Below are 144179 nucleotides of genomic sequence, written 5' to 3'. Positions count from 1 at the left end.
TTGGATTTGTGGCCTGTGAGTGACGGTGATGTTGATTTGAATGTGTCCGTGGAAGGTCTGTATGCCAATTGGAGTTTATGGCAAAAGCAGGGCAGACAAAAAGTGCCATTAGGTTTTTGGACCAAAAAATTGCCAGAGGCTGGTGAGCGTTACTCACCTTTTGAAAAACAGTTGCTTGCTTGTTACTGGGCTCTGGTGGATACCGAGCAATTGACTTTAGGCCATGCTGTGATTTTGAGGCCTGAAATTCCCATCATGCAATGGGTTTTGAGTTCACCGAAGTCCCATCGAATTGGACATGCTCAGGAGGCTAGTGTGATTAAATGGAAATGGTACATTCAGGACAGGGCACGTGTGGGTCCGAAAGGTGTGGCGGTTTTACATGAGCGAGTGGCGCAGGCGCCCTCCAATGAGGCTGAAAGTGAGTGTTCGGTTCCCGTAGTGCAGGAGTCTCCCGTGAAGTGGGGTAAATCATTTGATGATCTGTCCGTGGAGGATAGAAAACATGTGTGGTTTACGGATGGTTCTGCGAAATTCATTGGTGACAAGAGACATTGGAAAGCAGTGTCCTACAATCCGATTACACAGAAATTATTGAGCACAACTGGAGACGGTAAGAGTAGTCAATATGCTGAACTCTATGCGGTTTACCAAGTTTTGAAACAGGAGTTACCAGGTACATGTCATATTTTCACTGATTCTTGGTCCACTGCAAATGGACTAGCGGTGTGGTTGCCTACATGGCACTCGCACAATTGGGAATTGCACTCCAAGGAATTATGGGGTAAAGAATTGTGGCAAGAAATTTGGGAACTGCTTCCGCACAGTACTGTAACAATCTTTCACGTGGATGCTCATACTCCAATCGATTCCCTTGACAAATTTTTCCATAACATTGCAGATGGACAGTCTAAAATTTCTGAGGCAGTGGTTGACATGCAAGATTCTGATTTGGCGGGATTGGCGAAATGGGCCCATCAGAAGGCAGGACATTTTGGAGAGAAAGCCACTAACAGGTGGGCTGTTGATAGAGGAATTCATATTCCCTTTTCTTTAATTAAAGATGCCATTCTACATTGTCCCATTTGCCAACACTCTAGAAAGAAGGAGGTGCCTCAAATTGTTCGAGGTCACTTATATCGAGGTAAATTGCCCGCCCAAATTTGGCAGATTGATTATATTGGTCCGCTCCCCATGAGCAGAAATTGTCAATACATTTGTACAGTAGTTGATACTTATAGTGGCCTTTTGGTCGCTTTTCCTTGCAAGAATGCTACCCAAGTGAATACGATTAAAACCCTGGAGCTGATTATTCTATATTATGGTGTCCCATTCCAAATTCAATCAGACAATGCATCCCACTTTCGTGGAAGATTGGTGCAGGAATTCTGTATGGAAAACAATATCGACTGGGTATTTCACATTCCATACTATCCACAAGCTTCAGGACTGATTGAGAGAATGAATGGCTTGTTGAAAGAACAGTTGCGCAAGTTGACTGATGACCGTTACAGCCAGTGGAGAGATGTCCTACTTCAAGCTTTATTAATTCTGAATAACCGTCCTTTGTTGCATGCTGAATCTCCTTTGATGCGTTTGTTTCCTCCACATGTTGATGCGAAACCTAATTCTGTTGCTACCACTGTCACATATTGGGAAATTACCCCCGGTGCTTTGGCTCCATGTAGAGCAACCTCAGGTTCCGCAGGCCTCGACCTGCATGCTTTAAATGATGTACACTTCCCAGGAAAAGATCGAATAATTGTTGAAACTGGCATAGGTGTCTCTATACCTGCCGGTAGTTTTGGATTAATTGCCCCTAGATCTGGCCTGGCCCTGAAAGGTGTTCAAGTCCTTGGTGGTGTGATCGACAGTGATTATCAGGGAGAGATTAAGGTTCTCTTGCTTAATAGCAGTGAGATGGATTTGTTTATCAAAAAGTCTGACCGTGTTGCTCAACTATTGATTATGCCTGTCTTCAGTGGTGAGATCAAAAAAGGCTCTGCCCCAACGTTGCTAACTGTGCGTGGACAAAAAGGCTTCGGATCGTCTGATCTTCCTGGAGCTAAAATATGGGTGCAATCGCCTAAAAATCCTCCTGAACAGGCTGATATTATTGCGACCGGTCATGACAACACCGTTCTGGTGATGAAGCCAGGGAAAGATGGCTGGGAAGCTGTCCCAGCTGACAAATGTTATTTACGAGAATGATTAAGGCCTGTGTTTGTATTCTTTTAGATCATTCTTTGGACTGCTGCTGCAGGATGTGTCGTCGTTGGACTCCTTTTGGCTTGCTACGCCGGGAGAGGAGAGCATCTACCGACGCCGAGTGATGGGATAACAAGAGCCACGCGATCCGCGTGGCAGAAGTCCTCCAATTTTTGGATCACACTCGCGAAGCGAGTGACGAACTCTCCGCATTTTTGCCTTACCCCCATGAAATCGGTTACTGACATCTTATCGACCTGTTTGGTTGCTGTCCCTGCATCTACTGAAACCCTTCATCATGTATTTAATGTGTCCTATGCCCGACCTAATGTCATTTTGGGCGACTTCTTGGCCCATGAATTTTGTCCCTCATGTACTCTTCTTCCAGACCAGGATGTCCTTATTAATTCCAGAATTACTACTTTTAATATTACCCCTGGTGACCTTTGCTTTATGATGACCTGCAATCCTAAGGCCATCTCTGAATGTCTGCGGTTGAAACTCCAAGCCGCTACTACTTTTTCATTTCATCAACGTTTGCTTTGTACGAAAAGACTTCCTAATTCATGTTTTTCAGTGAAGAACAATATGACTTGCAACAGTTTAGTTGTAGCCACTAGCCATTATCGTTCAATGTTGTTACCAGCTGGATGGCTCTTTTCATGCGGGAATTCATCTTGGCCCTATATTCCTGCGAATATTTCTGGTGGCCCGTGTGCCATCACTAGATTAAGTTTGCTAATGTTTTCTTCACATCCTCCTTCACATTCCCGTATTGTTCGTGACTCAATGTCCTTACATGACGACTGTGATTCCTCTGTTCATCTTTTTTCCAGATCAGAATATCTTGGTTTGTCTTTTTCTATTATTGGTGTTCCTGCATTAGCCGTTTATAATGCTAAAACAATAGGCAAGATGGCCTGCTGGATGGTCAAGTCGATCAACCAAACTTCTACTGTTTTGTCAGATTTATTGTTAGATTCCCAAGGTGAACGTAGAGCTATTTTGCAAAATCGTGCGGCCATCGATTATTTGCTGTTAAAATACGGGCATGAATGCTCTGAATTTGAAGGTCTATGCTGTTTTAATTTGTCTGACCATTCTAAAGATATCCAGTCCCATATTAATAAACTCCACGACTTGACTGCAGAAATTAGAGAACACATAGATCAGGGTTTCTTTGACTGGCTTTTTAACTGGCTCCCTGACATGCATTTTTTACGACAAATTTTGGGAGGGGTTATTATTATTGTCTGCATCCTTATAGCGATTTGCTGCTTTATTCAGTGTGTCCCTTCCCTGCTACAATTTTTTAAACTTACGAAGAGTCGTAGATCAGTTAGTTTTGTTTCATATTATTCATCTACTGACGTTAGCTCCATTTAGTTATTGGTTAATAGACTGGAGTCAAGGGGTGTAATGTTATGGCTGTCTTTTTGCCAGCTCTCTGGAGAAGGAGAATGATGGAGAGTGACTCCAGCCTATCACCCCCATAGCATAGGGATTAGGCCGATAAACAGGGACCTTGTCTTACAGATATAAGGGCATTTTCGTGCCATTTCTCTTAGAGTAAGGCTTATGAATTTAAGTGAGGGGTTAGATATATAAGTATTAGTCATGATTTACTCATTTGCTAACATGCCGATCTGTTTCTCATGGAGCTATGCATATTATGGGCTCCGTAGGCCTTAAGCGAGACAGACTCCATTTTGCTTTCTGCCTGGTAGCTCGAGAAGGCTTTCTAGGTTAAAAGTGATGTTTTAGTTTTAAGCTGTTGTTCGCTTGGAGAGAACCGGTTCAGGCTGACCCTTATCGAAGGAATGTATTTTTCTCCACTCCGAAGACACAACTTCAGGCTGGCCAGCTGGGAAAGTGTCCTTGGTACGGGGAGGTACAAGAATTTGGTGGGCGGCAGGTTACTGGCCGTGAATTTCCATGAAGGAACGGGCTTTTGATATTAGCAAAGGTGTTAGTCTTTCAGTCAGTCAGTCCGTAGGCGGCATCTAGCCGTTAGCATCTCTGCCATTATTCATTTTCATGGTGGACAAGTCGCCATCTTTGAAGTCGGAGAAAGATTTAAGACCGAAACTCTCTGAAGATAGACTGAACGAGAAGTGGCGCGGAGCGCACTAACCCAGAGAGAGAGAGAGACGGTAGCTAATTAACAGCAAGGTTCCGAGGTCCTGAGGGAGAGCAGACGAGTTTGAGCCTATCAGTGCAGACGTGTACTTGTGACGGCTGAGGGTGACTGCAAGGCGAGCCAGGACCCAGAGACGAGACAGGAGCCTAGATGACTGCCGAGTCCCGATTTCCCATTAACCAGGTGAAGTCCGACCGATTCTTATAGTGCGTGCACCCTAATCTTTCTCTTTTATTTCTTGTGCAAATGTAATGCTGCATAGTAATGTGATTTATGTTTATGGTTAATAAATGCCCTAATTCATATAGAATTATCGTGTACCTGGTTCTTGTGTCCAATCTTGGTAAATGATGCTCCTAGTTGAGCACTGTTTAGACGAACGGATGAGAAATCCCGATCAGACGAATAGTTATCAAATAAAGAGGGAGTGAGTGGACCTTTGATGTCGTAAGCACGGAGTACACTATATAATCTGAATCCATATCCAAAGTTATTATTTTAGTTTTATCCTAAGTAGATTGCTAAGATATCATCCTAATAATGTTTCATAGGAATGTGGTCGTCGTTGATATGCGGCGTTAATGAGAGTGCTGGGGAGGATTACCAGCGTGTAGGGCTGCCGGATTGCAGCCCGTGTGTAAATGAGAGCGGCGGGAGGGATACCGCCGTGTAAGTTTCGCAGGATCGCGAACGATTTGGAAAAGGGGGCATTGGGTTCTGCAGGCCCGTGTGTAGACACGCCGGATTGCGTGTCAGATCTGCCCTAGGGTAGAACGGTCTGGGTCAGGGCGACCGCGAGGCCAACTGATGTGAATAAGATATTGTAGAAAATCCATATATGTATATTGTCATTCCCCATTCTTAGGTGCGACCTGTATATTCATCTTTATATCTACCCATTGTAAATACGATCTAAGAAGGGAAGGTGAGTACGTTTTGGCTGGGTCACAGGGGCCCCTGGGGGCTGATCCCATCTAAACAGAAAATCCAGCCATTACACCTCCTTATAACAGTAAAAGGTATATTCTGGACATCTGATGTAATTCTCAGGATGATAGTATTGTGAGAGGCATTCCAGTTATAAAGTCAGTCACTTCAGGTAATGTGTCTTTGTTGAGGCTGAATCAATAGGAGCAGGCAGTCATTATTTCAGGCGCTTCATGTAATTTACCTTTATAGAACATCATGAACTGGATGCTGAATCACAGGCGGCCGGCATTAGTCCTGGCTCGTCTGCGTCAACACTATCCCCTGGACTAGTAACCAGAGCCTGCGAAAAGACAAATTTACTCAGATCGCAGATCTACTAAAAATACTTGTTTTCTGGCCATCAGAATTCTTTCAACTTTTTAAAGCACTTTGTGCATATCACGCACTTTATCACTGAGCACCACTTGTCACCTTGTCATGAATTGTTATCACTTTGTACCTTGACGGCCTTTCAAAATGTTCTTGAGTATGTATATGAATGACGCAATTTATATATAAAAATATCAGAATACCTTAAAGTTTGTTTTGTGTGTTGCCTATGACAAATTGCAAATCTTGAATAACGCATGACTTATGCTATCTTTGTAAAGAGGCCTTTTTCACCCTACGGAACCACTGTTTCTTTGATATAACACTACTCAGGTTCTGAGGGATATTGGGTTACCCTATTGTTCGACTAAGCTGAGAAATGTTTAGAGGCAGACCATTGAAATGCACAGGTGCCCTACTTTAATGTCACTGTTTCCAAGCTAACAACAGGTGGTATGCAGCCCTTTGTGTGGAGGCAGGACACAGCCTATTCAAATGTAAGGGAAGCTGGGGCCAGCTCTTCCCTCCCATCCTGCCAGTGATGACCCATCCAGTCACATCTGAGCACCCTTATTGTGTGTAGCTGTCCAGGAGGAATACACAAAGCCCAACTTTCAGTTACACCCAGTCATGTGACCCAGAGACAGGCAAGTCAAGTCAAGTCAAAAGAGCTTTATTTTGCCACATTTCTGTGATATAAAAGCACAGCAAGTTAAAAATACAACACATTAAAAGAATCATATGTGCATGGATAAAACATAAAACATATAATATTACATCTTGTGAAGTTATTAATCTAGAAATATACGCCATAAAACCATAACACAATGCTAAAGGGCTAGCAGCAAAGAATATGAGGTGCATGAAAAAGCAATATATCAGAGAATTGCACATCCCCCAAAAAACTATATAAAAACATTTCATATTGCATCCAGGATGAGCAGGTGTTAAAAGACGGCCATAAGAACATAAACACAATACTCTAAACGTCTAGCCGCAATGGATTATAAGATCAGTAAAATCAGTATTTCAAGGATTCGCACATTTCCGGAGTTTAACTGCCTGCCAGATAAATGAGGCCACTGCTTAACAAACCCAGGGGGTAAAGAGGTTTTGTAAGAACAACAGGCTTGCCTGCACTGTCCAAATTTGTACTTCCTAAGAATGGGGATTAGAAATAGTTTTCTAGGGGAATCATAGAATGTACAAAAGAACATAATATGCAAAGTGGATAGTATAGAAACTCCATCTCAAGGGCACAAATTCACATCAGCGAAAGAAAAACAATAAACAGGATAACCAATCATGAAAGGTAAAAAGTTAAAACAGAATCTTGTTAGCACATAACGATGTTGAGTATTCTGTGTGTAAAATAGGTATGACGGAAGACCCTCTTGAGGATGTAAAAGATTATAAGCAACTACTGAGGATTTCACTTTATCCCCCTCAACCCTTTTTGACGGGTGGCTTATTCAGAAACGTATGCTTCAGAGATTACTTGGTGACTTTTGAACATGAATCCAGGTCACTTTACCAATTGACACATCCAAGTTCCGCACATACCGATTGTACATAGGAGAGCAATGGAATCTCCTGGGCCGCATGCACTTGGAGACAATCTTCAAAAACAAATTAGTTAAGGCTGTTTCCTTGCTTCTCCATATGGAATGCCAGAGTATCAAGGGTGCCATATTAAACTAATCCATTATGTAAGGGGCCCAAAGTTCATCAAGAATTACATGTGTTTGAACAACTTAGTGGAACATCCAAGAGATTTTTTTTAAACTCATTTTCTACTGACTGAATGCTTTGTACTTTCTGGATGCCCCATATCCCAGCCCCATATGTGGCAATTGTCACACATTTACATTGTTAGAAATGGGGTCTCTAGTTGGCAATGTTTTTCACCTTTGTCCAAGTAAGGACCCTTCTTCCTAGTCAGGGTAAGGGGGATACACTTCTAAAATAACCCTTGCTCACCCCCTTGGTGGCTTGGTACCAGCAGACAGGCTTATCACAGAGGCAGTGTGTAAAGCATTTGTAAACACATACAGTAACAGAGTGAAAACACTACAAATGGATACCACACCAGTTTAGAAAAATAGGAATTCTTTATCTAAACCCAACAAGACTAAAACAACAAAAATTCACAATCTTATATTTAGATCCCACCAATAGTAGGTTATTCACAAAAATAAAGGTTGTAGCAACAAATAACTCCACCTGGAGCTACTACGACGTCGTGACAGATGAAAATCCCAAAGTAGGGTGCCAACCGTGAAGTGCGCGGCATCGGGCCCAGAGTCCCACGGACCCCAAAGAACAGTTCCTTGGCAAACAATGAAAACAAAGACGGTGCACGCATTGGTGAGGTGATGCTTCGTTGGCACCTGGCGGCGTCAGTTCCTTACGAACACAGGGGAGGGGAGGTGATGGTTCCTTAATGTTGCCGGGAAGGTGGCGCCAAGATATTGGCTCCTTAAGGCAGTGTGGGGTCGATGAATTTGGTAAATCACCCACGTCAGGTATCAGCTCTGCAAGGATGAAGCACGGGCATTGGTGAAGTCGGGGCTGCGCTGCGAGTCGGGGTGGTGCATCGTGAGTGTAATGAACTGTGCCCTCGACTCCGGTGCAGGCAGTGGCCTTGGTGACGGCTTCAGAGTCTATACGGTGTGGCGTCGACAGGCATTAGGGATGCAGTGCAAGTTGGGGCAGTGCGGCGTGCACTTCACGAGCAGTGCCCATGGCTTCGGTGCAGGTTGCGGGATCGCTCGCCTGCATCTGTGTTGCTTTTTCCCTCTGTGGCAGCTGAAACAGCAGTTCAAGGTGCAGGAAGACAGAGTAGGAAAATTCTTTGTGTCCTTGAGACTTCAGAACAGGAGGCAAGCTCTACACCAATCCCATGGAGATCTTCTCCAAGCAGGACACACACACAGTTCCTCTCTTTGGCAGAAACAGCCACTGCAGGTCAACCCCAGACAGCACACATCAAAGGGCATTACTTCTCTTCTAGCTTTCCCAGCTTTTCTCCTTGGCAGAGATTCCTCTTGATTCCAGAAGTAATTTCAAGTTCTGGGGTCTGGGCGCCAATATTTATCTCACATTTTCCTTTGTTCTCTTGTGGCAGAGAGTTTCTTAGCTCAGTCCAAACCAGTTCGGTCATCTCTGGTCCAGCTTCCTGGCAGGAGGTGGAGACAGCATTGTGTAAGGCAGACAGGGCCTATTCAGGTGCAAGGAAATCTCCTCCCACTACTCTAAATGCAGCCCAAGTCTATTCCACTCAGCTCTGATTCATCCAGGGAACGCAGGAAACACCTCAACCCCACCTTAGTGGCTGTCAGAAGATAATGCACATCCCCAGCCCCTGTCACTCCAAAATCAGACGGTCAATCCACAAACCAGCAGAGGCATACATGATGGCTAAGCAAGAAAATAGCTACTTTGTAAAAGTGGTATTTTCAAACACACAATATAAAAATCACCTTTACTAAAAGATGCATTTTTATATTCTGAGTTGAAGCATACTAAATCCATATTTCTATCTTGTCCCTCTGGGAAGTTATACTTGTAAGAAGTTACAAAGTATTCTCAATCTATCCTATAGGACAGATAGCCTCTAAATAGTGACAAACGAAATACACTGTATTATACTACCAGTACATGTCACACACACCAGTACATGTCCTATCTTTCACATACACTGCACTCTGCCCATGGGGGTACCTTGGGCTTACCTTAGGGGTGACTCACATGTAAGGAAAGGGAAGGTTAGGGCCTGGCAAGTGGTTGCACTTGCCAGGTCGACATGGCAGTAAAAACTGAGTATAGACACTGCAGTGGCAGGTCTGAGAACCCTTTGAAAGGCTGCTTGTGTGGGTTGACTAATCTGTGCTGCAGGCCCACTAGCAGCATTTGATTTACAGACCCTGGGCACACACATTTTATTGTACTAGGGACATAGTCGTAAATGAAATAAGCCAATCATGGAAACACCAATCCATAGCCACAATTTACAGGGAAAGCATATGCATTTTAGCACTGATCCACACTGGTAAAGTGCCCAGAGTCATAAATCAACAAAAACAGGTCAGAAACAGGAGGCCCAAAAGAAAAAAGTCTGGGGATAAACCTACTGAAAAAATCAGGTCTAACACAACCTCCTTCCAGCCTAAAGCCAGGGTAGACTAATCAATCCCTTGATGGACTTCCCTGCTTGGGGTGATAGAACCTAGACCTGTCCCACAACAGCAGGGGCAAGTTCTGGTTCTACGCCTTGCTGAACCCAGTTGGATCCCTCTGTCCATACTCTCAGGGCCCACTAAGCTAACCCAGAGGGAACCCTTCTTCTCACCTAGGGACCCTATCTGTGCAGCACCTAACCATAGCTTGCTCACAGTAGTGTGTCCAAGCAGGCAGATAGTAGCCACATGGCCAACACAGTGGTGTGGCCCAGTCCTTCCCCGGGGTGTGACTCCCCCTTCCAAGGGGCAACTTGGTCCACCAGGACAGGAAGCCACAGTGGCCACTGACAGTGATGAGACCCAGGCCTTATGCCACTCAGGGCTCTCCCGACTCTGTGGAGTCAGAGAGTGGGGGGCGGTAGCCCCTGGTACCGGGCGCCCATTGTCCACTCTCCATCCTGCAATGTCAGGTATGGTATCCTGACACTGGCCCACCAGCCCAGGGTCTGTACCCGGTGGCTGGACAGGAGACTGGGGTGGGTTCTCCCACACCCGGTTCTCCTCCCTGGGGTTCTGCACCCTTCCACCTAGTGTGGTACCCCCAGGGTCCAGAATTCACTGGGTACCTGTGGCAGGTGTCCTGCACAATCCGCCCACCAGTTCAGGGATTCTATCCTGCCACTGGGATCCTGGCCTAGGGTCTGTACCCTTAGGCTGGGCAGGAGTCAGGGGTGAGGATGCCCTCTTCCTGCCCCCACTACTGGGGCCCTGCACCCGCCCACCAGGAGCAGTGCCCCCAGAAGAGAAACCGGTAGGGGCACTGTTAGCAGTTTCCCCCTCTTCTGGGTCAGGGGCGACACCCTGAACCTGGCCTTACAACCCAGGGTCTCCACCCTTAGGCTGGACCTATGCTTGGCAACACAGGACTTCCGGGGGAGTACAACAACCTTGCCTAAGGGAAACACACTCCTCAGGAGTTGTGGAAGCGTCTGCCTGGCACAGGTCTCCAGTTTCCTGTCCACCTGACAGAGCACAAAGACCCCCCAGCCCAAAAGTGTCCTTGCCAGGGTCAGTCCTGGGGTGATCTGACCTCAGAGCTGGCAACACTTGACCCACTGGTCCTTCCACTGGGGTCTGCCTCCCCCCTCACCCCTCTCTCTGGACTCATGCACCATCCCATCTGGAGAGGTGCTGCCAGACACCAGAACAGGTGAGACACTTAGCACCCCCCAGCTCACCTGACACCTTAGGATCCCCCTCAGGGGATGGTCTCCTGTTACAGACAAGGCTCCCATCCTGGTGTTCCCTCATGGAACCAACCAGGCCTTGAGACTGGGTTTCGGGCACCTCGGGACATAGACCACCCCCACTCCTTCTCCTCTTGGACAGGACATGGGACCCTACACCCCTCGCGCTACTCTGGGACCTATCTGGGCTACCACAACCCTCCCCTTCCTCACTTGGTTGGAGAAGACTTGAGCCACCTCCTTCAGGATCACACATAGATGCTTCTTCAGATCCTCTGGAATCCACCAAAAGGTCTGCCTCCGGTGAGAGCTCCCTGGGGTCTGAAACTCATACTCCACCAGGTGCTGGCATAGCTCTTGGAGACAGGGACTTAAAATATGCTCTCCAACAACTGAATCACACAGCCCCATACAGGTGTAAACCAAGCTACTCTTTGCCTCACCATCCAGTGCCTCGCACAAATACCCCATCACTCTCCTGAGACTGACAAGACAGTGTATTTCTGTCTCTTCCACTCAACCCACACTCTTCTGGGCAGTCTCCACACTCACATACCTGGACTTCTACCATGAGGGAACCCCTCTCCCTGTACCTCTCATCTAGAGTCAGTAAAGTGTCCCTCCTACAACTAAGAATATTATCCCCTGTGCGAGTTTCCCAATCCACCGCAGGGACCCTGCGCACCACTGGAGCCACCTCATAAACCTGAACCACCTGGTGTATGTTAACACCCTCCTTCAAGTCAGGCGCCACATGTCTGGGTGTGTGTACTTCTCCATCAGCACTAGATTACACCTTTTTGCTGCCACCATCTGAGCTGGACTCCACCTCCAGCCCAGCCATGCTCACTTCCTGAGCTACACACACTTCCTTTTCTTGGGCTAAGGCCCTCTTGGTCTCCGCCCTCTTGAGTTCCCAGTTAAACTCTCTCAGCCTCCACTCAACAGCTAGAAGCCACTCATTTTTCCCTGTTTCTCCCTCACTATCAGAGAAGTCCTCCTCTTCAGAATCATCTGGTAGAGTTGCTTCCCAAAGTGTGATCTCATAAAAATACAGGCGTGCCTAAAGATCCCTCCTTGTGGATCCTCTCTCCACAGGTTGTCCCCCCTCCTTGCAAAAGGCTTTTATCTCCTTCATCGTGTAGATGTATAGGTGACAAAAGTTGATTTCCATTTTGTCAAGACTTCGCAGGTGCAACAGCTAATCAGAGTCTCTGTATCACAAATACAAGGAGGACACCAGAAAACAGAAAAAAACAGTATGTGGTTGCGTAATGGTCTGCCCTCTACTAGTAGTGTATACCAATCACTGCATTTTAAGGCATAAATGCAAGACCTAATCCTCACTGCTGACCACCAGTGTTATAAATGTGGGTCTCTAGTTGGCAATGGTTTACACCTTTGTCCAAGTAGGGACCCTACTTCCTAATCAGGGTAAGGGAGATACACTTCTAAAATAACCCCTGCTCAACCCCTTGGTAGCTTGGCATGAGCAGACAGGCTTATCTCAGAGTCAGTGTGTAAAGCATTTGTGTACACCTACAGGAACACAGTGAAAATACCACAAATGGACACCACACCAGTTCAGAAAAATATCAATTCTTTATCTAAAACCAACGAGACCAAAACGACAAAAATTCAAAATCCATATATTCTGATCTCACCAAAGGTAGGTTATTCACACAAATAAAGGTTGTAGCAACAAATAACTCCACCTGGAGCTACTACGACGTCATGACAGATGAAATCCCCAAAGTATAGCGCCGACTGCAAGGTGCGCAGCGTTGGGCCAAGAGTCACACAGACCCCAAAGAACAATACCTTGGCAGACGATGAAAGCAAAGACAGTGCACGGCATTGGGGAGATGATGCTTCGTTGACGCCGGGGGCGTTGGTTCTTCACGACCACAAAGGAGGTGAGGCGTTGGTTACTTACTGCGATGCAGGGGAGGTGAGGCGCCGTTAACCTTACTGTTGCCAGGGAGGTGGCACCAAGGGGTCGGTTCCTCAAAAAGTGCGGGGTCAATAAATTCGGAAAGTCACCCACATCAGTTATCAGCTTAGAGAGACTGACGCAAAGGCATTGGTGAAGTTGGGCTGCGCTGCGGGTTGGGGCGGTGTGTTATGAGCGTCACAAGTGGTGCCCTCTGCTCCGGAGCAGGCAGTGCCCTTGGTGACAGCTACAGAGTTGATACGCTGCTGTGTCGACAGGCGTCGGGGCTGCAGTGCAAGTCAGGGAGGTGCGTTGTGCACTTCACGAGCGGTGTCCACGGCTTTGGTGCAGGTTGCGGCATTGCTCCACCCGCATCGATGTTGATCATTGGCAGCTGAAAGAGCGGTTCCAGGTGCAGGAAGATTGAGGGGTTGACATCTTTGTGTACCTGAGACTTCAGGACTAGAGGCAAGCTCTACACCAAGCCCTTGAAGATCTTTCTCAACGAGGATACACACACAGGGGCATATTTACAAGGAAAGTGGTGAAGCGTGTCATTAAGCTTTGAAGGCTAACGACATGCTCCGTCACCTTAGAAACACTGGGCTGCACCAAATTTACAAGAATATGGTGCAGCCCTATGTTTTACCTGCGCTGGCGCTAAATTTAGCTGCCTACCGCCAACCCCCATTGTAGGCACCCTTGCACCATAGTGCAAGCGTGCCTGCATTGAGGGGAGTGATTTTTTATGGGCCCTTCCTGCACATAAACAATCTTTAAATTGAATTTTGTAACTTATATGTGTGCTGCATAATGCAGTACACAGAATTTGAAAAACATCCTTTTTTTAAATGATTGTTTATGTGGAGGAAGGGACACATTCCTGCATATAAACAATCATTGGCGTTTTGCTGTTTCCATGTGTGCTGCACAACGCAGCACACATGGAAACAGCTAAAAAGACGAGACATTAATCATTTCTCCTTGTTGCGCCAGGGTAAGACCAAGTTTTCCCTGGTCTTAATTTTGGTGCTGCCCCATATTTACGCCATCCTTGTAAATATGGGGCAGCATCAAAATCAATGGGTGTTGCGGGGAAACCCCCACCGCAACAAATGTATGACGTTACAATGCATACATTTAACACACATGCCTTTATAAAGCAGTTTTTACATTGCAACATCCTTTACAATGCATACATTTACATTGCATGCCACTACAACAAATTTTTTAAAACTACATTTACAACGCATTCCATTACATCGCATCATACCTTTACAACGCATACCATTACAACGCATACCATTACATTGCATTTGAGGTAAGTGTTGGATAGTGTAGGGGTAAAAATTACTATTCTAACTCCAGGGGGTACAACAGTAGGGTAAGTGTTGGATAGTGTAGGGGTAAAAATTACTATTCCAACTCCAGGAGGTGCAACAGTAGGGTAAGTTTGGATAGTGTAGGGGTAAAAATTACTACTCTAACTCCAGGGGGTGCAACAGTAGGGTAAGTGTTGGATAGTGTAGGGGTACTACGAGTTGTAATGGTATGCGTTGTAATGATATGCAATGTAATGCCTGCATTGTAGTGACATGCGTTGTAGTGTCATGCGTTGTAGTGACATGCAATGTAATGGCTGCTTTGTATTGACATGCGTTGTAAAGGATGTTGCGATGTAATGACTGTGTTGTAAATGTAGTGTGATGTAATGACTGCGTTGTAAAGGTTGTTTCCCCACCGTAACACCCGTTGCCCTCCCCTTTCACGCTAAGTATAGCGTGAAAGGGTGCCTTATTTACAACACAGCGTTAAGCCAAGTTAAGTGGCTTAACGCTGCCTTGTATAATAAGGTGAAGCCCCTTTCCTCACCACAATGTCCTGAAAAGTGATGCTGTGGTGGCGATAGGGGCTTGTAAATATGCCCCACAGTTACTCTATTTAGCAGAAACAGCCACTGTAGGGTAACCCCAGACAGCCCACAGCCAAGGGACAGTACTTCTCTTCCAGCTTTCTTAGCTTTTCTCCTTGGCAGAGGTCTTGAGTCCAAAAGTAATCTAAAGTTCTGGGGTTTGGGCCCCAATATTTTTGCCACATTTTCCTTTGTTCTCTTGTGGCATAGAGTTTCTTAGCTCAGTCCAAACCAGTTCTGTCCTCTCTGGTCCAGCATCCTGGTAGGAGGGGGAGACAGCGTTGTGTAAGGCAGACAGGACCTATTCAGGTTCAAGGAAATTTCCTCCCACTACTCTAAATGAGGCACAGGTCTATTCAACTCAGCTCTGAGTCATCCAGGGAAGGCAGGACACACCTCAACAGCCCCTCCCCCAAGTGGCTGTCTGAAGATAATGCACATCCCCAGCCCCTGTCACTCCAAAACCAAACAGTCAATCCACAAATCAGCAGAGACACATAGGATAGCTAAGCAAGAAAACAGCCACTTTCTAAAAGTGGTGTTTTCAAACACACAATATAAAAAATTCAACTTTACTAAAAAAATGCATTATATATTTTTTTCTATCTTATCCCCATGGGAAGTTACCATTGAAAACAAGAGCTCAGAGGGAAAAGACGCAGGTTGCCCTCCACTCACAATTATTCATCACAAAAAACCTGCTCTATTTCTAATAGATAGAGTGTCCTGAACATCACCTGCCTCCCTTCCTGGTCAGGATACTTATAGTACACGCAATACTTCTGCTGTACTTACAGGGTGTTCCTATCTCATTCCTAAAAAACACAATCCTGCCTGTGTCTGTGACTCCACCACCAGTTCCTAACACCCTTTCATCATGAAAAGTGTGTAAAAAAGTGTGTGAAAAGTGGGAAGGTACCGCACGGAAACAACCGCCAGGGAACTACTGTACTCATCAGTGTGTTCCACTTATCATCATCGGTACCTTTCCACTGAAAAATAAATGTGCAGATAATGTTTCCAACTCAATTAGTGAAACAATCACAAAAAACCTGAACCCTGAGTTAGAGCTCCCTACATGAATTGTATGGTTCTAACTAGGGGTGGGCGGAATTTGCGTAAATGCGTTACGCAAATCTCCGCGAATTGGTAAAAAATCTCCGCGAGCACGCGGAAATTCCGCGATCACGCGGAATTGCTTGTTCGCGATGCTTTTTTCCTGTTCACAATTGCTGTTTGCGTGCTCGGGGAGAAATATCTCGCGAACACGCATTTTGAGAACGCGAACAAGCAATAATTTCGCGAAATCGCGGAAAGCAGACTTTTGAGCATTTTCGCGTTCTCCGCGGAGCGCGAAATTACGCAAATTACGCAAATTCCGCGAGCGGAACGGAGTTTACCGCCCAGGCCTAGTTCTAACCCGCTAAAAACGAGCTAGACACCCCCTCGCACTACGATCAATTTTATTCACTGCTCGGTGTCTGCTCACATTAAAAAGAAAGAGCTACTGTCGTACTTCGTTTCAACTTATATGAAGCCAAATATAAGTTAGGCTTCATATAAGTTGAAATGAAGTGCAACAGTAGTTTTTTTGTGATGAACCCATGGGAAGTTATACTTGTGAGATGTTACAAAGTATCCTATGGGACAGATAGCCTTTCAATAATGAAAAATGACATACACTGAATTTGACTATCAGGACATGTCACACACACCAGTACATGTCCTACCTTTCACATACACTGCACTCTGCCCATGGGGGTACCTTTGTCGTACCATAGGGGTGACTCACATGTAAGAAAAGGGAAGGTAAGGGCCTGGCAAGTGGGTGCAGTTGCCAGATGGACATGGCAGTAGAAACTGCACGCACTCACTGCAGTGGCAGGTCTGAGAACCCTTTGAAAGGCTGCATGTGTAGATGGCACAATCAGTGCTGCAGGCCCACTAGCAGCATTTGATTTACAGGCCCTGGGCACACACAGTGCACTGTACTAGGGACTTATTGGAAAATCAAATAAGCCAATCATGGAAACGCCAATCTATAAACTCAATTTACAGGGAGAGCATATGCACTTCAGCACTAATTCACGGTGGCAGAGTCCTAAAACCAACAAAAACAGGTGACAAAGAGGAGGCCCAAAAGCAAAAGGTCTAGGGATAATCCCGCTGGAAAAAACAGGTCTAACATGCATGCATAGATTTTTAGGATTTCCCTAACTAGTCTGGCACCCAACTTTCTCCCAAATCTGTAACCACCATGCAGGGTCCCCCTTTTGCAATCATGGGTTTTCAGACATATTTGCCATCAAATAGTATTCCAAGATACGAGAATGTTGCTGTCTCTATCACTTTTTAATAATATGCACAGGTCTTCTCCTAGGCCTTGCTCCACATATTGTTGTAAACGTTTCAGAAATGTTAACTTGTAGATCAAGGATCATGCATAAAGATGATATAGTCATCTATCAGCCCTTTGGAGCCCTTGGAGCCCTCTGCCTGTTTGTGCAATCAATACTGCGTCATCCTCATAAGAAAGAACAGATAGTGGGTGGGAGACAACGTAAGGTGTGTTCCGCAATCTTGAACTCAGTACTTCTTCAACCCTGTTTGTGTACAGAGTGAAGAGAAAAGGGGCATGTAGTTGCCCTTGTCTTACTTCTCTCAAAATCTTAAAGTGTCCGGTGCATTAACTATTTCACCAGTAGTGAACACCTGCATTTGCATCGCTATATATTAGTCTTATGATGATAATGATTGTCTCCTCTATTCCTAGTTCTGCCATGATGAACCAGAGTTTAGAATGTGATACACAGTCAAAAGCTGCAGACAGGTCCATAAAGGAAAGATAAATTATGCCCTTTTTGCAACAGTGTATTTCCCTTTAAGCAAGGATAAATTCAAGCCTTCGTCCACCACTGTGTATCTGTTAAAATGTTATTTCCCATCGCTCAGTCCTCCAAACTATGCAATAAGACATGCCCCATCCACTTCATTGTTGAATCCAGGTGGGATATGGACCTATATTTTTTTGGGAGGGATTTATCCCCTTTTTTAAAAATAGGGATTATAATCAAAGTGCTCCATGTAGATGGTGTTCTGGAAAAAGGGTATACCCAAAATCACTGGGACCTGGGTGCAAGACAATATGTAAAAGGGTGATCCCAGTACAAATATATCAATCAAAGGCAATGTAAATAAACAATAACAAATAAATCGAAAAATTAGAAAGCTGTTCAAGTGTTATTTAATCACACTGCACAACCATTGCAGTTTATAGAGATATAACGAGGGGCCGGGGCGCAACCTCCAAGCACGTTCGCTTCCAACAGGAGAGCCATGGGAAAATATCAACACGACGCAAGGTATACAGATGGTAGAAGGTAACAATAACCCAGTGGCGAATATCTCTTCCTATACCTTGAAGGATGATGAGCAAAGAATACTCTACAAAGGTTTGTCTTTTGTACCGACGGCCTACCCGAATACTTTTGACACAAAGATAGAACTACACAGTTTCTTCCGAAAGATCCATCTCAGATATTTTTTCAAGAACTCTACAACGGCCCCATCTTACTCAGTGACAGGACTAAGGGTCCCATCCACCTTTGTTCCCCCTACCAACACTATGAGCAACAGGATTCTGGCATATCAGAGTATGGTACTGATGGATGTGATGAAACTACTTTCCACATACAAACATACTATTCCGAATACCAGTAAGTTGGAGAAAGCCGCCCTTATGAACCTTAAGAACAACAAGGACATAATTATAAAAGCTGCAGACAAGGCCGGAGCAATCGTGATACAGGATACAACAACCTACAAAACGGAGATTATGAGACAGCTCCAAGATGGTGTCAGCTACTCCCAACTGAGATCGGACCCCACAAACGAACTGGCTGAAGAAATCTTGAGGGCTACGTCTGAAGCCAGGGAAAAAGGGTTTCTAAGTAAACTCGAGTTCGAGTACATTAATCAGAAACATCCGTGGCTCCCAACCATATACACTTTGCCCAAAATCCACAAGGATATGCGGAACCCACCTGGACACCCAATTGTATCTGGATGTGGATCATTACTTGAACCCCTATGTAAATACATTGACTACTTTCTAAAACCACTGGCTAAGAATACCGAAGTATACTTAAGAGACACTATGCAAACTATCACTTTGATCGACCAACAACCCTTCAATCCGAGTGCTCAATTACTTGTAACATGTGACATTGTATCTCTATATACAAGCATCCCGCAAGAACCGGCTCTAGAAGTAATGAGAGATGCCCTGAACACACGGCCTGCACCGATGACAGTACCCACGGAATTTATCATTACCTGATTGAAGATAGCAATGAAGAAAAATTTCTTCTTTTTTCAAGGACAGTACTATTTACAGACAAAGGGCGTTGCCATGGGAGCAGCCTTCGCCCCAGATTTAGCAATCATCTATATGGACCACTTTGAGAGATCATTTGTATTCAACAACAACCCTTTTTACCACCCGGTGAACCTGTGGAAACGGTATATTGATGATATACTGATTATTTGGAATGGAAACTCTACCGACTAGGACACCTTCCATGATTGGCTCAACCACTGCGATCAGAACATCAAATTCACTATACAATCGGATAACAAAGAAATAGCCTTCCTGGATATCAAAATCTGCTGCAAGGATAATCAATTGTACACTACATTGTATTGTAAACCGGCTGAACGGAATTCCCTCCTCAGATATAACAGCCACCACCCACGTGGGCTGAGAGACAACCTACCGGTTGGTCAGTTCCTGAGCATTCGCAGGAACTGCACAAAGAGGGCGGACTACATGGCTGAGTCTGAGAATCTCAGCACTCGTCTGATGACGAGGGGCTATCCGAGAAGATTGGTAAAGAGGGCACAGAAAAGGGCCTGGTTCAATCCTCGGGAAACTTTGTTGACACCCAGAGAAAAGAATGACACTTTGTCTCAGAGAATAATCTGCGTCACTACTTTCTCTATGAGAAGCAACGCAATAAAAAAAGTCATCAACAAACATTGGAGCCTAGTGGCAGATGACATTGACCAACCTGACCCACCATTGCACTCTTTCAAATAAGCTAAAAGTGTCAAGGATCATGTGGTCCATTCCTTTTTGGAAAGCGCCATGGAACCAACAATTCAATCACTTTGGAACCTACAACCGGTCAAAGGACATTACAAATGTGGACACTGCAAGGCGTGTAAGACTACTATTCCTACCAAGACCTTTGTCTACAGGGAACACACGATTGCTCTGAATTCCTTCACAAACTGTAATTCCGTGAATGTCATCTAAGGCATAATCGGCCCATGCGGGTTACTCTATGTAGGGCAGACACAACAGAAGATTAAATCAAGGATACTGCAGCATCACAGTAGGATTCGGTGCACCATGGCAGGGGCACCGTTGGTGGAACATTGTGGGTTGATGAAACATAATCCTGATGATTTACAATGGCTGGTACTGGAAAAAGCGAATTTGGGACCTAGAGGCGGAAATCTTTCCGCTATCTTGAATTTGAGGGAATCTAAATGGATGTTACGCTTGGACACAATAGCCAACGGGTTGAATTAACTCGATAATAATAATGCGCGATTAGCATGCTTATACACCTAACGTTGTCTCCTAACTACCTGTATGCACATGCGTTAACATTGTGATTTATGCTTCAGATTTTCTTAAGGTGCTCTCTTGATATGAACAAAGTTTTTCTCCCCCTCTCCCTTTTTACAAATTTGACTGTGTTTAATGAGGTTTTTTATTTCTAATTTCACTTTTGTGACAACAATGTTTAATAATGTCAATGTCTCTAACACGTCGATAATCAGTGATAAGCATGTGGTTAATTTGATATACAATGTGCATTAATGTACAACAGAGCTGATGCATCAAGAACCTAGCTCATAATTAAGACTCTATGTACATATCTTGAGAAACACAATCTAAGTCACTATATGAACTTTTACCACAACAAGCGGGATATTTCAAGTCTGTTTTCCCTTCCGATTAACTACGTAAAGACCGGCACTCAGCGGCGGCTCCATACCGGCAACTACGTCATTGCACGTCTCTCCCCTGTAAATATATTTGACAGCGCCATTCGCACGTTCTGTTCCATCATTGACAGGAGGCTACACTAAGAGGGTGAGTGCGTTATATCCGTCTCCCGGGAGACATGTTTTTCCCCCCAATTATTTAATACACTTGAGCGCTGCAGCGCCTCAACCGAATCGTGACGGCCTCCTTCCCTCACGTTATTAACTTGACTAACGAGGCACCTTAGTTTTGTTTCTTACGGCGCTTCGCCATAGTCATTCAAACGAAGAAAAGCTATCACTAAATACTGGGATGTACTTCTCCGACGTTATCACCACGTTTGGCTAGCCGTCACCCCCACTCAGATTGCATGACCGCTTGGCCAACGAACTAACAACTTGGGTTTTTTGGCCCGTTTTCATCCACACCCGCATATGTGTATAAGATTGATGAGACCGAGGGCACATCCGGTTTTAATTATCTTATTTGCATGTACTACTGACTATGACCATGCTACCCCATTGTCTTAAACAGCCTTACTAAATGCACGGCGACCGCTGCTTTCGTTCACGGCCTAGCAGGTCAATTCCTACCTTTTTCCCGACTAGAATTAACTACACGGCATACACATACGGGCTGCGTTAAATTTGAGGTGCATGGCGTGTATGTTCAGACTATGGAATCTGGAACGGTGAATCTCATCCAATTCTCCTTTTTAATGCCAACAGAACTTCTCCACTAATTTCTTTTTAATAAAACCTTATCTATCCACCACAGACTTAACCTAAGAACGGCTGCACGGTCCCTAGCGCTGATTGTATTCTCTCTCCTTCCATTTTAGATTCATTCCTCCAGCAGAAATAATTTTGTTTAAGCCATCGTGCTTCAAACGTTGGTCATTTGACCACGGCTGCTTTCCCAGCAGGACTTGGACTGCATCGATTTGTTTAAGGGATTTCTTCACATTGGCTGAGTAAGTTGGCTCTAATATTTTTCAAGGTTTTTTTTAGGACCTCACATTTTGCAGAGGCCTCACTGACAGACACTAGGGGGCATATGCATCAACATTAGCATTTGCGATTCCTTATTAGCGAAAAATAAGGAATCGCTAATAAGGAATAGCAAAAGGCTATGCATGTAGGAATCGCTATTCAAATAGCGATTCCTTAACATTCCTTATTACCGAATCGGTAATACCGAATCGGTAATAAGGACTACCTACCCATTCATTCCTATGGGCTTGGAGGCCCATAGGAATGAATGTAAAGCCATTCTGTATTAGCGATTCGGTATTACCGAATCGCTAATAGCTGGAGCACTTTCAAGGGTGCCAGGGTGTCAAAAGGACACCCTGTTGCACCCCTGAAAATGATATGTGCACATATGTTGCACACACACATGCTCTAAGGGCATGTGTGTGCGCAACATGAAACTTTGAAAAATGCACAAAAGTGCATTTTTCATAGTTTTTGCAAATTACCATGCAGTTCATCTTCATGGTAATTTGCTCCCCTTATTAGCGAAATCGCTAATTTTTTAACTTTGATGCATTGCATTTAAGGAATCTCACTTTGGGATTCCTTAAATGCAATCGCTATTTAAGGAATCGGTATTTAAGGAATCCCTATTTAAAGAATCGCTATTTAAGGATTCCTTAAATACCGATTTCTGCTTTTGGGTTGATGCATTGGGATTGGGTATTTTTTACTTAATACCGGGAGCTAATAAGGAATCGGTATTTTACCGACTGGATTTTGGCTTGATGCATAAGGGTGCTTATCGTTACAGGTGTTTACCACTCTCTCCATTGTACTCCTCGGAAGTAATGTACCCCGCCTTCTTAGACGACTCCATGCGCCTTTGAATACTGCCAACTCCGTCAGATACGGTAATTTTAAGTCAACACTCCTTTTCAACCTGTCCTGATCTTAATCTACTCATAGATCTGACCTACAAACCCCTTTTTATTGTTCTTTAGGTGCCCTTGCCCTCCCACTTGCACTTTCGTCCTGAGGAAGACCCCGCTAGTAAGGTTCTGATATATACCTACATGAATCCAGGGGTCGAAACGTCGACATACAACCGATGCCAGTAACGCCAACAGCGCATGTCGCACTGTGACTTTCGTCTTACATGGCTGTACATAATTCATTGTAGTTTATTGTGACATGAACCATGTGTGTAATGTGTGGCATTGAATAAGCATGCCCAACAATTTGATTGTATACAATTGTTAGTAGTATCTCTCACTTACCCCACAACCTCACACAAGTCACTGCCCCTTCCCCTCTCCACCCCCCTTGGGCACATCTATGATGATTTTTAAATGATTTTTGAATATTGTGTTCTCTATAAACTGCAATGGTTGTTCAGTGTGATTAAATAACACTTGAACAGCTTTCTCATTTTTTGATTTATTTGTTATTGTTTATTTACATCGCCTTTGATTGATATATTTGTACTGGGACCACCCTTTTACATATTGCCATGTAGATGGTGGGCCTACTTTTGCAATGGCATTAAAAACATTCATATTCAGCAGTGCCCACTGGTCTAGGGATTCACAAAATACATCGAGTGGGACCCCAGGGGGGCACAAAGATTTAACCCTCCTACTTTTCTTCAGGGCCCTCTGTACTTCCTCTAATTGGAATGTCAAATAAATAAAATTACCCCTATGAGCACCCTGGGTGTCATCAGGTGGGACCTGATCCTTATTCTCGACATTATATACACTACAGAAATAATCCATCCACTTCTCTTCTTGTATGTGGACTTCCATATTCTGATCAGAGGATTCCTTAAAGTAAGGAGCGTTGATTACTTTCCAAAAGGTTACACAGTCTTTTAATTTGCTCACCTTTTGTAGAACTTCCCAGGCTTCTTACTTTATCTGGTACTTCTTGGTCTCCAGAACCTCTTTATAGAGCACATTTGCTGACCTAATATATTCCATTATTCTAGGCTTGGGACGCAGAGCCTTCTGGAGCTCCCACCATGCTCTGGCACAGTTTGCATCGAACCAGTCCCTGGTGTCAGACTCAATGGGATGGCTGGCCCACCTCAATGAATAGTTTATATTGGCTGAAATACCCAGAAAAGCACTTTTAATTGCGACTGGGTCAGCCTGCGGATCCAGGCAGATGGCCACCTCACCCCTAGTGTGTGTCACTATAGTGGCAAGGAAACTATTGTGATCAGCCTTCCCCCATTTAATAATATATCCATTCTTGTTTGCCAGATGTGGCAAAAATCCAAGAGATAAGGGGACCTTAATAAAACCTCTTAACCTCACACTACATGTCAGAGCCACATGGTCGCTATACACAGTGAATTAACAATCAAATTCCATCACCCGACTAGTTAGGTCATTAGTAATAAAAACATAATCAATAGTGGAGGAACCTACATTCCTTAGAAATGACTTCATTAACCATCCTGAGATCCAACTTAATGAACAGGTTGTTTAGAGCATCAAGGGTTCATTCTGGGAATCTCATATCCCACATACTACTTTTTCAGAAATGGGCAATAATGGGCCTTAAAATCAACTTCCCATAAAAGGAGTTTCAGATGGGGATGATCCCTAAACATTAAATGGCAGGCCATGTCTAGATCGGCAACAACCTGTAAACGCATCCCATCAAAGCAGTTATTATAGAAATTTACAATGAAAAAATCCAAATCTTCATGGATAGCTCATAAGAGTAGTTGGAAGAACAAGGTATTGTTGATATACTTGACCACCTTCCCCTGAAAGGCATTGACAATATAGATGGCCAAACCTTCCTGTGCTCGCCCCTCAGGCAAGGGGATGGCATGTTTATGATACAGATAAAACCCCTCAATAAAACGTTCAAGCGCTATCCATGTTTCCTGAAAACAGATGATGTCATAAACAGCTGCATATCCCGTCAATGAGATATTACCAATTTTTTCTGTAATCTTGCAATGTTCCATGAGATAATCTTTAACGCTTCAATAGCTAAGGGTTTTCCTTTCAAGGTCTGATGTGAAGGAGCTATCAATGCCTCACTAATTGAGTTACCACCCTTCATTTGTGGAGTGTTATTGCTAATGATGAGGGGGGGCGACTGGCTTGGATTGTCTTTGCACGTATTTCCACAATGTGCCAGTCAATCCAGTGCATTGAGGTCACTAAGGTAACCAAACCGATTCCCCTTTTTCCAATCATACTTAATAATTGTCTGTTGGACTTCGGTTCTCCTAGTACCACCCATTGGGTCCAGACTATGACTTCCCATCCTAAAACAGGTGGGCCTATTATTCAATGAAAGACTATCATGTGTAGGCCTATAAAATAAAACAAAGAGGTAAGACATTGATGCCATTATGTAAGAGTTCCTTGCTCCCGCATGCATGAATTATCTTCCTGTGAGAGTAGGATCCCGAAAATTCATAACCAGACAACCCCCTTCTATAGTCTTAATGGATTTCCCCACTCATCCTACATACCTTATAATAGCATTCTGGTACAAGGTATTGATCAGTTAGACATATCCTGGTACCTAGCCACTGGAAGCATTTATTTTTAAGTTCTCACCATGGCTCGCTTTTATTAGCCGCAAGGGAGGGAGCTCCTGCCAGGACTACCACGTAGCAAGCAGACTCTGAAGGAAGATTCAGGGCAGGCCCAAAGGGGGCCCTTGGCGCTTCTGACATACGGAACTGCCTGCTCAATATTACAAGTGCATCACTCGAACAATCATTCTTTCCTTGCCCTCGTGATTGACCCAATTATTTTTGGCCAACAGAGGCGGATGACAAAGGTTCCAGTCCTGGGAGTTCTCCCCTCACAGGGACAGATGCCCATGTATTACCAGTCGGGCAACAAACAGAGGCAGTTCCAGTCGAGACAGTCACGGTATTAAGCATGTAGACCAAGCATCCAGCACAGGATTTTATCAGAGTTTCAACAACAGAAAGTCTGTTAATAATTAAAGTTAGGGTGGACACCAAACGCTGATCCATGGCATCAAGTAGGTCTTTGCAGTAATGAAAACCCCTATCTTCAATTCCTAGTTGAAGCCCCTCTAATTTGGAACTTGGACCACAGAGCTTATCAGGAACCTTACATAGAGGAGCATCTTTGGCTGCAATCACCTGCGGCCCCTTTCACTTTGTTTTGGACTTCTTTTTAGTAGGGAAAGACATAACTTGGGTGGAGTGGAATGAAACAGCTGACTCCTGAGCACCATCTGGGGGCAAATGGGGGGGAAACTGGCATTACACAGTGACCCATGCTTAAAGTGCTACTTAGGTGGGTAGCACAATCAGTGCTGCAGGCCTACTAGTGGCATTTAATTTACTGGCCCTGGTCACAGGTAACACCACCTTACTAGAGACCTACAAGTAAATTAAATATGCCACTTGGGTATATGTCAATCTTTCCATGTTTTAGGGAGAGAGGACAAGCACTTTAGCACTGTTAGAATTGGTAAAGTACACAGAGTTCTAAGTCCAATAAAAATGAAGTCTGCTAAACAGGAGGTCTAAAGGCGAAAGCTTATGAGAAAAACTACATCAAGGAGAAGTTAGGTTGAAGTCACAAAAAGATTCCATCTGCTTGAGTGTAGCCCTTTCTGATTCACAAATAATCCACCACCTTTGATGTGGACTTTGAGATATGACTACCCTGGAATCACAGGCCTCTCTCTGTCAGGGAAAGCCACGCTAATGTACTGGTTCTTAATATACCCCTGTGTTGAACGTGGCCAATTTCATTGCTTGACGTTCTTAGGACTGTATCAGTTGGATAAACAATTTTGCATATTAGCAGGGCTAATAGAAGAGTACTTGCCTTATAAAATGCATCACATAATCTACAAGCACTGCCCCCAATTTGGTACCAGATATTCTGGCCCAACCGCACCCATTGAGGACTGTTACTAAGATTGTTTTGCTGAACCTTCAGCACCCCGTGACCCCCCCATAATCCGCATATGGGTGGAGCCAGATATTCCACCCACCCCTGGTGTGCGAACCTTACACAGTGCGGCATCATGCAGCCTTAAAACAGATATGTTTGAGGTTTTACAAATTCCCGTAATGCTTACCCACTCAATGGTTGCAGTTCATATTTGCCAAACCTTTCTACATGTGGGTTTTCTTGATAAATCCTGGCTCTTGTATTATGTTGAAGTTGTTATGTGAAAACAAAAAGGTTGCCAACATCCATCCAGTATCAAAGATATGAGGACGATAAATGGTTCATCCATATTCAGCAACAACTTGCAATTTTGAAGACGTTTTACCAAGTTACATGGAAAAAATCCCTAAGGGCTTGCGAAGTTAAGTGGAAACTATGTTGACTTTGTGTAGACCAATAATTGGGATCAAGGCTAGACTTTTCTCGCATAATAAAAGCTTTGTACATCCATTGCTAAGAAGCAAATCCAGAGAACATTTATAAAAGGGACAGGATATGCTACTAAGGCTTTGCACCAGAAACCTGTGCTTGATAAATTCCTAAAAGGAGCCATTTCATAATAAGATTAAATAAATTAGATATACCACTATATGTAGTAATTAACTTTATGCCATGTATATCCTCTTTTCACTTAAACTAAGAAAAAACCTCTAAACTGACCCACTTTGTTTTACTGATGGCTAAACGCTCATCTTGTAGACATATCCCCAAATTAACTTCCTACAGCAGGATTAGTTCATAAAAATGTATTTTATTATTTATATAAATATTTTTTCATTTTTTAATCCTTTTTCACATATGTATCTACTTTATCATTATAAATAAACATTCATGTATTTACAATTTAGTATAAAACTTGTCATGATACAAGCTTGAAACACAATTTACAAAAGAACTCGTGGGAAATCGCTGACGGAAATAGGTCGCGGTCAGAGAGGACAGCACAATTCCAGCCACACGGATAACAAGTTGGAACATAAGCTAAGATGGTTTCCCTTTACAATGGCTAGACCATGATGAGAAATAAGCTACAAACGACCAGCTAATTTGGGAAGAATTAGTTTGTACCAATCCTTTTCTAAAAAAAAGAACCAATCTTTTTGCTAACCTACAGACGTAGTACAGAAACGTCCTATCAAGAAATTTGGATAACCAGTCTACGTTCCAAAGAAGATATAAAGATAGAGCCCAATATGGTCTGTGAGCTACATGCTCTGTAGTTGTATCTACCTGATGAGAGCCATACAGAATCGCTCAGATAACCCCCGTCCACGTGTTTGTTGACATTTATTTAGTATATTTTTGGTCCTGATGAAGGTGGTTTGATGTAATATCCACCGAAACATGCGTAGACCATTTCTAGACACAGGGGAATCCTACCAGAGGCATATACAGGAGAAGAATTTGATGGGACGCAACTGTACAAGGAATTCAATTGTCTCTGCAAGAATTAAATAGGATCCCACACATATTTTTTAATCCTTTCATAACCTTTGTGTTGTATGAATGTTAGTGTGATTGTAGAGGGTTGAGAGGTGAGAATGCATGTTTGATGGGTGTTTCTGTGGGGTTACAGATATTTTGTAAATTGTGTTTCAAGCTTGTATCATGGCAAGTTTTATACTGAATGGTAAATACACGAATGTTTAATTATAATGATAAAGTAGATACATATGTGAAAAAAGATTAAAAAATGAAAAAATATTTTTATAAATAATAAAATACAGTTTTATGAAATAATCATGTTGTAGGAAGATAATTTGGGGATATGTCTACAAGATGAGCTTTTAGCCATCAGTAAAACAAAGTGGGTCAGATTAGAGGTTTTTTCTTAGTTGTTGTTTGTTTCCACCTCCTCTGTGACCCAAATATATGTAGGGGATACCTTCTCATTTAAAGATTGTCCTCTTTCCACTTTCCACAGCTGTGTCCCCAGACCTTCCAGTCTCCTAGATTTTAAAATCAGAAAGTAGGACTAGTTTATCAGACAAAGCAATCTTTTTCGGGTGCTTCTGCAAGGGGCTTGGCTTGATTTATTTGAGTGGGTACATATTAACACTTTGAAACATCTTAAATGACTGATTTTGCACTGACGAGAATAGATTAAACAGATTCCCCCAATGAGGTGTTATTTTCAGCTAATTATTTCCTTTATCCTTCCTATCAATTTTTTCCTGTTTTGGTTCATTCCATTGTTGTCCTTGGGAATGAAAGTAATATGGCTAAACATATTTTACGTAAATAATAATGATGAATAATAAATAAGGAGACAGGCGGTGTTTGGAGGAAAGAGGCAACATGTGTCAAAGCAATGACACTTACTCATGCAGAGTGTGAGCAGACATAGTCACATTACTATTGTGTCAGCAATGTCACACTACTGTGCTGAGTACATGAAGTATGTAGTATTCTTTGGCAAAGACATTTCGCACTGGGACTCCAGCTGGTGGCCTGCCGAACTCGGACCTACACCTCTCTTGGCAACACACACAAAGAACCTCAGAATAGTAATCAGCAACCAATTTACTGTGTCTGGCCAAATAAACACAGTCTCTGCTTCCTGCTTCTACACATTCAATGTGCTCAAGAAGATCTTCAAATGGCACCCCACCAACACACAAAGAACTGTCACCCAAGCTCTCTTTCACTAGTAACCTGGACTACGGCAATGCACTCTCTGCTGGAATCAATGCTCAACTGACCAGACCATACACAACTCAGCAGCCAGGCTAATTCTCAACCTCCCATCCCACACTCACATCACCCGTCACCTCAAGTAGCTCCACTGGCTCCTAATCCACAAACGAGCACTCTTCAAACTCCTCACACACACATTAGACAACATTGGTTTCACATACATTTCCACAAATCTACTAGATAGCTCCAATTAGCTGGACTTCTACTGACACCTGCATCCCCGACCCCCCCCCCTCCCCACATATGCAGAACCAGATCTGGAAGTCATGACTTCTCTTACCTCCCTCCTAAGCACAGAATGACCTTCTCTTGCTCATTAGTGCCTCCCCCTCAGTTCTTGAATTCTACAATAAACTGAAGACCTGACTCTTTGGTCCTGGCTCGGCCCATCCAGCTCCTGCTTCTGTGCTAGGATACATTCCGGGGTGAGTTATGCACTATACAAATAAACATAACATAACATGACATGTGCAGATGTACACCTACAGGCAATTAACCACCTGCAATATGCTTCCTTGGGACATTACATACAAAGGGCACTTTAGGTTTGATAATATTGCTGGTCCTCCTGCTACATTGTACAGTAACTTTCAGTGCACTTGGTATCACTTTCCTGATGTGTAAATCATTTCAGCTTGTAAAGTGAGCACTGCTCAATTAAACAGACAGTGAATAATGAGTTTCTTAAACTCACTGCCTTTTCCTAATGTGTTAAAACTACACCCTCCTCCTTTATGTGTTTGTGGTAATAGAATAACACCAGTGAAAATCCGAAAATGTGCCAGTTAATTTAAACAATAATAAACAAGCTGAACAGTTTATAAAAGAACGAAGTGATGTCTTTTATTTAGAGTAGCTGAATTCTGGAAAATAGTCAGAAAAACAACTTAACTTAAAAGCTGTGTGATTCCATCAAATTGAATGTTTTATTATGAAAAGAAGGACTTCACCATGTACTGACAAGCATTCCACACTTATTCAGGAGATGAGCTTTGCTGCTTGTAATGTGGTCCAGGCTGTGTGAACCTGTTCAATGTGTCCTTGAGTGCCTAGGTGTCTGGACATGCCCGCACAGACGAACCCCTACACTCACTTAGACCAGGATTGGTTTGTCTACCAATGGCTTTCGTCCTTCATCCAGAAGACCCAAGGTTTGTCACTAAGGCTATTCCTTTTTTTGTCTTTCTCAGAAACTGGTCAGGTCAAGGGGCTGTCAAGGAACCACCTTGAGACTCATTCTTGACCATCACCAGGGCTCAATGGCAGCAGGACCGAGACACCCTAGACTTCTAGCTTGTTCCCCATCAGAAGGGCAGGTCCCTTCGTCAATGCCAAGCCATGTGGCCAAAACCACACACCCTGGCTATGTATGAGTAAAATGCATTCCATTACTTTACAGAGGGTAATGGGACCCCCATAAGAGATGCTTCCAGTGATGAACTGAATGCCCACTCCTAGGACTCACACTTACTCTCTCCTCATAGACTATGGGGACCCTAAACACCGCAAGTGAGAAATGGATGATACAATAACTCTGTCGCAGAACTGTTACCTTTAAAAAGTGTTCACCTATACCGATTTCTGGGACACTATATACATAATGTTACACAAGGTTAGCTCACAACATGATACAGGGCTTTAAGTGGGCCAGGTCCGCCCGAATCTCAAACCGGGTAGTAATTAAAAATAGACATTGGAAGGGTTTCCTATCAGATCCTATATCATTATCCTTAACCTTACTGAAACAATGAATGTAAAGAAGCGTTTAGGTGATCCATGTCAATGATTTAGTTCCTGTTTATGTTTCAAATGTTTTACTTAACCTTGCATTCCCTAAGAGTAATAGCTATTGCTAAAATGTTTTTGGGTTTTTTTTTTTCCATGTAAAAATTACTCTTGTATATCGCTTTATTTTAAACAGCCAACAATCTTTGACAAAGCCAATAGCCCTAGTTGGTTTTAGGTGTATATTAGTTGTGTTATATAGCTTTATGCAATACAGAAAGCTTATAGAGACACCAACATATCAGTTGGGTGGAACACTATCGGAATTACAGCTATTTAGTTTATGTGTTTAAGCCACGCCCTTAATTACATAGTCCACACTGCCCCAGTTTCTTCATCCTACTTAAAGCCCTGAGAGGATATGATGTTGTTCTTCACTTCCTCCTGTCCTGTGTTGATGATTGGCAATCACGCCTTCATTACGGGTCATTCCCAGACCTTTTACACTCACTCCTCTTATTTTTCTGAATTCGCTTTTGTTGACTTTAGGACTCTGTGCACTTTACTACTGCTAACAAGTGCTAAAGTGCGTGTACTCTCTCCAGTAAACATGATAAAATTGGCTTGTATCAAATGCCACATCTGGACGAAGCAGTACTGAACTACTCCAATTGGTTGGAAGGGGTGTGTAAAGAATTGGCTCCTAAAATAAGTCGTCGCAATTTCAGAGTCCGACCATCCTCTCCATGGTACTCGCAAGAACTTAGAGATAAAAAACTTCCTTGTAAACACCTGGAAAGATCTTGGCGAAGGAAGTATGATTTACAGGATAAAAAACTTTACAAAGACTCTCTGAACCAATATAAACAAATGCTTTATAAAACTAAACAAGACTTCTTTACCACTAAAATTAATAAGGCAAAAAACTCTATTAAAGAATTATTTAAGACAGTCACAGTCTTGGCTCTTCCGGCCCCGCCTCCCATAGAAACTAGTCAAGGACTCTGTGATAAAATAGCCAATTCCTTCTTTGATAAGGTTGAAGCCATTTTTTCTACATTTGCACTTCCCACAAATGCGACATCTGTTTCGGGGTTGGTAGTTACAAATGGTCTAAGTGACCATAACACTCAGCTCCACACTTTTAACTCTGTCTCAGTCACTGAGGTGCTAAAATTATTGGAGGAAACCAAATCAGGTTCTCCTAATGACCCTTGTCCTCTTCCAGTATTAAAATTAGCCCCGGAACGAGTGTCAGCTATTTTAACTACTATTTTTAACACAATGTTCGCTCAAGGCTACTTCCCTAAAACATGGAAACTGGCGTCTATCCTCCCGCTCCTGAAAAAATCACATCTGGATCCCAACGAACCAAACAATTTCAGACCTATATCTAGGCTCCCTTTGCCTGCAAAAATTGTGGAGAAAATAATGAACTTACAACTCAGCAAATTTTTGGAAGAAGGCCAGGTGCTAGATCCCACCCAATATGGTTTTCGAGGGGGACATAGCACTGAATCAGCGCTTCTTAAGTCAACTGAGGAGATTAGAGCCATTTTGGATCAAGGAGGAAAGGCAGCAATGATAATGCTTGATTTATCCGCTACCTTCGATACAGTCCATCATGGTCTTTTGATGGACCGGCTCAACGACATTGGAGTCAAAGGAAAAGCCTGGAAACTTATCAAGTCATTTTTAGCAGACAGAGTACAAACGGTGACCCTTGGAGACTTTACTGCTAAACCTTTCTCCCTTCCATGTGGTGTTCCGCAGGGATCATCTATTAGTCCGACACTCTTTAATACATATGTAAAAAACTTGGCCTCCCTGGTAGAATCCTTTGGGTTCAACCTTACCTCCTATGCGGATGATACACAGATTGTGGTCTCTCTACTTCCGGGAGGACCATCAAATACAGCATCCGCATTTAACCCCTTCCATGCGGGGCGGATTCCCCTGCTGTGCTGAGCGCTGCTTGCGCGGGCGTGGTCATGACGGAACGGTTCCGTCATGAGCACAGCTCAACCGACGCTCATGACGGAACCGTTCCGTCATGAGCGTCGAAGGGGTTAAGGAGTGTATGACGTCAGTAGGCAGCTGGATGGCCCAGAACTGCCTCAAGTTGAACACCTCCAAAACAGAGGTGGTGATTTTTGTAAACGACCCAAACTTCTGGACACCGGCCTGGTGGCCAGATACTATGGGACCGTTACCTCTTCCTAGAAAAAAAGTAAAAATTTGGGAATCATTATTGATAATAAAATCTCCCTCAAAGATCAAGTCAATGTAGTAGTTTCTGCTCCTTCGCATACTTTGCGGTCCTGTAAAAAGATCTTGCCCCTCTTGCCTAAAGAATCCCAAAGGATAATTATATCAGTTCTGGCACTCTCAAGATTAGATTACTGTAACAGCCTCTACCTTAATATTCAGGAGGGACTACTGAAAAGACTGCAATTATTGCAAACTGTGGCAGCTAGACTGATCTCTTATATTCCCAAATATGCTTCTGTTTCGGCGGAGATCAAAAGGTTACACTGGCTGCCTGTAAATAAACGAGTCTTGTTCAAAGCTATGTGTATCATACATAGAGCCCTACACAGTATTGGTCCTTCCTATCTGATAAACCATATTCAATGGTATTCACCCGGCAGAAGCCTGCGATCTTCAGGGGCAAAACTAGCTTCCATCCCAAGGGCAAACAAAGCGAATTGGGGTGGGCGAAGCTTCTTAGTGAGAGCAACCAAAGCGTGGAACACTCTCCCATTCCATCTCAGAAACACCACAAACCATCTAGATTTTAGGAAGGCCCTTAAAACATGGCTATTCACACGTTAACACCCTCATACCTGGCCTCGACTTAAGGATGGACCTCTCTTCTATAGCGCCAGGACACCTTCGGGTATTAGACGCGCTTTATAAATGTTAATAACATAACATAATATTTAATTGACTTGTAAGCCCCTAGTAAAGTGGTACTGTATGTACCCTGGGCCTGTAAATTGTATGCTACTATTAGGCCTGCAGCCCTGATTTGCCACCCACTGAAGTAGCCCTTTCAAACATGTCTCAGGCCTGCCAGGGCAGCCTGTGTGTGCAGTTTTAAAATGCCATTTCGACCTGGAAAATAAACCTTTTGCAAGGACCAAACCTTCCTCTTTAATACATATAAATCACCTCTCGGGTAGTCTCTGGGCAGCCCAGAGGGCAGGGTGTGGTGTATTAAAAAAGTTGGATATGTACTTTTACATTTTACCTGTCCTGGTAGTGAAGAACTCTTGCTTTGTTTTTCCATATTGCAAGGCCTACCTCAGCCACAGGATGACTTTGGAGTTACCTTATTACATTTAATACGCTGCAACTTCTAGGTGGGACCAATTTTTTTTATTTTTTTTTATTTTACAGAGTTTTATATAGCGCGAACTTGACCTGGAATCGGATATCAGATCGCTTTACATAGCACCAGTTGCATTACATGAGGACACATTCACTTTTTGTTAGGCACGGGGAGATTAAGTGATTTGCCCAGAATCACAGGATGTTCAGCGTCGTTGACGGGACTCGAACCCAGTCCCCCAGATTCCAGGATGACCGCCCTCACCGTTAGGCCTATAGCCTGCCTTTGGGTAACATGACTAGGTGTAGCTGACTGTTGGGCTTTGTGTATTCCTCCTAGCCAGCCACATACATTAGGGAGTTTGAGTGAGCCAGGATGGGACATCAGTGGCAGAATGAGAGGGCAGAGATAGGCACAGCCCTACTTACACTTGAAAAGTCAGTGTACTGCCTCCACACAAAGGGCTGTATCCCCCCTACAGTTAGTCTGGAGCCAGAACATGGAAGGCAGGTAGCATGTGGACCTCACAGGGGAACTCAAGAAGCTCCTCCCACATAAAGGATACACCAGGTATAAATATTGGCCCGCAACCCCAACTACTCAGTGCACTTTTTGACCTGTGCAGACTCTGCCAGGAAGAAGCACTGCTGTATTGCTCAAAGGACTACCACTCTGCTGGACTGATGGACTGATGCTCTTCTGGACTAGTGCCTTGCTGGATTGTTGCCCTGCTGCCCTTCTGTCTGAGATAGAGGGATTGGACTTGTACCTTGTTAGAAATGGGGTCTCTAGTTGGCAGAGGTAGGTACCTCTGTCCAAATAGGGACCCTCCCTTCTAGTCAGGGTAAGAGGGATACACACTTTAGATAACCCCTGCTCATCCCCTGGGTAGCTTGGCATGCGCAGACAGACTTATCCGAAAGGCAATGTGTAAAGTATGTGTTCTTAAAACACACAGTAATACAGTGTTACCACCACAAATGGACATCACACCAGTTTAGAAAAATAAAGTATCCTTTTCTAAGCTCAACAAGACCAACATGACAAAAATCCAACAAGCATGTAATAAGACTATGACTTATAACAGGTTTCAAGCAACTGGGTCCATAGAAAACTATGGATGCGTGATTCTCCACAAAGCACCTGTAGATGCGTCAAAATTCACAAGGTCAAACAGCCGCAGAGAAGGGAAGCATCGGGAAAAAAAGAGATGTGTCAGTTCCTGAGTCGTTGGAGAGGCGATGCGAAAGTTCTGCTGCACGCAGGAGAAGTGATGCGTCGAATATGGACTGTAGGGGAAGTGATGTGTTGACTCCAAGACAGTTCCAATCCGCTGGTGAGGTGCCGGTAAAACCTGCCACACAGGTGCGATGCGTGGAAATCTGGGATGCGTTGGCAATCGATGCGGTGGTGACAAGCGGTGCTGCAGCGGTTTCTTCAACCGCGATCCCATGATGCGTTGGTTCTTGCAGCTTCGACAGGCGCTGTGTTGTCTCAGCAGTGGTGCAGCGATGCTTGGAGATTCTTCTCTTAAGGTGGTGCTGCATCGGGAAAAACAGGCGCAAGATGAGCGATGCGTTAATTTCTTCAGGTTACTTCCAGCTCCCAACAGCAGGCAAAACCTCCGGAGGCCCACAACTGGAATAGGCACCTCCTGGCAGGTCAGAATTCTCAGCAGCAGAGCTCAGGGGAGCTGGGGGTGAAGTCTCTTGTCCCTGAGACTTCAGAACAGGAGGCCAGCACACACAGGCCCTTGGAGATCTTTTTCAAGCAGGTTCACACCAAAGATCCAATCTTTGTCCTTTCCTTGGCAGACACAGCAACTGCTGGCCAACCCCACACAGCACACAGCAAAGGGGCAGTACTCTTCCTCACAGCTCTTCAGCTCTTCTCCTTGGCAAAGTCCAGAAGTGATGTAAAGTGTTGGGGTTTAAGGTCTACTACTTATACCCCATTTTGTCTTTGTTCTCTTTATGCAAGGGTCTCTGAGCCCAGTCCAAACCAGTACTGTCCTCACTGGTGCAGTATGACCACAAGAGGTGGAAACAGCATTGTGCAAGGGAGAGAGGCGCTATCCAGGTGCAAGGAAATCTCCTTCCACTACTCAAAATGAAGCCAAGCCCCACTCAGCTCTGGCCTGAGTCATCCAGGAAGGGCCAGGCAATCCTCAACCCCCCACCCTCCCCCAGTGGCTGTCAACAGGGAATGCACATCCCCAGCCCCTGTCACTCCAAAACCAGACAGTCAATACATAACTAGGCAGAGGCACCCAGAATGGTTAAACAAGAAAATGCCTAACTTCTAAAAGTGACATTTTCAAACACTCAATTTAAAAACCACATTTACTAAAAGTTGCGTTATTATATTCTGAGTTCAGAGAGCCTAAACTTTATTTCTCCATCTTGTCCCAATGTGAAGTTATACTTGTAAGCTGTTACAAAGTATCTCTCATTCTATCCTATGGGAAGATAACCTTTCAATTGTGAAAAACAAAATTGGCAGTATTTCACTATCAGGACATGTCACACACACCAGTGCATGTCCTACCTTTTACATACATTGCACCCTGCCCATGGGGGTACCTTGAGCCTACCGGAGGGGTGCCTTACATGTAAGAAAAGGGAAGGTTAGGGCCTGGCAACTGGGTGCACTTGCCAGGTCGCCATGGCAGTTTAAAACTGCGCGCAGACATTTCAGTGGCAGGTCTCAGATACCTTTTCAGGGCTACTCATGTGGGTCACACAATCAGTGCTGCAGACCCCCATTTGATTTACAGCCCTGTCACTCTCAGTGCACTTTACTAGGGGCTTACCAGTAAATCAAAAATGCCAAGCATGGATTAGCAATCATGATTACAATTTACACAGAGAGCATATGCACTTTTGCACTGATCAACAGTGGTAAAGTGCCCAGAGTCCTATAGCCAACAAACACAGGTCAGGGAAAAATAGGAGGAAGAAGCAAAGTGTTTGGGGATAACCCTGCAAAAAGGGCTAAGTCCAACACACCTGAACCCAGAACTACTTCATTTTTAGGGCTCGCGCCTGCATTGCAGTGCATAGCACTGCTTGCGCAGCGCGAGCCCTCTTGTAAGGGGGTTCTGAAAGCTGCTCACATGCTCGTGCGTGTGATCAGGCTTTCGATGCCCGCCATTGGCTTTAGCGTGTTTTATTTTATTTAAAAAGGCATGCGATTGGGCAAAGGCGGGCGCATGTCCTGCCTTTGCAACGCCCATTTCCAACGGTGGCCAGCACACGCAGCAGCGCTCGTTCGCCTCGCTGCCGCGCTCCCTCCCCTGCTCCTCTGTAGTGCGCGCGCACCACTACTTTCGAATCCCGGCCCTGCTCCTCTGTGGTGCCCGCACACCACTGTTTTCATTGATATTACTTTTTCATGAGCAAATCTAGGATATCAGCTAAAAAGTAAAGAAACCTATTTACACACACATCCGCTTAGGCAAACATTTTAGTGACCCCCCCTTCTTGCTTATTAATCTGGCCCACGCCGTCGCCCACTTCAAGCCTCAACTGTCCCCGTCCCAACCTAACCAACTATCTAAGAACCAGTCCAGGCCACCGGCAGCTCCTCCACGTCCCTCCGGCTCCTTTCACCTGCTGAGGGCGTTTATTCAATCTCTGCAGCTCGCAGCCGCCTGCCTGCAGCTTGCGATAATTTAATTAAGGGGAAAAATAAAACACACGCTGACGGGACTAATAATAACAAAATACCCAGCACGCTGTTTCCTTTATCCGTGGCCTTGACACAGCGCCCGCCAGTACACAGTCGGCGCATTGATAAGGTGTGGTAATCTCTGCTTAAACACACAAAATTAAACTCCCCAGTAAAATATATGCATCTGTTCACAGCGGCTCGATTCCCAATTCCTGCCGGTTTCTCTCTTTTCTCCCCTTCTATGCTGCTCGTCTGATATGTATCTCCCCGGCACAAACATCAGCAAATATGTTTTTTTCTGTGGAGTGGCCCTTTTAAAGCAGCTCTGGATGGCGATACTCTGTAATGGCGGAGATAAGGCCGGCGCAGCACGCCTGCCGTGCCCGGTCCCTCAATTAGGGCGTTGTTTTGTGGTCGTGTTGTTAGCCCGGCGGCAGTCAAGCTTTGGCGGCCACACAGCATGGCTGGCAGGGATCAGGGGGCAAGAACATGTCTGAATGTTGCCCCTTCATACATGGAAGGCAGACAGAGATGGGAGTGTTTCAGGTAATTACAAAGCAAGGGACAATTACTGCATCACTGTGACACAGCATCAGTACTGTGACACACTTTGGGGACATGAGACAAACCGATGTCATTCAATCTGACAGCGGAATTTCATACTGGGACAAATAACAAAGATGACCCAAAAAACTGCAATGCCTAAATACACTGTATGTTGTTGGTCTCTTTGTTTCCATGGTTCTTGACATTTACCCTGAACACTCACCACACTCTTATTTTTCTCTTTATTTTGTGCTCTGCTCCATGTTCTGACTCTATCCTCTCCACACCTATCACTGTTTTCTCTCCCTTCATGCATGCTTGGTCCAATATTAAGTCTAATTGTCTCTCTGTGCATCTGCTTGCATTCTCTGCCTCTTGGGTGACCTCCGGGCATGGAGGCGAATTCTGGGCAAACAGCATAAAAATCCTGGGCAACGGGTCAAAATTCAGGACAACAATTCAGGACAAAAGGTCAATTTTCAGGCCCATCTGAGTAAGACACGTAATATTTAATAAGTAAGTAAATAAATGCCCTGTCACTCATTTGTCTGCTTCTTATTTGTGTCCAAGCTTGTCAATCTTATTTATGTTTGTCCCTCCTATGGAGCATAGCCTCTCTACCATCTCCTTTGATCGGCTGGATTGCCAAAAGAACAACCATTTGCAATGCAATAGGTCTCGCATTTACTAGAGTTTGAGCTATTGGCATTTTAAAAAATACAATGCCTTTTTATAATGTGTTTTGAAAACCTCACACTTTGTACTTCTGGTCATTGCTTATGAGAAGCAAGGCTGGCAGCAACTGCGGCTATTTTACTGCCAGCCTTGCTTCTCGTAAGCAAGGACTATAAGCCCAAAGTGTGCGTTTATGCACCACTTGCAGCTTTTCAAAACATAAATAAAAGGCAGTGTCATTTACAATGCTAATAGCTCAAACTCTTGTAAATGCGAGACCTATTGCATTGCAAATGCTTGTTCTAACTTGGTGTAAGATCCTTTTTGTGTAGTGTTTCCATTCTGTTACTGTTTGAAGTGTTGCACAAATACTTTACACACTGCTTCTAAATTAAGTCTGACTGCCCTGTGCCATGCTACCAGAGAGATGAGCACAGGATAATTTGGGGTTTGCTTGTGACTTCTCCCTGACAAGAGTAGTGGCTGCTTCTTGAGTAGGGTTCACCCACCTCAACCTGTAACCCAATTTCTTCCAGAAAGCATTTGCTGCATCCCATTGCCATAGACAGCATGGGGAGGTCATGTTAAATAATGTATTGTCTAGGTTGTATTTACAGACCCTCTGAGTTTGAAAGACTCTCCAAGACATTCACTGAGTAGAAAACATAAAAATTCAGCAGTACTCTGGAAAACAAAAAATATATAAAATAAGAGTAACCGTACAGCTGACACGGTAGGCAGGTCTGCAGGAAAATAACCTATTACCACAAAAGAATGAAAGGTCCTTGATACACTCATAGCACTCTATAAAATGTCGTACGTTTTTTCATTCATTATAACCTTATTAGACCCTTGCTTTTGTTTCATGGCTCCTCTTGATGGAGGTTAGCTCACTCCCTTCCTACTTTGGCATCGTGATCCTTTTATGCATTTATTGGCGCTTCTTCATAGAGTTTATTTTCTCCTCTAATGGATGACTCTTTCTTGTCTCCTTTTGAAACAGTTTAGCTCCTCTTCATACTAATGTATTATCTTCCTAGTTTATGTTTCTTGATGCTTCTCGATAGGGGTAATCTACTCCTATTCTTGGTGCATTATGGCTAGAGGTGCACATAATTTGTGTAATTTGCTTTCATACAATTACACAAAAATGTAGGAAAATTATGCAAAAACCATGCGTAACTAATAAAAATACAAATCCATCATTTAGCTCTATATTTTAGCACAATATGCGTCCTTGTGTTAATTTTAGACATGAGGATGCATTTTGCTGGAGACATAGCATAAAAAAACGACTAATGGTAGGAACAGCCACTTGGGTTTTGGCTGTTTGTGTTGCTCCCGGGTATTCACTGTAAAATTTTATCCCGAATGGCGGAAAAATTTCCAGAATTTCATGTAACAAGCTGTGTGAATTTGAGTTGCTGGTTGAGTGGGATTATTAACCATGCTCAAGAAACAACCACCAAACTTGTAAGGGTGAACCACAAAAGTCATTAAATTAACTTGTGCTTAACCATCTTACTTGGCATAAAGAAGTCAGGCTTAACTTAAAGGCAATGTATAAATTATTTTTGCAGCTCACAAACAGTAATAAAGTGAAAATGCCACACAAGAAAACTCCCACACCAAATTAGAAAAATAGAGTAACTTTTTATAAATTATTTAGCTCCAAAAAGACAAAAATTCAGTCAGTAGAACCGAATGTATGAGTTTTTAAAGTATAAGGTAAAAGCTAGCATCTAAAATATCAAAACACAGGCTGCGGAAATCTAGTCGTGTGAGACCGGGGCAAAGTCAAAAAATGTGTCCAACTGTAATGGAGCGCAAGTCAGATTTATGAAGTGGATTGGACGCAGCCGGTGCTTACCTTCAAACTTGAAAGAAATCTCAACAAAAATGTTGTGAGATGGTAGAAGTTCAGTGGAACAAGGCTACAGGAGCTGTTCGAGGAAGTAGTGTCATTGTCGCGGAGCCACTGGATGAAGTTGTAGTGAAGATTCTGCTGTTTGGACTAAGTCTCTTTTCTGTAAGTTAAAAATCTCCAGCGGGATGAGGCTGGAGATTGTAGCCAACAAGGACTGCATGAGGCCGGATACCCCTTCTGCAAAGCACTGCTGAACAGGATTTGGTGCTGAAGAGAAGAACGTAACAGATGCTGCAGTGAAGTCAGGCTTACTGGTGATGCATCTTGTGCAGATAGACAAGCAAACTGGTTTCTCGGTTCTCAGTGCAGTTTTTAGCCCAAAAAAATCGAATTCCCAAGTTTTTGATTTTGTCCATCTGGGCACCTTTAGTACCACTTCCAAGGATCCAGGACTAGAGAGGCACCACTTGGAAGGTTAGAACTCAGGCTGGGTCCAGGTGTGGGCTCAAGATGGTTGGAGAATTTTCAATCTCTGGGTTCTCTGATCAGGAGGCCAGCCAATCAGCCCTTGGAGTCACTCTGGCAGTCCTTGGTTAAGAGGTGGAACAGGGCTCAAGCAGCTGGGCAGGACTCTGAGGGTTCAAGGCAGGCTCAGGCGGTAGGACAATACTTCCAAATGCAGCAACACAGTATTCTGAAGTACACAGCATGCCACAGCAGCAGGCAGTCCTCTGAGAGTCCTTCTGCAGGTCCAGAAAGTGAACTGAAGAGTGGGTCTGGTGGTCCTATTTCTATACCTGGTGCCTTCATTGAAGTAAGAGAAGTGTTTAGAGAATTCCCTTTAAAAGTCCTTGGAGTTTCTCGCCTCCCCTGTCCTGGCTCCAACCTGGCTGCCTGAACTTTTAAGTGGTATGAAGTCCTTAATGTGAAGGCAGGACACAACCTTATTGATTTTCAAGTGGGCATGTGCCCAACTCCGCTGCCCCCATCCTGCCAGTGACCGCCATCCAGGCACACCTAATCCCTCTATTGTGTGGCTGTCTGGGAGGAATAAGTAAAGTCCAACTGCCAACTACACTCAGGCATGTGACCAAGGAACAGGCTTTAGGCACAAAATAGCTAAGGCAGGAAAATGACAACTTTCCAAAAGGAGCATTTTCAAAATTGTAAATTAAAATCTGACTTTACCATTAAATAGGATTTAAAATTACAATTTCTTAGACACCAAACATTAAATCTCTACCTTTTCGGAATCAAGGTTAGCATGTATTAAACATAATAAGGCAACTCAATTTTCTCCTATGGCAGATGTAGGCCTCACAGTAGTGAAAAACACATTTGTGAGTTTTTCACTACTAGGACATGTGAATATTTAAATTACGTGTCTAACCTTTCAGTTAGAATGCTCTCTGCCCTATTGGCTACCCAGATTCTAACAAAAGGGTGACATATGCAATAAAAGGGGAGATAAAGGATTGTCAACTGCTTTATTTTACAAAGTGGAATTGGCTCTTTAAAACTCCATTCAGGCTGCAATGGCAGACCTGGGACCTGTTTTGAAGTGCTAATAAAGTCGGTGGTACAATAACTGCTGCAGGCCCACTAGTAGCATTTAATTTACAAGCTCTGGTATATGATTTACCAGGGACTTATAAATACGCCAATTGGAGGGAGAGAGCACAAGCACTTAAGCTATGGTAAGCAGTGGCAAAGTGTACAGAGCCCGAAGGTCAGCAAGAAAAAATTCAGAAAAATAGGAGGGTAAAGGCAAACAGTTTGGGTGAAGACCGCCCCAAGGCTGACAGTTCTAGCTCAAACACAATGCAAAATTACCTAAATCATGCAAATTACACTGGTGTAACTTAGATTTAGCTTGAGCCAATTTATGGCCAGTGGTATGATGAAACTTGAGGGGGCGCTCAGCAAAGTACTTGGAGGAGGCCTCCATCCATGGCCCGCCACCTAGCACTTTTGCTGAGGGGGCCCACTGGAGCATGGGGGCTCGCACATCTGAGGCTGCAGGGGATTATGTTACGCCACTGTTTATGGCCCTTTTTGCCTTTCTAGATCTTATTTTGCTCCACCTACTTTGCACATTATAAACAGTTTTTGAATTTATACACTTTCCTTGATAGATGCTATCCCATATCATTACATTAAACATTTTGACAATTTCCTTTCGTTTAAAAAAAATTCATATAGTACCTTTAGCTCCTGCTTTTATTTATGCATTATGAACATGTCTTGTGTTTATTGGCTTCTCTATTGATGCATTATGGCCCTTTCTTGGGTTTCTTGGCCATTGCTGTTTCATGCAGTAGTATAGCAGGTGTGCTATGGACCCTGGAACAAGCAAGGAAAAGGGGGCTTCCACAAATAATTGGGTTGTAAAATATAGCTATAATTGGTGTGCAGTGGGCCCCTGACACCCATGGGTCCGCAGTCACTCTACCCGTTGCACAGTTGACAGCTACCCTGCTTCTTTCATATGGTTTTTGGTTCTCTTCTCCTGTTTATGCATTAATACTCTTCACAGTATTTCTTGCCTCTCCAATTGATGTATTACATCCCTATGGGGCAGATTTACTAATATTTCTCGCAAAGCAGAGCAGCAAGGCAACTTGGTGTGCTGAGTTTTATGAAAGGGAGACATCAGAAATGGGCATATTTACAATGAGACTGGGTGCTGCCGAGCACCAGCGCAGTACCCTTGCACCACGGGCGTCTATGTTACGAGCAAGATTGTTTTTGTACAGGAAGGGAAATCTTCCAGCACAAAAACAATCAATAAATGGTGTTTTCCTTTTTAGGTCGAGCGTAAGCGCTGTCTTCTAGACCCGGAGTACTTGAAAAATGACTAGGCAACCGCCTGCTGGTTTCCGATTGGTACACTGCAGTGTTACTCTTTTATTCTGCCATGCTTAATATCACAGATGACATACATAGATCCTTAGACGATGGTGATGCATGCATACTTATCCTTCTTGACTTATCAGCGGCCTTTGACACTGTGATCCACGCAGCCTTACTGGAATCCTTGAGGATCTGTGCCGGTGTAAATGGCATTATCTTAAAATGGTTCACTTCTTCACTCCAACACCGATCACAACAAATCAAAATCAAGTCTTGCCTCTCAATACCCGCACTGGTCTCTCTTGGAGTCCCCCAGGGTTCAATCCTCTCCCCGTTACTGGTTAATCTCTTCATAGAGCCCCTTTCTATCACCCTGAAGCAAGCTGTAATCAAATTTCACCTCTATACAGATGACACACAACTATACTACAAAATTAAATCCCCAGTGACATCCGTCATCTCAATGTCACACTGTGTAATATCTAATGGTGGTTTAACACTAACCATCTCAAATTAAATCCCACCAAAACATAAATTATCCTGTTCTCCCCCAAAATTAAACACCTTCCTATCAAAGACTGGATCAACGACCTGACGGTTCTAAACTGTACTCTCACTCTTTCCAATTTGGCTAAAATCCTTAGGATTCACCTTGGATAAAGACTTGTCAATGAAAGAATACATCAGAAACTCAGCCAAAGGAGCGATGCACACACTTAAACACCATAAAAAACTTAAACTATTAATTCCCTCGGATGACTTGAAATGGATCGTTCAATCTCTAGTCCTCTTCAAACTTCACTACGGGAAGGCTATCATCACCGGGGCCCTGAAATCGCACCTCTCTCCCCTCAGATCTGTACTAAACATGGCAGCCAGGCTCATAACAGATATTAAACAATTTGAGCACATCATGCCTGCACTCAAGTCCCTCAAATGGCTTACTATAGAAGGAAAAAAGCCATTCACTCACACACCCCTGAATACTTGGACAACAAACTCATTCAATCAGGAAGAGCCAGTGCATTGAGAAGCTCCAACATACTTCTTCTTGTTCCTCCCAAACTAAAAAAGAAATCTACAAAGGCACACGCTTTTCTCGGGTAACGCTACCAGCATATGGAACTCTCTACCGAAGGATTTACAATACGATTCTTCCTACTCTGGCTTCAAAAGAGACCTGAACGCCTGCTCCTCAAGAAATACTGGAACACTTGAACAATTCTCAACCTTGGTCCTATCAGTCTCTCTATCTAACCCGTTAAACAGATGGCTGTTTACTTCTGTTTTGCCCCTTTATACCTTGAATGTTCCTTCTTTTACTGGACTCTTAAGTGGCGACTTGCCATTAAGCATTAACTACCTTCAGGGCCTGGCAGCTGTCTGTGTTCATAGTATATTTCACCTGCATTGACTACATTTTCCAAGTGTATTTATTGCTGTTTGTACATTAGCTTAAGATTGTTTGTATGTCAGTTACTAAGTATTATTCCCTGGAGAACTCTTTTTTTTTTTATTACAGCGCAGGCATGCCCTGCCGTATCTTCACCTATGGTAGCTGCACCATTGTTTTGTTTTGCACAAAGTGCGTCTCGCACACCTCCTTTCACTTACCTGTGCGATAAATGGGACACGCTACATGCCTTCATCTGTTTGAAAAGTCGGAAGGGTGCTTCTGTCAACAGATTAGAAAAAACCACAGGAGTGTAACCCGTAGACCAAACTGAGATCAGGGTAATAACAATGTAATTGTAACAATATCTCAGCAGGAATTATTGAATTATTTGTAGTCGTATGTACAAGACATTACAAACACACAGAGAGAAAAAGAGGCTGCAAATATTTTGATTAATGCGCCCATGGGCGTCATATATTAAGGGAAGATTAACGAAATAGTCAACAGATTATAACAGCACTTTTCGGTCTTAATACCATAACAACCCTATGGGAAAAAGTGTACAATGTGCTCGTGACATAAGTGTGACGGCGCAAGTGACAACGTGAAGAAAACCATAGCAAGGGGCGCAACACGATATATACAAATTATGTACAAATTCAAGGTTCCAAGCAACAGTTTCAATTGTTCATTTGAAAGTTCTCAAGGAGTTATTTTCGGGAACCAAAAGATCAAAGAGCGCCAAAAGGATTTGGAGCTGATGGGCACAGGTCGACGACCGTTCGATCCTTAATGATTTCGGATCATCCTCAGGACCAGGGTCGTAAATTTCAGAGGAGTGCTGTGGCCCGGGGTAGGGGGACTCTGTCAAGGAGGGTTCCGGGTTGAAGCCTGGCTTTGATCTTTTGTTTTGTTTTTGTTTGGGTAAGAAACTGCTGCAGGTTTATTACATACACCGTTATGTAATATGGTGGGTTATCTTACGGGCGATCCAAGGGCAGGCAACCAACTGGGCCGCCTGCCCGCCTGATGAGCCAAGCAGCACTGGGGCGAACCCCTTCGGTGATCCTCTTCCTGGATCATGGTCCCTTATCACCCCCTATGGTGCCGCGCAGAGGTACCCTTCGGTACCCATTTTCTTCCAGATCGCCCTGTAACTCCGCCACAGCTCTGGAGGCGGCCACCGTCGCCGCCAGGGCCCCCCACCAAAATAGCTATAGTCTTGCCCGCTAGATCGTCTGTCTAGAGCCTCCTGCAAATCTAGATGAACGGACATCCCTACTTGATATCAATGTCTCATCTATCTCCCAATAGACCTAGACGTTAGCTTGGGTAAGCTAGTGTCTGTTGAAACAAGCGCCCTATGCCTGTGAAGTTGTGCCAAGCACTAGTCACCTCACGCCGCAAAGTTCCACTGCGTCACATGACTCAGCCCCGTCCAACCCAGGGCGGGACAGTTTCAGGCACCCTGGCTCACGATGCCCCACCTATTTGCTGATCACACTGGATGCCACCCTTCTGGCACCATGTGTGGCTGGACACATGTGTCTCCGATCTCTGGGACAGCACTCACTTGTTAGGGGACCGTTGCTACCCCAGTAGCACTAGGCTATTAGGGTGGGAAGGATATACTTAACCTTGGCACCGTCCCTTTACTCGCTAAATCAATGCTCACAAGGGGGTCCCTAACGGCGTATGAACATTGCGCACGGTTGCACCCCAGCGCAGCCCTGAATCCCCTATTGTTTATGGGAATTTCGACCGCTCAGCTCCCTCTGGGAAGTCCCATAGGCATACCCGCTTAGAGAATGTGCTGCTTCGATACTGGGCACACTGTCTGTAATCTAGTGCCTAACCTTAGATGAGGTAGATTCACCCACCGCCTAGGTCATGGGGATCGAAAGGAGCACACCATTATCCCCCCAGGCGTACCTCTAAGTGGGACTGGTTCCACCCAGCTGTCGCCAGAGACACACCTCTTAAACATCTTTACTCGTTATGCACTTGGCACCCTTCTTGTTGCCGCTTTGTGTATTAGTAAAGACGCATGATGACGCTGCTAGCCAGTGTATGTACCCACTCGCTGATACTTATCTATCCTAACTGGCCTTACTTGGGTTGAAGAGATGCTGGATGCTACCCCAGGACTGAAGACTTAATGCTCCAACCCACTTTGACCCCAGAACTCGGGGACAACCCCAGTGGTGACCCTGCCTTACATGGTACATCTACCCCAGTGCTCGACTATCAATGTGATGGGGACCCCAATCCCAAGAGATGCCCCTTCCATTGTCTGGTTGTCACCCGCAGAATGATCAATCCGGGGGGGGGGGCAGACAAGTCTGCGGAACTAGGGGTGAAAGGTGAGTGCAAATACCCGCAGGGCACGACGTCGCTGGAAGGCCGGTGTATGATACACACTCGCTGATACTTATCTATCGCTGCTGCCCTGCTAGGGTAAATGGAATTCTGGATGCATCCTAAGGACTGTGGACCTACAGCTCCAACCTAGTTTGACCCCAAAACTTAGGCGCAACCCAAGTAGCAATCATGCCCTCCAGTGTATGTCTCCCCAGCGTTGACAATCAACGTAGTTGGTACACAGGTAGCAGAAGGTGCCCCTACCCGTCTCAGTTCTAGCCCAAAGGAGGAATGCCCAAGGGGCAGACAAGTCTGTGGGAAACTGAGGGGACATTCTGAGCAACTACCTGCCCTTGCCAGGAAATTGGGAAAGCCAGGTGGTCTATAATAGCCTGGCGACATAGGCTCTAACCCAGTGTGCCAAAAAGTTAGACAAGTAATTGGATATGAGGACAGGGAGTAAAACATAAACAACTATACCTGCCCCTTCTGAAATAGAAATGCCAACTGTACGGGTGATCATCGGCAATTGTGCTCCGACTACATCTTCCCCACCTGCTGAAAGGCAGAACCCCTTCATAAAGCTCCTGGGATGGTGAGAACAAAAACGTTTGAATCCCCATTCCCGACTAGCCTGTAGGGGATAACCAGGGAGCAGACGAGTCTAAGGTTAACCAGGGAGCAGACAAGTCAGTGGGAACCAGGGGGAACATACCTCGCACAACCTGCCCTTACCTGAATAATTGGGATGCCAAAAGGTCAATAGTACCCTTTCGCCGTAGACTCTAACGCAGTGTCTACAAACTTTTCTGTACCACAGCATACTTGCCACCACCCGCCTGCTGCCCTGACAAAAGCGCGGGTGAATATGTCTTAACTGTAGCGACCCGATATCTGCCCTGGGCTGCAGGGGAATGCCCACCCAGTGTACATGGTACCTGATGCTATATGGTACCCTCAGGTGTTCCCATGAAGGCCCTCGTAGCTAATTGCACAATGCAGACTCAGCATTTCGCCGTGCTTCTCTTTGCTTTGTAATTTCCTAAGTCAGTGTAAAATTATACTTTCCCACCATTGGGCTGGTAACCGGAGGCAAGGCAGACAGACCTGTTCTTGTGTGACTTATGGCATTGCCTCTGGATATATGCTACAGAACCACAGGCACCTACAACACACCAATACCACTGGCCTTAACAATGCTTGCTAGTTGCATAGGATAACTGAAGTCACAATTCTGGCTTTGCTGCATAGAATCATGAAAACGCATACATTCTGAACTGGTGGGGCTGTCATCTTAATGTGCTGAACATAGCAATAGGTGTCTCCCTTCATTGTATAGCAAGCTCAACAGAAATTGGGACCATTACACTAAACAACTTCCGCAACCCGGACAGGTCACCTGCACCTGAGCCAGGTACCGAAAGCGGGATCGCTTTGGAAACTGAAAATCAGCGCACAATCCCCGCGTTGGAGACAAAATTGACCTTGTTGTACTGCAAAAGAGGCACATGCGGAGAAAAGCTAACTATCCATAGCCAAACAGAGCCTGTTCGTGACTTTTGCTCATGTAGGGGCAAAAGATGAACCATGCTGTTATCAATGACCAAGTCTAAGATGTGATTATTAGGTGAGAAAGATGAAACCCTGCATGCCGAGCCCTGGCCAGAACCGACAACAGTTTTCCCATTTGTCATCAATAGCACATTCATCAACAAGACATTGCGAAGGGCCACATGCATAACTCCTGGTGTCCCAAGGACCTTGCTGGCCAAGCGGCGAAATCTTTGCTCAATACAATAATACGAAACAGACTTCTCACGGTGCATGCCATCCAGGCGCCAAACAGGACACAGAGGTTTACACCGAACATCCCAACTCCAAAGAAAAAGGCTCCACAAAACCGCAGCTGCTGCGCGAATCACTTCCCGAGGCACCGCGGCCCCTCCTGTAGAACAGGTAATGTGTGTAAAACCAGCCAAAGCCAGACGGAACCATTAGAAGCAGCACTAGCTGGGAGCATAGTATCAGATACCAGACAACCTGTCCCTTCTGTCTGAAACTTGAAATCATTAACAGAATGCCAAGTGACTGAAGAGGGACATATCAACTGTAACAGCTCCAAGTGGCCAAAGGCTCTTGCTATAAGGGGGAACCTCACATAAGGTGCTTTCTTTACATACCTACGCATAATCTGCAGTCATGTGACCTTGGCTTGGCATGAATTCATCACAGCATGCCAATTGACTTGGAAAAGAGGTCTCAGCCTAGTGCCAATTACTTGCACTGTCAGTAACCTTCCTCACAGTGGGCATGTGAGAACAGCACTGTCTGACTTAAAGCCACTCCATGCAGGTGCCCCCACTAATTAAGCCCAGGGCAGCTGGTAGTACTACAGCATCTCCTGTCGGATATTAGTAGGCTGTCCGGAATTCGGTTTAAACCGAATCTGACTGACAGTACCCTACCGGATGAAAATCAGCTGACCCGGTTTAAACCGAGTGTCACTGATTTTCATAGTTGACGGGGGAGAGAAGCTGTTGTGGACTGCCGTCTCTCTGACTGCGGCCGCACCCGAGTACTTCACAGGTCTTTAAAAAGACCATTTAGATAACGAGGCTTTGTTGTTCTTTCGCCCCTTCTCAGAGCCCCTGTGGGCGGGGCTGAGCGCAGAAACCGGGTAGGTCAAAAGTGCACAAGACTGAAAACGTGGTTCTTCAAGGATGCTCTAGGTTGCATTTCCCAGCATGGACTTTACTGGCAGTTGCAACACTGGCTTGATTGTTTTGGAAGGAGGAGGTTTGCTGAGTTTAGAAAGGAGGTGAGAATGTTTGGCTTTAGTGAAGACACCTTCCATGCAGAACTCGGATTTTACATAAATAACATTTACTTCTAGGGGAAGAGCTTGCCTGGCTTCACGATGGCGGCAACAGAGTAGAGCTCCGGCAGCCTGGCTGCTAATTTACAGGAATCCTGACGCCCACAGCGCAAAACAAGACAAAACAGCAATAATCCAGTCCAACAGAAACACTGGCTACCCCAACCAGTGTCCAAGACCATTTGGCGATAAACACAGAATGAAATTTGACATTACCAGCCTAAATGCATGGCTGCGGCAGAACGTGCCACCGGAGTGGTGCTTGCACAGCAAAGGGAATAACGCGAAGCGGAATCGCACTGAGTCCCGAGCCCGTGGCCTGAGAGGCACAAGAACGGAGAATCCCCCACCCCTTTGGCGAGATCGGCGATCCAGAATAGACCGGGAGACCTTTGAGGCACCTGGAGAGGGAACGTAAGTGCTGCAGAAGTGACAGCGGGCGTCCCCGACACCCACAGGCCCATACAGGGAGACGAGGAGGCGGCATCACAAAGAACCAGGCGAGTGGCCATGGGGCTGCAAGAGACTCGCCGCCACAGAGAGCAGCTGAATCAAGCGGTCCTGTGCGAGAGAAACACAGACTGCTGCACAGGTGAGTAAAACTTTTCATATTAAGGTACTTGGAGAAGCGTGTAATCAAGGTGTGGTTTAGAGTATTCCTCTAAGAACCTGGGCGCAACTGAATCCAGATAAGATCCACAAACCTGGGGAGAAGGCAGCCAGAGAACCTCAAAGAAAAACGACTCACCCGGCTCTTGCCCTGTGGTGTGTTTCGGAGACCACAATGCTTCACGGGTGCCGGGGGGTTGGCTGTGACCAGATAAGTAGCATGCAGACTGAATGGGAAGCACCAGATGGGCCTTCTCCCATCCCTGGTGAACTGCAAGACTGTTGGGTGCCGACTACACTAGTTAGCGTGGTAGGTACGGAAGACGCTCCCTCTCTTAACAGTGAGGGAATAGCGTAGAATGAATCGAGCATAGCAGCGTGTAGACATCTTGGGGACACGCACCCAGTGCTGGCAAGATATTACCTCCCAGTCGAAGCTCAGAAAGGCCCCATAGGGCTGCACTAGACCATTGAGGAGACTCAGAGGTGTTTTGAGGGGGTCGCTACTGCATGCAACATTAACACGCCACCTGGGACACTAAATGCTACTCGCACCCCCACAAGTCACAATGAGGAAGACGGAAAAAACTCAGTCCAAACTCCAATTTGAGGCACGTAAGACTCCCAGGGCCAGAGACTTTTTTTTTTTTGCAGGGTTTTATATAGCGCGAACTTGACCCGAATCCAATCAGGTATCTTTTTGCGGGCATGATATGGTCCCATGTAGATGCTCATTGTCATGCTTATGTGCCTCTAATGCTATTATCATCCATTCATTCCCCTCTGTACTGTGTATGATTAAGCTTTAAGAAATATTGCTGTATAGGAACCAACTGCTGGAAATGTTTGTTCACAGAATAAACTAATTAAAAAAAAATATGTAAAGTACTATGTGACTGATTGTAAGTGCAAAGATGGAAATGTAAATGCTAATAAAAATATCTTTTTTTAAAAATCAGTAGCGTAGTAACAAGAAAAAATATTTTTAATTCTTGAAAGCAAATAATTGAAATCATATGTCTGCCACAGGCTGCACCGTTTAAAGTCTGGAGTATTGACACATCTACTTTTAAGCCCATTCATTTCTCCACTATCCCATCTGCGGCAGCAGCCTCTGTGCCACTTCTTCTCTCCCTGACTCCAGAAGCAAATTTTATTGAGCGTTGATCTGGGTGTTAAGGGATGGCCAACAATCTAGCTTAGTGTTCATCTCAGAAATGGGGCGGCACTCTTTTTTGTGGGCAGCGGATGTGAGCAAGTTGTGTCTGTCAACTAACACCACCACCCCCACCCCTGTGAACAAGTCATCAGTTGGCTGCCACCCCTCCCGCACCCCGAGAACAATCTGTCTGTTGCCCGCTCTTACCTGCACCTAAACTGGGTGGCAGTAGGTCTAGCTACCCCACTGGCTATATCTAGTGTGTACATCAAGACCACTGAGCTTACCCTGGCTCTCATACCATTTCACTTCTCCTCAGAGAGCACATGTGGTATAAAAACTTAAAAATATACCAAAATATGCTGTAAATCAGGGCAGGCGTTACACACTACTGAGCCATGCTTGCGGACAATTCTGTCCTAACTCTATGCCTCCACATATTGTGTCCATGATAAATTCAACATTAATTATTTTTGTAGCTAGGTGAAATTTCATCCCTAATCACGGACCAGATATGGCCCAAACTCAGATCTCAGTAATCCCATTTTCCAAGTACAGATCAACCAAAAGTTCAGAAATTTCTAAGGAGTGGCAAGTAGAGTGGGCATTTAAATAAATCTAAATCAGGGCGAGTCAACTCTACCAACCATCTTGAAACCTTCGACTTGTAAAAATGTACTTGGACCTCATAAACACTGTATGTACACTGTCTAAATACCATGCATCAATGAAGAAAGCAAGCAATAATAAAAGAAAAGCGTTCCATAAACACCGGTAAAACACCGTTTCAGTTGTTTTTTATGGGGCGAAAATGAGTAACCACGGAAAAGCACTGTTTTTTGAGGTTTTGAAATCACTGGAAAACACTGAAAAAACACCACCAGAATTCACCAAAAATAGAAACTGAAAACAGGAAAGCCTAGATATTAGTAAATGCACTCCTGACCTCAAACCTTCAGGTGCTGTGATCCTAAGCATCAGAGCCCCCCGCACGTGCTGGTGAAGGCTGGGCCTAGCCCGGTATTTAACCGCTATATCATTGCATCCGTATCTTTACTACCAAGGAGCACTGCACCTGCAGCAGGCCCCAACTGTTGGGTTAGTCAATGCTTATTAGTTGCATACGATAAATAAGCCCCAATTGTAGCTTTGTTGCAAAGCCAACCCAGCGCTAGCGGCACCTACCCATAGCTGCCCAGATTTAAGGTTGCTCTGCATGACATTTACATCATCCGAGTACAACTGTGAGTGACATTTAACAGAATATGAAATGACCTTTATTGCTAGCAAATCAAACTCTGGAGGTCAGGTAGACATACCAATCCGTAATTACTCCGCACAATGCTCCAGCCGAGCCGCAAAACCCAGTAACCCAAAATGGCAGAAGATTCACGATGGCTGGCGAAACAAGGAAGAACACCATGCCCTCCGCAACACTTACTTTCAGGTAATACCCACCGTGATGGAGAACACAAAACCCCTGTTGCCCAAGGCTGAGGAATGCAAAGCAAGGAAGGAATGGAATCTCGCCGTTCTCCTGACCGTCCCGCCCCTGGTACAGAGAGCAAAAACCAAAGGGAATGATGGACGGAGTGTTGAACATTGCAAGCACTCACCCCCAGTCAACTGATCTGGGTTTAATCCATCACCGTTCTTTAGCCCACTCTGCCACCCCAGTTCAGACATGGCTGTTGGACTTGGCCCTTCTGGCAGGTTCACCCCTGAACTTTTTTGCTTTTTATTGGTGACTTGGTGTGGTGATTTTTGGTTTCTGTGCACTTTCCCTGTGTCCCAGAGGAAAGTGCGTGCGCATTCTGAGTGCATGTGGTGAGATAGGCCTGTCCTCCCATAGGAATGCATGGGGAATGTATGTGTCCCTAGTAGTTCCTGATGCGTGGGGTGTGCAGGCCCGAGTTTGGTATGTGCGGACTCGTGTGATTGAATGCTGCGCGATGATGTGTGCGGCCTGCATGTACCTAGTATGGAAGTGCCACTTCTAGAAGTGGGCACTTCGATGTGCAGTGTAAAATGTGTGGCTTGTCTGGCGATTGGCTGGTGGAGGTCATGTGACGGACTAGGGAAATCCCCAGGGTCAGGAGGAGTCACCCAGTGGTGAATGGGGAGTTTAGCATACTGATGGCTGGGGAGGAGTACACGTGGGTCCTGAATAGGGCAGGGTTTTCTCCACACAATGCTGGCTCCGCCCCCTGTGGTGCGACTGATGACCCTAGCCCTGCCAGTGAATAGAGTGAGGGGCTGAGCACATCAAGGGTGCTCCCCAACCAGCTGCGACTGGTTTTCCCCCCTCACCCTGAACCCAGAACAAAGGGAAAAGATGTATAAAAATGGGGCTGTGTCCCCACAGAAGGGGTTCTCTGCCAGGATCTTACCTGAGGGGGGCTGCTGCTGCTGCTGGACCAGAGGACCGCCACTTGGACTACCTCCCTGCCTGGAGGCCCAGTGAGCTGGCTCTGGGTCCAGCCTTGCCCCCCACCCCTGCCCTGCTGCATGCAGGGAAGAACTTTGCTGGACTTTGTGGTTGTTTTTATCCTAAAGCGCTGGGAGCGCTTTATTTGTGTCCCCAAAGCGCCTGGAAGCGCTTCTTATTTGCCTTAGCGCTAGGAGCGCTTTATTTGGTGCCCCCAGCGCTTCTAGAGCGCTTTCACTTTGGCCGTAGCGCTAGGAGCGCTTTATTCTGGAGGCCGGTGCCCACCCGGCATTGTGGTGCGCTTGCGGGTGCCTACCCCGCTTATTTAATTATTTTCTTACGGCGGGTGCCCACCCACCGTATATTGCTTATTACGAGGGAGCCCACCCCTCTTGTGACGGGAAAAATCACCGCTGCAGCCCGGTTCGGGACGCACAGGAAGTCAGGCAAATCTGTGAGGGACGTGGGCGGGGCCTCGCCTCAAACAGGAAGCGGACGGGAGCCTACCCCGCGCTCCTGTGACGGAGACCAGGAAGACGAGGGCGGGAGCCTACCCCGCCTCGGCCGGCGAAGGAGAGTCCCGCGTCGCCCGGAGGAAGCCAACGGATCCGGGGAGTGGTGCTGGTGCGCAAAGGATTTCCGAGTCCCAGAGCGGGACTTTACTGTAGCACTACCGTCGCCCGGGACCTGCGCGTGCACACCGGTGAGTGAGCTCAGCTACCGGGGGCATGAATGTCTAGAGCGCATGGACGCTCTAAACGTTGGGGGCAAATTATTTGTTAGAGAGCCTAGAGGGCTCCCACGTCTCCCGCATTGGTTGCTTCAGAGAGCTTGCACGCTCCAACGTTACGGGGGCATTGTGTGTTCTAGAGCACTGGTGCGCTCCAACGACGGGGCCCCATCATTTGTCTCGAGCCCACGAGGCTCCCACGCAGGGCATATTTGTAGTTTAGAGCCTGCAAGGCTCAGGGGGCATTTCTGCAGTGATAGAGCGGCCCCGGGGGCCGCGGGCCTCTCCCCCCTTGCCCCACAAAGTTGTTCAGAGCCACGGAGGCCCTAGGGGGGCATTTCTTGTTGTAGCATCCAGGGGAGGCTCCAACCCCTGCTATAGTGATTTGAGAAGGCACAGTGGTGCCCCAGCATTACTCCAGTTGCCCAGCACTTAGTGGGCAACTGCCACGTGTAGGTTGTGCTTTGGGCTCCTGGCTTGCGCAGCCTGCGCCGCATGGCCCTGACTTTTCTGGACGCAGGGCGTCCTTGCCCCGACAAGGCCAGTTGGCCTAGGGACTGCCACAGATAGTGGCTAATGTGAGTTTTTGCGCCATTGTTTCTTTCCTGCACCTCTGAATGTGTTTATGCGTCATGTGCTTTGCTTTACACCTCCGAATGTATTTTATGCATCCTGTGTTTATGTGCTTAGACCCCTACAGGTAGAGTGATACTTAGGTGGTTGTTTTTCTCCTAGTACAGGTGGTGCTGGTGAGGTCCTGATTCCCTGCGCAGTATTTTCCTAAGGTGGTTAGGGTTGCGTAGGTGGTACTTTCTGGTTACCAGGAGTTACTGATTGTGTGTTATATATGTTATTGTGTGCTATGTTCCAAAGTATTATTCCTAAGTTCTAAGAGTGCTAATTTCGGACAGTGGTCCATGTGGCCCTGTCCCCTGTACATATAATCCCTTGTAAATTCTGCCCGTGCCTGTTGGCACATTGTAAAGTGTGTGTTTTTATCTGATGTGTTGTGTATAATACAAAGGCTATTTTTATAGAATACCTTGTGTGGAGTTTCCTTTGTGGTGGGCCTTGGGTGTTGTTGCTGGGTGCGCGCAAACGCTTTACACATCGCCTCAGGGATAAGCCTGTCTGCTCGTGCCAAGCTACCAAGGGGGTGAGCAGGGGTTATCTTTGGCGGGTAACTTCCTTGCCCTGACTAGAGTGGTGGTTTCTGCCTGACTTTGGCGCAAGCCTTAGCCAACCAGAAATCCCATTTCTAACAATGGCCATATGCAAATCAGTCTGACCCTGTGCCTCATGGGAACATTCCAGCCCGAACTGCCAAGCCATGTCTTCCCTGGACCGGAAACAAGCTTCCTAGGACTGGTTTCTGGCATTTCAGCCGTCTTCAGCCAGGCTTGATTGAATCCAGTGGCAAAGTGAGCAAGGGACTCACGTCTGAGCATACCCTGCCAACTTATGGCGAACAAAGCAAAAACCAAAGGGAATGATGGACGGAGTGTTGAACATAGCAAGCACTCACCCCCAGTCAACTGGTCTGGGTTTAATCCATCACCGTTCTTTAGCCCACTCTGCCACCCCAGTTCAGATATGGCCATATGCAAATCAGTCTGACCCTGTGCCTCATGGGGACAGTCCAGCCCGAACTGCCAAGCCATGTCTTCCCTGGACCGGAAACAAACTTCCTAAGACCGGTTTCTGGCATTTCAGCCGTCTTTAGCCAGGCTTGCTTGAATCCAGTGGCAAAGTGAGCAAGGGACTCACGTCTGAGCATACCCTGTCAACTTATGGCAAACAAAGCAAAAACCAAAGGGAATGATGGACGGAGTGTTGAACATTGCAAGCACTCACCCCCAGTCAACTGATCTGGGTTTAATCCATCACCGTTCTTTAGCCCACTCTGCCACCCCAGTTCAGACATGGCCATATGCAAATCAGTCTGACCCCGTGCCTCATGGGGACAGTCCAGCCCGAACTGCCAAGCCATGTCTTCCCTGGACCGGAAACAAGCTCCCTAAGACCGGTTTCTGGCATTTCAGCCATCTTTAGCCAGGCTTGCTTGAATCCAGTGGCAAAGTGAGCAAGGGACTCACGTCTGAGCATACCCTGCCAACTTATAAGTTATAACTTATAACCGAGCGCAATTCTGATTGGTTGTTAGATGTCAGTAAACATTCTAATCGGTCGAAATCAGGAAGTGTAGGCCGCCATTTTGTCTCTCGCAGTCTGAGGCAGTGAAAAACAAAGGTGGAGAACGTAAAAGGGAGCAGGGTGGACAGTTCCTGACCCCCTAGCCTTTGTCAGGGGGTCACTGAAGGACCACCAAGGGTGAAAAAAACATTTATTTTTTTGACGAAAAAGCACGGGGTGCACGCACCGTGCGCGCACGGCACGCACAACGCATCGTGGGCGCTCGGTGCCCACAGCACGCGCGCGGTGCGCGAAGCGCATGGTGCGCGCACGGTGAAAAACCTGAAAAATAAATATATTAATAAATACATAACTTAGCATTTAAAAAACTGTACAAATTCACTTAAAAAACCATAGGTTTCACACACGTTATAGTTAGGAATTAGCATTTAAAAAACCTTGCAAATTCACTTAAAAAACCATAGGTTTCACACATGTTATAGTTAGCTGGACATTTCCCTCATAAAAAAACAATGAAATTCCCCCGTTATAGTTAGTGCAGGCAACTATAACTCACGCGACCGCAATCCTCTGCTGATGACGTCAGATATTACATCACTGATTACATATGTGTCTTTCTGAAAAATAAATATTTGTAATATATGTATAGCTAAAGATTAATGGAAGAAGACATGGGTAAATAGGTGTCTAAATACAGTGATGTAATATCTGACGTCATCAGCAGAGGATTGCGGTCGCGTGAGTTATAGTTGCCTGCACTAACTATAACGGGGGAATTTCATTGGTTTTTTACGAGGGAAATGCCCAGCTAACTATAACATGTGTGAACCTATGGTTTTTTAAGTGAATATAGATATATATATATATATACACATACACATATATAGGTAATATGCATATATATACATATGCAGTCTAAAAACATATTACTAGGCTCAAATATGCCACAATTACATTGTACATATTTTACATTTGAAACAATAAAGAAATATACACCATGATATTTTCATGATACAGGTAAAGAAAACTGCTTTCAGTTTCCTTTGAAAACACAGCCTTTATTTTCAAAGGTAAAAAGGCAAGATCATAGAGGCAGATTAGCTTAGAAGGCTGCATATGAAACAGTTGGAAAAAACTGGTGCCGTGCCTTTAAGACGTCCAGGAACCCCCAGGTTCCCATCATGCACCATAGGTGACAATTAGGTCAGTTCTTTTTTCCGGCTCCTTCTGTGAGGATCCTGGAGCATTGAGCTCATCAGTTAGTGGGTTTTTCTCACTAATTGTTGTTCTAAAGTGAATGAATGAATGAATGAAGCGGACTTATACAGCGCAACTAAGCCCAATGGGCGTCAAGTGAATTGTTTGAGTTTCACACGACGTCTTTAGTACCTGGGGTACTAAATTTTGCTGTTTTTCTGAATTTGGTAAATTTGTTCCTGTCAAAATACCAGCCTTATTTAACAAGTGCCCAGCCTGTGGAAAAAAAGATGGCTAAATCAGACCTGCACTTGGTCTGTACTGCTTGTCTACCTTCATCTCGATGACCAGAAGAGTGCTACCACTACAAAAAGTTTTCAAGAAGAACCCTTAGAGAAAGGGACAAAATCAAACTGAATGCAATGCAGGAGAGAGGAAAGGAGTCAGCAAGTGGCCGAGAAGAACATCTCTCGAAGAAGCCCTCCTCTCAAAAAAGGTTGGAGCGCAAAGACAAGGGTGAGAAGAGGAAACACAGGTCCCATACACCTTCGGGGGACAGATCGGCATCGAAAGTACCCTTGTGCTCTCCTTCAGCATCAAAGTCGACGTCGAGACACCATTCGCAGGAGAAGCGAACAACGTCAGGTAGGAAGTCCCATCACAGGCCGATGTCGACACCATCTCATAGAGGGACCAGTTCTGGCTCGCCTACGACGGCGGGAGGCAGTCGCTCAAACAGCCTGCCTCCGAGAGGACCTGTGGCACTGTCGAAGACACCGCCGATGTCGAGAATGCCACAAGCATCGATGTTGAGCTGAGCACCGAGGAGCTCGATGCCGGTAAGACGCAGTCTTTCTCCCACTGAGCGTCATAGCAAACGATCGCCGTCGAGAAGGTTGACGTCGCCTACAAGGAAGTCGACACCGAGGCGCTCGACGTCGAAGCATCCGCCACCAAGAAGGACGACGTTGAAGCATCCGTCGCCGAGAAGGTCGACGTCGAAGCATCCGTCGCCGAGAAGGTAGACGTCGACACCACACTGATCGTCCGCGGGGCATAGACGGTCACTGCAGAGAACATCGCGGTCCAGATTGACATCAAGGAGATCGACGTCGAGGAAGTCGCAGTCCAGTCACGGGTCTCCTCCTGCCAAAAGACCTAGGGCGACGTCGAGGGACAAATCAACGCCGCAGGATGTTCAGGTGTTAACCTCCAGGAGTGTTTCTTCTTCCCCAGATCTCCGGATAGTACAAGTCACTCCTGAAACCTCACCAACGGCTGCAGTTCCTCCAAATAACATCTCTCCAAGATGGCTGGAGCGTGCTCTTCAAAAATTCTTGACTCCGGCTTCGGTGGGAGCAGCTCCGTCGTGGATCACCAAGAAGTACAAGGCTCCTGAGCAGGACCCACTCTTTCTGAGAGCTGACCCTACTCCTGACTCGGGCATCGTATCAGCAGCACGGAAGAACCAGATGGGGGCAGCATCATCTGCGGTACCTCCAGATGAAGACAGTAAGGCCATGGACTCCATCGGCAAGAGGATGTGTAATGCATCAGCATCCTGTATGAAAGTGGCTAACGCACCTCGGCTTTACTGGGTCGTTATGACCGTTCTCTGTGGGACTCTCTGTCATGCTTCACGGAGAAGCTCCCAAAAGAAGACAGGCAGGATTTCCAGGAGATCCTTCAGGAGGGGGGCCTGGTGGCCAATCAGGTCATCAGTGCTGCAGCGGATGCTTCTGATCTCGCTGCCCATGGATATTCACATGGGATCTGTGCCCGCTGCTCTTCCTGGCTGAGACTGATGGGTTTGAAGCCAGAGGTGCAACATCGGACTCTAAATATCCCCTTCAGTGGGAAATCGCTCTTCGGTGCTCACGCGGACGACGAAATGTCTAGAATGAAGACCGAACTAGACACCATGAAGGCCATTGGTCTGGAAAAGAGGAAAGACTTCAGATGACGCTATCGTCCATATGACCGACGACAATACCACCAGAGGGTTCAAACCCCTCAGTGGTCCTCCCAACGACATCAGGGAAGATCCCAGTCAAACCAGCATCCTCTTGGTAGTGGATGAGGAGAAATCTCCAGACAATCCACACCTGCTGCCAAGCAACAACAGAAGCAGTGAGTGCTTGCTTCCCCCAGCTCCATTACACACTCCGGTGGGGGGAAGTATCCGTTTTCACTTGGAAGAGTGGAACAAAATCACACTAGACAAGTGGGTGCTCAATATTGTGAGGAATGGGTACTCCATCAGGTTCAAGGGTAATGCTCTGTTGATAGACTGGTCAGAGACATTACTCTATGCCTTTCCACCACTCCCCCTCATTCCCCTGGTGATCAGGAAACTGAACGAATCCAAGACAGAGATGATCCTGGTTGCTCCAGAGTGGCCTCGCCAATAGTGGTACCCGGACCTTCTTCATCTGTCCAAGTACCACGAAGGAAGTTACCATGTCATCCGGATCTGCTGACCAAGGCGGGCGGCAAGGTGTTCCATCCCAACCTGCCGTCTCTGAGGTTAGCAGGCGCAGCATGGCTCCTGAGTTCAGCCAATATGGACATTTAGGTCTCTCTCAAGACTGCATGCAGATCTTGAAGGAGGCACGGAGGCCTTCTACGAGAAAGTCTTACGCTTCTAAGTGGAAGCGTTTTTACATCTGGTGTACTGCTGAGGGTCATGACCCTATTCGAGGTCAGGAACTGGTACTGTTACCCTACTTACTGTATTTGGCCAAAGCAGGTTTGCAATATTCCTCCATAAAGACTGCATTTCTTGTGGCAATCACATCTGCTCGCACGGTGAGCAAGATACAAGCCTTGTGCTCTTCAGAGCCTTATCTCATTTTTCATGCGAACAGAGTGGTTCTTAGAACTCACACGAGGTTCCTTCCTAAGGTGGTTTCAGAGTTTCACATCAACTAGTCAATCACTCTTCCTACTTTCTTTGCGAACCTGTCACTCCTGCTGAGAGAGCTTTGCACTCTCTTAGATCTGAAAAGAGTGTTAAAATGTTATCTAGACAAAACAAAAAGTGTACGAAAGGCAGACAGGCTGTTTGTTAATTATGGTCCATTGAACACTGGTTTTCATGCCTCTAAAAGTTCTATTGCTCAATGGAGAGTGCCATGTAACAAGTTATCCTATTAGCTGGCACACATTCTACAAGGGGAAAAGCTGCTACAAAAGCGATGCTTAGTAATGTACCTATCCAGGAAATATGCAAAGCGGCCACATGGCATTCGGTGCACACTTTCGCACGCCATTATTGCCTTGATTCTGACACTCAAGATGATGCTAGGTTTGGACAAGCATACTTGAGAAACTTGTTTGGGTAATATATGTTTTGTTAGCAGGTTATGATATTCTGGTATTCATTTGCAGGGTATGGGGATGGGCTTGCTACTCTATTCAGTGCGTATGACTATTGACTATTGATGAGTATCCCCTGGAAGAGAACGATAGGTTACTTACCTGTAATCCTAGTTTTCTTCCAGGGGTACTCATCAAAGTCATAAGCAACCCTCCCTCCTCCCCGGAGGAATACCATGGCCATAAATATGTATCTGTTACCCATGCTGTGATTAAACTGTTATAAGCCATCCAAAATAACTGACCTAACTGTCACCTGTGTTGCATGATGGGAGCCTGAAGGTTCCTGGAGGTCTTAAAGGCACGGCGACAGTTTTTTCCATCTGTTTCTATATGCAGCCTCTCTAGGCTAATCTGCCTCTATGATCTTGCCTTTTTACCTTTGAAAATAAAGGCTGTGTTTTCAAAGCAAGCTGAAAGCAGTTTTCTTAATCTGTATCATGAAAATATCACGGTGTATATTTCTTTATTGTTTCAAATGCAAAAGATGTACAATGTGATTGTGGCATATTTGAGCCTAGTAATATGTTTTAGGCTGCATATGTATATATATGCATATTACCTATATATGTGGACATATGTATATATATATATTCACTGAAAAAACCATAGGTTTCACACATGTTATAGTTAGCGGAAATTTTACTGATAAAAAACCAATGAAATTGCCCCGTTATAGTTAGTGCTGGCAACTATAACTCACGCGACCGCAATCCTCTGCTGATGCTAATACTGTATTTAGACACTTATTTGCCCATGTCTTCTTCCATACATTTTTAGCTATACATATATCACAAATATTTTTTTTTATAAAGACACATATGTCATCAGCAGAAGATTGCGGTCGCGTGAGTTATAGTTGCCAGCACTAACTATAACGGGGCAATTTCATTGGTTTTTTATCAGTAAAATTTCCGCTAACTATAACATGTGTGAAACCTATGGTTTTTTCAGTGAATTTGCAAGGTTTTTTAAATGCTAATTCCTAACTATAACGTGTGTGAAACCTATGGTTTTTTCAGTGAATTTGTACGGTTTTTTAAATGCTAAGTTACTTTACGCCATTCGAGGCGTGCGCGCCCACTTAACGCAGTGCGTTCCGTGCACGGTTTTTATCAACTTTAATAAGCCCTGTACATTTGGTGGCCTTCGGCCACCAAAAGCACAGGGGGTGGGGTCAATGTGGATAGTGTTTTTTTTATTTCGATTTTATAATTTCATGTTGCCAAAATATAGTTTTTTTACTGATGTAATAAGCCCTGTACATTTGGTGGCCAACCGGCCACCAAAAGCACAGGGGGTGGGGTAAGTGTGGATAGTGTTTTTTTTATTTCTATTTTTTACCGTACGCTTACGGTAAGCGTACGGTAAGCGTACTCGGCGAAATTGCCGAAAAAAAAAGAAAAAACGTTTTTGCTCTTGGGGGATGTTTGGGGACTCCCTCAACATGACTATGTGGGAGGGAGTTGTCAAAACAGCCCCGTAACATGTTTTTGGGCATCATGTTTGATAAATAACACTCAGTGCGAGAGACAAAATGGCGGACGCCGCTTCCTGGTTTCGGCCGATTCGAATGTTTACTAAGATCTAAGAGCCAATCAGAATCGCGCTAGCGCACGCCACCGTACGCATACGGTAAGCGTACGGTAAGCGTACCGTAAGCGGGCTCAGATATATATATTGATTTAAAGGCTATTTTCTCAGAATCTACTGAACAGATTTACACCAAACCTACAAAAGGCACTTCCTTGACATAGGGACTACCTCTCTGCCAAATTTCTAGTAATTCTGTTCAGCCGTTCGGGCTGTAGCTCTGTCTAAAGGTCCTATGGAAAAATGCATGGGAAAAACGCGTTTTGGGACCCCCCTTTTATCTCAGCCCCCGCTTGACGAATCCCCCCGAGACTTTCAGGGTAGGAGCGGAGCGTAGCGCCCCACCTATTTTGAGAAATTCGCGAGGATTCATCGACCGGCGCCAAAGTTATTCAAAATAGAATGTTGCGGATTTCCTATGGAAAAGGGGTCCTAACTATAACTACCTACTGGCGACCGCCAGTAGGTAATATATATATGTAGGTATATGCAGATAATTTGTTATTGCTCCGGGGTCCCCACACGTGGAAGAGACTATTCAGTGCTTATGACTTTGACGAGTATACCCCTGGAAGAGAACTAGGATTACAGGTAAGTAATTTATACTTACCTGGTCTTTTTTACAAGAGAAGAGACTGTGGGCGTGGACTAATATCCAGGCCTCCCTGTCAGCCCCTTCTTGCATTTCTAAACACTTTAACAGACAGATGGGACAAGTGATGGGACAAGTAACCACCGTTTTTGGTTCTCCACTTGCCGACCCAGGAAGGAAGGCAGGCAGAGCAAGCAATGATTCGGTGAAGGTGAAATGTCAAGAGGGCACCAGAGGAGTATATGACCTGCATGACGTCAGCATGTATTCACTGGGCAGATTAACCCACTGTGTTGCCTTGCCTGCTCATAGCATGCTGCAATACTTTGATAGGTAAACGAGGCAAGGTCTTGGGGTGCCTCAGAGTGGAGAACTGCATCGGGCTGTTGGAGTCTGTACCTCCAGAATCTGAACTCCAAGGAGACAGCTGCTGAGCCTGGGCTTGAATAATATTTACCATTATACTGCTCATCAAAGGAACGGATTCACCTCTTGGTGCTTACGCAACGGGTGCCTTCACTGCCAGCTCTGTGGCACTCTGTGAAGTTAAGAAGGATGAAAATCTGAGTCTGCCTTGTTGGATTTCAAATCTGTAACTTGTAAACTACAGACAAAACTGTGATTACTCAAACCCTGTGCGGTAGCTGACCCCTTTAGTCATGACTGATCTTACCAACAGGCAAGCAGCAAGTCTCAGGACGGTATGTAGAGAGCGCCCTGACAATCACCAGCTCTTTGACAAATATAGTGGAGTGTGAAATTGGTGTAACTTGCTTTTGCCTAATTACATGGAATCTCAGCAAAATTATGCGTAAATATGTGAAATGCAAATCCATTGTTTATGCTATATTTTAGTAAAAAATGTTTCCTTACATAAATTTTTGATGCGACTCCGCATTTTGCGCTAAAGAAAATGAAAATTGAAAAAAAAGTGAAAGCGCTGCAAAAAACAGACACTTGCTCTCAGATGTTCCCCTGCATTTTCTGTCATTTTTAACCATGAATGGAATGTTCACAGGATATGTTTATAAGACAAAATTTCTCCCACAGGAGCACAGGAACCAGAAACTTAAGCCTGAGCGGCTGCTGCTGGTCTTTTGTTGCGTTTAACTCTATTTTCTTAGCCCAAAATGCATCCTCGGGTCCATTTTATCTGTGAACGTTCATTCTGCACTAACAAAATAGTGCTAAATGCAGGGTTATGTGCCTTACCTAATTCAGCATAATCTTGCATAATTTAGCTGTAACTTTGTGTAATTACGGTACAGCACATTACTCAAGCTACTCTCACCCTCTTTCTGCAGGTGGATGACTAGCACTATCATTTGGGTGGTTTTGGGGCTGTGTTTATGCACTGAGCACATACTTTATTGCCCGTTGGTCACACCAGTAGCAGCCCATATCAGCTGTGAAGCAAGAAACGACAACAGCTCCGAACACTTGGTAAAAATCAGTACACACAATCACCTATTGGGGCTAAAATCCACCAAAATCCTTAATAGCATTTTTTTATGATAAGGTTTATGTGATGATGTTTAGAACTGAATGTTGAAGCTGTGATGTAATGGAGTCCTAGTTTATACAAGGTTCTAATTTAAACCAGTACTGAGATGTAATGCTGGAGGTTGCTGTGTTCATATTTCTTCAAATAAAGAACCAATTTTAATCCTGGATTTGGACTATTTACTACATATTAGCGACGAGTGATCTTGTGCAGAGGACAAGTGAACAACCTCCACCTCTGAAACGACACTGATTTGAAAATTGGTGCTATTGAAGATATTACCCGCTGTTTTCTCATCTACTGTAAGTTGTTCATTGAGAAATATACATACAAGGTTATCTAAACAGACTAAAATAATTTTACAACTACAGTAAGAAAATATAGGGTAAAGATTGTGTCTACTTTAGAAGGAATCCTTATGAATGTACATGAGAACTGTCAAGAGACTTTAAATCGAGAGTTACTCGCTAAACAAATTAATTAATTCAAGCTCATTCGAAGTTTTCATTGGCGAAGGGTTTGCAAGATTATTAAGACACTGCCAGTACTTTCATTTGGCACAAAAGCACGCAAGTGATCGATTGATTTTTTTTTGTTGTCTAACGAATGAGCAAGACATTTCGCTGCCGCGTTCCTGCATGATTTGAACGTAAACATAGCGCATAGTTACCACGCGCGTGTTAAACATCACGCTGTGCCGCACGCTTTCAACACGCATTAGCGTTTCATGGTTTAATGGTACACGCTGTGATATGCGCATACGATCCTCAACTTCGAAGTGCATAGACTAAGTGACACAAACTGTACAAACTCGAAATGAGACATCGCATTTGAGTAATAACATTCACTGCCTCGCATTTTATCTTCTTTGGAAAGGGAGACACGTTTTTTTTAAGCAAATTTAAACAAAGACTCAAAGTTGAAATACCTTTCGAAGCTCGTACTACTTCGTGTGTGCTGTAATTGAAGAAGGACTATTTCAAGAACACGAGCAGTGAAACTAAAGAAGGACTGACTTGGCAAAACAAAGTTCTCAAGGAAACAAAAAAAGGACTTACTTCGTGCAACAAAGTATTAAAGAAACTAAGGAAGGCCTAATCTACAAAAACAGACAGTGACAGTGGTTGGTTGTTTTAGTTAATTATTTTAATTAATTGTTTTAATTAGTTATTTTAATTAATTATTTCAGCTAAATATTTTAGTTATTTTTTTTACATCACACACCAAATTTGAAAATGTCTGAAGATTCAATGTCAGCCCCACCAAAATTTTTGCCTGTACCTGGTGAACCTATTATCCCATGGAAACGGTGGAAAAACATTTTTTTCACTTATTTATTAGCGATTGGTGGAGATAAATATGGTCCTGTTAGGAGACAAGCCATATTATTACATCATTTAGGTGTAGACGGTAGGAGAATTTACGATGACTTGCCTGAGATTTCATTGGGGATGGGAGACGGGCAAACAGTAAACATTTATGAAATGTCATTGCAAATGCTGGAGGAACATTTCACACCAAAAATTAATGTTGTTTTTGAGAGGCATAGATTTTTTACCAGAGGGCAAAAATCTGATGAGAGCATCGTATCATATGTAGCAACTCTACATGGATTGGCTGTTACATGTGAATTTCAAACTCTCTGTGACTCGTTGATAAGAGATCAAATTGTCAGGTGTACGAACAATAAAAGAGTTAGGGAAAAGTTGTTATCCAAGAATCCTACCTTAGAATAGGCCATCCAAATTGCTAGAAGCATGGAAGACACTGATCATTGGATCAAAGAGATTGATAAAGAGAAAAGGAATCCAGACAGTTCATTAACGGTAATTGAAAAAGAAACATCAGCAGAAGTTAAGGATATAAAGAAGGAAGTTAAAAAAACAACATATAAGGGTTATGGGAATGTTCCGATCAAACAAGGAGAGAGGAGGCCCATAATTTGCTACAGTGAGGAGATATTCTTGACTATAGATGGAATAGAATTGAATAAATGCCAATTGGCGGAGACAGTTGAGGAAGATGATGTAGAAATTGTTTCAAAAGTCAATAAAAATCCCATGAACCTAAAAATGGAGAGTACGGAGAAACTGGTAAAACCACATTGTGATATCACTGTGGGGGATGGAGTTGTGAAATTGCTAATTGATTCGGGTAGTCTGTTCACTCTTATCTCAAAAGAAACTTTCCAAGAGAAATTGGGTGGGAAAATGAGTGAACTTACATCTCCTGATGTGAAAGCTGTTGGGTATGGAGGTTCTAGAATCAATATCTTAGGAATGCAGTGGACTAGGGGTGGGCGGAATTTGCGGAATTAACCTTCGCAAATTATCGCGAGAATGTTTAAAATTATCGCAAACAAGCAGAAATATCGCGAAGATGCGGAAGTTTTTTTCCGGCATGTTTGCGAGATTTTCTGCATGGTTGCGGGTCGCCAACTTACCCATGTGGTTGCTTGCGGGCGCGGCCATCTTGTTTTGAGTTGTTCTCGCGGTGCATGATCGCGAGAAGAAAGACGTGATCGCGCGACGCATGACGTCACTGCGGGCGCGAACTGTCGCGAGACAGCGCAAATGGCTAAAAACAATACAACATCTCATGGAGAACGCGACCGGATCAAGAAAACTTGTCGGCGAACGCAGGGATTCAGGTAAGGCGATCGCGCGCGCGCGAGAATGTATCATTTTACAGCGCGAGCAAGAAACAAATTATCGCCAAGCTGCGGAAACCGGAATTTTTGACATTTTCGCGCTCTCCGCGGAACGCAAAAATGTCAAATTATCGCAATTTCCGCGAACGGAACGAAATTTTTGCCCAGGCCTACAGTGGACAAGCATTTTCTTTGAGAAGAGAGGAGTTTATGGAAGGGTCTATGTCACTGATGAGGGATCCAATTTGTTAGGGTGAAGACATCAGAAGGACTTGAACATTGTTCTGAATCCTAATGCACCAGAACCTGTAATGACAATTGACACCAAAGTGGGAGAAAAGTTAGTTAAAGTAAGTGCTGAGGATGATTGGCGTGAAATGATTATGCATAAGTACTCTAAAGTGTTTACTGAAAACTTGGGAATGTTAAAGGGATTTACACATAGAATTGTTTTGAAAAACAATGCGAAACCTGTTGTACATAAAGTAAGGACAATACCTCACATGATGAAGGAACCTCTCCAGAAGGAATTAGAAAAACTGTTGCAAGCTAAGGTTATTGAACCGATTGAGTCATCGGAGTGGCTATCTCCGATTGTCGTTGCCCCTAAGGACGGGAACAAAATTTGTTTGTGTATTGACTTAAGAGATCTAAATAGAAACATCTGGGTGGCACAATATTGGAGAGATGCTAAGTGTGATGGGTGGGGGGGGGGGTGTTTTTAGTGTTTTAGATATGTCCTCGGCTTATCATCAGATAAACTTGCATCCAGATTCACGGCATTTGACTTTGTTTGTGACACCACTTGGAGCATTTCGGTATCGGAGGATGCTATTTGGTCTGGCATCAGCTTCTGCTGTATTTCAGAGGGTAATGCAAAACATATTCAAAGGTTTGGAGAGGGTGATGTGTTTCCAGCATGATATAATGATAGTAGGGAGGTCATTCAAGGAGCATGTTGAGATCGTGGAAGAAGTTTTGCAGAGAGTTGACAAATGTGGATTGACAATAAAGAAGGAGAAGTGTCAAGTGAGATTGGGAGTGGTTGATTATCTTGGTCATCAGATATCAGCTGAAGGAATAAAACCAAAGAATAGTATTGTGAAGGCAGTTAATGATGCACCCTGTCCCACGAATAAGGAACAATTGAAATCTTTTCTGGGGCTTGCAGAATATTGTTCCAAGTTTGTTCCCAAGTTTACTGAGTTAGTGGAACCGATGAGACACTTATTGAAAAAAGGTGTTGTTTTTGATTGGAATTTGGATTGTGAAAGAGCGTTTGTGGACTTGAAGACTTGCCTTGCTAGTGCACCATCCCTAGGACATTTTGATCCGAAGAGGAAATCAATTCTGGTTACTGATGCAAGTAATGTGGGAATCGGTGCTGTATTGTTAGAGGTGTCAGATGGAGATGAAAAAGTTATAGGTTTTGCCTCCAGGAGATTGCAAGGAGCTGAAAGAAGTTATTCGACAATTGAAAAGGAAGCGCTTGCCTGTTGTTGGGGAATAGCACATTTTAGGTATTATTTGTGGGGGATACCTTTTGTACTTAAAACAGACCACAAACCCTTAATTCACATATTCAAGGGTGGTCGTGGGTTGGATGGTAGTGTGACTCCCCGCATATCTAGGTGGTTAACATCTGTTCTGGATTATAATTTTGTTGTAGAGTATGTGAGGGGAAACAGAAATGTGATGGCTGATTGTCTTTCCAGGTTGCCAGTAGAAGATGACTCTGGTATCTTAGATGTGGATGATTTGGTTGTAGAGGTGGACAATGAATTTGCCATAAGTCAAGAGGAATGGAAGGAAGCGATGGAGAGTGATGAAGAGTACAAAGGGTTGAAAGAACTCATTATCAATCGCTGGGTTGATTCTAATGTGATGGATAAATATAAACAATATTTAAAGGTCGATGATGAATTGAGTATGCAAGGAGATAGAATTTTGAGAAGGAGCAGGATTGTTCCTCCAGTTGCGTTGAGATTTAAAATATTGAGAATTGTACATGAGGGACATCTAGGTAGGAGTTTGACCAAGCGGAGGTTGAGAGAGTCGTTTTGGTGGCCTGGAATGGACAAAGATGTGGAGGATTTAGTGAAAGAATGTTATGTGTGAAGTAATAGTGACAAAGCGAAAATCACAAGGAATCCTCCTTTGAAGTGCATTGAGCATCTGAAGAAGCCATGGGAGAAATCGGGATTGGATATATTAGGTCCGGTTGAGAAATTAGGTAGTAATAACCGATACTTAGTAGTGTTGGTAGATTACCATAGCAAATGGTTCACCTGCAAATCCATGGGTGAAGTGTCTTCAAGGAATGTAATAACATTTCTGAAGGAAGTTTTTTTAGAGGAAGGGGTGCCAAAAACACTTGTGACTGACAATGGTGTTCAATTGGTTTCGTCGGAAATGGCAAATTACTTAAGTAGTCTTGGGATCTCCCATAACAGGGTTGCTTTGTTCCATCCACAGGCTAATGGTTTAGTGGAGAGGATAAATCGTATTGTTATGGAATCTGTTCAGCTTTCATTGGCAAATGGTTTGTCCTGGAAAGATGAACTAAGAAGACTGATGTGGGATCATAGAATCACACCTCACACGGTAACAGGAGTTTCTCCTTTTGTTGCTTTGAGAGGAAGGGAGCCTGGAACTAAAGAATCTCCAATGTGGTTGCAAGAAAAAAAGCAGGTTTGGGTTTATAGAGAAGGGATGAGATTAAGAGTGCTGGAAAGTCAGAGGCGTAATAAGATTGGGTATGATCATAGAAAGGCGGTTAAGGATTTGGTTTTTGATAAGGGTGATTGGGTGGTGGTAAGAAGATTTGGTTTCATAAAGAAAGGTGAGAGTAAGTTTTCTCAACCATGTAAAGTAATATCGGTGGAAGGTTCTGTGGCTCTTCTTGATGATGGAAAAAAATGGAGTGTGGGAGATTTATGTAAAGTATCTCATTTATGAATTTTATGAATGGGATGCAAAGTATTCCATTTGTTTATGAATTTCATAATGGAAGATTGATGCCACTATATATGCAATTTTTTGTGTATATATAGTTTTTCTGAATCTGCATTGTTTTTTTGTTTTATGGGTGATTTGTAAAAAATGTTTATTAATTGTTCTATAAGGGGGAAGATATGTGATGATGTTTAGAACTGAATGTTGAAGCTGTGATGTAATGGAGTCCTAGTTTATACAAGGTTCTAATTTAAACCAGTACTGAGATGTAATGCTGGAGCTTGCTGTGTTCATATTTCTTCAAATAAAGAACCAATTTTAGTCCTGGATTTGGACTATTTACTACAGTTTTATATTGTCTTTTATAGACAGCACATATATATGTGAAGTCAGCAGAATAGTAAACACCTCATCCCAAGTGTTATATTATTGTATGGCATGAAAAGAGTAGGACGAACCAGCCCTATGTGCCTTTCAGATGAACCAACCAGACTGAAAAATCATGTGTTGTTACATTTGTATATAAATCTTACACCTGAACCCGCCAGATTAAAAAAAAAAAATCCTAGAGCGACATGCAACTGACTCTGGCCCATTCCTAGTGCCCTACTGGCTGTTCACATGATCCAGCCTGGCTGCAAACACCCCTATCACCTTAGAGTGACATTTGATGGACACCTGCCTATCCTTATGGCCTCACTGACTTTCCTGTGAACCAGCATATCTGAAAACCGCAGCTTTTTAGATCGAGCCTGCTCTGCGAGGCATGCTGTATTGGAGTTATGTACTCAATGCCTCGCCCACTCTCTGTCCATATCTTTCATTGGCTTGTGTCATTGCCCTTCGTAAATGCTGGCTTCTGATTCGTTATTAGGCTTGTTAGTCCTTTCTTAGTACTGCCTTATCTTCATTTATAACCTCCCATAAGTACTTTTTCTATTACTTCGGTTGTTACATGGTATGTCATATTTGGGTGCCAATTACGATCCTGTAAAAACCGGGTACGAACCGTCGGACGGAGCATATTCTCCGTCCGACGCGTACCCGGTCGTACAAAAATACAAACATGGAATTACGATTCGCACGGGAACACCATTTCCGTACGAATCGTACAAAACCCCGACCGAACAAAATAAACCTACAAATGCGATCCGGGAAAGCGCCGACCTGACGTCGGGACGCTCGCAGCCTGCCATTCACGAACCAGGAATTACGATTCGCACCGACGTCATCCCGCACGGTGAATATTTTCCTGCTGCCAAAAACTGCTGGGAAATCAGGACGACGCGCACAAGGACCACCAGTACGCGACGGACACACAGGACGACGCGAACAAGGTGGACCAGTACGCGACGGACACACAGGACGACGCGAACAAGGAGGACCAGTACGCGATGGACACACAGGACGACTCGAACAAGGAGGACCCGTACGCGACGGACAGACATGGACCCGAACCTACGTGTCATCCCGGCCCTCATAGCAGTCGACCTCCTCTACAGGTTCCGACGCAGACGCCGCAGAAGGTCAGAACAACTAAGGGAGGGGGGAAAAGGGGGGGTGGGGGTGGCAGGACCAGGGCAGGCCACAAACCCCCCACCAAAGTCACACAGCACACATGCCCTGGACATACCTGACTCCCAGGCCCTGGTCACTACGAGGGGGTGGGGGCGTGTCCAGCTAAGCCAGCGACCGCCACAACGGAAGTCCGTCATGACGCGAACCCGCAACACAACCAGACATGTACGTCCCGTACCCACGCCTGAAGAGCGTGGGTACGAGTCGTACCACGCCCACACCCACGTCACCCCAACAATGGCGGGACGGCTTGTACCCACGTGGCAAAGGCCTGGGTACGAGCCGCACAAGCATCACATAGCGTGGGGATGGACATGTACGGACCGTACCCCCACCCCGTATGCATGGAGCATACCCCCACCCCAACAGTGTAAGTACGACACGTACCCTCAGCCACGTACGTATGGAGTGTACCCCCATCCCAACAGTGTAAGTACGACCCGTACCCTCACCTCGAATGCATGGAGCGTACCCCCACCCCAACAGTGTAAGTACGACCCCTACTCTCACCTCAAATGCATGGAGCGTACCCCCACCCCAACAGTGTAAGTACGACCCGTACCCACACCCGCGTACGTATGGAGCGTACCCCCACCCCAACAGTGTAAGTACGACCCGTACTCACACCCCGTATGCATGGAGCGTACCCCCACCCCAACAGTGTAAGTACGACCCCTACCCTCACCTCGAATGCATGGAGCGTACCCCCACCCCAACAGTGTAAGTACGACCCCTACCCTCACCTCGAATGCATGGAGCGTACCCCCACCCCAACAGTGTAAGTACGACCCCTACCCTCACCTCGAATGCATGGAGCGTACCCCCACCCCAACAGTGTAAGTACGACCCGTACCCCCACCCCGTATGCATGGAGCGTACCCCCACCCCAACAGTGTAAGTACGACCCCTACCCTCACCTCGAATGCATGGAGCGTACCCCCACCCCAACAGTGTAAGTACGACCCCTACCCTCACCTCGAATGCATGGAGCGTACCCCCACCCCAACAGTGTAAGTACGACCCCTACCCTCACCTCGAATGCATGGAGCGTACCCCCACCCCAACAGTGTAAGTACGACCTGTACCCACACCCGCGTACGTGTGGAGCGTACCCCCACCCCAACAGTGTAAGTACGACCCGTACCCACACCCCGTATGCATGGAGCGTACCCCCACCCCAACAGTGTAAGTACGACCCCTACCCTCACCTCGGATGCATGGAGCGTACCCCCACCCCAACAGTGTAAGTACGACCCCTACCCTCACCTCGAATGCATGGAGCGTACCCCCACCCCAACAGTGTAAGTACAACCCCTACCCTCACCTCGAATGCATGGAGCGTACCCCCACCCCAACAGTGTAAGTACGACCCGTACCCACACCCGCGTACGTATGGAGCGTACCCCCACCCCAACAGTGTAAGTACCACCCGTACCCACACCCCGTATGCATGGAGCGTACCCCCACCCCAACAGTGTAAGTACGACCCCTACCCTCACCTCGAATGCATGGAGCGTACCCCCACCCCAACAGTGTAAGTACGACCCCTACCCACACCCGCGTACGTATGGAGCGTACCCCCACCCCAACAGTGTAAGTACGACCCCTACCCTCACCTCGAATGCATGGAGCGTACCCACATCCGTGCATGTCATGAGCGTACATATTGTGAAATTGGAGAGGTGGGTGCAGAGTCCTCCCAGCATTGCCCTGAGACAGGAGGGGTGGGTGCAGAGTCCTCCCAGCAGTGCCCTGAGACAGTCGGGGGGGCCTATCACTCCCAGCAGTGCCCTGAGACAGGAGGGGTGGGGGCCTATCACTCCCAGCAGTGCCCTAAGACAGGAGGGGTGGGGGCCTATCACTCCCAGCAGTGCCCTGAGACAGGAGGGGTGGGGGCTTATCACTCCCAGCAGTGCCCTGAGACAGGAGGGGTGGGTGCAGAGTCCTCCCAGCAGTGCCCAGAGACAGGAGGGGTGGGTGCAGAGTCCTCCCAGCAGTGGCCAGACACAGGAGGGGTGGGTGCCTAACACTCACAGCAGTGCCCAGACACAGGAGGGGTGGGTGCAGAGTCCTCCCAGCAGTGCCCAGACACAGGAGGGGTGGGTGCCTAACACTCACAGCAGTGCCCAGAGACAGGAGGGGTGGGTGTAGAGTCCTCCCAGCAGTGCCTAGACACAGGAGGGGTGGGTGCAGAGTCCTCCCAGCAGTGCCCAGACACAGGAGGGGTGGGTACCTAACATTCACAGCAGTGCCCAGAGACAGGAGGGGTGGGTGCAGAGTCCTCCCAGCAGTGCCCTGAGACAGGAGGGGTGGGTGCAGAGTCCTCCCAGCAGTGCCCTGACACAGGAGGGGTGGGTGCCTAACACTCACAGCAGTGCCCAGAGACAGGAGGGGTGGGTGCCTAACACTCACAGCAGTGCCCAGAGACAGGAGGGGTGGGTGCAGAGTCCACCCAGCAGTGCCCAGAGACAGGAGGGGTGGGTGCAGAGTCCTCCCAGCAGTGCCCTGAGACAGGAGGGGTGGGTGCAGAGTCCTCCCAGCAGTGCCCTGACACAGGAGGGGTGGGTGCCTAACACTCACAGCAGTGCCCAGACACAGGAGGGGTGGGTGCAGAGTCCTCCCAGCAGTGCCCAGACACAGGAGGGGTGGGTGCCTAACACTCACAGCAGTGCCCAGAGACAGGAGGGGTGGGTGTAGAGTCCTCCCAGCAGTGCCCAGACACAGGAGGGGTGGGTGCAGAGTCCTCCCAGCAGTGCCCAGACACAGGAGGGGTGGGTGCCTAACACTCACAGCAGTGCCCAGAGACAGGAGGGGTGGGTGTAGAGTCCTCCCAGCAGTGCCCAGACGCAGGAGGGGTGGGTGCAGAGTCCTCCCAGCAGTGCCCAGAGACAGGAGGGGTGGGTGCCTATCACTCCCAGCAGTGCCCTGAGACAGGCGGGGTGGGGGCCTATCACTCCCAGCAGTGCCCTGAGACAGGAGGGGTGGGGGCCTATCACTCCCAGCAGTGCCCTGAGACAGGAGGGGTGGGTGCAGAGTCCTCCCAGCAGTGCCCTGAGACAGGAGGGGTGGGTGCAGAGTCCTCCCAGCAGTGCCCTGACACAGGAGGGGTGGGTGCCTAACACTCACAGCAGTGCCCAGAGACAGGAGGGGTGGGTGCAGAGTCCTCCCAGCAGTGGCCAGACACAGGAGGGGTGGGTCCCTAACACTCACAGCAGTGCCCAGACACAGGAGGGGTGGGTGCAGAGTCCTCCCAGCAGTGCCCAGACACAGGAGGGGTGGGTGCCTAACACTCACAGCAGTGCCCAGAGACAGGAGGGGTGGGTGTAGAGTCCTCCCAGCAGTGCCTAGACACAGGAGGGGTGGGTGCAGAGTCCTCCCAGCAGTTCCCAGACACAGGAGGGGTGGGTACCTAACATTCACAGCAGTGCCCAGAGACAGGAGGGGTGGGTGCAGAGTCCTCCCAGCAGTGCCCAGAGACAGGAGGGGTGGGTGCCTATCACTCCCAGCAGTGCCCTGAGACAGGAGGGGTGGGGGCCTATCACTCCCAGCAGTGCCCTGAGACAGGAGGGGTGGGGGCCTATCACTCCCAGCAGTGCCCTGAGACAGGAGGGGTGGGTGCAGAGTCCTCCCAGCAGTGCCCTGAGACAGGAGGGGTGGGTGCAGAGTCCTCCCAGCAGTGCCCTGACACAGGAGGGGTGGGTGCCTAACACTCACAGCAGTGCCCAGAGACAGGAGGGGTGGGTGCCTAACACTCACAGCAGTGCCCAGAGACAGGAGGGGTGGGTGCAGAGTCCACCCAGCAGTGCCCAGAGACAGGAGGGGTGGGTGCAGAGTCCTCCCAGCAGTGCCCTGAGACAGGAGGGGTGGGTGCAGAGTCCTCCCAGCAGTGCCCTGACACAGGAGGGGTGGGTGCCTAACACTCACAGCAGTGCCCAGACACAGGAGGGGTGGTGCAGAGTCCTCCCAGCAGTGCCCAGACACAGGAGGGGTGGGTGCCTAACACTCACAGCAGTGCCCAGAGACAGGAGGGGTGGGTGTAGAGTCCTCCCAGCAGTGCCCAGACACAGGAGGGGTGGGTGCAGAGTCCTCCCAGCAGTGCCCAGACACAGGAGGGGTGGGTGCCTAACACTCACAGCAGTGCCCAGAGACAGGAGGGGTGGGTGTAGAGTCCTCCCAGTAGTGCCCAGACGCAGGAGGGGTGGGTGCAGAGTCCTCCCAGCAGTGCCCAGAGACAGGAGGGGTGGGTGCCTATCACTCCCAGCAGTGCTCTGAGACAGGAGGGGTGGGGGCCTATCACTCCCAGCAGTGCCCTGAGACAGGAGGGGTGGGGGCCTATCACTCCCAGCAGTGACCTGAGACAGGAGGGGTGGGTGCAGAGTCCTTCCAGCAGTGCCCTGAGACAGGAGGGGTGGGTGCAGAGTCCTCCCAGCAGTGCCCTGACATAGGAGGGGTGGGTGCCTAACACTCACAGCAGTGCCCAGAGACAGGAGGGGTGGGTGCCTAACACTCACAGCAGTGCCCAGAGACAGGAGGGGTGGGTGCAGAGTCCACCCAGCAGTGCCCAGAGACAGGAGGGGTGGGTGCAGAGTCCTCCCAGCAGTGCCCTGAGACAGGAGGGGTGGGTGCAGAGTCCTCCCAGCAGTGCCCTGACACAGGAGGGGTGGGTGCCTAACACTCACAGCAGTGCCCAGAGACAGGAGGGGTGGGTGTAGAGTCCTCCCAGCAGTGCCCAGACGCAGGAAGGTTGGGTGCAGAGTCCTCCCAGCAGTGCCCAGACACAGGAGGGGTGGGTGCCTATCACTCCCAGCAGTGCCCATGGAACGCAAAGGGTGGAGTAGTCACATATACCATGCCCACAAATGTCAGTCAGGTGCACAAAGACCCTGCAGTACATGTACCACATGTGTGCGAGGATGGAAGTATACGCATGCATAGGGCCAAAAACAAAACATTTACACATGAAGTCATGTCAATAGTCCACATACACAAGTACAATGACTACCAAGGATGCCACGAATGATGCAGCTGGAGAATGGCTCAGCATGCATGTGCCAAGGTGAAGGAGTCCGTCACACACCCAGTTAATGTACTCACAGCTCTGCACTGAATATTGGGAACACCCTGCAGGGAAGAAGTCAGGGTACACAGAGGAAGGAAAACACCTTGGGACAATTGCAACATGCAGCAACTGCTTACATGAATGGAGAAAGGTAGCTAACACCGTGTGAGGCACACTGATCCCAGGGTCCCCCCTATGAGCAGCACACCACTACATTTCCCACACACCCAACAAATGACTAACACCCACAACCATGTAGCAGCCCCACCAACAGCAATGCCAGCAATGCAGGAGTGTTCCAAGGACAAAAAATAAATAGCTTTCTTCAGCATGAGCAAAAAACTAGTATGACGTCAGTCCCATCATAATTCATAACAAAGGCCATAGGGCAGTCCAGGAGTCCGAGCTGGATGGGGGACACAGTGGGATGCGTGTCCCCTAGCTTGCCTGCACAGTTACGAGTCGTCGTCTTCCACAGGGGTGAGGGCATCATGTGGGGGGAAAGGAACAGGCACCGCAGGGGCAGGAGGGCAAAGGGTAGGCGACGTGGGTGCAGGGATGGAGGACTCCACCACAGGGGGTGGGGCAGGGCCAAAGGTGGATTCTAGGATCTCACTGCACACCTTGGCAAGGTTTTCCAGGGACTCCCCTGCACCCGAAGGAACCACAGGCCCCAAGGAGGGGGGGGGGGTCAGAGGGATGGGTCGCAGCGCCACTGGGGGAGGATGTGGACAGGGGGGGGGACTCAAGCACCCTGACCGAGGACTTCCTTGACTGCTTGCGTGGTGGCGTCACTGTGGGGCTCAGGGACAGAGCGGCCATGAACGAGTCTTTGGGGGAGATGTGGCCAGGAGAGCTGAGGGGAGGGGATTTGGAGGGAGTGGATTGGGTGGAATGCGGACTCCCACTCTGGCTGCGTGTCACACGTTTGCCCCCCGACCCAGTGGGTGTGCCTACTGCACCCTGTGTGTGCGTGTCAGGAGGTGTGCGGCGGACCTTCCCTGCTGGTGTGGTGCCTGTGTCTGTTGTGGTGGGTGCATGCTTACGTCTGTGTGTATGTGGGACAGGCATGGGAATGGGAATTGTGGAAGGAGCAGGGGTAGGGGGTGGGACGTAGCGCTGCAGGAGACCCACTGCTGCAGTCAGTGTGGAGTCTATGGACCTCAGCAAGTTGCGTTGGTCAGCCTGCGATGAATGAATGCCCTCCAAGTATGCCTCCATGTTGTTGAGGACCTGGCTGTGGCCATGGAGGACATTAAGGATCGCAGTCTGACCAATCTGCAACTGCCGCTGGATGTCCACAGACTCAGCATTGGCGGCAGCAGTGGAGACAGGGGCAGGGGGTGCGGTGCCTGGCAGGAAGGAGACATGTGGTGACCGGGCACGCTGGGAAGGGACACGAGCACGTGGGAGGCGGCTGATGGCAATGGAGGGGGCGGTGCCAGATGTAGGGCTGCTGTCAGATGGTGGTGCAGCCACCGCCCACTCGGAGTGATCCTCCTCGGACCCGTCGGCTTCATACTCTGTTGTGCCAGTCGACAGGTCCCCGGGTTCACTCTCCACCGCCTCAGTCCCACTCGAAGTGCCATCCCCGATGTCACCGCTGGCACTGGTGCTCCGTCCCTCCGCGCCATCTGTGTCCATGTCTCCCTCCGTGTCCCCTGACGATGCTGTGGGCAGGGTGAAGAGACAGAAAGTAATCATACACCTGTATACATATGTCACATGAGTCAAATCTACGTAGGTTACAGTGCATAGCCTGATACAAAGGAAGAGTTACATCTACAAAACAAGGTACATATGTAGGGCATGCAAGACACAGTTCCCCTACCCACCATGCCATGGAATAACTATGGAGAGCATGACACACTAGCAAATGAGATGATATGGAATTTTGACTGAGGAGCAAGGCCCTGGGGACAATCCAGCACTGCATCTGCACCACACAGCGTGGCAGGCAATAGGGATGAGCAGGGACCACATCCAGGAACTAGAGGCACATGCAGCATAGGTAATACTGAGAACATGCCCACCCTGACTGGCACAATGCACCTTGAGTGTATGTCCAGACAAACATCACACACTGGCCAGTCCTAGCAAGGAGATGACAGGTCTTGACATGTAGGCCATGCCCGCACCACCCACCCCCTACATGAGACAAATCTGTGGAGACACAGGAAGCACTTACATCTCTTAGTCAGGGTGAAATACACATGGGATGCAAAACTTCAATATTGCACACAAACTACCCAAGGTGCGGCTGTCCAAATTATCATGTACAAATGGGCATCATCAGATGATTGCAACAAGACACAAAGGCAATGGCCACCGTGAGTATGTACTTGGAAAATCAGGTCAGGCTGTACAGTGGACACTTGTAATACATCGCACGTCAATATACATTTGGCCAGGTGACAATGGCACAGAGCACAACCTATGCTGTAGACACAGAGATTGTCGACATATTCGGATTACACACATGATACCTATGAAAAAATGCCCCTGGGGACAGTAGTGGCCACACAACTCCATGCTCCTGAATGGGAATGACTGCAACACACGCTAACATCCCTGCACTATGCGTAACGCACACTCATGCACATCATGTCACAGGCCACCACATAGGACATGCGTACTGTAAGGCCTCACACTTGAGAGACTAACTCCCATGTCTGGACTCAGCATTAGTGCCAACTGACATGGAACCCACAAGTCCAGAACTGGACAGGGCACAGGTAAGGTCCCAAATCCTGTTACACACCACCCCCACACATTATGCTGCAGGCATTGTACACTTGTAGAAGGTGTCAGGCTACATGACCTTGTGATGGAGCGACTACACACAGACCAGGGAACACATTGGAAGGAGGGGAAGGGAGGCAGGAGAGCACAGCAAGTCTGTGGGGGATAGGATCAGCACAGCACCATAAACCCTGGAAGTGTATCCATGGAACATTGCACTTACAAATGCTGGTGAAACACAACAAACACACACATGTACCTACCCCCTTCCGGCTGCTGCATGTCCTGTAGACGCCTGTCCAAGTCAGGAAAGACCACCGCCAGTACACGTTTCTGGATGTGGGAGAGACGGCGGCGTCCACGGTTCTTGTGGCTCTCAGGTGAGTCCCCCAGCAGGACCCGTGCGATCCTCCGCGTCCAGCACCGGATATCCTGCCAGCGTTTCCTCACCTGGGACATGCGCCGCCTCCGACCTTCCGCACTCCTCACGGTGCTGACGGCGTCCAGCCATATCTGCTCCTTGGCAGAGGCATCTATCTGTGAGGATGGACAAGTGACACTACATCAATACACCTGGCACATGTCACAGGGACACAGATTAGAACACATTCGCTGTTTACAACAAGGCCTAGTATGCATCCAACGCATTGCACCTTTGTCATAGGGACATGATCCTCTGGGGAAGGGCTAAAGCAGTACGTGCCATTGAAAGGACACAGGTGGAATGAGGGCAACGACACAATCAAAGATCCAGGCTCACACTGTGCATCACACCCACCCCTCCTGACTCTGGGCACTGCTGGGAGTGATAGGCACACACCCCTCCTGTGTCTGGGCACTGCCGGGAGTGATAGGCCCCCACCCCTCCTGTCTCAGGGCACTGCTGGGAGTGATAGGCCCCCACCCCTCCTGTCTCAGGGCACTGCTGGGAGGACTCTGCACCCACCCCTCCTGTCTCAGGGCACTGCTGGGAGACATCAGGCATTCCCCCCCCTTGGGACCCCCCCTACAGTACATGGCATGTGTGTCACACCTGGACACAATGGCAGAAATCACAGTCACAAAAAAGGGACACAGTCTGTGGCAGTGGACACTGCACTCACCTGATAACCTGGTCGCCCATACAGCATGGGGTACCGTGGGAGGATCACATCCACCAAAGCCATGTTCTCCTCCAGGGTGAATGGCTGTGACCTCTCCACAGCCCTTGACATGGTTCCAGGGAATCAGTAGCAGCAGCTGGGTCGTGGAAATGTGTGTGGAGATGTGCAGGCAAGTGCTCCCTCATGGGACCTGGCTGCCTTATATCAGCCTTGCTGGCCCATCTCATGCACAGGAGTACAGAGTGATTGGTCACTCACATTTGCATCCTATGTTTCCTCCAATCCATTCAAACCTAGCAGTCTGTGGGTTCTCTATCGGTTTCATTCTCCTGCATGATGTCAGCCCCACAAACACATTGCAACAAAGTAGAAGAATTCCAACTGACTTCTGCTGTGCACCTTCCAGAACAAAATCGAAATTTGAACTTGGTCTCCATGACAACCAGCATGCATGTAGGCCTTAATACTTGTCCCTCATGTGTCCCCTATGTAATTTTCCGCGTCACACACAGGTACGGTGCGTTTCGGGGCCCTAGGGCACCCCAAATGCATTGCAACGGCCCCTACACGCGTTCCTACGTTCACTATCACTAGGGGTGTCCTCGCGTATGCGTACTCGTTGTGGTACGGGCCGTACACACGCATGTATGCTCACTATCACTATGGGTGTACACGCGTATGCGTACTCGTAGTGGTACGGGCCGTACACACGCATCTACGCTCACTATCACTATGGGTGTACACGCGTATGCGTACTCGTAGTGGTACGGGCCGTACACACGCATCTACGCTCACTATCACTATGGGTGTACACGCGTATGCGTACTCGTAGTGGTACGGGCCGTACACACGCATCTACGCTCAATATCACTATGGGTCTGCTCGCGTATGCGTACTCGTAGTGATAGTGAGCGTAGATGCGTGTGTACGGCCCGTACCACTACGAGTACGCATACGCGTGTACACCCATAGTGATAGTGAGCGTAGATGCGTGTGTACGGCCCGCACCACTACGAGTACGCATACGCGTGTACACCCATAGTGATAGTGAGCGTAGATGCGTGTGTACGGCCCGTACCACTACGAGTACGCATACGCGTGTACACCCATAGTGATAGTGAGCGTACATGCGTGTGTACGGCCCGTACCACAACGAGTACGCATACGCGAGGACACCCCTAGTGATAGTGAGCGTAAATGCGTGCGTACGGCCCTATCACTATGGGTGTCCTCGCGTATGCGTACTCGTAGTGGTACGGACCGTACAAATGCCTGTACGCTCGCCATCACGATGGCTACACATACGGCAGCACTCCCATAGTGATTTGGGAACGTACACAGGCCCTCTTAGCAGCAGTACGGCGGTTTTCACACATCACAGTGGTGACAGGCAGCACACAGGAAGGAATAGGGCTGACATACTTGTCCATGGACGGACATCAAGGCATTGTCTGTGCATTACTACATGTGTGGGGCACAGGTGTGACAGGCTGTGATGTGGAACATTACTCCTGAGTGGAGAATGCACCAGATGTATGATGAGATGTGTACAGGTGTACTGTGTGACGGTGCAATGTGTGCCAGGCATGCCCTTGACTCCTTTGACATGTGTGCATGTCGTACTGCACCCTTGGGGTGAGCGTCACTGGCATGGCACGGACACCAACACAAGGAAGTGTCCCCTGATGCCCGGTACAGGGGTTACCACACCTGCCTTGTCACTACCCACGGTGCACAATGTGACTATGTCATGTATGTGTGGGGGCTTCCCATCAGGTTGATGTTGGAGCACCCTCAAAAGCTGCAGCTGTTGCAGCAACCAACATGTGTCTGTGTGTAGATTGACATGGCACACTGTTCCGCACACCATGCCACATGTGGTATCGGATGTGAGGTGCACATGTATGCATGGGACACGGAGTAGCGTGACAAGGACATGTCTGCATCCTCACAATAATTGTGTGCTGAGTCATGACATGTGCACCTTCATGGCAAGGTGTGTGGGCTGTCCTAGTGTAATGTCATGTGACCTGTGGCTCTAGTGTTCCGCTGCCAGTCTCTGCAATCGGCATCCTACTTCTGCTGATGTGTGGGCGTATGTCACTCCTGTGTTGCGTCTGGCTGTTCACTTGCACTGGGACACAGCTATTCCCATGGCATGGCATGGGGAGGTTCTCAATCTCCGTGTGTAGCTGGGTCTTGGTAGGAGTGTCACCTGGCAGCCATACCTGTCCTGGGCATGTAGCACATACCTGAGTCCCTATGTAGCATATGTGTATTGACAGATTTACATGTGCTCAGTACAAATGATTTGTTGTTGTGGTGCACTCACTCTTCCTTGTCACTTCCAAATTACTGCAGAGCGCCGCCTCTTCCCCGAGCAATGCCAGACTTGGCTGACATGCAGGAGAATGATCGGATCCGGTGCTACCGCTTCCCACGACGGTTGATTCTGGAGTTGACTGCGAGACTGGCACCACACCTGCAACCGCAGCACAGGTATCCTACGGCACTGACACCCCAGCTGAAGGTAATGGCAGCCCTACATTTTCTTGCCACGGGTACCTTTCAATATACCATAGCTCATGTTGGTGGCATGTCCCAGAGCATGTTCTGCCGTGTGCTGCATGATTTCTTAGAGGCCATGTTGATTCACCTGGATGACTTCATCAAGTTCCCAACCCCTGAACAGTTGACTGCGGTCAAGCGTGGATTCTATGCCCTGGGAGGGATGCCCCATGTCATTGGGTCCATAGATGGGACACATGTAGCTTTGGTACCACCACACGCACGGGAGGTAGCGTACCGCAATCGGAAGCACTACCACTCCATCAATGCCCTTGTGGTGTGTCAGTCCAACATGTTGATTTCACATGTCTGTGCTCGTTTTCCAGGATCAGCACACGATGCCTACATCATGAGGTGTAGCAGGATGCCTGAAATGATGATGCAGCTGCGCAACGAAAGAGCATGTGTTGTTGGTGGGTACAGTCTGTCTGTCCTGTATTTTGCATAGCCTACCAGCACGACCGCTTCACCAGTTCTAACGATGTCCATGTGCTTCCCATGTAGGGGACGCTGGCTATCCCAACATGCCATGGCTGCTCAAACCTCTCCGCAACCCCATCACGCCGGCCCAGCTCCGCTACAACACCGCCCATGGCCGGACAAGGCGAGTGATAGAGAGGACGTTTGGCATGCTGAAGAGCCGCTTTCGGTGCCTCCACAAGACCGGCGGCGCCCTCCCATATGCCCCTGCGAAGGTCTGCAAAATCTTCATGGTCTGCTGTATGCTGCACAACATGGCAGTTGAGAAAGCTGTGCCACTCATCCTAGATCAACATGACGAGGACCATCCACCCGTGGAGGATGAAGGCCTTGGCAATGGGGCTAGTGATGTGGAGGATGTGGAGCCGCAGGAGGACATCCGGACTCGGCTCATACGCGACTTCTTTGCTTAGTGGTGAGTACCAGTGTCTGTGTGTGCATGCATTTGTCCCCGTGAGGCATGTGTTGTGATGTGTGTGTCCACCTGCATGTATGGCACGTGAGTCAGAGGTGTGTGTGGGTGTGTCACTGGAGTGATGGTGGCAGTGATGGTTGTATTTCCCCAGTCATAATTGTGACCTAGCATGTTGTCATCCTAACATGTGTCGAGTACATGCACATGCAAGTGGCTGTGCTTTTTGTGGCTGACTTCTTGTGTGTCTCTCTTGCCCAGGTACTTGCGCATGCCGTCTGCTGGTTGCATTGTTGTGGCACTGCTATTCCTCATGGACACGTCATCGTGGGCTGACTCAGCGTTACAGGCACGGACACGTTTTGAAGTCTCCATAGGGTAAGGGATGCATCAAGGGTGTATTGGGTGTGGCAGTTGTTCATGATGTATGCACACAGCCCCTGTCGATGTTTGGTTCCTCTGCAGCCATGTAGCATCAGCATGGGACACGACATGCAGCTGGGTACACCTGAATAGATGGTCTGACTGATTGACAGTCATCAGTGATGGGATAGTGGATTGTGATGATGGCATCAATGTGTGTGACACTGCCCTCGGACACATACGGTTAGCATTGGCTTGACATGGTGTGGGACTTCCACATCAGCGGATCTATGGTGTATGGCAGGCTCTCCGTGAGCAGCTGTGGGTGTTTAGCTGTTAGCCGACGCTTGTGTGCCAGTTCCATGGCTAACACGCATTTGTGCTGCAGAAGGGGGGTGCCAGTGTTGGACCCACATGTTACTCCACAAGATGTGTTCATGTGTACTTCAAGTTGCCTCTGCACTCCCGAAAACATGACTTATAAAGGTGTCCCTATGCCTCCAAGGTGCCTCTTCTCAGTCAATGCTGGTGTGTTGCCACGGTGCATCCAGCATGTCTGGCATGGTATTCCCTGATTGTGGCTATGTGTCAATGTGTCGAGTAGCAAGATGCAAGCTGTGTGTGTGGACTGAGACTGTGTATTGGGCATGATGTCCATGACTGTGTGGGTATTGTGACATGTGCCATCCCCATGCATCCAAAGTTGGCCAGGCCCCCATTCTCTGCATCCACCAGACTCAAGCTTGCAGGACATGGTTCTGCCACCTGTCTACACATACCTGGGTGCCCCCCAGGACACTCGACATGATCCCTGACCTCTGCGCATGTCTGTTGCTGTACTCAATGTGTCTGTCAGCACGGTTGTGCGGCCACCCCCTCAGCTGGTTGGGCCCATCACGGGTGTGTATGGTGCTCCATGTCTGTCTTGCCTAATACACTGTGACCCATGTGTCCTGTGCCAGACTCAGGCCCCAGGGTGTGGATTAAGGGTGGGCGTAGTGGGCGTAGTGGGGCTACGTGAAGCAGCACGTAGTGTGCCCAAATCTACGCACACTACGCGCTTCGCGTAGCCCCACTACGTGCCACCCACCTCCCGCCCGCCCTCCTTTTAAATAATAGCAGCAATGTAAAATAAATTAAAGTAAAGCGACTTACCGTAAGCGCGGCGTCTCCGGGGCTCCCTCTTCTTCGTTTCTAATTTCTTCTGACAAATGCGCATGCGCGGACGCCTGCGCATGCGCATTTCTCGCAAGAAATGCGCATGCGCGGATGTCCGCGCATGCGCATTTGCCAGAAGAAATTAGAAACAGAAAGAGGGAGCCCCGGAGACGCCGCGCTTACGGTAAGTCGCTTTACTTTAATTTATTTTTCATTGCTGATATTATTAAAAGGAGGGCAGGCGGGAGGTGGGTGGCGGGTGGCAAGCAGCTACGCTTCGCCCTCGGCGTGTGCGTAGCGCTGCCCTGCTTCGCCTACTTCGGAAAGTGCGAAGCAGGCAGTGCTATGTACACTACGTGGGCGAAGCGTAGTGCTACGCCCGGGGTTAGTGTGGATGGTTGAAGACAAAAGATGACTCAGGCATGTTAAGACTTTACAAGACACATGTTAGGTAATAATGCAACCAGCAGGCATCTTCTCTTCATAGTGTGATTTATTATTGGGGGGGGGGGGGAAGTGAGGGGCTTTCCGGGAGTTTGGAATCCAAAGTTCAGTAGGGGAGTTGGTGTCCTTGCCATTGGAAATCCTCATAGTCCATGCCACAGTCTTTGTCAACATTGGTCAGACAGTGACCAGCAGGGCCATGTGGCAGAGAATGTCTCTTGATGCTGTGATGCTGTTGCTCCAGTGGGCCAGGTGTCAGGCCAGGTGTCCAGGGAGATGGTGATGTTGCGCCGACCCTCACGGTCTTTTCCGTGGACGACCCGCCCTCCTGCGGGGACCCTCAGAAGCAGGCCGTGACGACGTCTGGGATGCTCCATCGGATGTTTCCTCCTCCTGATCCCTCCCTGTGGGTGGTGATGTTCTCCGCCTTCTGGCACAGGGAGGGTCGGCCATGTTGTCGGCCATCCGATGGAGTGTATCGTGAATCCCCTGGAACGCCGTCACTTGCTCAGCCTGTCTGTCCTCCATCCTCCGTTGGTGTCGCAGTAGACAGGCATGTTGCTCCGCATGTTGCTGGGCTTGCTGGGTCTTTATCTCATCGAGGGTCCCCTTGATCTCATTGAGGGTGGACACAACCTGGGCCATGCCCGTGGTGTCCTGCCGGTATGTGTCCATGATGTTTCGGACATGGGCAAATACCGGTTCCCCAGCCAACTGGTCAGGCTCGTGCCTCCGCCGTCCTCCACTCCCACCACCCCTGCCCACTTGCACCTGGCCTGCCCTTGTGGGCACATCGGGTCTCCGGGACCCCTGAGGGGTGGCATTGGCGTTGTCGCCTGCCTCCTCCTGGGTGCCCGGGACACCGTGTCCCTCCTGGCCAGCCTGGCTGCATTGTGGTGTTGGGGCAGGGATCCTGGGTGTCTCCTGGGATGTGGCAGGAGTGGTGGTGGTGGTTGGCACAGTTGTACCTGACGCAGGTGCTGCAAGTGGTTGGACACCAGAGGGGCCAGGTCGGTCGGGGTCGTCCACAGAGTGGTGAGAGTGGTCGCTGCCGGTGGGATCGGGCTCCCGCAGATCCGGGTCCTGTGAGTCTTCCCCCCCAGTGTTGGGGGGTGAACCACGACGTTGCCCTGTGTGTGAGAGAGACAATGTTAATTTTGGTCCATGCAACATCCATGTTTCATCTGTTTCAAAGTTGGGACATTTCCTCTTGGAATTGGGATCTGTCTTGCATTCCTCTCACAGTGCACTTGTGCATGGGTGTGTCCCTTGGGCACCACTTTGGCCCCTTTAACTATGTGTGGCACGGTCTTACTTGCTGTGTCAAGTGTGACTGCAGTCAGCAGTGGAGTGGGCAGGTGTTGCGAGCCATGCATTGGCGCCTTCCGTGTAGCACTGTACATGTGCACATGGAGTGGATCCACACATTTATATGATCCAGGTAGCTGTCGTTGTGCTCGTGAACAGGTTGTGACATGGCCCTGTGTTTTGCCATGGGGAAGAGGGGGGGTTCTGGGACTGGCCACCCTTGTCTACATGCACGCAGTCTACCTGCTGACGAGCAGACATTCGCACACGCCACACGGCTGATTTGCTCTCCCTGTGTCTCGCTCCCTCTCTGTCCCCCTCTCCCTCCCTCTCTGTCCCCCTCTCCCTCCCTCTCTGTCCCCCTCTCCCTCCCTCTCTGTCCCCCTCTCCCTCCCTCCGTGTGTCAGCCTCCTCCCTCTGTCCGTCTCCCTCCCTCTCTGTCCCCCTTTCCCTCCCTCCGTGTGTCAGCCTCCTCCCTCTGTCCGTGTCCCTGTGTCTCCCTCCCTCTGTGTCCCCCTCTCCCTCCCTCTGTGTGTCACCCTCTGTCACCTCAGGCCAGCTTCCTGGGCACACACTGTTAGCAGATCTTTGAATGGCCCTTGGCTTGTTGAAGTGAGTTTGTTTCTGATCTCCAGGCACCCATTGGGTGTAGTGTGTGTCTCTGCGCTGCTGCTGTGGTGGTGTGTGCTGCCACTCTTTCACAATGTTGGCTGTTCATCAGCTGCTGTCATGTGCAAAATAGTGCCTTCACCCCCATGTGTTGATGCAAGGCGTCCGCCATTTGCTGGCAAGTCATTCCTGTGTTGGGACACACTGTTTGTCTGGCTGTGACCTAGGCCATATGGGCACAGGGCAATGTTGTCTGCTTCGGAGTTGCACTATGTGTTTTTTGGGGCCCAGCCTCCCGCCATCCGGGTTACCGTGTCATGTGTTGGTGTCTTCTGTGGCCTGTGACTTGACATTGTCCAGCTGGGTGCATGGGGCATGGTGGCAGCAGTGGCATGTGCGTGTTCATGGAGTGTGGTTGAGTCATGCGATGGCTTGGGGTGGTTGCGTGCCTGTTAGTGATTTTGGTTGTGGATGCCGTTCCCCCCATGTGAGGTGAGTTGTTTGTGTACTCACCCGGGTCTCGGAGTCCTTCTAATCCTTCGACTGCCTCCACCGGCAGTATGGCCATCACCCTCTCCTCCCAGGGCTGGTAGTGTACGGGCCTGCGGGAGGGCCCTCCTCCAGTGGCGTTGGCCTGGTTGTGTTCCTCCTGCATCTTGGCTCGGACCCTCCTCCGCAGATCGTACCACCTGTTCTGGCATTCCTGCCTGGTCCTTCTGGTGTCCCCAACAGCATTCACAGCATCGATGATGGTCTGCCATATGGCTGTTTTTGCTGCCATGCTGGTGTTTCTGACCAATGTTCCAAAGAGCTGTGGCTCGACTCTGAGGATTTCATCGACAAGAACCTCCAAATCTCGGTTACTGAACTTTGGATTCTTGGTAGTGGGCATGGTGAGGGGTGTGGGTGTGGATGGTGAGGGGTGTGTGTGGATGGTGGGGGGGGTGGGGGGATGGTTGTGGGTGTGTGGGTGTGGTTGTGCAGGTGTGTGTGTGAATGTGATGAGGGTGTGTTTGTGAAGGTGGTTGTGTGAAGGTGTGCAAGTGTAAGGTGTGGTGAAGCTTGTAGTAAGGTGCTGTAAGTTGTCTGTGGTGTCTGGCAGCAGTGAGTCGGTTGCAAAGGCTCATGGTTTGTGTGTGTGGGCCCTTTTTATTGGTCCATTGGTGGGTGTGGCTGTGTTTGAACTTTGGGTGGGTGTGTTATAAGGAATGGTGGTGTTTAGGGCCTCTGTTTGTATTTGGCAGTTGCAGGTCAGTGTATGTGTTTTTTTAGTGTTTGTTGGCCATGTTTAGTGGCTTTGTGCCATTCAAATAGTGTATTCTTGTGTTGTTTTGTTTTGTCCTGGTTGTGTACGCGCGTTTTGAGCGTGTGTACGGTGTGTAGATGGGCCATTTGGTTGTACGGTGCTGTCCTTGTGTGTGGCTTGGTACGACTCGTACATGCGGTTGTGATGTTGGGGCATGGGGTGCGCTCCGTACTTAGGAGGTTGTGGTGGGGGTGCGACTGGAACGAACTGGGGTGTACATAGACGGTGGTACGACACATACAGGGGTGGGGGTAGGACTCGTACGTACTGGGGTGTAGGTACACGGGGGTATGACACGCACAGGGGTGGGGGTACGACTCGAACGTACTGGGGTGTACTTAGACGGTGGTACGACACGTACAGGGGTGGGGGTAGGACTCGTACGTACTGGGGTGTACATAGACGGTGGTACGACACGTACAGGGGTGGGGGTATGACTCGAACGTACTGGGGTGTACTTAGATGGTGGTACGACACGTACAGGGGTAGGGGTATGACTCGAACGTACTGGGGTGTACTTAGACGGTGGTACGACACGTACAGGGGTGGGGGTAGGACTCGAACGTACTGGGGTGTACTTAGACGGTGGTACGACACGTACAGGGGTAGGGGTACGACTCGAACGTACTGGGGTGTAGGTACACGGGGGTATGACACGTACAGGGGTGGGGGTAGGACTCGAACGTACTGGGGTGTAGGTACACGGGGGTATGACACGTACAGGGGTGGGGGTACGACTCGAACGTACAGGGGTGTACTTAGACGGTGGTACGACACGTACAGGGGTAGGGGTACGACTCGAACGTACTGGGGTGTACTTAGACAGTGGTACGACACGTACAGGGGTGGGGGTAGGACTCGAACGTACTGGGGTGTACATAGACGGTGGTACGACACGTACAGGGGTAGGGGTACGACTCAAACGTACTGGGGTGTACTTAGACGGTGGTACGACACGTACAGGGGTGGGGGTAGGACTCGAACGTACTGGGGTGTAGGTACACGGGGGTATGACACGTACAGGGGTGGGGGTACGACTCGAACGTACTGGGGTGTACTCAGACGGTGGTACGACACGTACAGGGGTGGGGGTAGGACTCGTACGTACTGGGGTGTACATAGACGGTGGTACGACACGTACAGGGGTGGGGGTTCGACTCGAACGTACTGGGGTGTACTTAGACGGTGGTACGACACGTACAGGGGTAGGGGTACGACTCGAACGTACTGGGGTGTACTTAGACGGTGGTACGACACGTACAGGGGTGGGGGTTGGACTCGAACGTACTGGGGTGTACATAGACGGTGGTACGACACGTACAGGGGTAGGGGTACGACTCGAACGTACTGGGGTGTACTTAGACGGTGGTACGGCACGTACAGGGGTGGGGGTAGGACTCGAATGTACTGGGGTGTAGGTACACGGGGGTATGACACGTACAGGGGTGGGGGTACTACTCGAACGTACAGGGGTGTGGGTACACAGGGGTACGACATGTACAGGGGTGGGGGTAGGACTCGAACGTACTGGGGTGTACATAGACGGTGGTACGACACGTACAGGGGTGGGGGTAGGACTCGAACGTACTGGGGTGTACATACACGGGTGGGTGTTCGATACTTACACGGGTGTACATACAGGGGGGGGGTGTACATTAACGGGGAGTACGACTCGAACGTATGGGTGCTGGGGGGAGTGTTTGGCGCGTATGCGGGCACATATCTCCATGGTTGCAATGGGAGTTCGGTGCGGACGGTGTTTTTACCATACGGTTGTGAGTTCGGACGCACGGGTGGGATCGTGATTCCTCGGTCGGACTTGACTTTTCACGTTTGTACGGTAAATCGTCCGAGGACGTGTCGGACACATTTTCCGACCCGAGGACGTGTGGGGAATGATTCCCAATGCGGTTCGTATGGACTTTTTACCATGCGAATCGTGATTGCCAGTTCGTACGGCACTTGTACGATTCGTACGGTAAAAAGACCGGATACGAGTCGCACAGGGAATTTTTCTACCGGATCGTAATCAGCACCTTAGTCTATAAGCAAAATATTCTTTAATGAGTTTCTCTTAGTGCAGGAGGGCAGGAGGGTCTCTCATGCGTAGTTGTGACCACTGGGTGGTTTAACTCGTAAAAAACGGGGAGCTCTTCAGGGGCCATGGGAGACAGAGGAGGGCAACTCAGAGATGCCTTTAGGGAGGTCAAAGGTACTTGATGTAAATTCCGCTAGATTTGACGTTTTTATTTTCTGAATGAACATCTATGTTAAACAGGGAACACTGCGGCCATACTGAGGTGCCGGAGATGGGAAACAGACTTGAACGCGGCTAAATTCTGAGCGTCGTGGGTTGATCCAAATACGCAGCCCCTACTCGAGCACGAGACTTATGCTACATTGTGCATTGCTGATATATGTTAAAACAAAACCTTTTTGTAGAATACTTGCAACTTGCCCAGCCATAGTCAGGCTGGGACGGAATTATAACCAGTCAGAAGGCACATAATATTGTTTCATTTACTTGAAGCCCTGAGGAAGTCGCGGGTGTCTTGTCCCGAGCGACGAAACACATGTTGGCTGGAGTCACAACAAGACAACTATTAAATTATTCATATTTGCTAGGTACTTTGCTGTGATAACTCAAGTTATTGACTTGTTATAATCATTTTGAATGTGTGCCAGGGCTTGATTTAAACATGAATATGCTTTATGTTTGCTCCTCCCCTCACTTTCTAAAAGCCATGGCTTCAATAAAGGGCTCTTACCCTCTTTTCTCAATGTGTTCCTCTGTGAAATGGATCCAAAAAAGAAAGAAAGTCTTTGGCTGCAAATGTCTCTTTGGACACACTCTCCCGCAACTGCAACCGCGAACCCGACCGGAAGGTATTGGAGCACTTTACTGAGCAGTTTCAAAGTGGCAGCTCGCTGCGCTTTGCTCCTCGGCTCAGATTACCTGTAAAGGGTGTGCTTTCACCCCCAGTTTAATGTTGCTCTCGCTCATTAGCTTTTCTCCCCCTACCCGTCACATTGCTCTATCGTTTGCTTCCCTAGCCCTCCATGCCCCTTCCCCCTCCGCGCCATCATTTTTGCTTCCCCTCTCCCACTCCCTCACCCTCAGTTTTGCTTTCCCACACCCTCCCCGTCTGTGTTCCTTATGCTACCTTCTGTTTGAAACCCCCCCACACACACACTTGTGCATCTGCAATGCAATAGGTCTCGCATTTGTGAGAGTTTATGCTGTTGGCGTTGTAAATGACAATGCCATTTATTTATGTTTAAAAAACCAAAACATAAATAAAAGGCATTGTCATTTACAATGCCAATAGCTCAAACTTGCGTGAAAGCGAGACCTATTGCATTGCAAATGCTTGTTTTTCAAAGGGGTCTTAAGGTGGGGGGGAGTGGGGGCTAAGTTTGTTTATAATGTATTGCAAGCAGCGTCTATGCCTTCACCCCTGCAACGTCGTAAAAACAAGTAAAGCTGCATGCTTAATTCACGCCAAAAAGAGGTACAATCACGAGGTAGGCAGTGCATTACAAAGCAGAGAAAGTTATTTGTTGCACATTATTTTTATTTTTAAATTTGTTTCCGTTCTTTACCCACAGTTGTTGCAGGATTAACACGTCAATAATAATAAGTACCTCATCAGAGTAGTTTTTATCAGACAGCCATTTACCAGAAGCACATGGAGTGGGAGCTAAACTTCTAACCTAGGTGCACAAAAATGTAAAAAGCTTGAAAATAACTTCTTTTAAACAACATTGCATAGCTACATGTATAACGCAAGGCATTAAAAAGAAGTGGTTGGTTCAAAATCAGTGCTATTTTCATTATGCCATTCACATCAACCACCTATACAAATCAACATAGCTCAGAGAAAATATAAGCAACCAAAAAAAACTCCTAAGAAAAAAAATGACCAGCAGCCCCAATAGTAGCACTTCATACTGTCCCTAAGCACCACACTTGACCATGCATGAGTCACACATCTTGGGCCCCGGAGCCCCTGGGCTATTATCTAAGGTAGCTCACTGCCTGAATACTGTATGCTCCGTCTGGGACATAGGTCCAGACCCTTGTGAGGCCAATCACCCTTTCATCATTCTGAGATTAACTACTTGAGCACACCATTCGCTTATTTACAGTTCTCCATCTACAAATGTGTGTTGTTTATGGGTCCAAAGAGGACCACTGTTGTGAATGGGCCTTTTTCAATTGCGGTATTTTAAACAATAAGATAAACATGTACTGCAGGGAGCAGGCGCCAGCTCTGTGGTTGAGAAGTGCTACCGCAGAGCAGTGAAAAGCAAGCGTTGTTTCTCAGTCCTGTGGCATAATTAAAGCATTGTGCAAGCCTGTTCGGGCAGCTATAGGTCTCAAACATGAGAGATCAGTTTATTATAAGCAATTGTTATTTTAACCTCTGGAATTAATATATAAGACAATTGATGTCAAGTGTAAGTAAACTTCATAGGAAAGGCATACAAATCTACCTCCCTAGAGTTGAATATTGCAGCTTTCCCCGCCCCCCCCCTCCCACCCGGTGTTTCCTTCTTTCTTACATTTTTTTACCACTGTGTCTTTAGGTCTCGCCTGACCCAGTACATGCGCTGGTCTGGCGAGACTTTTTGTGAGGGCTCAAAAAAGTGCTACCAAGGCCAGCCTAGAGCTACAGTGCATGTGCGCGGGCGTGTGAGCCACGCATGATCGTGATCACTTTCACTTTCGCGGCCGCGTGGCCGCTTTGATGTTCTCCGTGAGGCAGTTCTTTTTTTTTCCTGTTTATTACTTCTATGTAGTAATGGTGGCACCTGTGCTTTAGCTTACACATCTTAGACTAAAGTTGGGTGCTGAGATTGCTTCAAAAGTAGAGAAATAGACAATTCTTTACTTTTGAAGCAATCTCGGCACCCAACTTAAGCTTAAGATGTTTAAGCTAAAGCACGGGTGCCGCCATTACTACAGAGCAGTAATAAACAGAAACAAGCATTGGCCTAGTCAATAGGTCTCGCTTTTGGGACCTTATAAATATTTAGTTATGCAACTGTTGCATGGCTAAACACTTATAAGGTCCCAAAAGCGAGACCTATTGGCTATGCCAATGCTTGTTATTTTTTTAACCGCGCCAGCACTAAAGATTCCCTACAATTATCATTGTGCAAGACTCTGAGCATGCAAGGATTCTATTGATGTCATTTAAAAAAAAAATGTTCTTGTGTGCTTTCTAGGGGCAGGCATTGTTTCTAACGTGACTCTGTTTAGGTTCGTTTTCTTATGTAACCAGTTATAGTATTTATTAACTAATAATAAGCAACTAGTATTCTTATCAGGATGAGGCTCTTTATATTTCAGTGCATTCATTGTGCCAGAGTTCTGATTTATAGCAGAGTTCAGAATACATCATTGTGATGAGTGTACCAAAGCTTTTTTTCTTACTTTAGTTTCTGAGGAAGCATCTTGTAAATTTCTCTGGCAAATTTACCTCTTAGTATCCACCCAGTTTCTGAAAATGTTCCTGTTAACACATGGGTAAAAGACATTGTCATTTCCAATGCTAATAGCACTAACTGAAACAATTGCAAGACCTATTGCATTTTTAATGCTTGTTTTCTGTGTGTGTCAGAATAACAATATTTCTCCTCGCTTTGCCTGGGTCTGAGATGCGAACCAGGATGACACATTCCAGGTTTAATACTCTTTCTAAAGCTGGGAATTGTCCAATATCAATGGGTGGATGGTGGGAACACCAACACTCCACCCATGGAACACCATCCTACCACAAGGTAACCCATGGCAGGAAATGTGCTGCTCTAAATTACCTTGGATATTCTAAAACAGGAAGAACCAGGCGAGGTCACAGGACATTGCTGAGTCTCCTGCCAGAGCTGGTGTGCAGTGCAGCAGAGCGGGCGATAGGTAGCACTGTTGCATGAGGCCATAGCAGTTTTCCTTGAAGCCTCAGGCAACGCGGAGCTGTAGTTGCAGGGGCATGCTCTGCCATTGTGGGCTGTGGTTTGCTGTTTGTGCTCCTTGCAGGGGCGTAGGAGACACTAAAATTCTGGGGGGGACAGGGACAACCTTGTACACTTTCCAGTGACCCTATACAAATCACCGCCCGTTAAACAAATACAATTGCATACTTTTGAAGTGAAATATTGAGAAAAGCAGGCATGTAGTCACAGTTTGCATGTATGCTTTATTGTTATTTACATTCATATAGTAATGAGACCAAATGTTTAAAAAAAACATATATATGAATCTTGCATCTTAATGCACAAAGCAAACAAAGGCCGCTGACTTAGGGTGGGGGCGTCGTGTTTGCAAGTGCATTATGGTTTGAAAAGTACCTGCTGCTGCATTCCTGGTCTTCAGCAATTTTCAGGCAACTATAAAAATGTGAAGATAACTTTGGTGATTAATGTTCTTTTTTTGAGAGAGATCGAAGGCTTGTCTAGTGAAAGTTTTAATTCAAAAGGTCAGTGAGTTACTGCTTTTGTCTGAGATATTCTTTTGGTATTTGAAGTTTATAAGTTAAAATCCAAACATTGAACAGTGAGCTATTAACCGTCATGAAAGAGCTGCATAAAAACTTCAATGTATAGATTAGAACGTTATGATTTTTCCCCGGTCTTTCCCTATCCTAATGTTGGAAAATGGGTTCATTAGGATAGAAATCAATTCTGATTATTGAAGAGAACCCCCCAACCATGGTGTTATGTTTTACATTCTGAGTTTGTGTTTCTCTATTGTTGCAATGCCACCCTGGGCACTCCCCAACTTTTTGCTGACTGGTACTGGTGGTACCTGACTAACTGACCCTGGCCTCTGCCTAAACAGCCAGTGCTATTCTGAAAGAGGCACTTAAAAATACAGTGAAAACACCTACATACACTAGGGTGCACTGTGGGTTAGGGTACCCCTATGATTGGCATGACCTCTCCTATAAGCACCTAGTACATAATAGGGCAGGGGGATTAGAACTACTTTTAAGTCCCTAGAATATAATAAGGTATGGCAGTTTAGAGGCCAGCAGCCCTTTCTGCGTTTGCATGTGTGCACTGCTGAAGCCTGAGGTCAGTTTAAAAGTAGCCCTGTGTTATAGGGCTGCTTTTAAAATGCAAATTGTGCCCAAACTCGACTTTTGGGTTTGGGGAACTTACAAATTGATCAACTACAATGTTGGGGCAAAATTAGGTGGAAAAATGTTTTCCACTTAACTATGGCTGTATCATATTTGCCACATAATACATCATCTGCTGCATAATCTAACGATTTCCTCCAAAACAATTTTGTAGCTCAAACGGATCCCAAATTACTAAAAGAAATGTGACTTGTGTTGCTGTGAAGTTTAGGGCCCTTTGCAAAGGTTAGTAAAGAAAACAATTCCTAAGAAAACAATTGGTCCCAGACACTCCTAATGACACTCAAATTAATACCTGTAGGAGAGTGTAGTATGCAATCAATTCATACAACCGAAAATGTATAATGTAAAGGCACATTCAACAGGGAAATCTCATAGATAAGAGGCCAACCAAAGTCAATTAAATTGCAAACATCAGTTTATTTCCCGCTGAATCATATTCATAAAATGCAAACTTAGGGGGTGACTACGATGGCAGGCGGACTTCAGTACCACCGCCATCGAATCGGGGAATGGGACCGCTGGCCTTCAAGGTGGAGGCCCCACGATAGGCATTACAATGCGACTGCCACTACGGTGTTCGCAGTGCCTATCTTTTACATTGCAGCAGGTGCTGCTGGCTGCATCATCCGCCGCAAAGTAAAAAAAAAAGGAACATGTTAAATATATCGGTGCCTGCCACATGGTGCAGTGATATGTTGTGGGGCATCATAGATGCCCCCCAGGACCCATGTCTGGGGGCCAGGGATAAAGGGGCCTGCTACGGGCCCCCAATGTCCCTTTCGCCAGCATTTCCATGGCAGGTGAACCGCCATTGATAAGCTGGCGGGTAAGGGACATTGTAATCCCTGCTGCGGTGCATGGTAGGCACCACCAGCATTGTAGGAACCACGAGCCCCTCCACCACACCGGCGGGCTCAAGAAGCCCGTCGGGTGCATGGTGGTTGGTCTTTCCGACCACCAGGTAACCACCCGCCATTGTAATATGGCGGGCTGTGATGCAGTCACCAATGGCGGTGGGACCGCCACCGACGGGTTGACGTGGCTGTCCCACTGCCATTATAATCACCCCCTAAATTTGGTGTGCATGCAAATACTACATTGCCAACCCCTGGCAAGTTGCACTGCTAGTGCTGGAAAAAGGCCAATGGAGGTACCAATGGGTGAGGTGGACTGGCCTCAAGGGTCTTGTGACCTCAGTGACAGATTCACTGTCGATCTAGGATGTGCTTCTTCATATGCCTGCCCGTAAGACTGGAAGTGAACTGCAGTATGGATTGTGGTGGACAGGTCCACCTGCGGGTGCTAAGACACCTAGGCTTCTAAGGTCTATCGGGCCTTCTAAGGTGTAGCATCGGAATAAGCTCTGTCAGGAGTGTGGTATGGTGAACTGGTCATGAAGGTCTGAACATGGTTCTCCAGTTCCAATTTCAGCAGCTCTGGCCAGAGTGCCACATTCTCTCCCACACTGAACACCATACTGCCCCACTGAGAGAAACTCGCTCTGCCTTCAGCACAACTCAATTGTGCTGCGACTAAATTCAAATTATGCACTAGACAACAGTAAAATGCTGCCTGAAAAAAATGAATAACACCCTGGAAAAAGCAAACACTCATAGGGAATGCAAGAATAAGCAAAGCATGTGAACTGTAATCAGAAAAAAACATGGTTACCTTAACGGTTTTAAACTCATTATTCAGAAATCAGTAAGTGATTTTGCCTGAAAAGTTCAAGACATGGCTACAGGACCAGGAAGGGACCCCTTTCAATGTCCATTGCTTATATCCTTTCAAAATGTATGCAGTTTGGTTTAAAAAAGACCACATCCCCAAACACAGAGCCGCATTTTATAAGCTAAAATAATTAAAAAGTTGAAAACGATCATACTAAACGTTTCCACTCTACCCATCAACCAGGTATTGCAGTCCCGTTAGGAATGGCGCACTTACCCACCCTCGCAAAACAATGTTGTTCAAAGAAAGAAGATAAAAAGAAAGTAGCGCTTTCACTGGCAAACTCTGTAAAGTGGCGCCAATGTGTGTGGGTGTAAATAACAGTCTGGCCTGTCTGCTGTCCACTCTGTATTGCTTTATTTAGGTATTTAACTATTTTTTCTCTGCATTCCGAGGTTTTTCTTTTCAATAGAAAACGGTCAGAAAATGAGGACATTTACAGCCAAAGTGTTCAGGCTTTTTTGTATCAATTTCACAGGGGAACAAATAAAGAAAAGGAGAGGCAAGAGAGAGTACCTTAAGAGCTGCCTCTTGAAATCAGCACGTAAGCAGGAGCGAGACAGAGACAGAAAGAGATGGAGGAATAAAGAGAGGAGGGCAGCCGCCAGAGGCAGATCAGGAGTAGTGGACACGGTCCTTGCCATGAAGGAAAAGAGACAGCATTAATTTTTTCTCCGTTCTCTGCCCTTCCCAGAACGGCTGAGCCTTCCTGCAGCATAACAAAAGGCAGAGGGCGGGTGTCCTCTGACTCCAGGCAGGTCAAGTGCAGGGCCATTAGGTAGCACTTTCGCGTGCTAATGGCCCTGCGATAACAGAAGGGAGAGGGGAAATTCCTTTGTCCCCTCGTCCCCCCCACCCTTGTCCCCCGTGTCCCCCCCACTCCAAAATCTGGGGGGGGGGATATATCCCCCGCGTCCCCCACACTTCCTACGCCCATGGCTCCTTGTGCACATGATGGGCTTCGTCTGTCTTGAAGTATGAGGGAGGCAGTCTCTGGTGAAACGCTCAAGCCCAACCAGGGAGCAGCTTCTTTGTGGCACTGCAGGTATTTGCAGATAGGCCACAGCAGCTCTTCTCGTGCTGCGGGCCCGTTTGTCTCTCTTGTCTAGGTGGCACTGCAGCAGGGTGACCAACTGGCATTGGTGCAAATTCAGGACGGTGAGAGTAAAAATTCAGGACAAAGGGTCAAAATTCAGGACACAAATTCAGGACAGGAGGTCAAAATTCAGGACAAAACTTCAGGACAATAGGTAAGTTTTACAGACCCATCAGAGGAGGTCGTGCAATAGTATATAAGTAAACCCAGCCCCATCCAAACATATTCAACCATTTGCAAACCTATTCATCATGCATCCTTCCATCTATCATTTCACTCATCCATCCTTTCACTCATCTATCCATTAGCCATCCATCCACCCTTTCACCCTATCCATCTGTACACTCATCCATCCACTCTTCGACCCATCCATCCATTCACTCATCCATCCAGCCATTTATCCTTTCACCCATCCAGCCATCCTTTCACTTAATCATCCATCCATCCACCCAGTCACTCATCCTTCCACCCGTCCACCCTTTCAGTCATCCATCCATCCTCCCTTTCTCTCTCCATCGACCCTTTCACTTAGCCATCCTTCCTTCCATCCACCCACCCATCCATCTACTCAGCCACTCATGAATCCATCCATTGACCCTATCACTCATCCATCCTTTCTCTCATCCATTTATCCTTTCACTCCTTCACTCATCTATTCATCCTTTTGTCCATCTACCCTCCCTTTCACTCACTCATCCATCCTTACATCCACCCTTTCACTCATCCATCCATCCATTCACCCTTGCACTTATCAATTCATCAATCCATCCATCATTTCACTCATCCATCCACCCACCCACTCACTCATCATCCACCTTTTCACTCATCCATCCTTTCACTCATCCATCCACCCTTTTACCCATCCAACTACCCTTCCACCCATACATCCAGCTATTTACCTTTTCTCTCATCCATCCTTCCACTCACTCATCAATCCATCCATCCTCTCTCATTATCCATCTATTCAATCTTTCATCCAGCCATCCACCCATCCCTTCACTTACTCACTCGCCCACCTTTTCATATTAATTTTGAGCTGAGCCTTTTTGAGAAGAGGCCCATCAAGAAGTTCACCCTCGCTGCAGGAGCCATTCCAGGACTGGGACAGAAGCCACCCAGGGCGGAGACAGGATCCACCACAGGGGGGACAGGAGCCATCACAGGCGGGTGGGACAGGAGCCACCACATGAAGGGACAGGAGCCATCACTGGAGGGGGGGCAGGAGCCATCACAGGAGGGGGAACAGGATCCGCCAGGGTGGGCACAGGGGTGGGCATTCAGTATTTTAGTATCATCTTGGTCTCTTCCAGGGTGGGGTAGGGCTCCTCACCCCCTCCTGGACAAGACAACGAGAAGACAGGCTCCCTTTCCAAAATGTTAGTTTTGCCATCCCCACTGTGATGTACAGTACTTAAAGGAGATACTCCAAGAGAACTGATTTAACTGATTGTCCTCCATACTTTGTTAATCAGTGTGGGTGCGATTGTGCCATTTCTTTATTTTATTACATTATAGACAGCATGTTTGAAGAACGGAGGTTTGCTTACAATTTAGCAACAGTAATTAAGCTCTGTGAAGAGAACCAAGTGCTGCCTTGGTGTAATCAGGGCCGGTTCTAGGGTGTTTGGGGCCCTGGGCAGAAAGGGAATGTGTGAGGCCCCTCTAAATTGCAGAGAAATGACGCATTCAGGGCTGTTTGCATCTGAATAGATGCCCCTGCTCCTGAAGCTGCAGCCCCTCCCTCTCAGTCACCTTCAAGCACCTCTTAACAGCTCATCAAGGGCTGAAGGTGTGTGGGTTGCCATCCCGCTGGGCCTCTCCAATGCTGCTGGGGATCTGAGCTTTGGTGCTGCATCGGAGTCTGTTACACCGACCTCAACAGCATCGGAGTCAAGCAGGGAGGTTAAAATTACGGACAAATGGCGTCCGTTAAAGAATCCTTCACGTACAACGGACAGACGGCCGAAATTACGGACTGTCCGTGAAATTTACGGACGGTTGGTCACCCTACACTGCAGCTGCTTTCAGCAGTCGAGGCTGTAGCGGTCTAGTTGTTCACGTCACGTTGACGTGATGCAGGCGGCCCCGTTGGCGCCGGGGTGCGCGCGCAGATTAGCGCGCCGGGAGATGAGGAGAGAGTGCCGGCCGACGCTCCTCGGTACATGCTCATTAGAATGCTAAATAAACATAGCGGTAACCCAACAACGTGCCTCGTGTGATTACTGAGCAACGTTACAGTGGCGACGAGGTCGGGACTGAGACCTGACCGACGCGGGAGCACAGGAGAGGGCAACACTCCACGTGGCCCCCACGAGGCGAAGGAAGACACGCAAGCAGGTCACCAGGCCAAAACGGAACACCAGACAGGCCTGCCTGGAGCGGGGGGAGTCACGGAAAACGTCCTAGTCAACCACGTCGGACGATCCGAGGTACGGAGCAACCGAGGAGCGTGGCAGTGCCACAGTACAGCACACGAGCTGCATATAGGCCACAGGGACGACGCTACCCACAAACGGCCAAGAGCACACACGCCACCTTCACACAAATCCACGCACAGGGAGCGCTGCGCTGGCTACCAAAGAGGAGGAGGTGGGGTCTAGTAACAAAAGCCCCCAGAGAATCAAGCACACAGGAAACAACAACAACACCCCAGGCAGCCCCCCGAGCAAAGCCACCGACGGAACGAGCGCCAAGGAAGTGAAGATGAGTACCCCGGCAGGGTACGCGATTGCACCAGTGCAATTCCTAACGAAACCCGGAGACCCACTGATGAAATGGGAGGACTGGAAGGAATATATAGACAATTTCATAGGGGTCCTGGAGGACGAAAATGAAGAGCAGTTCACTCCTCAGAGAAAAAAACGCATCCTGCTACTAAATCTGGGCCCAGAAGGTCTGAGAATATACAAGAGTCTAGTACCAACGAAGAGAGAAGACACAGACGACGATGTGTATGCGCATGCAGTGGAGGCCCTAGATGAACGATACCGCCCCACCATCTGTGTTTCAGTGGATAGATATAACTTCCAGCAAAGGAAACAAAAGGTGGGGGAATCCATCGAAGAGTATGTAGCAGCGTTGAGAAAACTAGCAGCCCCATGTAAGTACGCACTGTGGGAAGATGAATTCATAAAAGACCAGGTGATCATGCACACCACCAGCGCAAACGTGCAAGACAAGCTGTGGGCGAGTGGGGACACCACACTCAAGGAAGTAATGGTCATAGTGAAGAGGGCAGAACTCTCGAAGAGGTGCGCCGATGCTACCAAAAAAGAGGCGGTCACCCCAACCATGGTGAACAGGATACAGGAGGGAGATCACCGCAAGGACCCGAAACACAAACAACCCATGGCCAAAGGGACTAGCAGATGGCAAGGGAAACAAGCGGACAATGAGTACAAGAAAACGTGCTACAGGTGTGGAAGTTGGTCCCACGAAGCCCACGACAGACGTTGCCCGGCATTCCGAGCCAAATGCCTGCACTGCGGTATCATGGGTCACTACGAGAAGGTGTGTCGGAAGAAACAACAGAAAGGAGTGGTGAAATATGTTGACCAAAGCGCAGAAGACCTGGAGGAAGCCACAGAGGAAGAAGTGGTCACCGTCTTATGTATATACGATCAGGTATTGAGCGTAGACGCCGAGAGATCAACCAAACCAGTCCTAGAGATGTCCATGGGCGGCATCACCATTTCAGTAGTGGCAGACACCGGATCCCCATTTACCATTATACAGAGAGCAGTGTGGGAAGAACAGTTCCAATCCAAGTTGGGCCCTGAACTGGAGAAACTAGACATACGACCGGTTACCTATAATGGGGATCGCATTCCCATGCTGGGCTTCCGACGTCTACTGTTCGAGTTCAGAGGCCGATCAGCGCGGTGCAAACTGTATGTGGCCGAGAAAGGACCCTCCGTCCTAGGATGGTTAGACCAAGGCGACCTAGGCATAAAACTCGACCCAGGAGGGAAGGAACAAATTCTACTCACAGAACAGGAGGAATGGCCGGACATGAACAGATGGAAGAAGAACTACCCTAAAGTGTTTGGGGGCACTGTAGGGAAAATGGAGAAATTTCAACATAAAATAGTGCTCAAGGACGGAGCCACACCAGTGGCACATAAAGTGAGGAATGTGCCCATTGCAGTAAGGGAAGCCGTCCAGACAGAACTCCAAGATCTGGAGAAGAAGGGCATCATAGAACCCATTACCTGCGCCGAATGGCTGGCGCCCTTGGTGGTCGTGATGAAACCCAACGGGAAGGTCAGGCTCTGAGTGGACCTGAGAGAACTCAACAAAAACATAGTGGTGGAGAAATTTCCCCTTCCCAAGATAGAGGAGATGTTGGCAAGAACCAGAGGAGTTCAGTGGTACTCCACCATTGACCTTACATCAGCTTACCACCAGGTAGCTCTACACCCGGACAGCAAAAGCCTGACATCGTTCATCACCCCGTTTGGGTGCTACAGATTTTGTCGCATGCCGTTCGGGCTAGCCTCGGCGGCAGCCGTCTTTCAGAAGATGATGCACCAATTGTTCAGAGACTGCAAAGACGTACAGTACTTCCAGGACGATATCCTAGTGATGGGGAGAGATAGGAGAGATCATGACCGGAAACTAGAAAAAGTACTACAAACACTGGAAGCCAAAGGCCTCACGGCAGAATGGTCGAAATGTCGGTTGGGACTGCAATCGGTAACCTATTTAGGCCATGAAATTGGGCGACAGGGGATCACACCCAAGACGGGGAACGTGAAAGCCATCGTGGAAGCACCGCCCCCCAAGAACAAGGAGGAAGTCAGATCGTTCCTGGGGATGGCGGAGTACTATAGCAAATTCGTGGTACATTTCGCATCCAAGACCTACAACATGAGGAGGCTGACAAGAGAGAGCACGGTGTTCCAGTGGACACCGGAAGCCCAAGCGGAATTTGAAGTCATCAAAAAGGGAATCCTAGAAGCCATACCGCTCAAGGGGTACGACCCACAAGGCGCCACCATACTCATCACCGACGCCAGCGACAAGGGGTTAGGCGCTGTACTCATGCAAGACCGAGGAAGAGGGGACATGGAGACAATAAGCTTCGCCTCCAGAGCACTGACGGATACGGAAGGCAAGTACAGCGTCATCGAGAAGGAGATGTTGGCGGTTGTGTGGGCCATGACGAGGTTCCGGCAGTTTCTATGGGGTACCCGATTCCTGCTCAAGACGGACCACAAGCCGTTAGTGAAGGTACTAACTTCGAGCGGGCACGCCAGCGCCACACCCCGGATATCGAAGATGTCCTTAAAACTGTTGGAATTCAGATATGATGTGGAGTACATCCCTGGAAACAAGAACCGAGTGGCGGACTACTTGAGTCGAGCGGCGGCCATGGAGCCGGGAGAAGAAGACCCAGCGGACAAAGGAGAGATGGTAGCTCTCATAGAGGACCAAGAGAAGATAATCAGCATACAAGAGTGGACGGAAGCCTATGAAGAAGACTCTGACCTTATGGAAGTAAAAGCGCACATCACACAAGGGTGGCCTGATAAGAAAAAGGTGAAAACCAACCTCAAACCATTTTATGAAGTGAAAGAAGAACTGACAGTAGGAGACAAGGGCATATTCATCTACCGGGGAGACAGAGTAATTCCCCCCACGAATCTTATCGACAAGCTGCTGGACTTATTACACGAAGGCCACCTTGGCATAGGGAAACTCAAAGCCAGATCGAAACAGAACTACTGGTGGCCAGGTATGGACGTAAGAGCAGAGAGGTATGTCAGAGAGTGTCCCCAATGTCAAGGGGCCGACAAAACATTGAGACCACTACGTCCAGCCCTTGGGAAATTCGACACTCCCTCAAACCCGTGGGAAGAGTTGTCAATAGACATTCTGGGACCGGTGCTGGATGACCAGAGCATACAGAAGTACGTGTGTGTCCTCATCGACCGTTATTCCAAATGGCCAGAAAAAAAGGTGAGCGAATCCATGGACACGGAGAACATCCTGGAGTTTCTATCGGAAACATTCACCCGAGAAGGTATTCCCAAGTCCATCTTAAGTGACAATGGACCACAGTTCACGTCGGAAAGATGGAAACAATTCATGGGAAGAAATGGCATCTCCGTAAAGCACACGGCCATATACCATCCGGCAGGCAACGGTCTGGTGGAACGATTTAACAGAGTGGTGATGGGGGCCATACAAGCGGCCATCACCTGTAATAAAGACTGGAAGAAAGCGTTGGAGAACATGGTATGGGCCTACAGAATAACGCCCACAAGCACGGGGTATAGCCCGTTTCAAATATTGAGAGGACGTGAACCCTTCACGCACGACAACAGAATCTGGAAGGAGAAGGTGGTGACCAGCGAATGGTCTCCGGCGGTAGTAAGAGCAAATCTGGAGAGAGCACAAGCCACCTACACCGACAACTACAACAAGAGGAGGAATGCGAAGGACACTCACTTAGAGAGAGGAGAATGGGTGAGAGTAAAGCTGGCGACCCTACAAAGAAAGGGAGACAGCAAGTACAGCAAGCCGATGCAGGTTAAGGAAGTTTATGATCGAGCGGCCCTGCTCAGTGATGGGAACGTGTGGTCGCAGGACCGCATGGCCCGGTGCAACAAGATATTGAGATGGGAACAGTGGGATCCGGAAGGTGAAGCCACGGAAGACGGGGAGGAAGAGAACAAGGAAGGCGGAAGTGAACTAAGGGAAGAAGCAGGTGCAGGAGAGGAGCAAGAAGGTGTGTTAAGGGGTGAGGCCCCAGTGGCAGAGATGGACAGGCCGAGAGGCAATAGGAACAGCGAAGGAGCGATGAGTGGAGGAACAGAAATCGAGGAAACGCAGAGCCAAGGGGCTCGAGGGAACATTGGTAAGGTGACCAGGAGTGGAAGACAAGTTGTAAGGCCTTCCAGGTTCCAAGACTTCGAACTAACCTGCGAACTGTAAGTGACTGATCTTTGGTTTGGTAAAAGGGGGAGATATGTAGCGGTCTAGTTGTTCACGTCACGTTGACGTGATGCAGGCGGCCCCGTTGGCGCCGGGGTGCGCGCGCAGATTAGCGCGCCGGGAGATGAGGAGAGAGTGCCGGCCGACGCTCCTCGGTACATGCTCATTAGAATGCTAAATAAACATAGCGGTAACCCAACAACGTGCCTCGTGTGATTACTGAGCAACGTTACAGAGGCAGCCTCGCTGGTGCCGTGGGCCACACCAGTGCTGTAGATTTAGTTGCGAGTCAAGGGCACGGCACCCCCGCAGAGAATGTCCGTGGCTGCGGGCTGACAGCACGAGGCAACGAGTGCCTACTCCCCAGCAGGTAAGGAGACAAATTCTGATAGGGGTGGGGCAGCCTCTCCCATGGCTCTTTGGGCCTGCCTTGGTGGAGGTCCTTTCCAGGCCACCTGCCCTGGCCTCAACCTAATTCCCTGCTGGCTGGGTCTCAGCGGGTTCGCAGGGCAGCTGCGACAGCATGCATACGCCTCTTACCCAGCGAGTGCACACCTTGCGGGGAAGCCGTTCTTGCTTAGGCCTACCTGGGGGTCTAACTGCACATCGTTGGGAGGACACTACTTCCTCCCTTTTCACCCCGGGACAGATGACGGCGGTAGGCAGCTCCTCTGATGGGCACATCAGCATGTGGGGGGGGGGGGGTACCTCTTGTCTCGTTTCAGGCTGGTTCTCATCCTTCCCTCTCTGCAGGCACTTGGGTTGCCAGAGGGTATGTCACGCTGGTGCAGCAGGGGTGTCCGTCTTTTACCATGCCAGTCTGTGCAGGGGCCTTGAGCCTGATGCTGGCTTTGGCACTCCACCCTTTCACATGGCTCTCTCACTGCAGGACCAGTCCTAACGGCAGTGGCGTTACAACAAAGGCAGCAGGGGCCTGAGCTTGCGAGCTCACCTCCGGAAGGCCTCAATCTTGCCTTGTTGAGCCGGCAGGAAGTGTGAGGAAACCTCATACGTGGGCTCCCTTCTCCTTGTGGGAGACAGCGGGATGATAGCCGCCACACACGTGCGAGTCAGACTCGCTCATCGCCAATGTAGTGTTGTGGGCCATGGGCCCAAATGCTACTAAAAATAATGGACACAGAGGCCGTGGATGGTACTTGGTAAACTGGCCACAAGTTAGTGCACTTTTATTTGGAGGGTCACGTCACTCGTGACGCCTATGGTGGATGGGTGTGGGGTGCAAGTGTGTCCACCCCTCGAGGGAGTGGCTGGTAAACTGAATGCCTGCTGAGACACTAGAACATCTCCAGCACTACACTGCAACATTCTCCCTATTATATAACAATATTGGTGCATTCCATTCTTTGTTCCCAATTATATTCCAGCTTAAACCAAAGACAGCGGAGTCTTGTTCAAGGCATGAATATACCACCAGCGACCTCACCAAATCCCATTATTACAAAAAAAGAGCGTTGTTCTTTCATTTCTTTTTCTCATCTCTTCGTAGATCTATACATTCTAAATAAGGTGGTGGAAATTATCGTTATACAATGAAGCGCATGCCTAGGTAAGGCCGCAGGAAATGTAAAACCTCAGAAATAATTGCAAAATTTTGTTCTCAGAAGTTTGAGAGCTGGTAAATTCTATTTCCTCCTAACACCTCAGCGGTAGGTCAGTCAGAAAAAAGACAATTTATCACCTTAAGATTGCTTTGAACAAGGTAGCTTTTTTCCTTTGTGAAGGTGGCCTTTTCCTGTGCACAAACACAGTTAAATGGTTCTTTTACACAAAGACTAAATTGAGGTTGAAAATTTGCTGCCAATTAAAGGGCTCCCTATGGCTTCGGTGTATGCTCAGCTCGGAGAAAGAAGGTTATCAGGGAAATGACAGAACAGAAGGAATTGTGAAGTTAAAAGCTTTCAGATATAAAAAAACATAAAGGCATGGTAAATGGCCTCCAGTCACTTTAGATAGCAATGTCTTCATCTCCTGCCCAGAAACACTGCTTTCTTCGACCACACGGTAGGACCTGCAGCCACTGTGATTAGGTTAGTAATTTCCACCAAGGACCACCACATACCTCTGCATCCTGATAGAGGGCTAATAAATAGTTTATACAAACAAGGGATGTCAAGCACCAGTCCGCAGGTCCAGGACCTCAGTCCTGGAGCCACATCTCACCAGGGCCGGACTGGGATCGCAAACAAGCCCTGGCAATTACATCTGACCTGCCATGGGAGGTGGAGCTGGCGGGAACACTGATGCTGCACTTTTGTTACAAGGGGCCAATGCAAAACCGGCTCCCAGTAACATAAACGGCCCCCACCGGTCCATAACCAGCCCCCAACCTTCCGGCTCACCAGGGAAACGCCCAGTGCCCGCTACGGCCAGTTAGGCCCCGCATCCCAATGTACTCTGATTAACAACAACTTGTCTACAACCAGGGTTTACAATCACCAGCACATAAGCATTGGGTGCTCCCAGGCAGGCGCACAACACCCATTGGACTCAAAGGGCTTCAGCCCCCTCCCTCCCCTCCCCCCGTCGTGTGTGGCAGCCCGGGATGAGACAGCTTCCCGGGCACACACACACAGCCGCACCCGAGCACTTCACAGGTCTTTAAAAGACCATTTGCATGTGAATGAGGCCTTGCTGTGGTTTCACCCCTTCTAAGAGCCCCTGCAGCTCCACTCTGCCTATTGCTTAAAGATTCAGCCCCCCCCCCCGAAATTTATTCTTAGCCCCCCCCCCCCCGAAATTTGACTCTAGTTCCGCCTCTGCTCCCAGGTATCTCCACGAGATACTGGTCGTAATATTTCGTATTCATCTGTGACAGGGATCCTAAGTCCATATTCGGCCCAGCGAGTTCTCTCATGGGGTGCGTGGAATATGCATAATATAATTTCACGTCATCATTTGGTAAAATTCCATCAAATCACTCGTAATTACGCAAAGTGCCAATCCGACATTTAGTACAATATTTTAGAGTGTAATGCGTCCTTGTGTCCATTTTTTGATGAGTATGCATTTTGCGCTTGCAAAAAGTGCGAAAAACACTTTGTTGCAGCGCTTCGGCGCTATACGTTTGCAACGAGTGGCTGCAGAATTACGTGATATGGAGTAATTATGCATTGTGGTACAATGGCATAATTTCGGACATTTCGCATAACAAGCATAATCGAAAATTCTCAAAATTACTGAGTTGGATTGATGAAGTTACATTTTGCCTGGTTCAAGCTCTCGCCTATGAAGCTAAATGTATGGAATAACTGCTCCTCTTCCATCAAAACAGATGTTTTTGCTCCTCAGGAATATGAAGCACTACTTGAATGCAATTGTATTACAAAATCGAACTATTGAAACATGTCTATAGGCCCTATGGTTGCATCTGTAAGATATTGCGACCGAGTCCACATAAATCTGTCTTCTAATTCTGTGAATATAATCCAAATAACTGAAGTCATCCTCTTGAACTCCAGGTAGACTGAAGGGGGAGACATTTTATGCTGCTGCAGTTTTTATTACGCAAAAGAAATACAACAAAGGGGCATATTTGCAATGAAATTTTGGAGGCCGGAGCTGCACCAAATTTGGCGGCGCTGAGCTCTGACATTTTGAAAATGCAGGGATGAGCCATATTTACAACAATACTTCTCACCCCTGGGTTTTCCCTAGCGCGGGTGCTAAAATTAGATACCTAGCGCCAACTCAGACACCCTTACATAATGCTTGGGTGCCTGCATTGCAGGTAACGATTGTCTATGTGCAGGATGGGGTCCCCCCTGCACATAAACAATCCATAATTGCAATTTGTTACTTCTATGTGTACTGCAGAATGGAAAGCACTGGAAAATATTTCTGAACTTTTTCTGTCCAGTAATACTATATTCTACATGCCAGAACCAGGCACAGGAAACATCAAGAGGAATGGTGTATGGGAGACTTTTAGATGCCATTCAGATTGGCTTTTATCGCTACTTGCACCAACTACCACTTTTTGTGGACACTAAATGAGGAGGTGAATCTGAGAGAAAAGCAGACACACACATTTATGGATACAAAGAATGTTTCTCACTGGGGCCAGACATTTAGCAATATTTAAGAGTTATTTGTCGGTGAGTGGATGAAGGTTTCTTCACCAAAGTGGATGTATATTCCCTGGTAAATATAGAAAATGTCAGTGGTCCTCTTTGGAAATGTGTCAATTATATAAAGCTCAAGAAGGCATAGAACTCTGTCATTGTAAATGAATCACAAACAGAACCAGTGAAAACGGAAATTTCCTTGTGTGTCTAGCTCATTATTGTATATTAACAGACTCCCCTTTTCAAGTTTGTTTTGGGAAGAATAAAATACTTTGCCAAGACATTGTATCAAGCATGGTGCCCACTCTGCAAAGGATCAGTACCTTCAATGAAACTGCTGCAGTGGTGAAGGCTCAGAGATCTTTACCAAGCTGGCGGGGGTCACTAAATCTAGCTCATGGTCTTATGCAAGATGTGTGGATGCCATAAAATCTGCAGACCTGGTGGGCCATTGTTCCCTTTCATGTGTGAATGTATGTTTGTTGTATTTGTATAGCACAAACCTAGCCAAAAGGCAGCATCTCACTGTACAGGGTCAAAGGCTAGCATACAGTTACTGAATGATAGGAGAGGTGCTGGGTTATGGGAACAGAAATGCACTGTTACTACATAATGAAATAGCATAATTTAAAGAGAGACACCTTTTTATTCTTTTTTAAATGGCTGCAGCAAGAGGTGAGGAGAGGTCTTGATGGATATGGGAATGTTGTCCCTGGCCTTGGGTAAATAGAGGCAAAATGTCTGATACCAGTTTGGTGGTGTGCTTGGTGTGGGTGGGCCAAAAACTGAGATGGTAATCTTGTGTGTAAGATAAGTGGTGTGCTGGTTGTGATGGTCTTTATAAATAATGCAGCTGCTTTTGAAGATGGTACAAACCAGAAAGAAAAGCCAATGGAGTTCCATCAGAATGGGGTGATGTGATTATATTTCTTCAGGCACCGGATGATGCATGTTGTTTGAAAATAAACTACTCCACTTTTCATTCGAAGAGAGAGCTGTTATCTGGCTGTCTTTGTTATTTTGGTGTCATGTTCCTTCAGGATCATGTTAGTTTACAGGGTGAATCGGACCACCATCAAGGTTCATGCCATTGATCAAGGTTTGTACATTTTCTTGCTTGTTGTTACTGGTAAATAACAGGAATTTTGTCCTAGAAGGCTAGAGCTTCAGATAGGGGCTGGATACCCAAATCTGGTTGAGGTTCAGACAGTGTTTGAGGCTTGGATATCTTCAATGGAGGAGTCTCTCAAGTAGGGTTTTGTATCATCACCATAATCATGAATTGTGATGCTCTTAACTCTGTATAGAGCCCCCAGGGGTTAAATGAAGAGGTGAGAGGAATCAGTATGGAACTCCTCAGGAGATAGGGATCTGTTTGCGTCCTGGAGGTGCCTAGATGATGAACCATTGTCAAATGAAAAAGTAAAAGGGGAACGAGTGAAGGATATTGCTAGTGAATTCCATTTCAAGCTCCACAGTGTGGATGACGATGGGATCATCAATAGCGTCAAAACCAGCTGAGAGGTCTAGCAGTGTTATTAGCCAGCTTCATATGGGGTCAGGAGTACGTCATCTACTTGCTAGATTGTCAGTGAGACTCTCTTTGCAGGATGTGCCATGACCTGCCAGCAATCAGAAACATCACAAACATCACACCACTCACAGTGTTGCAGAGCTTGGAGAGTATGGAAGACAGGAAAATGGAAATTGTGCTTGGTGAGTATGGACGATAGGACCGTGGAAATTGAGGTAACAGAAACACTAGGGCCTTGATTAATCAATCAATCAATCAAGTATTTGTAGAGCGCACTACTCACCCGTCAGGGTCTCAAGGCGCTAAGGGGAGGGGGGGCTGCTACTGCTCGAACATCCAGGTCGTGAGAAGTTTCCTGGAGGTCAGCAGGTCCTGGGTCTTTTGCAGGTGGATGGGGAGGGTGTTTCATGTCTTGGCAGCGAGGTAAGAGAAGGATCTGCCACCGGTGGTCGTTCGGTGTATGCGTGGGACGGTGGCGAGGGCGAGGTCAGCGGAGTGAAGCTGGCGGTTTGGAGTGTAGAAGGTGAGTTGTTTTGTTGAGGTATGTAGGTCCGGCATCGTGGAGTGCTTTGTGAGCGTGGGTGAGGAGCTTGAAGGTGATCCTCTTGTTGACAGGGAGCCAGTGCAGGTCTTTCAGGTGGGCAGTGATGTGGCTGTGCCGAGGTATGTCGAGGACGAGGCGTGTGGAGGCGTTCTGTGTGCGTTGAAGTCTTTTCTGGAGTTTGGCTATGGTTCCTGCATAGAGGGCGTTGCCGTAGTCCAGCCTGCTGGTGATGAGGGCCTGGGTGACTGTCCTTCTGGTTCCGGTGGGGATCCATCTGTAGATCTTGCAAAGCCTGCGGAGGGTGTTGAAGCAGGAGGAGGAGATGGCGTTGACTTGCTGGGTCATTGACAGTGATGAGTCCAGGATGAACCCCAGGTTGCGTGCGTGGTCGATGGACGTCGGCGCAGCTCCCAGCGAGGCCGGCCACCAGGAGTCGTCCCAAGCGGAGGGGGTGGGGCCGAGGATGAGGGCCTTCATTCCTCCGAGGAAGTTGGTTTTGGCTGTGGTGGGGTCCTTGGTGAGGGAGAGGATCATCTGGGTGTCATCGGCGTATGAGACGATGTTGAGGTTGTGAGATCGGACGAAGTTGGCGAGCTGTGCCACGTAGATGTTGAAAAGGGTCGGGCTGAGGGATGATCCTTGGGGTACGCAACAGGTAATCTTGGTGGCTTCGGATCGGAATGGAGGGAGGCGGACTTCCTGGGTTCTGTCGGTGAGGAAGGAGGTGATCCAGACCAGGGCTTTGTCGAGGATACCTGCGTTGTGGAGGCGTGTGCATAGGGTGTGGTGGCAGACGGTGTCAAAGGCGGCCGAGAGGTCAAGGAGAATGAGGGCTGCGGTTTCGCCGTTGTCCAGCAGGGTCCTGGTGTCGTCTGTGGCAGCGGTTTCGGTGCTGTGGTTGCTGCGGAATACGGATTGGGATGAGTCCAGGGTGTTGTTCTCTTCAAAGAAGCGGGTCAGTTCCCTGTTGACGATTTTCTCAATTACTTTTGCCGGGAACGAGAGCAGGGAGATGGTCCTGAAGTTCTTGAGGTCCTTTGGGTTTGCTTTGGGTTTCTTGAATAGGGCGTTGATCTCGGCGTGTTTCCAGCTCTCCGGGAAGGTGGCGGTCTTGAAGGAGCTGTTGAAGATCTTCCAGAGTTGGGGTGCGATGAAGGAGCTTGCTTTGTTGAAGATGTGGTGAGGGCAGGGGTCTGATGGCGAGCCGGAGTGGATGGTGTTCATGGTTTTGATGGTGTCTCCGTCATTGACGTGGTTACAGGAGGGTAGGAGGCCGGTGTGGCTGGGGTGCGGTGGGTCCGGGGTGTCGGCAGCTGTCGGGAGGGTCCGATTGTTGAAGCTGTCGTGGATGTCTCTGATCTTGCGGTGGAAGAAGGTGGATTACAGATGCAGGACTGAATTAAGATCCCATGCAAACATGTGTTTGCACTGGAATTTGACTTATGAGTTGCCTTGTAAGTATCACACCCTCACAAGCTTCATCTGATAACATTTTGTTGGTCAAATCTGACTAAAGCGTTGAGGGAAAAAGACCCAAGAGGAAAAGAAAAAACATGTGGAATTTTGCATTTTATGCCTCATCTGGAAGTTAAAAAGTCTGAATAGGTGGTATTTACCACTTATGGTAAATACCTCACTCCGGGGAATTGGTATTTACCATGTGTGGTACCTTACCTATCACACCGAAATTGTAATGAGAGCCTAGACCATACAACATAGTTTCACTTGACATTCTCACTTCTGAGTTAGTATGAACACTTCAGGAACTTTAGTGGTAGACTCAGTATTTTAGTCCTGGTAAAGATGGTGCAGACACCTGGCAACATGATTTGACCTTTGTTTTTCACCCTTCTCCACAATTAGGGTTTCCTGTGAGTTCACTTCATGGTCTAAGGTAATATGTAAAGTATTTCTGCAGCACTCAAAAAGTAATAAAGTGAAAAAACAACACAAGAAAAATTCCAAACCAATTTAGAAGAATAAAGTACATTTTATAAAAATGAAAAAATATCAGAATAACAACAATTTAATCAGTAAAACTGGAGATATGAATTTTTGAAGTTTCAGGTAAAACTACAGCAAAGAGGCGAGGAGCATGAACTGTGCATATCTGGTCGTGTTGGACCGGGCGAAAAACACAAGTGACCCCCCTAGCAAAACCAGGTGGATTTGCAATATGCCACTTTGATGTCGCCTCACTACGTTTTGGGCCCTTGCCTGCCGCGGGTAATTGGGCCTCCCACACAAGTGAGGCACCATTTTTACCGGGAGACCTGGGGGAACGCTGGGTGGTGGTAAATTAGTGTGAGCCCAGTGATGCCACAACTTTCCCACACCAAAATGTGTGAAAAAAGTGATTTTTTTCAGCTAAAATTGAGGTTTGCAGGGGATTCTGGGTAAGGAAACGTTGGGGGATCCATGCAAGCCATACCTCCCTGGAAGCCGCCGTGTGTCTAGTTTTCAGAAATGCGTGGGTTTGGTAGGTTTCCCTAGATGGCCGCCGAGCACCGGGACAAAAACTCAAGTGACCCCCCTTGAAAAACCAGGTGGTTTTGCGATAGGCCACTTTGATGTCGCCTCTCTACGTTTTGGGCCCTTGCCTGCTGCGGGTACTTGGGCCTCCCACACAAGTGAGGCACCATTTTTACCGGGAGACCTGGGGGAACGCTGGGTGGTGGTAAATTTGTGTGAGCCCGGTGATGCCACAACTTTCCCACCCCAAAATGTGTGAAAATAGTGATTTTTACAGCTAAAATTGAGGTTTGCAGGGGATTCTGGGTCAGGAAACGTTGGGGGATCCACGCAAGCCATACTTCCCTGGAAGCCGCTGGGTGTCTAGTTTTCAGAAATGCGTGGGTTTGGTGGGTTTCCCTAGATGGCCGCCGAGCACCGGGCCAAAAACCCAAGGGACCCCCTTGCAAAACCAGGTGGTTTTGCGATCGGCCATTTTAATGTCGCCTCACTACGTTTTGGGCCCTTGCCTGCCGCGGGTACTTGGGCCTCCCACACAAGTGAGGCACCATTTTTACCGTAGACCTGGGGGAACGCTAGGTGGTGGTAAATTTGTGTGAGCCCGGTGATGCCACAACTTTCCCACCCCAAAATGTGTGAAAAAGTGATTTTTTCAGCTAAAATTGAGGTTTGCAGGGGATTCTGGGAAAGGAAACGTTGGGGGATCCATGCAAGCCATACCTCCCTGGAAGCCGCCGGGTGTCTAGTTTTCAGAAATGTGTGGGTTTGGTAGGTTTCCCTAGATGGCCGCCGAGTACCGGGCCAAAAACCCAAGTGACCCCCCTTGCAAAACCAGGTGGTTTTGCGATAGGCCATTTTGATGTCGCCTCACTACGTTTTGGGCCTTTGCCTGCCGCGGGTACTTGGGCCTCCCACACAAGTGAGGCACCATTTTTACTGGGAGACCTGGGGGAATGCTGGGTGGTGGTAAATTTCTGGGAGCCCGGTGATGCCACAACTTTCCCACCCCAAAATGTGTGAATAAAGTGATTTTTTCAGCTAAAATTGAGGTTTGCAGGGGATTCTGGGTAAGGAAACGTTGGGGGATCCCCGCAAGCCATACCTCCCTGGAAGCCGCCGGGTGTCTAGTTTTCAGAAATGCATGGGTTTGGTAGGTTTCCCTAGATGGCCGCCGAGCACCGGGCCAAAATCCCAAGTGACCCCCCTTGCAAAACCAGGTGGTTTTGCGATAGGCCATTTTGATGTTGCCTCACTACGTTTTGGGCCCTTGCCTGCCACGGGTACTTGGGCCTCCCACACAAGTGAGGCACCATTTCTTATGGGGAGACCTGGGGGAACGCTGGGGGGTGGTAAATTTGTGTGAGCCCGGTGATGCCACAACTTTCCCACCCCAAAATGTGTGAAAAAACTGATTTTTTTCAGCTAAAATTGAGGTTTGCAGGGGATTCTGGGTAAGGAAACGTTGGGGGATCCACACAAGCCATACCTCCCTGGAAGCCGCAGGGTGTCTAGTTTTCAGAAATGTGTGGGTTTGGTAGGTTTCCCTAGATGGCCGCCGAGCACCGGGCCAAAAACCCAAGTGACCCCCCTTGCAAAACCAGGTGGTTTTGCCATAGGCCATTTTGATGTCGCCTCACTACGTTTTGGGCCCTTGCCTGCCGCGGGTACTTGGGCCTCCCACACAAGTGAGGCACCATTTTTACCGGGAGACCTGGGGGAACGCTGGGTGGTGGTAAATTTGTGTGAGCCCGGTGATGCCACAACTTTCCCACCCCAAAATGTGTGAAAAAAGTGATTTTTTTTCAGCTAAAATTGAGGTTTGCAGGGGATTCTGGGTAAGGAAACGTTGGGGGATCCACGCTAGCCATACCTACCTGGAAGCCGCCGGGTGTGTAGCTTTCAGAAATGCATGGGTTTGGTAGGTTTCCCTAGATGGCCGCCGAGCACCGGGCCAAAAACCCAAGTGACCCCCCTTGCAAAACTAGGTGGTTTTGCCATAGGCCATTTTGATGTCGCCTCACTACGTTTTGGGCCCTTGCCTGCCGCGGGTACTTGGGCCTCCCACACAAGTGAGGCACCATTTTTACCGGGAGACCTGGGGGAATGCTGGGGGGTGGTAAATTTGTGTGAGCCCGGTGATGCCACAACTTTCCCACCCCAAAATGTGTGAAAAAAGTGATTTTTTCTGCTAAAATTGAGGTTTGCAGGGGATTCTGGGTAAGGAAACGTTGGGGGATCCACACAAGCCATACTTCCCTGGAAGCCGCCGGGTGTCTAGTTTTCAGAAATGCGTGGGTTTGGTAGGTTTCCCTAGGTGCCGTCAGGGATAGGGTTCAAAAACTACAGCTAGTCACTTTGCCAAAAAAGGGTCATTTTTCACTGCAAAATTGAGGTGTGACCACGTTTCGTTTTGCACCGTTTCCTGTCGTGGGCACTAGGCCGACCCGCACAAGTGAGGTACCATTTCTCTCGTAGTACTTTGGGGGACGCGGGGTGGGTGGACATTTGTGGATCCACGCAGATTCCAGAACTTTCCATCACAGAAATGTGGGGAAAGTTTGTTTTTTTTGTCAATTCTTTACGTTTGCAAGGGATTCTGGGTAACAGACCATGGTGGGAGGCAGTCAAGTCACCACATCCTGGATTCCCTTGCGTGTCTAGTTTTCAAAAATGTATAGGTCGGCTAGGTTTCCCTAGGTGCCGGCAGGGCTAGGGTTCAAAAACTACAGCTAGTCACTTTGCCAAAAAAGGGTCATTTTTCACTGCAACATTGAGGTGTGACCACGTTGCGTTTTGCGCCGTTTCCTGTCGCGGGCACTAGGCCGACCCGCACAAGTGAGGTACCATTTTTCTTGTAGGACTTTGGGGAACGCGGGGTGGGTGGAAATTTGTGGATCCACGCAGATTCCAGAACTTTCCATCACAGAAATGTGGGGAAAATGTGTTTTTTTAGTCAATTCTTTACGTTTGCAAGGGATTCTGGGTAACAGACCATGGTGGGAGGCAGTCAAGTCACCCCATCCTGGATTCCCCTGGGTGTCTACTTTTCAAAAATGTATAGGTTTGCTAGGTTTCCCTAGGTGCCGGCAGGGCTAGGGTTCAAAAACTACAGCTAGTCACTTTGCCAAAAAAGGGTCATTTTTCACTGCAAAATTGAGGTGTGACCACGTTGCGTTTTGCGCCGTTTCCTGTCGCGGGCTCTAGGTTTTGCGATAGGCCATTTTGATGTCACCTCACTACGTTTTGGGCCCTTACCTGCTGCGGGTACTTGGGCCTCCCACACAAGTGAGGCACCATTTTTTATGGGGAGACCTGGGGGAACGCTGGGGGGTGGTAAATTTGTGTGAGCCCGGTGATGCCACAACTTTCCCACCCCAAAATGTGTGAAAAAAGTGATTTTTTTCAGCTAAAATTGAGGTTTGCAGGGGATTCTGGGTAAGGAAACGTTGGGGGATCCACACAAGCCATTCCTCCCTGGAAACCGCAGGGTGTCTAGTTTTCAGAAATGCGTGGGTTTGGTAGGTTTCCCTAGATGGCCGCCGAGCACCAGGCCAAAGTCCCAAGTGACCCCCCTTGCAAAACCAGGTGGTTTTGCGATAGGCCATTTTGATGTTGCCTCACTACGTTTTGGGCCCTTGCCTGCCGCGGGTACTTGGGCCTCCCACACAAGTGAGGCACCATTTTTACCGGGAGACCTGGGGGAACGCTGGGTGGTGGTAAATTTGTGTGAGCCCGGTGATGCCACAACTTTCCCACCCCAAAATGTGTGAAAAAAGTGATTTTTTTCAGCTAAAATTGAGGTTTGCAGGGGATTCTGGGTAAGGAAACGTTGGGGGATCCACACAAGCCATACCTCCCTGGAAGCCGCAGGGTGTCTAGTTTTCAGAAATGCGTGGGTTTGGTAGGTTTCCCTAGATGGCCGCCGAGCACCGGGCCAAAAACCCAAGTGACCCCCCTTGCAAAACCAGGTGGTTTTGCCATAGGCCATTTTGATGTCGCCTCACTACGTTTTGGGCCCTTGCCTGCCGCGGGTACTTGGGCCTCCCACACAAGTGAGGCACCATTTTTACCGGGAGACCTGGGGAAACGCTGGGGGGTGGTAAATTTGTGTGAGCCCGGTGATGCCACAACTTTCCCACCCCAAAATGTGTGAAAAAAGTGATTTTTTCAGCTAAAATTGAGGTTTGCAGGGGATTCTGGGTAAGGAAACGTTGAGGGATCCACGCTAGCCATACCTACCTGGAAGCCGCCGGGTGTCTAGTTTTCAGAAATGCATGGGTTTGGTAGGTTTCCCTAGATGGCCGCCGAGCACCGGGCCAAAAACCCAAGTGACCCCCCTTGCAAAACCAGGTGGTTTTGCGATAGGCCATTTTGATGTCGCCTCACTACGTTTTGGGCCCTTGCCTGCCGCGGGTACTTGGGCTTCCCACACAAGTGAGGCACCATTTTTACCGGGAGACCTGGGGGAACGCTGGGGGGTGGTAAATTTGTGTGAGCCCGGTGATGCCACAACTTTCCCACCCCAAAATGTGTGAAAAAAGTGAGCTTTTCTGCTAAAATTGAGGTTTGCGGGGGATTCTGGGTAAGGAAACGTTGGGGGATCCACACAAGCCATACCTCCCTGGAAGCCGCCGGGTGTCTAGTTTTCAGAAATGCGTGGGTTTGGTAGGTTTCCCTAGGTGCCGGCAGGGCTAGGGTTCAAAAACTACAGCTGGTCACTTTGCCAAAAAAGGGTCATTTTTCACTGCAAAATTGAGGTGTGACCACGTTGCGTTTTGCACCGTTTCCTGTCGTGGGCACTAGGCCGACCCGCACAAGTGAGGTACCATTTTTCTCGTAGCACTTTGGGGAACGCGGGGTGGGTGGAAATTTGTGGATCCACGCAGATTCTAGAACTTTCCATCACAGAAATGTGGGGAAAATGTGGTTTTTTTTGTCAATTCTTTACGTTTGCAAGGGATTCTGGGTAACAGACCATGGTGGGAGGCAGTCAAGTCACCCCATCCTGGATTCCCCTGGGTGTCTAGTTTTCAAAAATGTATAGGTTTGCTAGGTTTCCCTAGGTGCCGGCAGGGCTAGGGTTCAAAATCTACAGCTAGACTCTTCGCAAAAAATGTGTAAATTTTCAGTGTAAAAATGTGGTGTGTTCACCTTAGGTTTTGAGCCACTTCCTGTCGTGGGCACTATGCCTACCCACACAAGTGAGGTACCATTTTTATTGGAAGACTTAGGGTAGTTCAGATTTGTAAAGCAACTGTTATTACCTATTGATTTTTGATGCATTTCTCCCTTCCAAATGAAAGACATTGTGTAAAAAAAAAGTCATTTTGAAAAATGACCAATAATTGTCATGCAAGTATGAGTATTCCCAATTTCGAAAATGTGCAAATATGCACTGTTTCTAAACTCTGTAATTTGTTCCCATCTCAGAAATACATAGGTGTCTTTCATACCGATTTTTCCATGTATACATTTTCCCACAATAATTGCTATATATCCGGAACAAAAAAAAACATTACAAAATGCTGCTCAGGTTTTTTACTCTGGGTTTGTTGGGCTCTTGGTGAACCTACAAGCCCTATATATCCTCACAACCAGGAAGGTCCACCGGATGTAACGGTACATTTCTTTCAAAGAGATGTCATAATTAGAAGAAGTTACAGGTGAAAACGTTGACTCAAAAGGCTGCTTTTTTCAACAAATTTTTAATTTTTTCTATATTTAACTGTTAGTTTCTATAAAGAAACCTTGATGGATCTACACAAATGACCCCTTGCTGAATTCAGAATGTTGTCTACTTTTCAAATATGTATAGCTTTCCAGGGTCCATTATTGCTTTTTTACCCATTTCTACCATTATCTGGAAGGAGGTTGAAAGCATAAAAAATAGCAAAAATAGGGTATGTCCCAGAAAAATGTCAAAACTGTGTAAAAAATGTTGGATTTCTGACAAAAATCTGTCATTCCCTAAAAGCTGGAGAAATGGTGATTTCAGCCCCACAAACCCTTTTTTGATATCATTTGCAGAGAAAAACCCAGACGCTTTCATTTGCAGCCACTTTTCCCCATTTTTTACAAAAAAAACAAAATTTTGCTGTATTTTGACTAATTTCTGGGAACCCTCTAGGAGAATCCACAAACCCTGGGTACCTTTAGAATCCCCATCATGTTGGAAGAAAAGGACGCAAATTTGGCGTGGATACCTACTGTGGTCAAAAAGTTACAGGGACCTAAGCGCGCACTACCCCAAATAGCCCAAAAAAGGCTTAGCACAGGAGGGGAAAAGGCCTAGCAGCGAAGGGGTTAAACAAACATTAATAACAAAACACTTTCCTTCTTCAAGTGTTGATCCCCATGCCTTTAGGGCCTTCTACTTTGTGTTTTTCAAGGGCCTGGGGTCATTGAATGGAATCTGTCATCCAGGATAAGATGCAGATTCCACATAGGAAAAAAAGAAGTACCTGAAAACATATTGTGGATTGGTCATACAACCCTATCATCTGGAAATACCTAGTTAGAGTCTGTTTTTCATTCTATGGCAATCCTAGGAAGACATGTACAAATGATTATGTTTGATCTTATACTATTCTATTGGGCACAATCTGGCTAAGGAGCCCCAATCCTCAAATCAATAGTTGGGTTCCTCCCATCACATTTGATGCTCCTGCTGTAAAAAAACGTAGCCTTGTCGCTAGAGTTGCAGGGGACACTCAGCCGTTAAGATATTTTGACCTACACCAGTTGCAGCCATCATTCCAGACTCAGGAAAAATCCAAAGAAGACCCAGGGCCCAGATCTGATAGAGACTTTTGTGATCTGTTTAGTAAGAAGGGAGCGGACACACTTGCTTCTCATTGTGAGTATGATGTATGACTGTGTCACCGACCTAGTCCTTGTAATACCCATCCCTTTTGAGGAAGAGCATACATACTAATAAGAAAAATAATTAGGTGCTGCATCATTTTGTGAAGGACATTCTTGACAAAAGGTTAAGAAGGCATTCTACATTGTTAGCAGGGTCTACATTTTCTTTCTACCTGGTCAAATGAGGAGTACCAACCATATATTGACTACTGAGAAATCAATTGACATCACTGTCCGAAACAGGTACCCTTTCCCCTTTGCTTCAGTTGTTATGGATTAAGTGAAGTCTACTAAAATCTTCCTAAAGTTTGATTTGTGGAGAGCACATAATCAGCTGATAATACGAGGAGTTTGAGTGGAAGACCACATTCAATGCAGAGTATACACATCTTGAATACCTTGTCTTGCCTTTTGTGCTCTGTGATGCCTTCCAGCATTTAGTCAATTATATTTTTTGTGATTTACAAGATGATAAAATATAATGCGGTGTATCTGAATAATGTACTAACTTTCTCTGACCTTGGAATAAGATTACATCCAAGTTCAAGAGGTGCTCCCTCAGCTTTAAAAACATGCGTTGAATGCATAGGTGGAAAATATCTCTTTCAAGTATCCAGAATATGCTTTTAACAATTTTAGATCTCCGGAGCAGGCATTAGTATGGATGTTTCCAAAGTAAAAGCAGTCTTGTCAGACTGGCATCCTTAGGGTAGTCTGTACCTGGACCTTTTGCCTTTTTGTTTTTGTTTCTGCTAATTCTTTTGTTGGCCTTAGGACTAACTAGTAAGTCCCTTGTAAAGCGGTATAACATATACCCAGGGCCTGTATGTCAAATGTTACTATCGGGCTGCAGCACATATTGTGTCACCCACAGAAGTAGCCTTCCAAACCTGTCTCAGGCCTGCCACTGCAGGGCATGTGTTTGCAGTTTACTGCTATTTCGACTTGGCATTTAAAACCACTTGCCAGGCCTTAAACTACCCTTTTACTACACATGTCATCCCCAAGGTAGGCCCTAAGTAGCCTTAAGGGCAGGGTGCCATGTAAGTAAAAGGAAGAACATGTACATTTATGTTTTACGTGTCCTGGTAGTGACAAACAGACTATCTAATTTTTCACTACTATGAGGCCTACCCATATCATAGGCCAGCATTGGGAATTCCTTAATACACGTTCAAGCTATAATTCATTATCAGAGAAGAGTAGCTTTTCCATGTTTCACATTTTTGGAATGGTAGTGATAAATCCTCCTTACTGGTGAGGTTGAAATGAATATGACTGTTTTAGAAAGGCCACTGTTAGCTAGTGGACATTTCTCTGTACTTAGATCTTTTATGCCTTGTCTCCAATACACGTCTGGGTTTGGTGACAGACACACTTGGTGCATTTCCTCTAGACAACCACAAACACAGGAATGCAAGGCTCATCTGCATTCTGAGCACTCATCTGCATTAATCTGCATCTCTGGTCCTTCTTCCTGGGCAGGGACGAATGGGAGGGGTTGACACTTACACTTCAATAGGCAGTGTCCTGTCCACAAACAAAGCACTGATTTACCCTCCATAGATAGCCTGGTAGACAGGAGTGGGAAGGGAACCTTGTGAACTTCAGAGAGCTGCTTTGAAGTCACCCTCTACATCAAAGGCACTTTTGGGTTCACATACTGGGTCTCTGGTCCCCTGAAATTTTACAATTCTAGATCTTGAACTGACCCTCTGTCAGAAGGACTGCTGTGCTGCTTAACAGACTCAAGTGGACTACTTTTCTGGAACAACTGCTTTTCTGCTTGTGGTCCTGCTGCCCGCTGCTCCCTAACTCTGCTGAAGGAGAGCTGGACTCTGCCAAGTGATCTCCAAGGGCTTGCTGACTTGCTTCCTGTTTTCTAAAGTCTCAGGGTCACAAAAGACTTCCTGCAATTCTGCTGGTGCTGCTGGACTCCGCCTTCTGTGAAAGGCTACCCTTGCCTGATGAGCCTTCTCCAAGTTCTGGGCCTCAGAGGTGACTTCTGCAGCTCTGTTGCTACAAAACCGATGCATCGTCACCACTGTGCCAATCAGAACCAATGCATCACCCTTCAATGCCGATGCAAAGACTGTTCAATGACAGCGGTTCTATAGCCCTGCATGGCCCAACAACTATGCTCTACGCACCACAATTACAACGCATTGCCTTCACTTCAGCAAAGCTGGCCGATAATGCAGAGACCCGTCCATGCAGGATGGGTCAATGCATCATGCCCCCAGCGTGGACGCTTTGCGTTTTACAAGGTACTTTCTCAGTGGGCCCTACATGGTTCCGGTAGCTGGCCTGCACTCTTTCGTGGTCAGCCTTAACTTTGGATTTGAACCAGTTCCATTGCAACCTCAAGTAACTTTTTGACCACTAGTGACTTCTTAGCACTGTTTTTGCATTTAATCTTCAAAAATTCATATCTTGCTTCTATTGATTAGATTTCTGTTGTTTTAATCTTGTTTTAAACAGATAAATATTTATTTTACTAAACCTCTGTGGAGCCTTTTTGTGGTGTATTCATTGTGTTACAGTGTGTGTGTGTTGTTCAAATACTTTACACATTGCCTCTTTAGATAAGCCTGCCTGCTCTGTGCCTTGCTACCAGAGAGTGAGCACAGGTTATTTTTTAGAGTGTATCTAGCTTACCCTGGCTAGAGTAGGTGTTCCTGCCTGGCCTGGGTGCATACCTCAGCCAATCAGGAATCTCATTTCTAACCAAACGTTTGTTGGATTCACCAACTTCTACAGATAATTTATACAGGAGCATTCAATAATAATTGTACAACAAAAGGGATACCCAGCCTGATAAGAATAGCAGAAATATAATTGAAGACTACATTTATTATAGCACCCTTCTTGTGACACTATAACTTATTGTTACCTTTTGCAGTAGAGACAGATGCATCTTCATTTGCCATTGGAGCGGTATTTTCACGACAGGTGTTCAACCTCAAGCCTTACATCCTCTAGCACATTGCTCAAGACGTTTCTCAGAAACAAAGAATTAAACAATTTATTTTAGAGAATTACTGTCTGTGAAAGAGGCTTTCTTCCATTGGAGACATTACTTAGAAGGGATGTCTTACTCAATCACAGAGTGAACTTATAATAAAAACCTATTGCATCTCACCTCCATGAAATGTGCTAATGCGAAGCACGCTCAATGGATATTATGCTTCTCAAGATTCAACTAATTAATCACTGATCAGCCTAATATTATACATGGAAAGACGCTCCTTCAAAATTGACACAGAAGTTCATGTTTCCTCTCCACACCTTTTTTTAGCCTTAAATGAATAATATGAGCTTCAGTTGTTCCTGAAGTCTTTTAAACAGGCACAACTAACTAGTGATACAAAACAATGGATTTGGAAAGAACCAGGTCATAGAACCATCCAAAATCAGTTATTTTTCTTTCAAAGAAAACCTTTACCTTCTCTGCACTGTGCATCAACAACAACTTATGAAGTGGTGTCATAAGTCTCATGACACTAGATATCCAGAAATGAGGATGATGCAGGAGATCAGTCATAAATAGTTTTGGTGACCTCAGTTACAGTAATAAGGCCCGTAATGTGCTCACAAATGCTCGGTTTGCACACAAGTACATCCTCTCACTGCCTTCAAACTGGATTACAACAGCCATTATCAAACCCCACTCAACCATGGAATGTGATATCCTTTGGATTTCAGTGGTGAATGCCCACCGTTAATGCCTACCACATTACTGGTAGTGGTAGACTATTTCACCAAGATGGGCCACTTCATATCACTCAAAAATTATTCACCACAGTGGAATTAGCAGAACTCTTTCTATGTCACATCTTTCATTTGTAATGACTGCTAAACACAACTGTTACTGAGAGAGGCATTCCGTTTACAGCTCTATTCTGGAAGGAGCAATTATCCTGGAAGGACTAATAAAAACAAGGTACCAAACATTTAAAGTCCACGAAATGACAACCTCAGGCAGATGGTCAGACAGAAAGACAGAATCAATGTGTTTAGCAGTACTCTCTGTGTTTTCTCAAGAGCCACCTGAATGTTTGGAGTAAATGGATTGTCCTTGCCGACGTTGCCTACAACTATTCCGGACACGCATGCATGAGATCTCCCTTCTACTGCACCTATGGACACCATGAACAGTTGTAACTAGCCAGGATATTAGCTCATCCGTCCCTTCGGTTACCAGTGTTCTGAAACACATCATGACTTTCCAAAAAGCAGTGTATCAAAATCTACTACAAGCAAACATATACTATACATTTGTTGCAGGCTGTCGTAGAAAAGGTGCCTAGACATTTCTGAAAGGGTTTGGTTGCCAACAAAATATTTGGAAGTCTAGCTTCGCATCCCAGTTTCACTCCTTAATTTATATGCGCTTTTGAGATTGATGGGGAAATAGGGGCCCCTGCAGTGAGATTGGTCACAATCCCCAAGGGCCCCATTCACAAAAGCCTCCGCAGTTGTGGTGGAGGCTTCTCAGTCATGGTGGGTTCTCCACAATGAGAAACTGCAGTGCAGAGATCCCGCCACAACTGTGGGGTCTTTGCAACGTCTGCTGAGGTTCTTTGTGGATTGGGCCCCAAGTGTTATATTTCTCGAGACTTAGAAATGTCTCCACAAACACTCCTTGCATCCCCTCTCAGTGTTAGTAGATGCTTTACTAGAATGTGAAATAGGCATTATAGTTTATTTCAGGTTACACCAAGGACAGTTGCAATACCTAATTGCCTGGAAGAGCTACAATGTTTCTGAAAGATGATGTGGACCGGCTAATTAGGTTCCTACTCCCAGCGTGCACAAAAGACAGATCTAACAGCTAATTCGGGGGCTGGATGTAGGGGAGATTTCTATGAGGGGACATACTGTCAAGATTAAAAAATAAAGCGAACATCAAGTCAATCACAGGGTTGGAAAGGCTTGGAGAGTATGGGAATCAGGGCAGGAGAAATGTGGCCTATGAAAATACAAAACCACACAGTCTGAACACTTCTGGGATTTTAGTTAATATTTTATGGCTCTTCAAGAAGGAGCAGATGCCTGGAATGTACCAACTAGTTGCTGTGCTTCTCCACTCCACTTTATTTAATACCCATTTTCCCATGCATGCACCTTTGTTGTGGGCAGGGCAAGAAAATCAAAAGTTTAGCAAGATAATGCAATGTGTGGAGGAATCTAATTCACAAACAGCCTATGGAGGAAGTAAATGAAAAAAACAAAGACATGGCTAAAGTACTAGGGAAGTCACAGTGAAAGGTAGTAGACACGGATGTGTTCCAAGGAAATGGAAAGAAAACCCACTGGTAACAATCAATTAAATAATACATTTAATAAAAAAGTGTATCAGCATTTTATCTTAATTATATACTTAAGATAAGGAATATCTATCCTGACAGGCGTTTGTTTAGAGGGTGAGAGGTTAATCCAGAAAGAACATGATTTGCCAATTAAAGCAAACACACGCATTGCAACCATACCAACTCTCCCCAAAACCCCCAAAGAAGCTGTCATCCCTCCAGGTCGCCCCAAAGTGGCGGTCTGTGGCTCTGTTTCAGTACCTACTGGAAAGTACATAGACTGTTTCTCAAACGCTCTTGTATTACCACCAGATCATATCCATGTGACAGGCTGGATCTCATTAACAACAATGAGGACTGGCCTTCCTACCCTGCAAGTAGTCTGTTGTGACTCTTGAAATTCTAAACTTTAAACAAATGTTCACATGTGGGATGATGGAGAACAATATAGTTTTCCATTACTTTTATTAGTAAACCTTACCGGGAACTGCTTTATAATTTGTAAATTAGTACTAAAAAACCTATTTTATTGATCCCTCTAAACCCCTTGCATTAGTTTAAAACTCTTAAACTGCCCTCTGTTGCTTATGCCCTTGTAATTATACAAAGTTTGCCCCTTGTGTGGCACCACCAAGACCCACTTGAGCTGTAAGTCTTTAAGGCAGGCCCTCTGCAGCCACTGAATCACTGCCGGGCTGGTTGCCTCAGGTCTCATCTCTGCCTTTTGGTCCTTGTCAGGTTCCCTCCCCCCTGCAGCTTTGTTTCCCAGCGGTAGATTGTTTACTTGTTATTAAAAAAAATGATGTTTGAAGCACCGCCAATGATCACCGCTGACTACCAGCAATCAACCCACACTCCAACACGACATCCGAACACGACTGGAAGCAGAGACATTTAGTCTGTCAATTACAGGTGCTCAAACTGTGGCAGCAATTTTGGCAAATTACAAGCAATAGAAATCACTTAAGATGCTCGTTATTGGGAGACATGAATGGTGATGAATAGTTAGGGAGCTGGAAGTGGTGTCTGCAGCACATACATTTTACAATAGAGCAGAAACCTAGTCACTTACATGTACCTTGGAATCTGTCCTTTATATTTAAAGGCGACGATGGTTGTGATGGATGGTGGTAAGACCTCCTCTGAGATGCTGCTTTTTTAGCACCACTACATTGGGACACCAATGGTTGTGAATGAAAAGTGTTTTCTGGTGCTGGTGGTCACTGCCTCTACACTGTTAACAATTCTTGTTTAATTGTTAGAAAGATGTTGATTCCCCTGATTTTGTTGTACACTCGTCTAGACTCTGGCACGTCACCACTTGTGACTTTTTATTGGAGTGCTGGATTTTGACCCATTTCAACCAGTAAAATTATAATTTTCAGTTAGAGTGCTGGAATTTATGGCAAATGTATTGTGATGCTGTTAACTATAGGTGCTTTTGTGCGTGCTGGTGAAATTTACTACAATGTTGCAAAATAGTTAATCAATTTATTTATCCAATATTTTTAGGTAGCCATTTCAGAGCGCTTTCACAGGGTTGTTACAAGGTAAGAAGGGGAACTACTTCATTCTATAATATAGCATTTGAGTACAGCCAATGGACAGGTTTTCATAACTTCTTTCATTTGGATTGCACTCACATACTTGTTGGACCAGGTGGATATGAAACCTTGAGCCACAGGAGCTAATATTTTTCTGAATGAACAGTACACTTGAACAAATGAGCAATGAAACTGGAAGGTACACTGCATATATCCTTTTTTGATAGCAGCACTACAGAAGAGTGTAGGTAATGCTGGAGTGCCATAATTTGTGGTCAGATCTTGTCATGTACTGATGAATGCTCATGGCTACGTGTAGCATCTGATCAGCACTGAAACGTTTGGTCTTCCTGAAATTCAAAGCCTCTGAATTTAGACACTGGTTAGTCATGAATCATGTAGCTATAGGGACAATATCAAAGATTTGTTTAGTAATCCTTACACATTTTATAGGTAACACATTATCATCGATTATATCACTGACAGAATGTTATATAGCTATCTAGTTTTAAAGCGAGAGCTCAATGATGTTTGTCATCTTTGAAAAGATCTGTTTTCTACAAGTGCAATTTCAGAGCACTCAGGGAAGGGTTGCAAGGAGGAAGGAGTAAAAACTTCCAACTCATAATTAACTTATCATTTATATTGAGGAAGATAATGATAACAGCAGCCTTCCTTGTAGGCAGGTTAGTAATGGCGAAGCCTTTAAGAGCAGAAACAGGAACAGGGTGTACAAATGCTTTTATGTAGGTGAGGTCTTACAAACACTGTGTTAAAAAACACACAAGATAGGACGCTCCCTGACTACCTATGACACGGTATCCATACTCTGAATGTGTTTAACTTTACTAAAGAGCTTTCTGTATTTTCTGTTACTAAACTTAGTAAGGGATGATGCATGGCGCTCCAAAGGTACTGCTCAATCCTCTGTGTGTGTACTAATATATATGCTTTTTAAAGTACTACAGTTAAAATATTAAACTAATTAAAATTAGTATAATATAAAATAAATATTTTTTATTCACATTTTACTCTAAGCATTCCACCAATAGAAAACAACTTGGAAGTTGACATGGTTATATCTCCCTGTTTTCCAAACTGTTTCATTAGTTTTGCTATTGATCTAGCATAAGTTCTTGAACATCTCCCATCTCATGCTTTATTACTGAGGTCTGACAGGTGATGGCACATTTTCAACCCTTTTTCATCTAAATTTTAGAGACAATTGTGTTTTTTCTGTCCTCTGAGAATCTTCTCCACCAGCTGCCTATTGACGTTTGTCCTCTATTATCTCCTGTGCTAAAGAGGGTTCTAGTGAGGTGCTAGGAACCCCTAGGGTGTCTCTGACGTTTCCTACTGAAAGTTCTATGTGATCCCTCAAGTTAACTGCTGCCTAACTGGCATATCGGGGTTCCTTCTCTGCATCACAAAACCGTGGCTCAAGCGTGCAGTACCCTCGCCTTGTATATGTCGTATTACTCTTTGATGCCTTTGTATGTCCTTGAAAACAAATATTTCCAGTATGTGGACTATACGCTCAGTCTGGACTAAAGGGGTGCACTCTTTCGCATTCTTCCGAGGCCACTCGATACTGTAAGTTTTAGTAAAGATGGATTCAAATGCATCACAACTCTTGCAGTTGTGCATGCTTCCATGTGTGAGCTACAGTTAACAAATGACACATTGAAGTCACCTGCAGAGTCAACAGATAGGCATATTCCTTCCAGGGAATTGCTGATCACTTACACATTACACTGGCACTGCTGTGCCAGATGTTCATTCATCAACTTTCTACCTTTTAAATCATGTCGAGTGGCAGACATCTGCCACTCACAAGCGGTTGACGTGCGCAGACTTATATACATTGAATTATGTATCAAATGTTATTTTTCGAACGCAGCTACCAAAGCACTTAAAACAAGCATATGCCCTAGTTGGTACAGTGATGCTGCAACAACTTCAAAACAAATTTCCAGGGTTCAAACTAAATATAATCCCATGATCATGTTACAAACATGAGATTTCATTAAGTTATCTCATAACTATGTTTATGTTTGTTGTCATGATGTCATAGTAAAGTGAGATGAAATTAGTAACATCTCAGTCAGTGCTTGCAGTTGCACTTGCCTCATAGAGGAACTGCATGTCCTACTTGCACAGGCTCCTTTGGAATCACTTTATTCATAATCTTACTTGACGGTGTGGTTCTGTCTATCTTCTAATAAATGCTGTCCGCATGATCTTGGTAAAGGGCGTCATCACTGTTACAAAGCATCCATATCCGCTGAAAAGAATGACTCATAGAAGGCAACCTGAAGCAATGGCAGTTTCATGGGACAACTCCGAAAATGGGTCCTTATTTGATGCATCAGTCAATCCATGTGCATAGATTGTACCAATTGCATTGCAAGGCAGATGTCGAGTGCACACTCAAAAGTGCACCACAGACAGTGTGAAACAGGCTGCACGCTGCTGAAACACTCTGGTCTAAAGGTTAGGAACCAGTGATCGTTCAGTTCCTGAGTAAAAAACCTGTATCATGAGTTCACGACACAGTTGGAAGTGTGATAGATCCATCAACATTTGACAGTGAACTGAAATATCCTTGGCGGAGCAACAAAAATAGGACCCAAATACCACAAATCAGGAATAACATAGAATGTTATGATGGACTGTATCACTTCAAAAATGGTCTGAAACGTGCTAACAAAGGCAGACCCAACCACTTTTAAAAAGTGCACTACATCCGTGGTGTTAGAAGCATTAAATATGCGTTGCACAAGTTCACCAAAATGCTGAGGCAGGTTTGTGCATAGTAGCGATTGAATTTCAGAGGACAGCATTGCTACTTTAAGTTCATAGGGTTCACGGGGAGATTTAAGTGCCTCGTCCTTCTGAAACAATAAGGCTTTTAGTCTGCTCAGTTGGTCAAAGTTAACCTTCAATGTTGCAATGGAAGGCCACAAGCTAACTCCTGTAACCATGAGCATTGGACGGAACGGCGCAGAATTGCAACATGTGACTATCTGAGAGATTGAAACCACATATTGGACACCTGCTCTCTTCCCACAGCAACTCTGATCATTCAACATCAAATGACTTCCATTTGAAAGTACTCTAATGACTGGACGGATTGAAGAAGCTGGTTACTCTCGTCAAGTAACACACCAGATTGGCCATTGAAGCATTACATGCTCCGTGCAGTGTCACATCTTTACAAATGAGTGAATACCCGAGCAAAGATTCACATTCATTTCCACTCAGGAAAACCTCTCATTCCCCACCTACACATTTGTAATCGAAGGGCAAGAACCACAATTTGTGGACAAAACTTTCCTCTAAGGATTCATATCTACCTAATGGAACATGTTTCATGCAAGATGTGAAATGAAACATTGAAGTTGTTAATGAGATCACTCTGTGTATTAACCATACTGGGACGGTGTCTCGGCTATTGTGAATGAAACCTCTTCTAACTTCTCAGTGTTTAACTTTGTACATGTAGCATCTTTTTTAGCCATTAATTGTTGCCTACATGTTAAATTAAGAGGCAAGAACAATTCTGTTGTGTTCAGGAAATTCCATGGCACTCGGCGAGATGTTAAGACCTGCAGTGTCCAGCTCAACTGCATAACCAACATAAGTTAACTCTGCCCATGGTATAAAGAAGACATGTCACTTTGTATAATGTCATTTGAAGACAATACAATATTATTCAAATTGTAAGTATGAGCTCACAACATATTCTTCCACTCATCAAGTGCCTTTTCTAAATTAGATTGATCAATTTGCCTTAAACTATCAGCAGATTCCATTTGTGACAATTTCCATATTTGATTATAGGTAGCATAAAAAAATCTTTTATAACATGGAGACTAAGGACCTTACAAGAAATCTTGCAAATCCATATCCTCCGAAAGGAGAGAAAGAAATTATTTTACTGAAGACAAAGTGGAATGTTGCAACCATTGCTGGCATAACGTTCCTACAGAATAGATAGTAAGGACCCCTGAGTGTTGGGACTGAATGTAATGGGGGTCTGTCTGCTAGCTTTAAAGCCCTGTTTAGAGTTCAGAAAACATTTGTGTCCACAGGCCACAATAACCACCCATCAGGAGCTGAAAGTATTGAATTACATGTACCATTTTGCACCATACCATTGAGCTGTTCCTCAATATAATTTAATGTGTTACCAATTATCAAAGCGGGCAATTGAGGGAATGCTGGGCAGGTTCATTTTTTCAAATTTGGCTAGACCCAAGCAAGTGGTCTGCTGTATTGTATTATTAAAGAAAATCATTTGTTTTGGAATCAAGCAGGCTCTAAACAAAGTGTCTGTGCACTTACCAATGTTTCGTTCCCCAGACTAATTTTAAGTCAATTGTGTCTTTCCAATAGTCATAGCCTTTTAGGCCCATTGGGAAGTAAATGAATCTTAATATATAAATTTGACTTGGGTGAGCATATTATTCTTTGTGAAGGGGTAAGCTTAAAAGAAAAAGAAGACTGTATCTAAAGGATTATGTCCAGAAAAATATATACATTTGTCTATCAATGTTTTGGAGCTACCCATTGGGGCAGTCAGACAATGCTCCCACTGTGTAAAATTGGAAATTGTATGTGGAACACTAGCTCTGTGTAAATGATAATGTGAATAGTGAAGATAGCAAAACCTTTCTTCATAATTAGCAGACTTAAGATACAAATCTTCACTTTCAAATACAGTATAATATTCACGATCTTAGAGCATTGTGGTAACTGTTATTACATCCCAATCATCAGAAACATATCAAGGGGTAATACCTTTACCCATCGCTACCTTAATGACATTAGGTATATGCAGTGTCTCCATAGGACCAAAAATATTATTTGGGACCCTATCCCAAACAATTTCATCAAGCACTGAAAATGCATAAATGTTTAAAAGGAACAAGTATCTTTGCACTTTGTGTGAAGACAAATGAGGTTTCAACACCTCAATTACCCATTCTGCCGTACAGCATTCTGAGAGATAATGTCAATTTCTTAACAAGAAGAAAACAGTCATAAATCTAATCCAAAGAAGCAGGAAAACTAATGAGATGGCAATCTAAATGTAAAGCCATGGAGAGACCAAATAAATGGGTTTCATTGAAAGAAGAAAATCACATACACCATTTAGTGAGGTGTCAGAAGAGTCAGAGGAGAAATCATTAACACTTACAAAGTAACCAGAAGCAGTCTGTTGGAAAACAAGAGCCATAGTTGGCAAAAGAGAACTGGTAGACAACTCCAAAAAAGGTTTATCATAAACAACTTGTTAGAAATAGCAGAAGCAAGCTGTATAATCACATCCGATATACGGCTTGTAGTAGGGGCGGTAACATGAATCAACAATAGTTCGTTCTCCCCCATCCCCAGCCGGGAAGAAACAACATTGGCGTTGCTTAGAACTTGTAAAGGATGTTCCTGTAAGATAGTGAGAGGGGTCAGAGAACTGCCCAAGAGCCCTCATAGCCTACTGTGTAGATCTATCCACATGATGCCATTTTACTTGATCAATGGAGACAAGACATTTGTCTTTACAACCAGTAAGCGGAGGCAAAATCACTGTTTATGTACCTTGAATGCCGAGGACTGGCACCGGAGGATGGTGTGATAGGCCAAATTCCTTCTTTACTGCAGTCTTCTCTCAAACTAGATCCCCAACTTTTGGAAACCGGCTGGAAGCTGCTAGTTGCTCTTTCACTCCATCAGTGGCAGGCTTTTTGGAAAGGTCAATAGACCGCTTGTACCAGAAGTCTTGCAATTCCTGTAAGAGAGTGAAACGTTCATTTATGTCAAAAGGTGTATCTGCTGCCACTGGGCCAGGAATTTTAGGATCTGAAACTTCCATCTGGATGCCAAACAAGACCTCATATGAGGTCCAGCCACCCAAAGATCATCTAGGCTGTTTATATAATGCTCTCTGGAATCCATAAAAGTGATGAATCCAACTACGACTTGAACCTAATACTCTAGCTGTTAACGCTTGTATTGAGTCATGGTTTTTCCTCTCGTCTATCAAATTCCCCTCAGGATGATAGGGCAAGGAAAAATGTACAGCTGCACCCAGGGTTCTCATAGAATCCCTGTAAGTGTTAGAAGCAAAAGCAGGGCCCTGGTCCGAGTGTAATGCTGCTGCTGCATATGTCCAGATGAAGACTTGCAAATCTTTAATAACAGTGAAAGTGTCAGTCAATCATTGTGGCCACACCTGTAGAAATCTGGAGCAAGAATCTACAGCAAGTAGAATAAATGTAAACGCATCATTTGAATTTAAAGGACCGCAATGATTAAGGTGCACGCATTAGAGGAGTTTGTTTGACATCAAGAGTGTTGTATGCAGTGGGAATACAATGGTGGAGCCTTTGGTTTGTTAGCAGATGTTACAACTAAGGACATACTGTTTTGTCTGCTTGTACAAACCATGCCACCAACAACGCTTCTGTAATAAAGGAATCATGGCCGCCACACCAGCATGTATAGATGCTATTCCCTCATGGGCAGCTATGCTTAATTATAGCCTGTGGTCTCGGTTGGGAATCACATGATCCCTAGAATGGTAGCATAAAGAATATTTTGGGCACTTAAGTGGTAGGAATATTTTGCTGGATATTTTTTAGGTAAAGGGGTGCCGCGACTCGAAGCATTGATTGCAGCCATGATATCTTCATCTACCTTTTGTGTGAGAACGAGTAAGTGCAGCTGCTGTAGCAATCTTAACTACAGATTTGACAGCCTCATTTGTCAATTAATTCCCATCAACGTGTATTCCAACACGCTGATGACATAATGTGTGTATCACATGAGCCCATGGTAAACTGTCTTTAACTTGTGCCACCTTTCCCCAAAGCAGATTGTGCTTGATAGTATTTCCTTTTAGTCTTTAAATCCATTCAGCTGCCAATAAAGTAAGCTTTTATTAAAAGACTGGACACAGTAATACGAATAACACATTATGACTCTGGGGAATTCAGGATCCATGTTCTCTCTTGCCAAAATTAAACCTTTTAGTCCAGCCAGTTGTATAGTGCAATCCTGAGGGACTGCGTAAAATTTATTTTCAAGATGGAATTCTCCATCCAACATGGCACTGTGTGCTGCAGTGTATGCTGCTGAGTATTGGTATTTAGTGCCTATAGCAGGCTGGACTGAACCATCAGTATATATGATGTGTTTATACTGATCAAGAGGCAAAATGTTACTGGGCATAGGGTACTCATGTTCCTATTGGAGAAATTATTGAGCTTGTAAAGTAGGGACAAAGACATAGGGCCTAATTATGACTTTGGCGGACCAACACCAGACTGGTGTAGATGTATATGACACAAGACCGCAATGCTGGTGGTCTTAACACCCCTGCATTGCAACTGGACTGCGGGGCCGGCGTTGTGCTGTCTGCAATCTTGTGCTGTCTGCATGCTTCAGCTCAATAAGTGAGCCTTAAGCCAATGCAGCAGCCCAGCAGTGCCTGCACTGTTGTGTGCATAATGCAAAATGTCGTACATGCCACACAGTGCACACACGACAGTCCAGGCATAGGGGGGCACAACATGTGCCCCCAGTCACATTACCAACTCGGAAATGACCCCCAGGGGCCCTGTTTGAGGCACCTTCCTTACTGTTCCACCAGCTTTCTCACCACCATGAAAAGGCTTGCAGAAGGGCAAGTCGTACTATGGATGGCGATCCCGGGCTCAGTGCTGCCTCCATTCCTCCCCACTCTGAACACCACCAGCGCTGCAGGATTCAGGATCCTGGTGCCAGGGGTGTTGCAGCGGGCTGGTGATGATCCAACTGCCAGACTTGTAATCAAGACCGCCATACTCGTAATGAGTCCCTAAGTCTAGGTAGATGTCAGGGAATTGGCACATTGTATTCATCTAGGATGTTAGGCTTTCATGTTAGGAACGCTGACCTTTGTCTAAGGCAATGACAATCATGTGTTTCTCCTTAAAGACAGCCTTCTGTACTTCAGTTAGCATTTTTTCAGTGGAAGCAAAATGCATTTCAGCATTATACTATAAATGCAATTTACTTGCAACTGGCACGGTGTCACCCTCATTGAATGTGACATATGTGAAGGATATGGCACCTGTAATTATGCAGATGATGAATTTAGTTTTGTTGCAAGCATGTAAGTCTGTAGTGTCTATACGTGTCTATATTCTGATGTCCAATGTGTACTGGAAAAATCACGGTGAATTAAATCTTATAAAAGTTTTATGCGTTGTGTATAATCTGGTATGTATGTTCTGCCAAAACTGAAGAATCCTAAAAAGGACTGTAATTTTTTATTGGTGTTTGTAAGAGAGTACATTTCTCCAGGAAATGTTGCGCCAGGCTCTTGCCCTCATTTGATAACTCGTAGCCTAAAATTTGACACTGAGAAAGGCAATTTGTGTTTTTTTTTTTTTATAGAATTTATAGCCTTGTTCGGCAATCCCAATACAATGTGATCTACTCTGGCTAAGTGTGTGTTTAAGCCATCGTCCATTACGTATATATCATCAACACAGGACAATGCTTTGGGGTCAATATGATGCTGAATATATGTTACTCGGGCAGCAAATGGTCCAGGACTGTTCTTAGAGGGAGTCAGCAAAGGAGACATTGTTGAGCACGGAAAATACAGTCAGATCTTTGCTTTAGGGCATTATGTTTTGGCATAAATAACCATTAGAAATATCCAAGGTTGTTTTGTATTTCTTACATACTAAGGGGCTTATTATGATGGCGGGCAGAAGTCCGCCCGCCACCCTAGCAGTGCTGGGACCGGCCGCCAGCGGTGCTGCAGTCCCGCACCGCCAATTAGGATGCAGCCTCCACCTTGGCGGTCGCATTTGCATCTTTAACATTGCGGCGGGTGCTGCTGTAAGCAGCACCCGCCAAAATGTCAAAGAGACATGCTGTGCCACCTTGTGCATGGCAATGAAGGGGGGTTCTACTGTAGGTACCCCCCAAGTGCAGCCACCCACCCGCCCACCCTCCAGCAATTCCCACCAGCCTTTCCATGGCGGCATCGCCGCCATGGAAAGGCCTTGTCAACCCATAAACAAAATATGATTGGCGGTGCCTAGAAGGCACTGCCACAATGTTACGCTCCAGCTCTGCCCGGCCGGCAATTGTAACGATTGCCGAATGGCGGAAAAGCGGCGGACGGACTTTCCGTCCGCCGTGGTAACCCCCCATGATTATATGGCGGAGGGTAAATCATGTTGTGATGGCGGGCGGATCACCACTGCCTGCCGTGTGATGGCGATCCGCTCGCCATCATAATGACCCCCTAAGTTGTTTATTAGAGCCATACTGTGTGAATTTTAAATTGCAAATGTGCGTATATGACTGTTTAAATATCTGTAGTCTAAGACTATGTGATGGAAATGATCTGGTTTAGCCACCGGCAAGAAGGGATTATTCATAGGAGCAACGCAGGGTTCAATATTTCCCTGGTGGATAATTTATCTCACAGGAGCTTTCACTTCCTGTTTAAAGAGGTGGATGCACTTGCGGGCAGGACCTTATGGGTATCATATGATGTGGCAATTCCTTATCCCAGCCTACATTGAGGAGGTATAATGCAGGGGCTTGTGTAAGAGCATATTCTGTGATGTTCGCTTGTTTATCCTCTTTGGGGACAAGCACTGCGAATGATGGTAAAATTAGCTCCTCTCTCTGTGGGGCTGCTCTTAAAAATTCTGGTGGCCAATTGACCTCCACTATGAGAATGTAATAACTAAGAGCCTGATTATGTTCTTGGCGGATGGTATATTTCAAGTTCCATAGGATATAATGGAATTGTAATAAGGCGGATGGGATATCCGTCACGTTTATGATGGCGTAAACCTGTCCACCAGGATCATAATCAGGTCCCAAGTGTTCTATTTTTCCAAAATATTATCTGAATGGTCTGCATTATGTCACCCTCAATTTGTATGTTTAATTTAGAAAGTCTGGAGAGTCGACGTGTTGATCTTTGGTTTCGACTTCAACAAAGTCATCAGTTGCTTTTGCATCCACAAACTCTTGAAGATTCTGACAAACTATCGGAACCTCTGCAGCGTTGTCTAGCAGAGCCAATGCCCACATCTTGTTCTGAAGGAGAGTGCTCAATATGTGTGTCATTTGTTGCAGAAATTCCTGCAACCTTCTTTCTTTTTAAATTGAGTTTTTTTTTGTGGAAGTTTCTCTTCTTTTTTTATGCTGACATCAGACGAGTTTGTTGCCACAAAACTTTTCGTCCTATGCGGGATGGGTATGCGCAGATGTGGGCCCTTTGCTCGCTGTGCTACTGGATTCAAGGCTCGCCAGGCTGGTGAGGGATCCTGCCCCAAAACCGGTCCCAGGATGCTTGTTTTAGGTCCAGGAGGGACCCAGTATGGCAGTTCGGGCTGGACTGTTCCCATGAGGAGCAGGGTCAAGACTGATTTGCATATGTCTGGGTCCAAATTGGGGTAAGTAGTGAGCAAAAGAATGATGGATTTAACCCAGATTTCTTGACAGGGGTGAATGTTTGAATTACTCAGCATTTGTTGCTGCAACATCAGATGAGTGTTGTAGTAAACTGGGTTTTTGTTGCTGTATACCCCCACTTTTTGCTTGGTATCTGGTGCAACTTTGACTGAAAGTGTGCTGGGTTCCTGCTAACCAGGCCCCCAGCACCACTGGTCTTTCCCTTAAATGTAGGATTGTTTCACAATTGGCACCCCTTTAGGATCCCTAGTAAGTCCATTGTAAGTGGTACCCCGGGGACCTAGGGCATTGGGACTAAAGATGGTCCCTACAGGCTGCAGCACAAAGTGTACCACCCTAAGGGACCCCTCACCAAGCTAATGCAAAATGTATACTGTAGCCTGCATGTCTTGGTACAGAGAAAACCGAAGAGTAGACATGGCACACATCTCTGTGTTCCATGCCAGCAAAACACTGCATGATGTATAGGTCGGTCACCCCTAGGGCAGGGCTTACAGCCTGAAGGCAGGGTGCACTATGCCTATGTGTGGGCATATCTGCTTGAGTGAATATGTCCATGTGGTATCTAAGTTCGCCTTAGATATCACGAGTGCGCAGCGAAGCCATGATGAGAACATGGGCTGGACACTCATGGTTACCAGTTACCCAGCTACATGATGGCTTCACTGTACCCCAAGGTGTTTGGTACCATATATCTTGTCTTGATAAACCCATACTGATGTCAGTGCTGAATGTATTAATAAATGCAAGCAGAGGGCACCTTAGAGGTGCCCCCTGAAAATCTACCGACTACTAGTATGTTGACTGACTGGTCTCAACCAGCCAGCCATCATAGACAGGTTCCTGATCTTCTGAGGTAAGATCTTTTATTCTTCGAGGTCAGGAACAAAGCCTAATCTGAGTAGGGTATGCATTCCAGGGTGGGAAGCTTCAAAGGACCTGCTGCCTTCGTTATGTGACCCGTGCCTCTCCAGATAGTGGAGGTGCCCACTCCGCTGTCCTGACCCCGCTTTTTGGTGGCAAGAAAGGCAGTAAAATTAGTTAAATTAGAAGGTGTGCACACATTCACCCAGCACCACTTTAATGGTGCGCCAGCTGATGTGGACTCCACTTTTCAGATTCCTCCATGTTGTTTTGGATGGAATTAGCCTGCTAGGGTCAGGGCTATGCCCACTTTCCACAGGAGGTGGTCATAGAGAGGGTGTAGACACCCAAAGGTAGGTAGCCCATTGGATACTACCTGTCACTACTCCCAGTACATGCCCCTAACTTGAGTATTCAGGTTGCACCCAAGACCTCAGATTTGATGGATAAACAGAAGAAGGGAGAAGAAGAGTCACTGCCTGGTGAGAACAGCAGCAGAACTTTGGCACGAACCCCTGCCATCCTCAGCCCTCTCTCGACAATCGAAACAGAGTGACACATCCTGTGAGCTAAAGAGCTACGAATGCCTTGGGTAGCCTGCCAGTAGTTGGACAACCCCTGAAGTTCTTCCTTGGAGGTGAGGAGTTACTCCTCTGCAATCCGCAGGCACTGACAAGCAGAATCTGGGTCAATGCCTTGCAGCTCCCTTGGGCCAACCAATGCCACTGATGACCAGGAGAAGGTACTCATGCTCTGGAAGGTCAGAACTGTCTCCCCGCTGGGTGTGAAGACACCGTGACCAACCAAAGCTGTGCAGTACTAACACCTGGGGTCCTGGATGACCTGTACCAAACACCAACATTGAGAGTCCAGTCCAGATTCTCACTGCACCTGGTCCAAGCAGCTGTTGAGGGCTATCAGCATCACTGAGACCCACATAGAGCGTGGCCCAGCTGCCTTAATTTCTCCTCTTCCAGCTGTTTGTCCCTGACCACGATGTGCATCTTTGCGTACCAGCCCAGCCGACATAATTACTCTGCTCCAAGCCGGCTGTGCCCCGTGCACCAAGGCCCCTTGCAACCTGATCCCCTGTTTGTTAGCTCTCAGACTTGCCTGTAGGTCCCCCTGGGCAGCCTCATTTCATGTGGTGCCTCTTCTCCAAAGGGCACCAGTTGCCAGCTTCACTAGCACACTGCTCCCGGTAGAACCTGGATTGTTACCGAAGAACAGCTGCTAGTACTTTGAACCTTGGCCCACTACTAATCCGATCCCAGAAGGTGAACCCCTGAAGCCGTCTGAACCTACCATTATTCATCTATGACTTTTCCCCTCATAGGATCGCATTGTGCATAAAAGTGCACAGGTTTGAACTTTTACTTACCTGTGCATATTTTCTTTATTGAAAACTGTACTTACCTTGAAATGAAGTTATTGAGTTTGAAACACATATAAAAAGAAGTGTTATTTTTCTAAGTTGGTCTCAGATATATTCTTTGTGTGTGTGTCTCATTTATTGTCTCTGTGAGTACTACAAATGCTTAGCACTACCATCTGATAAGGCTAACAGCTCGCAAACACTACCACAAAAGAGTGCCTAAGTAATATCTACTTTTGTCTCTGTAAACCAATTGGAGACCCACTGTACTCTCTGCACAGTATACTTTGATTTAGTACACTATATTGAGACCCAGCTTTCTACAAGCATTGTGAGTCCTTTTTCAGTTTCATATACTTTTTCCGTCTGTGTTCTGATAGCCCCCTCTCTCAGGTCATCTATCCGATGAATCCTGCTAGGAACGAAAAGGATGTGTATCAGTGTACTGATACTTATCAGGCAGTGTCATTGTATCACAGTTACGTAAATTGTAACATCGATCAGAGATCTCTGACTGCGGAGATCCAATGTGTTATTTTGTTTTTTCTTTATTTTTTTGTTTGTCCCAGTAGTTTACATAAGACTCTGGTGCTTGTTTGGTATTGTCCTATTCGGTACCACCTTTAAGATGTAGCATATTTGGTATGAGACTCAAATTATCTCAACCTATAGGTGTCAGCAAGAATGTTTGGTAATTTGCGCTCCTGGTCTGCTAATGCAACTTGCACGAGAGGTTGGCTTATTGCCAATGCTGTTGCTTCCCCTTTAATATTGCATAATATGATTGAGGATAGTGTAGCAAAATTGGCATTTAATTTCATCCCCAAATCCATGTCTAGGGCAGCCCCATAATCATTTTGAATCTGTTTTAGCATTTCCGCCAAAACAGCAAATAATGGTGTACCATGTGTTATTATATGTTGCAGCAAACACTATACCCGAAGTGGCAAGCACATTGTGAGAATTCTATGTTTATCCTGGGGTCCCATCTGGGTAAACACTGCTTCAAGTTAATTTATTTTTGTGGAATCCAGAACTGAATTTCCTCCAGTCCGTTGGGAATCTTACCCATAATATCATTGATAGTTACAGAACAAATCGAAAGCACAGCTAACTGTGCCTGGACAGCTTGAACAGTCCCCAATGGGGCAGCTTCTATTGTACACATA

Source organism: Triturus cristatus, chromosome 1_2 (assembly GCF_964204655.1).
Source record: "Triturus cristatus chromosome 1_2, aTriCri1.1, whole genome shotgun sequence".
NCBI classification, from domain to species: domain Eukaryota; kingdom Metazoa; phylum Chordata; class Amphibia; order Caudata; family Salamandridae; genus Triturus; species Triturus cristatus.
Note: the sequence above shows the minus strand (reverse complement) of the source record.